The 144,179-nt window shown below is 47.0% G+C and overlaps 1 protein-coding gene across 1 annotated transcript; it reads right to left on the bottom strand.

Annotated features, from left to right (window-relative positions):
- Positions 1–27,426: 27,426 nt before the first annotated feature.
- Positions 27,427–121,491, bottom strand: LOC121582573 (matrix metalloproteinase-17-like). Its single transcript, XM_041898461.1, has 10 exons — positions 120,884–121,491; positions 75,745–75,877; positions 72,513–72,648; positions 51,684–51,970; positions 47,440–47,616; positions 41,780–41,882; positions 39,935–40,017; positions 38,036–38,188; positions 35,818–36,075; positions 27,427–29,040 (listed from the first exon to the last, which is right to left on the bottom strand). Exons 1-10 carry the CDS (start codon positions 121,118–121,120, stop codon positions 28,712–28,714), a joined length of 1,896 nt encoding a protein of 631 aa, XP_041754395.1. The 5' UTR covers positions 121,121–121,491; the 3' UTR covers positions 27,427–28,711.
- Between the last annotated feature and the right edge of the window lie 22,688 nt (positions 121,492–144,179).

Below are 144,179 nucleotides of genomic sequence, written 5' to 3'. Positions count from 1 at the left end.
CACGGTGCAACTAGAGAACATTACCAACCCCTACGCTCCATATTTTCCGCTGGCTGCCCCACCACCAAAGAAAGCACTGAGCTAGGCTGAAACACCTGCATTTTGGAGCTGCCTTACTCAAGAAAGCAAAAAATAGATAATGTTTGTATAAGGCTTTATTAACAATGATATTATTTTTTTTTTACATTGTTTGCAAACTGATATGTGACACGTATTAATGCCAAAATAACATGCAAAAACATACAAATAATAATAATAATAATATTTATATGTATATATATATACATGAATCCCAGAACATATTCCAGTCTCTGCTAGCAAAACAGTCTTGTAGCTTAGCATCCACTTCATCAGACCACTTCCGAATTGAGCATGTCACTGGTACTTCCTGTTTGAGTTTTTGCTTGTAAGCAGGAGTCAGGAGGATAGAGTTATGTTCAGATTTGCCAAATGGAGGGCGAGGAGGAGCTTTGTATGCGTCTCTGTGGAGTGAAGGTGATCTAGAGTTTTTTCCCCTCTAGTTGCACAGGTGACATGCTGGTAGAAATGAGGTAAAACGGATTTCAGTTTTCCTGCATTAAAATCACCGGCCACTAGGAGCACTGTCTCTGGATGAGCGTTTTCTTGTTGGCTTATGGCCCTATAATAGCTTGTTGAGTGCGGCCTTAGTGGCAACTCCTGTACTCCCTGTTCACTCATGACTGCATGGCCAGGCACGACTCCAACACCATCATTACGTTTGTAGATGACACAACAGTGGTAAGCCTGATCACCGACAATGACGAGACAGCCAATAGGGAGGAGGTCAGAGACCTGGCCGTGTGGTACCAGAACAACACCCTCTCCCCCAACGTGATCAAGACAAAGGAGATGATTGTGGAATATAGGAAAAAGAAGAGGACCGAGCACGCCCTCATTCTCATCGACAGGGCTGTAGTGGAGCAAGTTGAGAGCTTCAAGTTCCTTGGTGTCCACATCACCAACAAACTAACATGGTCCAAGTACACCAAGACAGGCGAGAAGAGGGCACGACAAAACCTATTCCCCCTCAGGAGCCTGAAAAGATTTGGCATGGGTCCTCAGATCATCAAAAGGTTCTACAGCTGCAACATTGAGAGCATCCTGACTGGTTGCATCACTGCCTGGTATGGCAACTGCTCGGCCTCCGACCGCAAGGCACTACAGAGGGTTGTGCGTACAGCCCAGTACATCACTGGGGCCAAGCTTCCTGCCATCCAGGGCTTCTATACCAGGCGGTGTCAGAGGAAGGCCCTAAAAATGGTCAAAGACTCCAGCCACCCTAGTCATAGACTGTTCTCTCTGCTACTGCACGGCAAGCGGTACCGGAGCGCCAAGTCTAGGTCCAAGAGGTCCCAGACTATTTGCGTTGCCCCCCCCTCTTTTACGCTGCTGCTACTCTCTGTTTATTATCTATGCATAGTCACTTTAATAACTCTACCTTCGTGTACATATTACCTCAATTACCCCGACTAACCGGTGCCCCCGCACACTGACTCTGTGCCGGTACCCCCTGTATATAGCCTCGCTATTGTTATTTTACAATTGTTATTTTAATGCTGCTCTTTAATTATTCGTTGCTTTTTTTTTTTTTTTTTTAGGTATTCTTTCTTAAAACCGCATTGTTGGTTAAGGGCTTGTAAGTAAGCATGTGACAAATAACATTTGATTTCATTTGATTCGAGCATCGGTTTGTGGTTGTAAGTAGACAGCTACGGAAAATAATAGTATGCTAAATACAGTGCCTTGCAAAAGTATTCATCCCCCTTGGCATTTTTCCTATAATTTAAATGGATTTTTATTTGGATTTCATGTAATGGACATACACAAAATAGTCAAAATTGGTGAAGTGAAATGAAAAACTTGTTTCAAAAAATAAATTACGGAAAAGTGGTGCGTGCATATGTACATTTACATTTTAGTCATTTAGCAGACACTCTTATCCAGAGCGACTTACATGAGCAATTAGGGTTAAGTGCCTTGCTCAAGGGCACATCGACAGATTTTTAACTCTTAACCACTAAGCTACCTGCCACCCATGTATTCACCCCCTTTGCTATGAAGCCCCTAAACAAGATCTGGTGTAACCAATTACAGTGAGGGAAAAAAGTATTTGATCCCCTGCTGATTTTGTACGTTTACCCACTGACAAAGACATGATCAGTCTATAATTTTAATGGTAGGTTTATTTGAACAGTGAGAGACAGAATAAAAAACAATAAAAATCCAGAAAAACGCATGTCAAAAATGTTATGAATTGATTTGCATTTTAATGAGGGAAATAAGTATTTGACCCCTCTGCAAAACATGACTTAGTACTTGGTGGCAAAACCCTTGTTGGCAATCACAGAGGTCAGACGTTTCTTGTAGTTGGCCACCAGGTTTGCAAACATCCCAGGAGGGATTTTGTCCCACTCCTCTTTGCAGATCTTCTCCAAGTCATTAAGGTTTTGAACCTGATGTTTGGCAACTCGAACCTTCAGCTCCCTCTACAGATTTTCTATGGGATTAAGGTCTGGAGACTGGCTAGGCCACTCCAGGACCTTAATGTGCTTCTTCTTGAGCCACTCCTTTGTTGCCTTGGCCGTGTGTTTTGGGTCATTGTCATGCTGGAATACCCATCCACGACCCATTTTCAATGCCCTGGCTGAGGGAAGGAGGTTCTCACCCAAGATTTGACGGTACATGGCCCCGTCCATCGTCCCTTTGATGCGGTGAAGTTGTCCTGTCCCCTTAGCAGAAAAACACCCCCAAAGCATAATGTTTCCACCTCCATGTTTGACGGTGGGGATGGTGTTCTTGGGGTCATAGGCAGCATTCCTCCTCCTCCAAACACGGCGAGTTGAGTTGATGCCAAAGAGCTTGATTTTGGTCTCATCTGACCACAACACTTTCACCCAGTTCTCCTCTGAATCATTCAGATGTTAATTGGCAAACTTCAGACGGGCCTGTACATGTGCTTTCTTGAGCAGGGGGACCTTGCGGGCGCTGCAGGATTTCAGTCCTTCACGGCGTAGTGTGTTACCAATTGTTTTCTTGGTGACTATGGTCCCAGCTGCCTTGAGATCATTGACAAGATCCTCCCGTGTAGTTCTGGGCTGATTCCTCACCATTCTCATGATCATTGCAACTCCACGAGGTGAGATAATGCATGAAGCCCCAGGCCGAGGGAGATTGACAGTTATTTTGTGTTTCTTCCATTTGCGAATAATCACACCAACTGTCGTCACCTTCTCACCAAGCTGATTGGCAATGGTCTTGTAGCCCATTCCATCCTTGTGTAGGTCTACAATCTTGTCCCTGACATCCTTGGAGAGCTCTTTGGTCTTGGCCATGGTGGAGAGTTTGGAATCTGATTGATTGATTGCTTCTGTGGACAGGTGTCTTTTATACAGGTAACAAGCTGAGATTAGGAGCAGTCCCTTTAAGAGTGTGCTCCTAATCTCAGCTCGTTACCTGTATAAAAGACACCTGGGAGACAGAAATCTTTCTGATTGAGAGAGGGTCAAATACGTATTGCCCTCATTAAAATGCAAATCAATTTATAACATTTTTGACATGCGTTTTTCTGGATTTTGTTGTTGTTATTCTGTCTCTCACTGTTCAAATAAACCTACCATTAAAATTATAGACTGATCATTTCTTTGTCAGTGGGCAAATGTACAAAATCAGCAGGGGATCAAATACTTTCTTCCCTCACTGTACCTTCAGAAGTCACATAATTAGTTAAATAAAGTCCACCTGTATGCAGTCTAAGTGTCACATGATCTGTCACATGATCTCAGTATATATACACCTGTTCTGAAAGGCCCCAGAGTCTGCAACACCACTAAGCAAGGGGCACCACCAAGCAAGCGGCACCATGAAAACCAAGGAGCTCTCCAATCAGGTCAGGGACAAAGTTGTGGAGAAGTACAGATCAGGGTTGGGTTATAAAAAAATATCAGAAACTTTGAACATCCCACAGAGCACCATTAAATCCATTATAAAAAAATGGAAAGAACCACAACAAACCTGCCAAGAGAGGGCCTCCGACCAAAACTCACAGACCAGGCAAGGAGGGCATTAATCAGAGAGGCAACAAAGAGACCAAAGATAACCCTGAAGGAGCTGCAAAGCTCCACAGCGGAGATTGGAGTATCTGTCCATAGGACCACTTTAAGCCGTACACTCCACAGAGCTGGGCTTTACTGAAGACTGGCCAGAAAAAAGTCATTGCTTAAAGAAAAAAATAAGCAAACACGTTTGGTGTTCGCCAAAAGGCATGTGGGAGACTCCACAAACATATAGAAGAAGGTGCTCTGGTCAGATGAGACAAAAATTGAGCTTTTTGGCCATCAAGGAAAACAATATGTCTAGCGCAAACCCAACACCTCTCATCACCCCGAGAACACCATCCCCACAGTGAAGCATGGTGGTGGCAGCATCATGCTGTGGAGATGTTTTTCATCGGCAGGGACTGGGAAACTGGTCAGAATTGAATGAATGATAGATGGCGCTAAATACAGGGAAATTCTTGAGGGAAACCTATTTCAGTCTTCCAGAGATTTGAGACTGGGACGGAGGTTCACCTTCCAGCAGGACAATGACCCTAAGCATACTGCTAAAGCAACACTCGAGTGGTTTAAGGGGAAACATTTAAATGTCTTGGAATGGCCTAGTCAAAGCCCATACCTCAATCCAATTGAGAATCTGTGGTATGACTTAAAGATTGCTGTACACCAGCGGAACCCATCCAACTTGAAGGAGCTGGAGCAGTTTTGCCTTGCAGAATGGGCAAAAATCCCAGTGGCTAGATGTGCCAAGCTTATAGAGACATACCCCAAGAGACTTGCAGCTGTAATTGCCACAAAAGGTGACTCTACAAATTTCTTATTTCTTGCAAAAAATATTTTGCATCTACAAAGTGGTAGGCATGTTGTGTAAATCAAATGTGGTCCTCTGTAGCTCAGCTGGTAGAGCACGGCGCTTGTAACGCCAAGGTAGTGGGTTCGATCCCCGGGACCACCCATACACAAAGATGTATGCACGCATGACTGTAAGTTGCTTTGGATAAAAGTGTCTGCTAAATGGCTTATTATTATTATAAATGATACAACCCCCCCCAAAATCCATTTTAATTCCAGGTTGTAAGGCAACAAAATAGGAAAAATGCCAAGGGGGGTGAATACTTTCGCAAGCTACTGTAGTATGGTCTACAGCTTATCATGAGGTATTCTAACTCAGGCGAGGAGAACCTTGAGACTTCCTTAATATTAGAGATCACACACCAGCTGTTGTTAACAAAGAGACACACACCCCGCCCTTGATCTTACGAGACGCTGCCGTTCTGTCCTGCCGATGCATAGAAAAACTAGCTAGATTTATATTAACCATGTCCTCGTTCAGCCATGACTCTGTGAAGCATAGGATATTACAGTTGTTCAGGTCCCGTTGATAGGATAGTCTCAAACGGCGCTCGTCTAGTTTATTCTCCAGTGATTGTACATTCACCAATAGAACAGAGAGTAATCAATCAAATTTATTTATAAAGCCCTTTTAACATCAGCAAATGTGACATTGTGCTTATACAGAAACCCAGCCTAAAACCCCAAACAGCAAGCAATGCAGATGTAGAAGCACAGTGGCTAGGGAAAACTTCCTAGAAAGGCAGGAACCTAGGAAGAAACCTAGAGAGGAACCAGGCTCTGAGGGGTGGCCAGTCCTCCTCTAGCTGTGGAGGTTATAAGAGTACATGGCCATTAAGGCCAGATCGTTCTTCAAGATGTACAAATGTTCATAGATGACCAGCAGGGTCAAATAATAATCACAGTGGTTATAGAGGGTGCAACAGGTCACCACCTCAGGAGTAAATTTCAGTTGGCTTTCATAGCTGAGCTTTCAGAGGTCGAGACAGCAGGTTTGGTAGAGAGAGAGAGGGGGCGAGAGAGAGAGGGAGAGTCGAAACAGCAGGGCCGGGACAAGGTAACACGTCCGGTGAACAGGTCAGGGTTCCATAGTCAGAACAGTTGAAACTGGAGCAGCAGCACAACCAGGTGGACTGGGGACAGCCAGGAGTCATCAGGCCAGGTAGTCCTGAGGCATGGTCCCAGCCTCAGGTCCTCCGGGAGGGGAGGGAGAGCGAGAGAGAATTAGAGGGAGCATTAAGTTAACACAGGACACCAGATAAGACAGGAGAATTACACCAAATATAACAGACTGACCCTAGCCCCCCGTCACATAGTCTATTGCAGCATAGATACTAGAGGCTGAGGGTGGGGTGGGGTGGGGGGGGGGTGTCAGGTAGAGGCGGTTTATTCACTTGCCGCCGTAGTTTTATCAGATTGCCCCCACGTCGGCCTCTATTTCGTTGTCTTTTCCTCTTCTGAGTGTCAGGGATTAGGGCCTGGTCCCGGGTGTATGTTCTGCGCAACCAAGTCATTGAAGTAAAATTCTTCATTCAAGTCGAGGTTAGTGATCACTGTTCTGATGTCCAGAAGCTCAATTCGGTCATAGGAAATGATGAAACATTATGTACCAAAAAAGTTAAGATCAGCGCTAAAAAAAGCGTAATTGGTCAGGAGCCCGTAAAACTGCCACTATACATGCCAATGCCATTCTTGTCCCGATAGACTCACAGACACACTGCAGCCTCTCTAGACTCTGCCTTGAAGGGCAGGTTGGGTGTAGAGGAGCGGGCGGGTTGGGAAATTTGTTAGGCCTACTGCTGCTAGGTAGCTCTCTCTCTGCTCTCCCCCTCCCCTCTGTCTGTTCTTGATTGCAGGAGTGAAGTCTGGTGTGCGGGAGTCAGGGTTCCAGCTGCAGCTCATTCACCATAATCACCTCAGCCTTAAAGACCCGGTCAAACTTGCCACTCATCGTCAGATCATAGTCAAGACGACCATGTTAGTCTCGCTGTTGACTCAACCTGCTTGTTTTCGCTCTTTGTGTTTTTTGGCCTGTTCTATTTACTTTTCTCCTGTGCCACAGATTATTGGAACCTGACTCCTGCCTCTGCTTCACTCCTGCCACCACCATCCTGCTTTCCACTACCGGACCTCCCTTTTGGACTCACCACGGACACTAGGACGTTACGGTACCACTCCTGCTCAGAACCTGGATCTGTTACCCTCCCTGTAAACCTGGACTTGCTCTTCCCCTATTTTTGGAAACCTGGACAATTGAACCTTGTAAATAAACCTGTTAAACCTTCTCTGGCTCGGTGTAGTTGTCTGCATTTGGGTTCATATCCAGTTAAATCATGACAAAATTGAGATCAGAGAGCCAGAGCACCTCAGCCGGTGCAAGGTTTTAACTCTTACTGTTCCAGTAGTCAGTGTGGTGAACAATGTGTCATGTGTGGAATGTGTGACATGTAGTTGTTGTACAGTGCCTTTAGGAGGCACATCAGAACGGGTTATTAAAGAGGTGTGTGTCACGATCGTCGTAGTAATGAGTAGACCAAGGCGCAGCGTGAGAAACAAACATGACTTTAATTAGTTAAAGTTTCTAAACAAAACAAAACACGACTCGTGAAGTCCACGGTGACAATGACCGAACACGGAACAAAAACCCACAAACACAAAGTGAAACACAGACAGTTAAATATGGCTCCCAATCAGAGACAACCAGCACACAGCTGACACTCGTTGCCTCTGATTGGGAGTCACTCAGTCAAACATAGAAAATGACGAACTAGAAACACCCAACATAGAAACAGAACACATAGAATGAACACACCCTGGCTCAACATAATGAGTCCCAGAGCCAGGGTGTGACAGTACCCCCCCCTAAAGGCGCGGACTGCGACCGCGCCTCAACTAAACAAAACAGGGGAGGGCTGGGCGGGCATACCTCCTCGGCGGCGGTTCTGGCTCCGGCCTTGACCACCACCCTCCAATACACCCCCCATAGTGCCCCTGGTCCAGTTTGTCGACTTGCACCCCTGGCTTGGTGCGTGGAGGAGGAACGGGCCTTACCAGGCTGACTTCTCGCACCCCTGGCTTAGTGCGAGTGGCAGGAACAGGCCGGACCGGGCTGGCGACGCGCACCGTAGGTTTGGTGCGAGTGGCAGGAACAGGCCGGGTCGGGCTGGCGACGCGCACCGTAGACTTGGTGCGGGTGGCAGGAACAGGCCGGTCGGGCTGGCGACGCGCACCGTAGACTTGGTGCGGGTGGCAGGAACAGGCCGGACCGGGCTGGCGACGCGCACCGTAGGTTTAGTGCGTGGAGCAGGGACAGGCCGGGCTGGGCTGTCGACGCACACCGTAGGCTTGGTGCGTGGAGCAGGGACAGGCCGGACCGGGCTGGCGACGCACACCGTAGGCTTGGTGCGTGGAGCAGGGACAGGCCGAACCGGGCTGTGGAGACGGATAGGAGGCCTGGAGTGAATAGCGGCCACCACCCGTCCTGGCTGAATGCCTACCCTCACACACTCTGTGTGAGGCATCCGCACAGGACGTACAGGGCGGTGTACCCCTGGCCTGGTGGCCTTCTGGATCCGCCCCCTTTTCTCCTCCGTCAGCCCCGTCGTCCATGCCGTGTGCCCCCCCTAAACATTTTCTGGGGTTGCCTCACGACCGTCCGACGACGACCCTGATCACGCCGTAGCTCCTCTCTACGGCGCGCCTCCACCGTCTCACTCCATGGCCGGCGATCCATTCCGGCCAGGATTTCCTCCCAGGTCCAGGACCCCTGCCCGTCCAAGATCTGCTCCCACGTCCAGGCTGCCTGCTCCTGGACACGCTGCTTGGTCTTGGTATGGTGGGTTTTTCTGTCACGATCGTCGTAGTAATGAGTAGACCAAGGCGCAGCGTGAGAAACAAACATGACTTTAATTAGTTAAAGTTTCTAAACAAAACAAAACACGACTCGTGAAGTCCACGGTGACAATGACCGAACACGGAACAAAAACCCACAAACACAAAGTGAAACACAGACAGTTAAATATGGCTCCCAATCAGAGACAACCAGCACACAGCTGACACTCGTTGCCTCTGATTGGGAGTCACTCAGTCAAACATAGAAAATGACGAACTAGAAACACCCAACATAGAAACAGAACACATAGAATGAACACACCCTGGCTCAACATAATGAGTCCCAGAGCCAGGGTGTGACAGTGTGTATGTGTGTGTGTGTTTGTGTGTCAAATATAACATCAGCAGAGGAACTAAGGCCAAAAGATCCATCTAAAAGCAGACTGACAAATGCAGCATGAGTGCTGGCAGTGGCACATGGCTCATCTATATAACATTATATACAATGTAGACATTACTAAGATTCAGCGGTTGTTCTGTTCTCACATCCGGTGTGTATTTTCATGTCAGAATCTCCCTGCATTGCAGGTGGTGTAACCTGCCGTAAGCATCCCAACACCACCTCCTGTCATTGCTATCAATACCAGCAGATGCTACACTCTGTAAGCGTTTTCTCTGGTCTTGGATATGGACGGCATAGTGACGCCCCTGGGGGTGATGGATTGGTTCTCCCTGGCCCATCTGGAGGATCCCCTTCTGCGGCTCGGTCCAAAGCATATGTTCCAGTTTCAACTCTTCTGCCTGCAGCTATGGAACCCTGACCTGTTCACCGGATGTGCTACCTTATCCCAGACCTGCCGTTTTCAACTCTCTCTCTCTACCGCACCTGCTATTTCAACCTCTAAATGCCCGGCTATGAAAAGCCAAGTGACATTTACTCCTGATGTACTGACCTGTTGCAACCTCTACAACCACTGTGATTATTATTTGACCCTGCTGGTCATCTATGAACGTTTGAACATCTTGGAGAAAAATCTGGCTTTAATGGCCATGTACTGTTATAATCTCCACCCAGCACAGCCAGAAGGGGACTGGCCACCCCTCAGAGCCTGGTTCCTCTCTAGGTTTCTTCCTAGGTTCCTGCCTTTCTAGGGAATTTTTTCCTAGCCACAGTGCTTCTACATCTGCATTGAATGCTGTTTGGGGTTTTAGGCTGGGTTTCTGTATAGCACTTCTTGACATCTGCTGATGTAAAAAGGGCTTTATAAATACATTTGATTGATTGATTGATATGTTGAGCGTAAAGGTGATAATTTGAAACAGGTCCTATATGCTAGATTTGATACAAACCTTAGAATGTCTTAGAAATCAAAACATACAGTCCATTCAGAAAGTATTCAGACCCCTTGACTTTTTCCACATTTTGTTACGTTACAGCCTTATTCTAACATTTATGAAATATTTTTTTCCCCCTCATCAATCTACACACAATACCCCACAATGACGAAACAAAAACAGGTTTGTAGAAATTTTTGCAACTGTACAACCCCCCCTCAAGAAAAATATTTAATTTGATGTGGATATTTTGGGTCTTTGCCCATAACTTTGCACCTTTTGATGTAAATGTTTGAGGATGGTTTTATTCTTTCTAGATTCCATTAGAATGACAATCACAGAGAAAGTGACAGGGCAACAACTCTTACAATTCAAACTATTGAATCCTGCAAGATATTGTTCTTAATTATACAACTAGTTTTTTGCCAAAGCAGCTATGCAGAAAACTTTTTTTTGCCCGCGCTACAGATGTCTATATCGTTTTTCGAATACAGGACTAGTAAAGGCCAAGTGCACTATTCTTTGAATATTTGGTTTGATTAAAAAAAAATATATACATATCTTTTTTTTATTCCGATTTTTCAGGGGGTGCTGCAGCACCATCAGCACCCCTACTTCCCGCGGCTATGATCAAGTGATTATATCAAGTTTCACATGCACAAGTACAGTGAAATGCCTTTCTTGCAAACTCATATTTTCACCCATCACACTATTATTTTTTTTGTGTCTTTTTCTTTTTTTTACCCCTTTTCTCCCCAATTTCGTGATATCCAATTGGTAGTTACGGTCTTCTCCCATCGCTGCAACTCCCCTACGGACTCGGGAGAGGCGAAGGTCGAGACCCATGCGTCCTCCAAAACACGACCCTGCCAAGCCGCATTGCTTCTTGACACACTGCTCGCTTAACCCGGAAGCTAGCCGCACCAATGTGTCGGAGGAAGCACCGTACAACTGGTGACCGTGTATGCGCCCGGCCCGCCACAGGAGTCGCTAGAGTGCAATGGGACAAGGACATCCCGGCCGGCCAAACCCTCCCCTAACCCGGACATTGCGGACGCCTCCGAGCCGTTGGGTAGGCTGTTTGGAATGTTCAGCCGACTGGATCTAGGACCGCGGTGACACCACAGAGCGGGCTGACAGGCTGTGTGAAGGCAAAGCTTCTGGAAGGCTGGCTGGACCAGCACGGGAGAGTTGAGCATAGTTCAGTGTGTATGTGTTGCACTCTTTCACCGAGTTGTAAAAGCAAGCAAAGCAGAGACTGGCTATTCTTTAGTTGACTGATGTAGCTGGCAAGGTAATTTCTATTTAACTTAACAGAAAAAAACTAAACAAGTGTTTATTCGCAGTGCTGAGCTAGTATTGTAACTGACATGTAACGTTAGCTAATGTTTCATCCCCTCGACTGAGGTGAATGAATAAGCTAAGGTTTCCATGGCCGAGCAGCCGCACACAAGCCTAAGTTCATCATGCGCAATGCCAAGCATCGGCTGGAGTGGTGTAAAGCTCGCTGCCATTGGACTTTGGAGCAGTGGAAACACGTTCTCTGGAGTAATGAATCACGCTTCACCATCTGGCAGTCCAAAGGACGAATCTGGATTTGGCGGATGCCAGGAGAACGCTACCTGCCCCAAAGCATAGTGCCAACTGTAAAGTTTGGTGGAGGAGGAATAATGGTCTGGGGCTGTTTTTCATGGTTCGGGCTAGGACCCTTAGTTCCAGTGAAGGGAAATCTTAATGCTACAGCATACAATGACATTCTAGAGGATTCTGTGCATCCAACTTCGTGGCAACAGTTTGGGGAAGGCCCTTTCCTGTTTCAGCATGACAATGCCCCCGTGCACAAAGTGAGATCCATACAGAAATGGTTTGTCGAGATCGGTGTGGAAGACCTTGACTGGCCTGCACAGAGCCCTGACCTCAACCCCATCAAACACCTTTGGGATGAATTGGAATGCAGTTTGCGAGCCAGGCCTAATCGCCCAACATCAGTGCCCTACCTCACTAATGCTCTTGTGACTGAATGGAAGCAAATCCCCTCAGCAATGTTCCAACATCTAGTGGAAAGCCTTCCCAGAAGAGTGGAAGCTGTTATAGCAGCAAAAGGGGGACCAACTCCATATTAATGCCCATGATTTTGGAATGAGATGTTTGACGATCAGGTGTCCACATACTTTGGTAGTGTACATCTTAAATCAGTTATGTTTTATGTTTTTCTGCCATGTATTAACCGGGCTACTGCGTTTGGAGACGCTTTCTCTCCGTTGGGACAGACGCAAACTAGCTAAATTGATTCAGTAGCTAGCTTTATACTTAACTAGCTAACAGTAACTACTAAGGATAAGTTTATAACCTACATTTATTTTATTTTTTACATACTGGTAACCAGAGTCGTTTAAAAGGAATTCAAGACATGGGTGACTAGTTAACGTTAGCTTGGCTTTCTCTGTGTGTTTCATACCGTGGGAGGAGGGGTTGGTTCGTTGACAGAGAGCAATGGCTAGATAATATGCTAACTATTCTAGCTAGCTAACTAACTGGCTGAATAAGTTGACGACATACTCACTCAAACTGTCAAAACTAACCCCAAAACTTTACACAACGTTAGACACGGACACGAATGATCTGTTTAGCATGTTAACACACTACTGGTAGTTTGTTGTAACTGAGTATTGGTGCTAAACCGTGTGTTATTGGAAGCTAGCGTGCTAGTTAGCTATGGTATCATAGGATACAGTGCCCTGGGCGGTTTTCATGGAAGAATACTGTACCAAGTTAGCTAGCTGAATAAACGAAGTTAGAGTCTATTCCTAGAAAACATTGAACCGCTGTAGTTTACAACAATTATAATTTCTAAAGTGGAAGTTGGGAGAGTTATATTTGAGTGTTTCAGTGAAAGGTAAGTGAAGGATGCCCCGCTCTCTCGCTTTCCCAGATGTTTAGTTCATTTTATTCAGATCTCTTTTGCATTATTGTAGCCTTTTCTGTAGCCTGTCAACTATGTATCTGTCTATCTCTGTTCTCTCCTCTCTGCACAGGCCATACAAACGCTTCACACCGTGTGGCTGCTGCCACTCTAATCTGGTGGTCCCTGCGTGTACGACCCACATGGAGTTCCAGGTCTCCGGCAGCCTCTGGAACTGCCGTTCTGCGGCCAACAAGGCAGAGTTAATCTCAGCCTATGCTACCCTCCAATCCCTCGACTTCTTGGCGCTGACGGAAACATGAATTACCACAGAAAACACTGCTACTCCTACTGCTCTTTCCTCATCTGATCATGTGTTCTCGCATACCCGAGAGCATCTGATCAGCGCGGCGGTGGCACAGGAATCCTCATCTCTCCCAAGTGGACATTCTCTCCTCATTTGAATTCCATGCTGTCACAGTCACTAGCCCATTCAAGCTTAACATCCTTATCATTTATCGCCCTCCAGGTTCCCTTGGAGAGTTCATCAATGAGCTTGACACCTTGATAAGTTCCTTTCCTGAGGATGGCTCACCCCTCACAGTACTGGGTGACTTTAACCTCCCTACGTCTGCCTTTGACTAATTTCTCTCTGCCTCCTTCTTTCCACTCCTTTCCTCTTTTGACCTCACCCTCTCCCCCCCCCCGCCCCCTACTCACAAGGCAGGCAATACGCTTGACCTCATCTTTACTAGATGCTGTTCTTCTACTAATCTCACTGCAACTCCCCTCCAAGTCTCCGACCACTACTTTGTATCCTTTTCTCTCTCGCTCTCCTCAAACACTACTCACTCTGCCCCTACTCAGATGGTAATGTGCCGTCGCAACCTTCGCTCTCTCTCCCCCACTACTCTCTCCTCTTCCATCCTATCATATCTTCCCTCTGCTAAATCCTTCTCCCTCTGATCTCCTGATTCTGCCTCCTCAACCCTCCTCTCTTCCCTTTCTGCATCTTTTGACTCTCTGTGTCCCCTATCCTCCCGGCCGGCTTGGTCCTCCCCTCCTGCTCCGTGTCTTGACGACTCATTGTGAGCTCACAGAACAGGGCTCCGGGCAGCCGAGTGGAAATGGAGGAAAACTAGACTCCCTGCGGACCTGTCATCTTTTCACTCCCTCCTCTCTACATTTTCTTCCTCTGTTTCTGCTGCTAAAGCCACTTTCTACCACTCTAAATTTCAAGCCTCTGCCTCTAACCCTAGGAAGCTCTTTGCCACCTTCTCCTCCCTGCTGAATCCTCCTCCTCCTCCCCCTCCCTCTCTGTGGATGACTTCGTCAACCATTTTGAAAAGAAGGTTGACGACATCCGATCCTCATTTATTAGGTCAAATGACACTGCTGGTCCTGCTCACACTGCCCTACCCTATGCTTTGACTTCTTACTCCCCTCTCTCTCCAGATGAAATCTTGCGACTTGTGATGGCCGGCCGCCCAACAACCTGCCCGCTTGACCCTATCCCCTCCTCTCTTCTCCAGACCATTTCTGGAGACCTTCTCCCTTACCTCACCTCGCTCATCAACTCATCCTTGACCGCTGGCTATGTCCCTTCCGTCTTCAAGAGAGCGAGAGTTGCACCCCTCCTCAAAAAACCTACACTCGATCCCTCCGATGTCAACAACTACAGACCAGTATCCCTTCTTTCTTTTCTCTCCAAAACTCTTGAGCGTGCCGTCTCTAGCCAACTCTCCTGCTATCTCTCTCAGAATGACCTTCTTGATCCAAACCAGTCAGGTTTCAAGACTGGTCATTCAACTGAGACTGCTCTTCTCTGTGTCACGGAGAAAGCTAACTCCGCACTGCTAAAGCTAACTCTCTGTCCTCTGCTCTTATCCTTCTAGACCTATCTGCTGCCTTTGATACTGGGAACCATCAGATCCTCCTCTCCACCCTCTCCGAGTTGGGCATCTCCGGCGCTGCTCACCCTTGGATTGCGTCCTACCTGACAGGTCGCTCCTACCAGGTGGCGTGGTGAGAATCTGTCTCCGCACCACGTGCTCTCACCACTGGTGTCCCCCAGGGCTCAGTTCTAGGCCCTATCCTATTCTCTCTATGCACCAAGTCACTTGGCTCTGTCATATCCTCACATGGTCTCTCCTATCATTGCATACGCAGACGACACACAATAAATCTTCTCCTTTCCCCCTTCTGATAACCAGGTGGCGAATCGCATCTCTGCATATCTGGCAGACATATCAATGTGGATGTCGGATCACCACCTCAAGCTGAACCTCGGCAAGACGGAGCTGCTCTTCCTCCCGGGGAAGGACTGCCCGCTCCATGATCTCGCCATCACGGTTGACATCTCCATTGTGTCCTCCTCCCAGAGTGCAAAGAACCTTGGCGTGACCCTGGACAACACCCTGTCGTTCTCCACTGCAGGTTCATGCTCTACAACATTCGCAGAATACGACCCTACCTTACACAGAAAGCGGCACAGGTCCTAATCCAGGCACTTGTCATCTCCCGTCTGGATTACTGCAACTCGCTGTTGGCTGGGCTCCCTGCCTTTGCCATTAAACCCCTACAACTTATCCAGAACGCTGCAGCCCGTCTGGTGTTCAACCTTCCCAAGTTCTCTCATGTCACCCCGCTCCTCCGCACACTCCACTGGCTTCCAGTTGAAGCTCGCATCTACTATAAAACCATGGTGCTTGCCTACGGAGCTCTGAGGTGAACGGCACCTCCTTACCTTCAGGCTCTGATCAGACCTTACACCCAAACGAGGGCACTACGTTAATCCACCTCTGGCCTGCTAGCCCCCCTACCTCTACTGAAGCACAGTTCCCGCTCAGCCCAGTCAAAGCTATTCGCTGCTCTGGCACCCCAATGGTGGAACAAGCTCCCCCACGACGCCAGGACAGCGGAGTCACTGACCAACTTCCGGAAGACACTTGAAACCCTACCTCTTTAAGGAATACCTGGAGTAGTATAACAGTAATCCTTCTACCCCCCATAAAAAAATAATATATATATATTGGGTTGTCCCACTGGCTATCCTAAGTTGAATGCACCAATTTGTAAGTCGCTCTGGATAAGAGCGTCTGCTAAATGACTTAAATGTAAAATGTAAATGTAATGCATAATATGCAATAGGCTATTGTATAATTGCACAGTCATAATTTTAGTTTCGTTTTTTTCCCCGGCTTGGGCTCATAAGCCTATGCATATGCATAAGCTCTAATATGTGTATTGGTGTTTCGAATTAATCATCACCTTAGAAAGCACTCTCCATTTCTTTGTGTTAGGCTTTGAAACAACATCCACAACAATCATGTTTTACACATTTTAAACCTGCTGTTGAACTTCTTTCTTCAAATTGTTCATCACAGTGAGGTGAGTTTTAAAAGTACTATAGGCCTTCTGTGTTTGATGTGATTTTCGATTTCATTTGCATTGATGACGGAGTGGTTAGAGGGACAATAGAGCCCTGAGTACCAGGCCATTAGGCGCTGATGGTAGTTAGCAAGTCTGTCCAGAGTGCATAAAAGGAGATTACAGTGACTCAATGGTTACATGGAATTTTACTGCGGTCATGACTCATTACATTTTTAGTCATTTAGCATACGCTCTTATCCAGAGCATCTTACAGTTACTGAGTGCATACATTTTCATACTGCCCACCCCGTGGGAAACAATCCCACAACCCTGGCGTTGCAAGCGCTATGCTCTACCAACTAAGCTACAGGGGACTACATTTACATTTACATTTACGTCATTTGGCAGACGCTCTTATCCAGAGCGACTTACAAATTGGTGCATTCACCCTATAGCCAGTGGGATAACCACTTTACCAATTTTTTTCTTCTTTTTAATATGGTTTTTTAAAATAAAATTTATATTTCATATGTTTATTTAATTTTTTAAAATTTTTATTTGTTAATTTTAATGTTTATTGTTCTTTTATTATTAATATATTTTCTACTAGATTATTATTATTATTTTTATATATATATATTTTTTTTTTTGGGGGGGGGGGTAGAAGGATTACTTTATCCTATCCCAGGTATTCCTTAAAGAGGTGGGGTTTCAAATGTCTCCGGAAGGTGGTGAGTGACTCCGCTGTCCTGGCGTCGTGAGGGAGCTTGTTCCACCATTGGGGTGCTAGAGCAGCGAACAGTTTTGACTGGGCTGAGCGGGAACTATGCTTCCGCAGAGGAAGGGGAGCCAGCAGGCCAGAGGTGGATGAACGCAATGCCCTCGTTTGGGTGTAGGGACTGATCAGAGCCTGAAGGTACGGAGGTGCCGTTCCCCTCACAGCTCCATAGGCAAGCACCATGGTCTTGTAACAGATGCGAGCTTCAACTGGAGAACTTGGGAAGGTTGAACACCAGACGGGCTGCGGCATTCTGGATGAGTTGTAGGGGTTTAATGGCACAGGCAGGGAGCCCAGCCAACAGCGAGTTGCAGTAATCCAGACGGGAGATGACAAGTGCCTGGATTAGGACCTGTGCCGCTTCCTGTGTAAGGCAGGGTCGTACTCTCCGAATGTTGTAGAGCATGAACCTGCAGGATCGGGTCACCGCCTTGATGTTAGCAGAGAACGACAGGGTGTTGTCCAGGGTCACGCCAAGGCTCTTCGCACTCTGGGAGGAGGACACAACGGAGTTGTCAACCGTGATGGCGAGATCATGGAACGGGCAGTCCTTCCCCGGGAGGAAGAGCAGCTCCGTCTTGCCAAGGTTCAGCTTGAGGTGGTGATCCGTCATCCATACTGATATGTCTGCCAGACATGCAGAGATGCGATTCGCCACCTGGTTATCAAAAGGGGAAAGGAGAAGATTAGTTGTGTATCGTCAGCGTAGCAATGATAGGAGAGGCCATGTGAGGATATGACAGAGCCAAGTGACTTGGTGTATAGGGAGAAAAGGAGAGGGCCTAGAACTGAGCCCTGGGGGACACCAGTGGTGAGAGCACGTGGTGCGGAGACAGCTTCTCGCCACGCCACTTGGTAGGGAGCGACCGGTCAGGTAGGACGCAATCCAAGAGTGAGCCGCGCCGGAGATGCCCAGCTCGTAGAGGGGTGGAGAGGAGGATCTGATGGTTCACAGTATCAAAGGCAGCAGACAGGTCTAGAAGGACAAGAGCAGAGGAGAGAGAGTTAGCTTTAGCAGTGTGGAGAGCCTCCGTGACACAGAGAAGAGCAGTCTCAGTTGAATGACCAGTCCTGAAACCTGACTGGTTTGGATCAAGAAGGTCATTCTGAGAGAGATAGCAAGAGAGTTGGCTAGAGACGGCACGCTCAATAGTTTTGGAAAGAAAAGAGAGAAGGGATACTGGTCTGTAGTTGTTGACATCAGAGGAATCGAGTGTTGGTTTTTTGAGAAGGGGTGCAACTCTCGCTCTCTTGAAGACGGAAGGGACATAGCCAGCGGTCAAGGATGAGTTGATCAGCGAGGTGAGGTAGGGGAGAAGGTCACCGGAGATGGTCTGGAGAAGAGAGGAGGGGATGGGGTCAAGCGGGCAGGTTGTTGGGCGGCCTGCAGTCACAAGTCGCGAGATTCTATCTGGAGAGAGAGGGGAGAAAGAAGTCAAAGCATAGGGTAGGGCAGTGTGAGCAGGACCAGCAGTGTCATTAGACTTAACAAACGAGGATCGGATGTCGTCAACCTTCTTTTCAAAGTGGTTGACGAAGTCATCCACAGAGAGGGAGGAGGGGGGGGGGGTTCGAGGAGGATTCAGCAGGGAGGAGAATGTGGCAAAGAGCTTCCTAGGGTTAGAGGCAGATGCTTGGAATTTAGAGTGGTAGAAAGTGGCCTTAGCAGCAGAAACAGATGAAGAAAATGTAGAGAGGAGGGAGTGAAAAGATGCCAGGTCCGCAGGGAGTCTAGTTTTCTTCCATTTCCGCTCAGCTGCCCAGAGCTCTGTTCTGTGAGCTCGCAATGAGTCATCAAGCCACGGAGCTGGAGGGGAGGACCGAGCCGGCCGGGAGTATAGGGGACACAGAGAGTCAAAGGATTTAGAAAGGGAGGAGAGGAGGGTTGAGGAGGCAGAATCAGGAGATTGGAGGGAGAAGGATTGAGCAGAGGGAAGAGATGATAGGATGGAAGAGGAGAGAGTAGTGGGAGAGAGAGAGCGAAGGTTGCGGCGCACATTACCATCTGTGTAGGGGCAGAGTGAGTAGTGTTGGAGGAGAGCGAGAGAGAAAAGGATACAAAGTAGTGGTCGGAGACATGGAGGGAGTTGCAGTGAGATTAGTAGAAGAGCAGCATCTAGTAAAGATGAGGTCAAGCGTATTGCCTGCCTTGTGAGTAGGGGGGACGGTGAGAGGGTGAGGTCAAAAGAGGAGAGGAGTGGAAAGAAGGAGGCAGAGAGAAATGAGTCAAATGTAGACGTAGGGAGGTTGAAATCCCCCAAAACTGTGAGGGGTGAGCCATCCTCAGGAAAGGAACTTATCAAGGCGTCAAGCTCATTGATGAACTCTCCAAGGGAACCTGGAGGGCGATAGATGACAAGGATATTAAGCTTAAATGGGCTAGTGACTGTGACAGCATGGAATTCAAATGAGGAGATAGACAGATGGGTTAGGGGAAAAATTGAGAATGTCCACTTGGGAGAGATGAGGATTCCTGTGCCACCACCCCTCTGACCAGATGCTCTCGGGGTATGCGAGAACACATGGTCAGACGAGGAGACTACTCATGACTGCTGGTAATATGGTCACCGCAACAGCCTTATTCCTTCCTCCTTGTGCTGCTTCAGTTCCCCATGAAATGGGTAAGGCAGTCTCTCCCCCACCCCAACCCCACCCCAGCTAGAATCCTCCATGCTCCTCCACAGCACAGGGTTCCATACCAGACTCATTAAGAAAGCTGGCTAAATGAAACGTGTGGTACCCAATGCAGCGTGCCCATCTCCCTACCTGGGCCTGTGGGCACTGCTGCTCTCTGGGTGGCACCACCCACCACCCCCACCTTGCCATGCCAGTTCATTAGCACCAGTGTGGCATGGAGAAAAATATTGCTGCTCTAAGCAGAAATGGATTAAGAGGCTTTTTTCTAATTAAATTTGACTACATAACAGAATAAATGTCACGGCCGTCTACGGAAGGAGTGGACCAAAGCGCAGCGTTTGTAGCGAACATGACTTTATTAAAGTTAAAGTGCACGAACGAGAAAACAATAAACAATGACGGATAGTGAAGTCCTCAGTACACAGACTGAAACATGGAACAAAAACCCACAACCCTAAGGTGAACACTGACAGTTTAAATATGGCTCCCAATCAGAGATAACGAGCCGACAGCTGACACTCGTTACCTCCGATTGGGAGTCACATGACGAGACAAGACACTACAACCAAACCCAAACACAACCAAATGAACACACCCTATACCCAACACAACCAAATGAATACACCCTGGCTCAAACTACACAGTCCCGGAGCCAGAGCGTGACAGTACCCCCTTAAAGGCGCGGACTGCGACCGCGCCTCAATAAGGGCTAAACAAGGGAGGGCTGGGTGGGCATACCTCCTCGGCGGTGGTTCTGGCTCCGGCCTTGATCCCCACTTCCTCTCCAACCCCCAAAGTACCCCCTGGTCCTGTCTAGCCCCGCTGGCCGGAGCCGGACTGACGACACTTGCCCCTGGCTTGGTGCGTGGAACAGGAATGGACCGGAATGGGCTGGCGGCGCGCACCACAGACTTGGTGCGGAGAGCAGGAACGAGCCGGACAGGGCTGACGACGCACCCCGTAGGCTTGGTGCGTGGAGGAGGAACGGGCCTTACCAGGCTGACGACTCGCACCCCTGGCTTTGTGCGTGGAGGAGGAACGGGCCTTACCAGGCTGACTTCTCGCACCCCTGGCTTGGGTGCGAGTGGCAGGAACAGGCCGGACCGGGCTGGCGACGCCGCACCGTAGGTTTGGTGCGAGTGGCAGGAACAGGCCGGGTCGGGCTGGCGACGCGCACCGTAGACTTGGTGCGGGTGGCAGGAACAGGCCGGACCGGGCTGGCGACGCGCACCGTAGGTTTGGTGCGAGTGGCAGGAACAGGCCGGGTCGGGCTGGCGACGCGCACCGTAGACTTGGTGCGGGTGGCAGGAACAGGCCGGACCGGGCTGGCGACGCGCACCGTAGGTTTGGTGCGAGTGGCAGGAACAGGCCGGGTCGGGCTGGCGACGCGCACCGTAGGCTCTGTGCGTGGAGCAGGAACAGGCCGGGCTGGGCTGACGACGCACACCGTAGGTTCTGTGCGTGGAGCAGGAACAGGCCGGGCCGGGCTGGCGACGCACACCGTAGGCTTGATGCGAGAAGCAGGAACAGGCCGGGCTGGGCTGGCGACGTACACCGTAGGCTTAGTACGTGGAGCAGGAACCGGCCGGGCTGGACTGGCGACGCACACCGTGGGCTTGGTGCGTGGAGTAGGAACCGGCCGGGCAGGGCTGTCGACGCACACCGTAGACTTGGTGCGTAGAGCAGGAACAGGCCGGGCAGGGCTGTCGACGCACACCGTAGACTTGGTGCGTAGAGCAGGGACAGGCCGGACCGTACTGGGAACACACACCACTGGCTTTAAACGGGGATCAGGAACGGGCCGGACCGGACTGGTAACACACATCAGTCTCTCACGCCGTGCCACAACAACTTCCCTCCCTCTACTCGCCAATGGCTCCCGTAATCCGGTAGCCTTCTCTCCACGTCTCCCTGTGGCAGCCTCCTGCTGCCCAGCCGCCCAAGCCATGTGCCCCCCCCCCAAAACTTTTTGGGGTTGCCTCTCGTCCTTCCGACGATGGCCCTGCTGACGCCGTTGCTCCTCTCTCCGTCGCCTCTCCACTGCCTCACTCCATGGCCGGCGATCCATCCCGGCCAGGATTTCTTCCCAAGTCCAGGACCCTTTATCGTCCAAAATCACCTCCCATGTCCATACCCTTCGCTCCTGGACACGCCGCTTGGTCCTTTTTAGGTGGGTTTTTCTGTCACGGCCGTCTACGGAAGGAGTGGACCAAAGCGCAGCGTTTGTAGCGAACATGACTTTATTAAAGTTAAAGTGCACGAACGAGAAAACAATAAACAATGACGGATAGTGAAGTCCTCAGTACACAGACTGAAACATGGAACAAAAACCCACAACCCTAAGGTGAACACTGACAGTTTAAATATGGCTCCCAATCAGAGATAACGAGCCGACAGCTGACACTCGTTACCTCCGATTGGGAGTCACATGACGAGACAAGACACTACAACCAAACCCAAACACAACCAAATGAACACACCCTATACCCAACACAACCAAATGAATACACCCTGGCTCAAACTACACAGTCCCGGAGCCAGAGCGTGACAATAAATCCAGACTCTGGAATGCAATAAACACACACCACACCTACTGCTGCTTTTCTCTGGGTGCTCATTTCTTAACTTCTTAAATGTAACTATATGTAATCGAAAAGCTCAAGTACACAGTACAAATATTATACAAATATTAAATATTTTATATGATGTATTTCCTATTCAATAAACCTGTATGAATAAGGCTTAAAATGACATATTTTTTCTAAATATAGTATAATCAAATGATGGGCCCTGTGTAGCTCAGTTGGTAGAGCATGGCGCTTGCAATGCCAGGGTTGTGGGTTCGATTCCCACGGGGGGCCAGTATGGGAAAAAAACAGCAAAAAAAACATGTATGCACTCATTAACTGTAAGTCGCTCAGGATAATAGCATCTGCTAAATGACTAAAATGTAAAATAAAACGACTAACTATAAGATTTCACCTTCCTTATAAATGTAAAATACATAGTTGTACACTGAACAAAAACATGTGAAGTGTTGGTCCCATGTAAAATCCGTACACACAAAAAGCTTATTTCTCCCAAATTTGTCCCCAAATTTGTTTACATCCCTGTTAGTGATTATTTCTCCTTTGCCAAGAGATAATCCATCCACCTGACAGGTGTGGCATATGAAGAAGCTGATTAAACAGCATGATCATTACACAGGTGAACCTATTGCTGGGGACAATAAAAGGCCACTCTAAAATGTGCAGTTTTGTCACACAACACAATGCCACAGATGTCTCAAGTTTTAAGGGAGCGTGCAATTGGCATACTGACTGCAGGAATATCCATCACAGCTGTTGCCAGAGAATGTAATGTTAATTTCTCTACCATAAGCCACCTCCAACGTTGTCTTAGATAATTTGGCAGTACGTCCAACCGGCCTTACAACTGATGTCAATGTTGTGAACAGAGTGCCCCATGGTGGCGGTGGGGTTACGGTATGGGCAGGCATAAGCTATGGACAACAAACACAATAGAATTCTAGCAATGGCAATTTGAATGCACAGAGATACCGTGACGAGATCCTGAGGCCCATAGAGTACCACAGTATGAGTCATAATACCCATAAAACCTAGCGGTCAAACAAGGAAATGGTTCCAATCATTTTTGCACCATACATTTTTCCCATAGAGGATTTTAGAAACACTTAAAATAAGGGCTGTGTTTCGTGTAGGCTTACCCTGGCGTGATGTTTTGATAACCGTGTAAATCTCTCTAGGACAAGATTACTTTTATCAATATATTCGCCTGTATTTACCCCCCCATTAATTAAACGCTAATTAGCTGCTAATGTGGCTATCATAAAGAACTACAAATGCCATGATGATATGGACGAGACTGCCGAATTGAGGCAAAGGTAAGAATCTCTGGATTAACTATCTAATGTTAGCTAATTTTGTAATTAATAAATTGGCTATTTTCTTTAAATTGACAATTCTGTGACCTGTCTTGTGCAGCTTTTAAATTGACACAATACCTGTTAGCAAAGGTGTCAGCTAGAGATGATGTGCAGGAGCTTGCAGGGATTTGTAGTCTTACATTATGCTAATTAGCATTTACGAATCTGAGAGTAAATAAAGCCGAATATATTGATAAAAGTCACCTTGTTCGAGAGAGATTTACAATTGAAGTCGGATTTAGAGAATTTAGTAGGATAAGACATATACAGTTGAAGTCGGAAGTTTACATACACTTAGGTTGGAGTCATTAAAACTTGTTTTTCAACCACTCCACAAATTTCTTGTTAACAAACTATAGTTTTGGCAAGTTGGTTAGGACATCTACTTTGTGCATGACATAAGTAATTTTTCCAACAATTGTTTACAGACAGATTATTTTTCTTATAATTCACTGTATCACCATTACAGTGGGTCAGAAGTTTACATACACTAAATTGACTGTGCCTTTAAACAGCTTGGACAATTCCAGAAAATGATGTCATGGCTTTAGAAGCTTCTGATAGGCTAATTTACATAATTTGAGTCAATTGGAGGTGTACCTGTGGATGTATTTCAAGGCCTACCTTCAAACTCAGTGCCTCTTTGCTTGACATCATGGGAAAATGAAAAGAAATCAGCCAAGACCTCAGAAAAAAAATTGTAGACCTCCACAAGTCTGGTTCATCCTTGGGAGCAATTTCCAAACGCCTGAAGGTACCACGTTCATCTGTACAAACAATAGTACGCAAGTATAAACACCATGGGACCACGCAGCCATCATACCGCTCAGGAAGGAGACGCGCTCTGTCTCCTAGAGATGAATGTACTTTGGTGCGAAAAGTGCAAATCAATCCCAGAACAACAGCAAAGGACCTTGTGAAGATAATGGAGGAAACAGGTACAAAAGTATCTATATCCACAGTAAAACGAGTCCTATATCGACATAACCCGAAAGGCCGCTCAGCAAGGAAGAAGCCACTGCTCCAAAACCGCCATAAAAAAGCCAGACTACGGTTTGCAACTGCACATGGGGACAAAGATCGTACTTTTTGGAGAAATGTCCTCTGGTCTGATTAAACAAAAATATAACTGTTTTGCCATAATAACCATCGTTATGTTTGGAGGAAAAAGGGTGTGTCTTGCAAGACGAAGAACACCATCCCAACCGTGAAGCACGGGGGTGGCAGCATCATGCTGTGGGGGTGCTTTGCTGCAGGAGGGACTGGTGCACTTCACAAAATAGATGGCATCATGAGGAAGGAAAATTATGTGGATATATTGAAGCAACATCTCAAGACATCAGTCATGAAGTTAAAGCTTGGTCGCAAATGGGTCTTCCAAATCGTCAATGACCCCAAGCATACTTTCAAAGTTGTGGCAAAATGTCTTAAGGACAACAAAGTCAAGGTATTGGAGTGGCCATCACAAAGCCCTGACCTCAATGCTACAGAAAATGTGTGGGCAGAACTGAAAAAGCGTGTGTGAGCAAGGAGGCCTACAAACCTGACTCAGTTACACCAGCTCTGTCAGGAGAAATGGGCCAAAATTCTCCCAACTTATTGTGGGAAGCTTGTGGAAGGCTACCCAAAACGTTTGACCCAAGTTAAACAATTTAAAGGCAATGCTACCAAATACTAATTGTGTGTATGTAAACTTCTGACCCACTGGGTATGTGATGAAAGAAATAAAAGCTGAAATAAATAATTCTCTCTACTATTATTCTGACATTTCACATTCTTAAAATAAAGTGGTGATCCTAACTGACCTAAAACAGGGAATGTTAACTAGGATTAAATGTCAGGAATTGTGAAAAACTGAGTTTAAATGTATTTGGCTAAGGTGTATGTAAACTTCCGACTTCAACTGTACATGGTTATCAAAACGTCATGCCAGAGTAAGCCTACATCAAACACAGCCCTTATTTTAAGCGTTTCTAAAATTCCCTTTGGGAAAAATTAATGGTGGTGAAACGATTGGAACCATTTCCCTGTTTGACCGCTAGGTTTTATGGGTATTATGACACCTCCACTGTGGGGCTCTATTGTCGTGCCATTCATCCGCCACCATCACCTCATGTTTCAGCATGTTAATGCCGGCCCCATGTCACAAGGATATGTACCCAATTCCTGGAAGCTAAAAATGTCCCAGTTCTTCCATGGCCTGCATACTCACCAGACATGTCACCCATTGAGCATTTTTGGGATGCTCTGGATCGACGTGCACGACAGCGTGTTCCAGTTCCCGCCAATATCCAGCAACTTCGCACAGTCATTGAAGAAGAGTGGGACAACATTCCACAGGCCACAATCAACAGCCTGATCAACTCTGTGAAGGAGATGTGTCGTGCTGCATGAGGAAAATTGTGGTCACACCAGATACTGACGTGTTTTCTGATACCTTTTTTCAAACTTATCTGTGACCAACAGATGCATATCTGTATTCCCAGTCATGTGAAATCCGTAGATTAGAGCCTAATTAATTTATTTTATTGGCATATTTTCTTATATGAACTGTAACTGAGTAAAATCTTTGAAATTGTTGCATGTTGTGTTTATATTTTTGTTCAGTATATAATTAGTGTTAGAGAAAATGTGCATATTTTCTAAATGTCTCTCTTGATCAAAACGTCTGCCTCCATCGCTGTGAATTTCTCGCAGAGCTCTAGCTTTGCTTCCTGAACTCGTTAGGAACGAGCCTTTCATCTCACATTCATCTTGTCAGTCTATGACAAACAGAAAGTGTTTTTTGTTTAAAATCTATAATTATTTTAGATTACTGGCTATAAATCGATCTCTGAATGTGCTAAAGTGACGAAATCACATTCTCCTGCTGAGTTATGATGTTAGGATTCCAGGCATATCCGTTAGTGGCTGTAACGTAGGGTTCAGCCAGGAGTTGATGGACAGTTGAAAGAGCTAATTAAATGGTAGGAGGGACATCCCAGCTTCAAGTTGTGTCAGATTTCACATCCTGCGTCACACAGGCAGAAGAGACATAATCCTGTGTCTGTGAGAATTAAGGCTACCGCTCAATGCAAGCCATTTCGATCTACAGTATGGTGTCCACATAACGATTTATAAGCGAAAATGTCAGTTGGAACCGGTACCAGAACCACGCAGGTCCCCAAAACAGGGGACTTTACATCTAAGAGGTTTTAATGCTGGAAAATCTGGCTACCAAGACAACGGTTTGTTTCAATCCTCATGGCATGCATTGTGTGTGTGCGTGTCTGCTTCCTGAGTGTCTGCCTCACATTTCTTTAGTCTTGAGTCAATAATATCTGGAGTTTTATAGTCTCTATTCAGTAAGTCAACATTGTTCAGTCTTCCTCTCAAAAGTCACTGATTCCTATGACAAAACACACATACACACGCGTAATATATTATGTATACACATAATCCTGAATAAACAGATCTGAAAAAGCATCTCAAAGCATGTAGAAGAAGATGGCTTATTGCCAGGAAGAGAGCACATCTGGATTGGCATGGTTTGTTTTGGAGTGAGGAAACAATAATCTGCCTGTACATGGGAAACATGGCTCCCAACAACCCAGACCAGAAAGTAACTGCCAGCCTGTGACTGCAGCTGTCACATGTCCTCCTCTCCCTGTTCCACCTGGGCTCCCTGTGACACAAAATCATTACACAACCCAGCACACACTCTCTGTCTTACCCCCTCTTTATTTTCCTACAAAAATATTTCACCTTAGAAAAGACGGCTTGAAATGTACATGTTTTTTTTGTTGCAACTGCCATATAACTTTTCAGCTCAAATATATCTGTATATATATAGACTGTAAGTAAATATATCTTAGCAATATTGATAAATCCAGTTGTGTAGTGAGTGGGTGCACTCCTCTCAGCAGGCAGGCCTCTGGTGGATATCCATGTCCAGCCACTGCCCTGTCCCCAGACATCCCCCCTATCCTTAGAGATAGTTAATGTTAGGAGAGATGTCCACTGGAGAAGGAGAACGGCGTCCCTGGGTGACTGTTGGTTATCATTGACCGCTGATCGCTGTGGTGACCACTGACTAGACCACTGACCAGACCAGACCAGAACAGACCAGACCAGACAAGACCAAGGCATTATGAAAACCACATCATGCACATCCCCGAGTAGGGCTCAACCACAATCCCTCTGTGTTTATTAAAAAAATATGTCCTAATAATCAATACTAACAGGTTACCCTCTCTGATAGCGGCAGGAGGTGCTACTGTTTCTGAGCTGAGAAAAAAATGATACATACAGGTGCAAAGGTCACAAAAGGGCATGTGAGTGCAGTCAAGGAAGGACAGTCAGTGTCATTACAGGAAGTAGTGTCCATTCCATCCAGATAGCCTTGACATTAAAAACTCAGTGAGAGAGCAAGCTGTCCAATGACAGCATAGTGTCTATCCGGCCAGCCCAGACATTACCAGTTGAGCGAGTGAGCAGAGACGGAAGCATTTTTCCAGCTAGCTCAGTCCGTAGAAACCGCACATGGAGTGGTCTGTGTATGTGCGAGGGTTCTTAAAGCACTTATAGTGATTGAAGGAACATGGGGACAGGGCACGCGACATCCCAGAGTACCACTCGCTAGACTGCTTAGTCACAGAGGAACTATTTTGCTGTGAACTTATCATTACTATAATCAAATTGAAAAACTATTTCTATTTGTCATGTTATCACATTTCTAATTCAATCCAATATCATAATTTTAACATAAATAGTTTGAAAGCATGTTGATCCATTGAGCATAATAAATAACAAAACACACAAAAAACAAATTAACAACGAGGATCCCAATTAAGATAATAATAACAATAACAGCAAATTCCTCCAGCCATCGTTTTGATTTGATGGTGAAGCTGGTCTGGCAGCACCCCTTAAGCCACTTCCCCGCTCTCAGCAGATTGGCTGCTGTACTTCATGTCACAGAGTAAGGCCGCTCCCCTCTGCTTACATCATAGAGGGACGTAGGATTGTACCACCAAGAGAGTCAAGAGAGTGGCGAGCAGCCAGAGGGGGTAGGGCGAGTGCCGGGCTCCCAGGGGTAAAGCAGAGTCGGAGGTGCAGGAGCATACCTCGTAGCCATTTTCGGCGTGGTCGGCGTGGTGCTGCCCGTGTAGCCGCGGGTTTGCCGTGTTATTGGCCTCTGTGGCTGGGGAGTCTGACTGCATCTCTGTGCACACCAGCCAGTCCTTTCCTATGGGCCGTGGGTACCCAGGCTCCACCTCCATATCACTGCCAACCACGCGCCAGTACTCCTTCCCCTTGAAGAAGTATGAGGAGTCTGAAGGAGAGGAAGAAGACAGAGGCTGCATGAGGACTAGAAGGGGACTGTGGTGATGATTGCAATTGCTATGGTAATACATCAATGTCGCTTGATTCTGTCGCACTGTTTTCCTATCAGTCCCGCTCTCTCTATCCACCAGTTTGTTTTTTCCACAAAATAAACTCTCACTCGCTCTCTCGCATATGATTTTTTCCCTCCCTTATCTCTGTCATTCCCCCTCTCTCCATCCCTTCCTGCCTATGTCTCCTCTCTCCCAGCCGCTATCTCACCCTCTCTCTATCCCTCCCTCCCTAGCTCTCATCCTCCCTAGCACTATCTTGCCCTCTCTCTCCATCCCTGTCGCCACAGCTCTCTCTCTTCCTGAGGTGATGGAATAGGCCTGGAGAGAGAGCTCTCTGATGTGCTTCCAGTTCCCAGGCCCCTAGGTGTGTGTATAAGTGTGTGCTTCCACTCTGGTAGCTCAAGCTGTGTGGGGACTATCGCTTTTGCACGTGGCCTGTGCTTACACACACACATCAATCAGCTCTGAGCAGGACCTCTGGAGCTGGCAGCGGTAAAGAGCCCAGCACCTGAATGAGGGTAGCGCTCAGCCACAGGAGCCACTACAGGGGAGAATGAGGATCTAACTGGCTACTGTGGAGACTGGGCTGGTGCCGTGTTTGTGTGTGTGTAATGCCTTTGTGTATTACTGAATAATTTTGATAAGCTATTTGATATGTGTGTGTACTGTGAAGCTACAGTGAAGGCTTGACTGTTTGTTTGTGTATGTGTGGGCTTGAGTTTATGTGAGACAGATGGAGAGGTGAGGGGTGTTTAATGCATGTGTGCTTTTGTGTGATATGATTTATGTAAATATTTCCCAATCTTTAAGGTGGTGAGTGTACTTTAATTGCAGTTGGAATGGCCCTCCACGGCTAAGGGGCTGACTCTGAGATAGGCATGAATAAGGAGCTCACTGCTGAGAGTGCTGTGCATGAGCTGAGACATGATGCCCTAGCACCATCCTGCTCACACACACACACACACACAAACATATCCCAGCTGCGCGCGCACACACACACACACACACACACACACACACACACACACACACACACACACACACACACACACACACACACACACACACACACACACACACACTGTCACGACATCCGCCGAGGCTTACTAGCTACTGCCGCTCCCATTCTCATCACTCCACTTGTCTCGTCTTGTCAATCACACACACCTGGTGCTCATCCCCTAATTAGTCTGTGTATAAGTGTTCCCTCTGCCCCCTTGTCTTTGTGAGTGATTGTTCTATGTGGGAGGAGAGTAGCTCGGTTGAGATACTCTCTCATTTATTTTGCCAGGGTTGATTTTCCCCTGTGTCATTACATTTATTGTATTTCCTGAGACTGTGTTTGGTCAGGGAGGACCTGTTTCGATTGCCGTTGTAGGCGCATTGTATGTCTGGAAGGAATACATCTGCATCCGGTTATTTTACTCCTGTGCTTGACTCCGTCCATCATTCACCACACACACACACATACACACACACACACATTCACACATACACACACAAACAAACATATCCCAGCTGCAGGCGCTTGCTGCCATGACAACCCAACAATGAAAAAACAGACTTCTCTCTCCTTCCTGGACCAGCCAGCCCCATTCCACTATGGTTGAGTCCCAAATGACACCCTGTTATACAGTGCACTACTTCTGACCAGAGCAGAGCCCTATTGGCCCTGGTCCTTCGTAGCTCAGTTGGTAGAGTATGGCGCTTGCAACGCCGGCATAATGGGTTCAATTCCACCCATACATAAAATGTATGCACACGTGACCGTAAGTCGCTCTGGATAAAAGCGTCTGCTAAATGGCATATATTATTATTCTATTATAAGCAGGAGGGAGTGGAGAGAAAAAGGACCCAGTGTGGGCTAGTCCTACTGTCAGCAGCCTAAGGGCAGGCATGAATAAAATACAGTGAGGTACTCCATTATTTGTGCGTTCTTTTTGACAACCGCTTGTTATTTTTGTGTAAGTGCAGTGTATTGTATGTGTAAGTATTTAGCTTCTATTGTGTGAGTGTTTAGAAGTGAGTGCCGTGTGTATATGGAGTGTATATGTGATAGTATATGTGTATGTTTAGCATATTGATGTGTGTGTGTGTCACAGGAGGTTGGTGGCACCTTTATTGGGGAGGATGTGTCACGATCGTCTAAGGAAGCGGACCAAGGCGCAGCGTGTTGAGCGAACATGTTGACTTTATTAAATTAAAGCAACCACGAAAACAACAAAACAAATGACGATAGTGAAGTCCACAGTGACAATGACTGAACATGGAACAAAAACCCACAACCCCAAGGTGAAAACACACAGTTTAAATATGGCTCCCAATCAGAGATAACGAGCCGACAGCTGACACTCGTTACCACTGATTGGGAGTCACACGAACAACCAAGACAACACACCCAAAGACAACCAACCAAAACACAACAAAACGAACACACCCTGGCTCAACATACAAAGTCCCGGAGCCAGAGCGTGACAGTACCCCCCCCTAAAGGCGCGGACTGCGACCGCGCCTCAAAAACCCCAAACAGGGGAGGGCTGGGTGGGTGTTGCTCCTCGGAGGCGGCTCCGGCTCGGGCTTGACCACCACCCTTCCTCAATCCCCCCGAGCGCCCCGGTCCGATCCGACCCAGCTGGTAGGATCTGGACTGACGACGCGCACCCCTGGCTTGGCGCGTGAGGCAGAAACGGACCGGACCTGGCTGACGATACGCACCCTAGGCTTGATGCGTGGAGCCGGAACGGGCCTCACCAGGCTGACGACTCGCATCCCTGGCTTGGTGCGAGTAGCAGGAATGGGCTGGATCAGGCTGACGGCTCGCACCCTTGGCTTGGTGCGAATAGCAGGGACGAGCTGAACCAGGCTGACGACTCGCACCCCTGGCCGGGGTGCGAGTAGCAGGAACGGGCTGGACCAGGCCGACGACGCACCCCGTAGGCTTCGTGCGTGGAGCAGGAACAGGCCGGGCAGGGCTGTCGACGCACACCGTAGACTTGGTGCGTAGAGCAGGAACAGGCCGGGCAGGGCTGTCGACGCACACCGTAGACTTGATGCGTAGAGCAGGAACAGGCCGGGCAGGGCTGTCGACGCACACCGTAGACTTGGTGCGTAGAGCAGGAACAGGCCGGGCAGGGCTGTCGACGTACACCGTAGACTTGGTGCGTAGAGCAGGAACAGGCCGGGCAGGGCTGTCGACGCACACCGTAGACTTGATGCGTAGAGCAGGAACAGGCCGGGCAGGGCTGTCGACGCACACCGTAGACTTGATGCGTGGAGCAGGAACGGGCCTCCCCAGGCTGACGACTCGCATCCCTGGCTTGGTGCGAGTAGCAGGAGTGGGCTGGATCAGGCTGACGGCTCGCACCCTTGGCTTGGTGCGAGTAGCAGGGACGAGCTGAACCAGGCTGACGACTCGCACCCTTGGCTTGGTGCGAGTAGCAGGAACGGGCTGGACCAGGCCGACGACTCGTACCCCTGGCTTGGTGCGAGTAGCAGGAACGGGCTGGACCAGGCTGACGACTCGCACCCCTTGGCTTGGTGCGAGTGGCAGAAACAGGCCGGACCGGGCTGGCGACGCGCACCGTAGGTTTGGTGCGAGTGGCAGGAACAGGCCGGGTCGGGCTGGCGACGCCGCACCGTAGACTTGGTGCGGGTGGCAGGAACAGGCCGGACCGGGCTGGCGACGCGCACCGTAGGTTTGGTGCGAGTGGCAGGAACAGGCCGGGTCGGGCTGGCGACGCGCACCGTAGACTTGGTGCGGGTGGCAGGAACAGGCCGGACCGGGCTGGCGACGCGCACCGTAGGTTTGGTGCGAGTGGCAGGAACAGGCCGGGTCGGGCTGGCGACGCACACCGTAGGTTTAGTGCGTGGAGCAGGAACAGGCCGGGCTGGGCTGGCGACGCACACCGTAGGTTCTGTGCGTGGAGCAGGAACAGGCCGGGCTGGGCTGGCGACGCACACCGTAGGCTTGATGCGAGAAGCAGGAACAGGCCGGGCTGGGCTGGCGACCTACACCGTAGGCTTAGTACGTGGAGCAGGAACCGGCCGGGCTGGACTGGCGACGCACACCGTGGGCTTGGTGCGTGGAGTAGGAACAGGCCGGTCCGTACTGGGAACACACACCACTGGCCTTAACCGGGGATCAGGAACGGGCCGGACCGGACTGGTAACACACCTCAGTCTCTCACGCCGTGCCTCAACTGCTTCCCTCCCTCTACTCGCCAATGGCTCCCGTAATCCGGTAGCCTTCTCTCCACGTCTCCCTGTGGCAGCCTCCTGCTGCCCAGCCGCCAAGCCATGTGCCCCCCAAAACTTTTTGGGGTTGCCTCTCGTCCCTCCGACGATGGCCCTGCTGACGCCCGTTGCTCCTCTCTCGCCAGGGCCTTGATCCTCCCCAAGGTCCCTTGCCCCCGAGCATGTCCTCCCAGGACCACGATTTGCCCACCTGGGCCATCGCCAGCCTCTCGATCTCCTTACCCGGCGCTTCCTCCCATGTCCAGTCTCCTTGCTCCTGGACACGCTGCTTGGTCCTTTTTTGGTGGGTTTTTCTGTCACGATCGTCTAAGGAAGCGGACCAAGGCGCAGCGTGTTGAGCGAACATGTTGACTTTATTAAATTAAAGCAACCACGAAAACAACAAAACAAATGACGATAGTGAAGTCCACAGTGACAATGACTGAACATGGAACAAAAACCCACAACCCCAAGGTGAAAACACACAGTTTAAATATGGCTCCCAATCAGAGATAACGAGCCGACAGCTGACACTCGTTACCACTGATTGGGAGTCACACGAACAACCAAGACAACACACCCAAAGACAACCAACCAAAACACAACAAAACGAACACACCCTGGCTCAACATACAAAGTCCCGGAGCCAGAGCGTGACAGGATGGGCTTGTGGTAGAGATTGGAGCGGAATTTATGGAATGGTATCAAATACATCAAACACATGGTTTCCATGTGTTTGATGCCATTCCATTTACTCCGTTCCAGCCATTATTATGAGCCTTCCTCCCCTCAGCAACCTCCACTGGTGTGTTTCAAGTTGTATTAGTCACACGGGATACGCATGGTTTACATCGTCCAATTAAATTCTTACTTGCAGGTTCCTTGTCGACAATGCAACAACAATAAGAAAAAATTTAATATAAGAATAGAAAAGAATAGTAGAATAGAATACATTTTTTAGCGTAAGTATAATACAGGAAGGCACAATTTATAGTCCAATATTCACACGTGTATTGGAGAAGGGGGTGATGGGGCCCAGTGTATAAACTGAGCACTATAATAAGTCTGGTAGCAGCAGTTGTGATGTGTGTGTAGGTACACCACCCTGTTCACGAAAATTGATCACTCTTACAGACAGTGATTCACGTGGCTGTGGCTTGCTATATAAAGCAGGTAGACAGGCAGAGGCATTCAGTTACTGTTCGATTGAATGTTAGAATGGGCAAAATTAGTGACCTAAGCATCTTTGAGCGTGGTATGATCGTCGGTGCCAGGCGCGCCGGAGCCAGTATCTCAGAAACGTCGGCCCTCCAGGGCTTTTCACGCACGACAGGGTCTAGGGTTTACCAGAATGGTGTGAGAAACAAAAAACATCCATTCAGCGGCAGTCCTGTGGGCGAAAACAACTAGTTGATGAGAGAGGTCGAAGGAGAATGGCAAGAATCGTGCAAGCTAACATGCAGGCCACAAACAGACAAATAACGGTGCAGTACAACAATGGTGTGCAGAACGGCATCTTGGAACGCACAACTCGTCGATCCTTGTCACGGATGGGCTATTGCAGCAGATGATCACACTGAGTTCCACTCCTATGAGCTAAAAGCAAGAAGAAGTGGCTTCAGTGGGCACGCGATCACCAACACTGGACAATTGAGGAGTGGAAAAATATTGCCTAGAACATGACAGCGAGTTCAGCTTACTTGAGTGGCCTGCACAGTCCCAAGACCTCATCCCAATAGAGCATGTTTGGTACGAGAGAACGGCTGTTCTCAGCATGAATGTATCACCTTCCAGTCTGCAGCAACTGCGTGATGCCAACGCATCAGCATGGACCAACATCCCTATGGAAAGTTTGCGACACCTTGTAGAATGCGCAGAAGAATTCAGGCTGTTCTGAAGGCAAAGGGGGGTCCGACCCAGTACTAGATGGGTGTACCTAATAAACTGGCCAGTGAGTGTATATGTCTGTGTGGGTGTGTGCATGAATGAGTGTATGTGTGCTAAGGTGTGGAGAATCAGAGCAGGTGGTCAGTCCAGTTCAAGTGTTCAGCAGTCTGATGGCTTGTAGATAGAAACTGTCTCTGAACCTGTTGGTATCAGACCTCATGCTCCAATACCGTCTGCCCGACGGTAAGGGAGAGAACAGCTCATGGCTGGGGTGTGTGGTTCCTTGATGATGCTGCCTGCTTTCCTCACCGTTCCGAGGGTTGGAGCACATTACCAGTGATGTACTGGGCCGTCTTCACCACCCGCTGGAGTGCCTTGCGGTCGTGGACGGAGCAATTCCCGTACCAGGCCGCAATACAACCAGTCAGGACGCTCTCGATGGTGCAGCGGTAGTATTTGGAGAGGACCCGGTGCAGCATGATACATTTCTTCAGCCGCCTTAGGAAATAGAGATGCTGTTGCACGCTCTTGACAAGAGTGGTGATGTGGACGCTGATGAACTGTGTGTGTGTGTGCGTTTGTCTAATACTCACCATCCGACCATCGCATGGCATCGTCTAGTTGGGGCGGGACCCCCTTCCACAGTGTGCTGTCTTTGGGGTAGCCCAGATCCATACGCCGTAGATGGTCATCATAGCGCCAGTAGCGGTTGTCCTTGAAGAAGTAGGTCTTGTCGTTGTGGAGCCACACGAAGGCTGCGTCCACGCCCTCCATTGGCAGGCCGAAGTCACTGATTGGCCGAGGATAACCCTCCTCCACGTTGTTGTCCTTGAATATCCAATACTTTAGTCCTGAGGAGACAGGACAAAGGAACGTCAATCAACGAGAGTTAACTGGATAACTTGTTAACAGTTTTTTTCAAACACTTTGGTGCAATTTTCGTATGTGGTACATTTTCACAACTCTAAGCACAAAAATCTAAACAGGTAATCAAAATGGCTCATGTTTCAAAACTCTAAGCTCTAAATACTACATCATCATTCTCCATCAGCCAAGGTGCTTCAATAGGACAAAGTGGAAAGAGCCACTATGTGCTACCATTTGGAATTATAGTGTAGTGTACAATGCACTGCTGAAATACCTGGGTTGTATATAACAATATTCCACTCATTCTCTGAATTTCATTGTTACACTGTAAGCTGATGAATTTAAGCAGAGAGACAGGCGGTACTGTATCAGTTGACAAGTCACATAGAAAAGATGATCTTGACAATGTTCCATGGGGAAGAAATGGCATACAACACTGTGCTACGTTTTTACAATAGCCAACTGCTTTACAATACCCCTATTTCTCCTGGTTTGTCCTACGTATGTATTGTATAAGGCAGCTTGATGTACAAGTACACCCCCTGGACAGGACGCTAGTCTATCGCAGGGCCTGACATTTCTAAACATGCTCACAACCTGCCATTGGATACAAATTAAAAACAAAATTGTGCATGTCAAGTTATAGCCTAATTCTGTATGGAAATCTACTATTCAGTTTTGAAATTTGTATCTTGTATTTTTTACTATTGGATTTAATGGTAGTTAAAATGATTAAATGGTGAACCTATCATTATCTGATGTATTGGTGACTAAACAAAATGTTCTCATGGTATTTCACAGAAAACTTTTGCATGAATGACTCAGGGGTGAAAGATGTGTGAAACACCAATGAATGCCCAATCAAAGGATCTGAACATAAGATAGGGGGCATTACAAGTGTGAAAATCCACCACATACTTGTGAAAATAGCATCAAAGCAAAGAAAAAAACTACTAATTTGATAACTAAACTAAATGAAAGTGATTGGTGATTAAATGTGTTTTGTGGGTCCTGGGTGGAGCAGTGGTCAAAAGCAATGCACTGCAGTGCAGAGGTGCCACTACAGCCTGGGGTTCAATCCCAGGCTGTGTCACAACTGCCGGTGACCGGGAGCCCCATAGGAAGTCGCACAATTGGCCATCCGGGGTAGGGGAGGGTTTGGCCGGTGGCGCTTTCCTTGGCTCACTGTGCTCTTGCGACTCCTTGTGACTGGGCCGGGCGCCTGTAAGCTGACACTGTGTTTCCTCCGACACATTGGTGCGGCTGACATCCGGGTTAAGCGAGCAGTGTGATAAGAAGTAGGTGGGTCATGTTTCGGAGAATGGATGACTCAACCTTCGTCTCTCCCAAGCCCATTGAGGAGTTGCAGAGATGAGCCAAGGGACCAAATTCAGGGAGAAAACGGGGTAAAAAAATAAGCTTGTGGCCATACCACCCTGAACACGCCTGTTCACAGTTGGTACTGGGTCGGGAGACCGCCTGGAAATACCAGGTGCCGTAAGCTCAAAAAAGTAATACAAAATACAATAAATAAAAATAAATATATGTGTTTTGTGATGAAACTATTGAATTGACTTTGAAATACAGACAGAGAAATACACTTTTTTTACCAAGAGGTGTAAGAGAGGTGTCCTTGTTTTTGTGCTTTTGTAATCTTAATTGAATTTTTAAACCCTCTGTCATCCATAAAACCGTTAACACAGTTCAAGGCCCATGATGACACATCACTTGATGGACCTCTTTTCATGTGCTTCTCAGAACACCTTCACATTTCATCGAACAGCCCTGACACTTCAAAATAATAGTCATAACAGTCTCCCCGACCAATTACAAACCTTCAAGTTATGTCACAACACTCCCTTTCATAGTTGATAAAACATAGTTGGTATATGGTTGACCTCCCTGCCACCACCACAACCATGACTGGGTTTCTGGGTTGGGTACCTTTGAAGAAGACTATCTTGTGGTCCCCAGGTCTCTCGTAGACAGCGTCCACACTGTCCAGGTTGGTAGGCAGGCCTCTCCAGAACCTGTGGATCTGAGCCGGACGCAGAGACACCAGGTGCTTCTCCCGCGTCAGACGCCAGAAATACTTCCCTAGGAGGAGGAAGAGAGAGAATGTAGGAAGAAAAGAAAAGTAAGAAGAAAAAATAGGCAAAGGAGGACACGGGTACAAAGTCATTCTCTCTCTGTTTAAGTGTTTGTGTGAATGTGTGTACACACTTGTGTATGTGTGGGAGTGTACTGTATGAGTGTACAGTAGTGAAAGTTGTGTGTTTGTATGCATCCTGTGTGTCAATGTTTATTTATGAGTGAGTTTGTTTATGCTGTTGTCCATATTCAAATGGTCCAAAGGGCAAACATGTGTGGATGCCGCAGAGTATATTGTACCCGGGCAGGCACTCAGCTGGCTGAACCAACCAAGCGAACACAGAGGCAGATTCAGCCTAGCTTCCAGTATCTGTGTTGGACAACACCCATGCCAATATATCCTCCAAACACTGGCTCCTCGGGCATTATCACTTCAATAATACAGAGGCTGTGACCCAACTCAGACCAACTTAGTTAGTCTAAGTTTGTTCTAAATATTCCATTGCCATACTGGCTGGCAACGTTCTTATCCCTTGCTTGCTAGCTAGCTAGCCAACTATAGTTAACTTACAGTCACGTCAAACATTGCAGCCAGAATAACAGCAAAGTAGCTGCATTTGCGTTTGTTTAAGCTGTTTTCTAGTGACCCAACACACCTCCAGACTGTGTAAGGGCTATTTTACCAAGAAGGAGAGTGATGGAGTGCTGCATCAGATGACCTGGCCTCCACAATCCCCCGACCTCAACCAAATTGAAACCAGCCAGTATGACAATGGAACATTTAGAACGTACGACTGTCCATAGTTACAGAACAAAAAGACTGAACAACTGGGTCATATATTTATATTTGTTTAACACTTTTTTGGTTACTACATGATTCCATATGTGTTGTTTCATAGTTTTGATGTTTACAATGTAGAAAATAGTAAAAATAAAGAAAATCCCTTGAATGAGTAGGTGTTCTAAAACCTTTGACCGGTAGTGTATATCCATAAAAATTATGCTGATTCATGATTTCAACTGGCTGAGAAAAGCTGCCTGCCTTTCTGTCTCGTCCCGACTCCCGACACGTTCATTACTATGGGACAGCTGGAGATCGAATTTTCATATTGAAACAATGTTGCAAATGTCGGAGACAGACAGCAAGGTTTATACGAATCTCTGCTGTTGAAAACTAAATGTTAGTCTAAAAGAAATGTGAGATAATGTCTAGTTGCTTTTTATAGTGGAGATCAAGTTTATAAATTGCCTGGCTGGGCTGATGAGACAGTGGATTGCGCAGTCAGATGGAACAGAGTAAATAGGCATTTCAACGTCATAGATTTAGCTGGTGGTAACTTGTGGAATAGACACCGGCTGGAATGCGGTTTTAACCAATCAGCATTCAGGATTAGACCCACTCGTTGTATAATACTTTTTAATCTGCAGCTCTACAGACTATTAACAGCGTCCATAACATACAGACCAAATTAAACCTTTTATATTATCATGGAGGTCTCTTGAGGTTAACAGATGTTAATTAAGAATCTATTTTTCGAGAGAGACCTGGCCATGTGTCTATCCTCAATTCAAACCATATAGTTTTACAGTCAACATGGGACAATGGGCCCCTCCAGGGTCTGTCTATCTGGCTGTCTGTCCAGGGAGTGTGAAGGTGTGTGTGGAACTCTGAGAGACATGCTTGGCTGCCTTTTATATCGATTGCAGGCAGTGCCACAAACTGTTCTCTCTCCCTCTGGCCTCTCTCTGTACCTTTGAAAAAGAAGGCCTCCCCACGAATCTGGGCCACTGCATCAAAGTGACTGGTGCACCTGTCAGGGGAATCTCGTGCTGGCCTAAGAGAGGAAGAGAGAGAGGGAGGGTGGAATTAATTAAAGAAACTAAGACAGAATGTACACCAAACCACTATGCCAGTCTAAATCAGTGTCTTCTCATCTTAAACCAGTGTTTGTGTTTATGTGTGCAGAGCGTCCATGCACACTATGTTTGTGTGTTTATCTACTGTGTGTGTGTGTCAATTAAAAAACAGGCCAAACATCCAGGGAGATATTATCATCCTGACGCAGGAGACCGAGGTCCTCGCATGCATTATCCCAGTGCTAATGACTGACTTTAAGCGCCTGACGTGTCCGGGCTGCAAATGACGAGGCAATTACCACAACAGGGCTGCTTTTGTGAGACGCTACTCGCCTAGCTCCTTATTAACAAAGATCTCTATTCAGGGACTATTAACAGAGGAGCTGGGCAGAGAGGACTATATTAGTGACCTTTGTCAGGCTAAATCCACCTTGTCCACACATCATCCTGCAAGATGGAGTGGCCGAGAAATGATAAGGGAAAGCTACAGAGAGGAGTGGGGGAAAATAACAAAAAGAGGATAAAGTATCCACTTTCTACCAGTCAAGTATGAAAATCTATTATTTTCTTGGTGCTTCTGTTCTGACACTTGCTGTTGAGTGCTGTGTGGTCTAGTGTGTGAACACAGGCGACGGGGTGTGTTATAAACAGACTCATTTTATACTCTGAGCACACTGGGAAACAAAGTGAAATAAGGACTGCTATCTCTCTCTGCGGCATTGTGACAGTGTCCAAACTCGCTGAACTGCAGGACAGTCTGAAGACTGAGGGAGAGAGAATGGGTCTGGAAGTTTCTGAGATTGAGTTTGGATGTATACGGGTGTGTGTGGATATACACTCAGTGGCCAGTTTATTAGATACACCCATCTAGTACCGGGTCAGACCCCCCTTTGCCTCCAGAACAGTTTGAATTCTTCGGGGCATGGAAACATTGCTCAATTGGTACAGTATCAAGAGACCTAAAGTGTGCCACGAAAACATTCCCCACACCAATACACCACCACCACCAGCACGAGCCTGTACAATTGACACCAGGCAGGATGGGGCCATGGACTCATGCTGCTTGCGCCAAATCCTGACTCTGCCATTAGGAACCGGGATTTGACGGACCAGGCAATATCTTTCCACTCCTCAATTGTCCAGTGTTGGTGATCGTGTGCCCACTTGAGCTGCTTCTTCTTGTTTTTAGCTGATAGGAGTGGAACCTGGTGTGGTCGTCTGCTGCAATAGCCCATCTGTGACAAGGATAGACGAGTTGTGCGTTCCGAGATGCTGTTCTGCACACCACTGTTGTACTACGCCGTTATTTGTCTGCTTGTGGCCCGCCTGTTAGCTTGCACGATTCTTGCCATTCTCCTTCGACCTCTCATCATCGAGCTGTTTTCGCCCACAGGACTACCGCTAACTAGATGTTTTTTGCTTGTTGCACTATTCTTGGAACCGGCGCGCCTGGCACTGACGATCATACCACGCTCAAAATCGCTTAGGTCACTTGTTTTGCCCATTCTAACGTTCAATCGAACAGTAACTGAATGCCTCGATGATGCCGGAGGCACGTGACTCACTGTCTGTAGGAGTGAACCATTTTCGTGAACGGGGTGATGTACCTAATAAACTGGCCGCTGGGTGTATGTCAGTGGGTGAGTGTATGTGTGTCAGCAGATTTATTATATTGAGTGTGAATGTGTGTGTGTGTGTGTGTGTGTGTGTGTGTGTGTGTGTGTGTGTGTGTGTACTTACGGGACAGTAGATCTGTTCTCAGGGAGGTCCAGTAGTACAGGTGGGTCAGCGGTCTGGGAGGGGTCATCTGGCTGGGCCGTATGTGACACTGAATCGCTCACCCCTGGGAAGAACCAGAGGTCAAGGGTCAATTCAACTGTACTTAGAGACACACAACCCCACATTCACATACATACATTCCAAGCATACACCCCCTCTACAGCGCCAGCATGATTCAACATGTTTTCTCCCTTGCTCTCTCTCTCTCTCTCTCTCTCTCTCTCTCTCTCTCTCTCTCTCTCTCTCTCTCTCTCTCTCTCTCTCTCTCGCTCTCTCTCTCTCTCTCTCTCTCTCTCTCTCTCTCTCTCTCTCTCTCTCTCTCTCTCTCTCTCTCTCTCTCTCTCTCTCTCTCTCTCTCTCTCTCTCTCTCTCTCTCTCTCTCTCTCTCTCTCTCTCTCTCTCTCTCTCTCTCTCTCTCTCTCTCTCTCTCTCTCTCTCTCTCTCTCTCTCTCTCTCTCTCTCTCTCTCTCTCTCTCTCTCTCTCTCCTTTGTCCTTTGTCCTACCTTGCATGTTACCTCTCCAGTCTCTTCCCTTCTACCCCAGCCACGTATCCCCTCTCACCTATCCGTCTTCCTCTCCCCCCTCTCTCAGTAACATGGCACACAGTGATAAGCAGAGTCTGTGCCACAGAGATGACCAATTAAAGCCTTCTCTCCGCTCCCTCCCACTCTAACCAGCACGCTAATTAAATCAATTATCACTGCATACAAACTAATCAATTCTGCTTCCTGTGCCGAGGCCTTGGGTTTCCTGCTCTGCACCGCCGCGTTGCACTGAGGGATGGGCGGACACGTCCCACTAGGAATCATGGGTAATTCTAGGAGACATTTGCAGTGAGAGGTTTGAGGGGTGGTTGTGGGTGCGAGAGTGGGGCGGTCTGTGCCTGTAGATTAGACAGCTAATGTATACAGTCCCTCTAGGATTTTCCGCACAGTATGTGTACATAGAAGGGATGTCAGGATGCCAGTCAATTGATGTATGTCAAGTATAAGTGAGGTAGGCGTGTGGGGGGGCGGGTATAAAATAATTATAGAGGAGTAGCAAGGCAAGAGGTGTTCAGATTTGTGGAGAGAAGGATAAGGAAGACTGAAATAGTTTGAAGTTTTAATGTCACGTGTTTAAGTACAGTGAAATGCCTTTCTTGTATGCTCTAAACCCAACAATGCAGTAATCAATATCAATGTAGTACTATAAATAACATAGGTAATAAGAAAGAAAGGTGGAGAGAGTGGAGTGGCAGATGACTGGAATATGCGAGATGGAGAGAGGAGGTAGAGAGAGAGAGAAGGGAGGAGGTAGATAGATAGACACACACACACTACAGGTCAAAGGTTTGGGCTCACTTAGAAATGTCCTTGTTTTCCATGAAAACATACATGAAATTAGTTTGAATAGGAAATATAGCAAAATGCATAGGAAATGTAGTCATTGACAAGATTAGAAATAATGATTTTTAATTGAAATAATAATTGTGTCCTTCAAACTTTGCTTTTGTCAAAGAATCCTCAATTTGCAGCAATTACAGCCTTGCAGACCTTTGGCATTCTAGTTGTCAATTTGTTGAGGTAATCTGAAGAGATTTCACCCCATGCTTCCTGAAGCACCTACCACAAGTTGGATTGGCTTGATGGGCACTCCCACAACAGCTCAATAGGGTTGAGATCCGGTGACTGTGCTGGCCACTCCATTATAGACAGAATATCAGCTGACTGCTTCTTCCCTAAATAGTTATTGCATAGTTTGGAGATGTGCTTTGGGTCATTGTCCTGTTGTAGGAGGAAATTGGCTCCAATCAAGCGCCGTCCACAGGGTATGGCATGGCGTTGCAAAATGGAGTGACAGCCTTACTTCTTCAAGATCCCTTTTACCCTGTACACCTCTCCCACTTTACCATCACCAAAGCACCCCCAGACCATCACATTGCCTCCAACATGCTTGACAGATGGCATCAAGCACTCCTCCAGCATCTTTTCATTTGGTCTGCGTCTCACAAATGTTCTTCTTTGTGATCCAAACACCTCAGACTTCGATTCGTCTGTCCATAACACTTTTTTCCAATCTTCCTCTGTCCAGTGTCTGTGTTCTTTTGCCCATCTTAATCTTTTCTTTTTATTGGCCAGTCTGAGATATGGCTTTTTCTTTGTAACTCTGCCTAGAAGGTCAGCATCCCGGAGTCGCCTCTCCACTGTTGACGTTGAGACTGGTGTTTTGCGGGTACTATTTAATGAAGCTGCCAGTTGAGGACCTGTGAGGCGCCTGTTTCTCAAACTAGAAACTCTAATGTATATGTCCTCTTGCTCAGTTGTGCACCGGGGCCTCCCACTCCTCTTTCTATTCTGGTTAGAGCCAGTTTGCGCTGTTCTGTGAAGGGAGTAGTACACAGCGTTGTATGAGACCTTCAGTTTCTTGGCAATTTCCCTCATGGAATAGCCTATATTTCTCAGAACAAGAATAGACTGACGAGTTTCAGAAGAAAGTTATTTGTTTCTGGCCATTTTGAGCCTGTAATCAAACCCACAATTGCTGATGCTCCAGATACTCAACTAGTCTCAAGAAGGTCAGTTTTATTGCTTCTTTAATCAGCACAACAGTTTTCAGCTGTGCTAACATAATTGCAAAAGGGTTTTCTAATGATAAATTAGCCTTTTAAAATGATAAACTTGGATTAGCAAACACAATGTGCCATTGGAACACAGGACTGATAATGGGCCTCTGTACGCCTATGTAGATATTACATATATAATCAGCTGTTTCCAGCTACAATAGCCATTTACAACATTAACAATGTCTACACTGTATTTCTGATCAATTTGATGTTATTTTAATGGACAAATTTTTTTTATTTCGAAAACAAGGACATTTCTAAGTGACCCCAAACTTTTGAACGGTAGCGTATATACAGTGCATTCAGAAAGTATTCAGACCCCTTGACTTTTTTAACATTTTGTTACGTTACAGCCTTATTCTAAAATGGATTAAATAGGTTTTTTCCCCCTCATCAATCTACACACAATACCCCATAATGACAAAGCAAAAACCGTTTTTTAGAAGTCTTAGCAAATGTATAAAAATAAAGAAAATAAAATACACATTTTTATAAGTATTCAGACCCTTTACTCAGTACTTTGTTGAAACACCTTTGCCAGCGATTACAGCCTCGAGTCCTCTTGGGTATGACGCTACAAGCTTGGCACACCTGTATTTGGGGAGTTTCTCCCATTCTTCTCCCGCAGATCCTCTCAACCTCTGTCAGGTTGGATGGGGAGCGTCGCTGCACAGCTATTTTCAGGTCTCTCCAGAGATGTTGAATCGGGTTCAAGTCCGGCCTCTGGCTGGGCCACTCACGGACATTCAGAGACTTGTCCCGAAGCCACTCCTGCGTTGTCTTGGCTGTGTGCTTACGGTTGTTGTAATGTTGGAAGGTGAACCTTCGCCCCCAGTCAGAGGTCCTGAGCGCTCTGGAGCAGGTTTTCATCAAGGATCTCTCTGTACTTTGCTCCGTTCATCTTTCCCTCGATCCTAATTAGTCTCCCAGTCCCTGCCGCTGAAAAACATCACCACTGCATGATGCTGCCACCACCATGCTTCACCGTAGGATGGTGCCAGGTTTCCTCCAGACGTGTCGCTTGGCATTGAAGCTAAAGAGTTCAATCTTGGTTTCATCAGACCAGAGAATCTTGTTTTTTTTATGGTCTGAGAGTCCTTTTAGGTGCAAACTCCAAGCGGGCTGTCATATGCCTTTTACTGAGGAGTGGCTTCCGTCTGGCCGCTCTAACATAAAGAGCCCTTCTCCCTCGATTGCTCAGTTTGGCCGGGCGGCCAGCTCTAGGAAAGGTTTTGGTGGTTCCAAACTTCATCCATTTAAGAATGTTGGAGGCCACTGTGTTCTTGGGGACCTTCAGTGCTGCAGACATTTTTTGGTACCCTTCCCCAGATCTGTGCCTTGACACAATCCTGCTCAGAGCTCTAAGGACAATTCCTTTGACCTCACGGCTTGGTTTTTGCTCTGACATGCACTGTCAACTGTGGGACCTTATATAGACAGGTGTGTGCCTTTCCAAATCATGTCCAATCAATTGAATTGACCACAGGTGGACTCCAATCAAAAAAGCTCAGGTGCATCCTGTTTCCATTGATCATCCTTGAGATGTTTCTACAACTTGATTGGAGTCCACCTGTGTTAAATTCAATTGATAGGGCATGATTTGGAAAGGCACACACCTGTGTATATAAGGTCCCACAGTTGACAGTGCATGTCAGAGCAAAAACCAAGCCATGAGGTTGAAGGAATTGTCCGTAGAGCTCCGAGACAGGATTGTGTCAAGGCACAGATCTGGGGAAGAGTACCAAAACATTTATTTAGCAATGAAGGTCCGCAAGAACACAGAGGCCTCCATCATTCTTAAATGGAAGAAGTTTGGAACCACCAAGACTCTTCCTAGAGCTGGCTGCCCGGCCAAACTGAGTAATCAGGAGAGAATGGCTTTGGTCAGGGAGGTGACCAAGAACCCGATGATCACTCTGACAGAGCTCCAGCGTTCCTCTGTGGAGATGGGAGAACCTTCCAGAAGGACAACCATCTCTGCAGCACTCCACCAATCAGGCCTTTAGGTAGAGTGGCCAGACGGAAGTCACTCCTCAGTAAAAGGCACATGACAGCCCGCTTGGAGTTTGCTAAAAGGCACCTAAAGGACTCTCAGACCATGAAAAACAAGATTCTCTGGTCTGATGAAACCAAGATTGAACTCTTTAGCTTCAATGCCAAGCGACACGTCCGGAGGAAACCTGGCACCATCCTACGGTGAAGCATGGTGGTGGCAGCATCATGCAGTGGTGATGTTTTTCAGCGGCAGGGACTGGGAGACCAGTCAGGATCAAGGGAAAGATGAACGGAGCAAAGTACAGAGAGATCCTTGATGAAAACCTGCTCCAGAGCTCTCAGGACCTCAGACTGGGTGCGAAGGTTCACCTTCCAACATTACAATGACCCTAAGCACACAGCCAAGACAACGCAGGAGTGGCTTCGGGACAAGTCTCTGAATGTCCTTGAGTGGCCCAGCCAGTGCCCAGACTTGAACCCGATCGAACGTCTCTGGAGAGACCTGAAAATAGCTGTGCAGCAACGCTCCCCATCCAACCTGACAGAGCCTGAGAGGATCTGCAGAGATGAATGGGAGAAACTCCCCAAATACAGGTGTGCCAAGCTTGTAGCGTCATACCTAAGAAGACTCGAGGCTGTAATCGCTGCCAAAGGTGCTTCAACAAAGTACTGAGTAAAGGATCTGAATACTTATGTAAATGTGATATTTCCGTTTTTTGTTTTTGTTTACAGTTGCAAAAATGTCTAAAAACCTGTTTTTGTTTTGTCATTACATGGTATTGTGTGTAGATTGATGAGGAAAAAAAAACAATTTAATCAATTTTAGAATAAGGCTGTATAACATAACAAAAAGTGGGAAAAGTGAAGAGGTTTGAATACTTTCTGAATGCACTGTATGTATTACTCACAGTGTTGGGAAACTTTGCAGGGTAAGAAGCAGCTGTGGTGTTATGTCGCTATCTACTTTATACCCTTTATCAGCCTTTTTCCCGTGATGGTGAGGCGATTTGAGGTACGTACCATAAAGCTGCCAGACGCGGACCTTGTCCTCATAGGGGAGGTTGTACTTGAGTGGGTCCCCCACAGGGCCCTGGTAGTACGGCCTCATGATGGACTCTATGGCTGAGGTGTGGGCCAGGCCAATAGCATGACCAAACTCATGCACTGCTACCGCAAACAAATCCATCCCGTGAGAGTCTGAGGAGAGAGAGAGAGAGAGGGAGAGGGAGAGAAAGAGAGAGGGAGGATAGATGTGAGAAAAATAACAGTGAGATTTCTCCATCAATCAGAGCAGAGAAAAGCTTTGATACGGCTTTCATATCATGAAAACACACCTCACTGACAGACAGAAGAATGCTATTACTACCTTCTCAACTCTCCATTTTGGACAGTGTTGGACTGATCTAGTACACCTCTACTATCAAGTGTTTGGATTGCAGAGTGTGTTTCTCTTACTTCTGAACTCATCTCCATATTGTTAGAGTTAAGAGGAGAAGCAGACAGGCACAAATGCTTTTAATGCTTTTAGGCACAAAGCATAGAGAGATAGCTATGGAAATACAGTCTGAGCTGCAAGCTGTCAGCTACAGAGCATGGAGGGACACCTGGAGCGACTGCAGCAGGCTAAAAACACTTCTTCCCTCCTCCTCGGCTGAATTTGCTAAAAAAAAGAAAGAAAACCTGCTCGTCTGGCTCTGCTAAGCGAGACTAAGAGTTCAAACCTGCAGCTAAGAGATTTAGATTGCAGCTCCACCATCCACCAAACTCGTTGGTGTGGTGTGTGTGTTAGCATGACACAGCTAGCTAGGTTCCCTGCCCCTGTGTGCATAGCTAGCCTTAGATTAGCACAGGCTTGGCTGCGCCTTAGTGTCATGCTCAAACACAGACAAAGGAGAGAGGTGCTGATATATTCCCTCCTGGTTATTCACCAGGGCGATTGAAGGCCCAATACATGTCCTAATCTACAGGAGCACATTGTGCAGAAATGGAGTGGCGAAATGGACTATGTATCAGAGGAAGTGAAGGAGGGAGGGAAGTCATGGTACCATTTAATTTACAAGGAGTATGCAGGGTGGAGGAGGAAGGGAGGATAAGAGGAAGAGAGGATGGGAGAGCGGGGGATGGAAGGAGGGAGGTCATGGTACCATTTATTTTACACAGAGTCACTGTGGTGTTCATCCCTATGGGTACACAACAGACTGACTGCCTGTGTCCAACCTTGCCACACAGAGATTTGGCCGATGTTCTAGATTCATTTAAATGCTGTATTCATTCAGTTGGACCCTTCTGGTAAAATATTCTGGTCTGGGATGGTTAGCAGCAGGGGGTGCAGAGAGAGGGAGAGAAAGAGTGCAGGCCAGATGGAGTCTGTCTGTCCCATCAGATTTGGGGATGGGTACCCTCTAAAAGCAAGCCACAGCTGGCCAGGGTCCTGCTGGGTAGGCTTTAGGAGGTCTGTGGAGGATGATAGTAAAGACTGTGTGTGTGATGAGAGGAACAGACCCTATTCCCTGTTAGAGTCCTCTATACACTGACTACAGCAGGTTCAGCCCTGTGACTGTTTACTCAGCCAAAACGCTATCAGCTTTGTCTCTCTCCATTCCTCAAGAGAGGGCTGCTGTTCCTCTGTGGTGGTGTTGGTGATGGAGTACAGCCTGTTTGGCCATGGTGTGCAGCCTGGTCCCTGAGGAGCCTGTCAGCCAGAGCAGGGAGACTAAATGACTGGCTGACAGCTTGATAATATGGATGAGCAGTGTGGAGCGATTTCTCCCTTCTACCCTATCATTTCTCCCCCCCTGTTTCTGTCTCTGTCTCTGTCTCTGTCTCTGTCTCTCTCTCTCTTTCTGTCTCTCTGTCTCTCTCTCTCTCTCACTAACATAAACATGAACACACTAATACGTGCACACACGCGTTGCGAACCAAAGCCAAATTGCGAAAGTCATCAAAAACACACCTGCTTAATGAACCTTTTGTTTCGGCCAGCCGAATCATTCTGCATTAGCGGAGAGATAATTAATAAAAGCAATCTGCCTGCTGTCAAAACAAAAACAGCCTTTACCTGGCTCCACTAACGTGACCCGGACCCCAAGAGTCTGCCCCGGCCACCGCATTGGATGTCTCCCCTGTCAATCAACCAGTGGAGCGCGGAATGCTTGAGAACTTAAATGGAGCGTTTCGCATTCTGCTAGCTACACTGTTCTCCAAACGCCAGGTTTCAATTCAGTGCTAATTACAACACATTAGCAGGCCCTGCCAAGAACAATACACTGGGATACGTTTTCAGAAAATAGGCAAGAGGCGAGAGAAAAGAAGGGCGAGAGGGAAAGCTGATAAGGTCCATCCTTCTTAAGAAGATTAGGGCCCCGGAAATCTGCTGAACTGCCGTGTTTCACTTCTAGCTCCCTCCTGACCTTACAAGTTTACAAGTTCTCCAAAGAATATCTTCTTGTTGGAAAGTTGCAGGAACAACAACCCACTCCAATATCTAGGAGGGTATAGGGAAGAGAGCCAGGGCCTTAAATCCTGTTGCTGACTAAAACACCTTGCTGAAAGAATCACCTGTATGGCTCGCTATTATGACAGAAAACTAGGGACAACTAGTTAACGTTTAACTCCCTTTTCTTACCCAAAGCACCAACAACATTTTCAGTACGCATGTCAAAGAACACAATCCTTCAGTGTCGTAAACACAACAATAACCATACGACACATACATAACACTCACCAAGGTAAGTTTTAGTAACAGAGCTTTGAGGTTAGCACAGCCTACTGAGTGGAGAAACTAAGAGATGCGGTGTCGACCCGACGGACTGTGAAGCTGAGAAGAAATTAAGAGCTGTTTAATTAACTGTCTCCCCTCTGCCTCGGCGACTCACGTCTGCCGCCAGAGAGTTGAGGCAAACATGAAACGCAAACAAACACTAATAAATAGAGGACTACATTCCTTGTTCAATCCAAGCGATGAAGAAGGAGGAAATTATACTAGAAATCTAGATGGTGGTTTGGGACATTCAATTGTTTCAGATAAAGGAGTCATATCATAAGCAAATACTTGAGTGATCTCATTCCTTGTGTGGGTTGAGAAGGGTAAATCATAATTTTCATCATTACCATTATCCTTCACTTCCTCCTCATCATCCTCATTTATTCATGCAGTGTGCCAATGATGTGAGATGCTTGGAGAGAAGCTGGATTTTTCAATAATCACCCACCTTCTAAGTGTATTGCCCTGATCCCCGCAGTCTCTCCCCTCCCTCCCCCTGTACTCAACCTGCCAGGCCCCGTGTAAGCATCTGCTGCCTGCCTGCCTGCCTGGTCTGGCCTGGTGGGAGCCCTAATTGGAGCAGACGGAGCCGCTGTCCCGGGAGGCCTCCTGCAGGACAGGGGGAGACCAGTGCACGGCCTGGCGGCCTGGCCCCATCAACATTGCACACCAGCTGGGTCAGTCTGCATCATGCAGCCCTGCTCCTCTCCTACCCCCCACACTGAGGTCTGGTTCTGTGTGTCTTTGGGAGGGTGATGTACTGTATCTGTCCTGTCAGAGTGGTCATGGGGCCAGCATACATCACACATTACATCACATCACCTCTCCAGATGTGTTTGGTTGTCTTGCTATCGTTATCAAGGCAAGCCATGTGGAGGTATTGGGCTTAGCTAGAGTGGAATATTCATCTATAAACTAGGATATGCATCTCTGCTCTCAGCAGTTCTAGTCTCATCATAGGTGGGGAGACGAAGGGGGAGCTCGTTCTCGTTTACCCTACTTGAGAAAGAGACAAACATTTACCAACACTGTCTGTGCTCGCCTGCTATCCTCTTCCTCCTTCTGTCTCAGGAAGGAAGGAGAGGTAAGGGCATAACAGAAAAGGCATTACTTTCTCCATCAGAGATGGACAGGAAGGGAGAGATGGGGGGGTGGGGGGCACCTTGAGTCCACTCAGGCTGATGAGAATGGGAGCTGGAAGAGGGGGAGGTGTTGGGCAGTCGATCAGCCGAGCAGCAGCAGGCAGACTAAATGATTAATGAGAGCATCTGTGAGTCTGGGAGCGGCTGGTCAGAATGACTGACCCATGGCTGACCGTTCAACTGCTAGAGCCGTGAGGGCATTGCACGCACGCACGTACTCACGCACACACACACGCAAACTCCTGGAAATGTACTTCATAGAAATAAATATAATGAACAAATTAACAGTATACCACATATACAATCCATGTACAATACACACTGGTCACTGAAGGCACAGTAAACCACCAACCACTCACCTGGTGATCTGAAGGTCCAGGCCTCATCATCATCAAAGTGGGTGTCCCCTGCCGTGAACCTCTCTCCGGGGAAGAAGGCGTGTGCCACAGTGCCCCCCGGCCCATCGAAGGGGTACCCGTCGTTGTGGTCGGCCTTGGTGAAGTCAATCTGGATGTCTGCGTCGTTGCCCGCCACTTCGTGGAAGTTTAGGGGTGAGATGTCACTCCAGACCTTGAGGGCGTAGTACATGAGAGCCCGTACCGTATCTCGACCCAACAGAGGAGACTCCTTAGGAAAGGTACGTATCCTGGAGGTGGAGAGGAGGGAGATGGAGAGAGAAGGATAGTGGAAGCAAATGGAAGTAGGAACAGGAGTAGAGGAGAAGAGGGCGAGAGAGGAGAAAAAAGATAAGAGGAGGAGAGAGAGTGAGAGGGGGAGAGGGGGAGAGAGGGGGAGAGAGGGGGAGAGGGGAGAGGGGAGAGAGTGAGAGGGGGAGAGGGGGGAGAGGGGGAGAGAGTGAGAGGGGAGAGGGGGGAGAGAGTGAGAGGGGGAGAGGGGAGAGAGTGAGAGGGTGAGAGGGGGAGAGGGGGAGAGAGTGAGAGGGGGAGAGGGGGAGAGGGTGAGAGGGTGAGAGGGTGAGAGGGGGGAGAGGAGAGCGTGAGAGGGGTAGAGGGGGAGGGGGAGAGGGGGAGAGAGGGGGAGAGAGGGGGAGAGGGGGAGAGAGGGGGAGAGAGTGAGAGGGTGAGAGGGGGAAGAGAGGGGAGAGGGGGAGAGGGGAAGAGAGTGAGAGGGGGAGAGGGGGGAGAAAGTGAGAGGGGGAGAGGGGGAGAGGGGGGAGAGAGTGAGAGGGGAGAGGGGGAGAGGGGGAGAGAGTGAGAGGGGGAGAGGGGGGAGAGAGTGAGAGGGGGAGAGAGGGAGAGGGGGAGAGGGGGAGAGAGGGGGAGAGAGTGAGAGGGGGAGAGGGGGAGAGAGGGGGAGAGAGTGAGAGGGGGAGAGGGGAGAGGGGGAGAGAGTGAGAGGGGGAGAGGGGGAGAGAGTGAGAGGGGGAGGGGGGAAGGGGGGAGAGAGTGAGAGGGGGAGAGGGGGAGAGGGGGAGAGGGGGAGAGAGTGAGAGGGGGAGAGGGGGAGAGGGGGAGAGAGGGGGATAGGGGGAGAGGGGGAGAGAGTGAGAGGGGGAGAGGGGGAGAGGAAAGGTCAAAATAAGAATACAGTACAAGTACACCGGCAGAGCTGCATTCACTGGTCAAGAAAATGTTAGCTGATGTCAACAGATTTTCAGTTCATGAATGACTATAGGGCTTGTTTGCAGATACCCACTGATTGTATCTCCTTTTCCATTTCATGGGTTGGTGAGCCCTCGCAGTGGAAAACAGATTGACCATAGCATTCGAATGCATCAAAATTCTTTGAACTGAGTTGCGGAGAGATGAGAGTGAGAGAGGAAAAAGACACAAAATGAGCTTTCAGGAATAGCTTTCGAGGCACTCTCCTCCCTTCTCTCTCTCGCTCTGTTTCTCCCTCTCTCCATCGTATCTCTGTCTCTCCCTTTGCTGCAGCAGTAATAGGATTTGAATAAACAGTGGGGAAGTTATAATCTTGCCCTCTCTCTCCCCTTCTCTTCTCTCTACTTCCTAGTAACCAGAGTCATACAACCTCCATTAGCCAACTTTGCTAGCTACTCGTTATGTGCACTGAACAGAAATATAAACGCTACATGCAACTATTTCAAAGATTTTACTGAGTTACAGTTCATATAAGGAAATCAGTCAATTTAAACAAATTCATTAGGCCCTAATCTACGGATTTCACATGATTTCACTGAGAATACAGATATGCATCTGTCGGTAACAGATACATAAAAAAAGATAGTAGCATGGATCAGAAAACCAGTCAGTACCTGGTGTGACCACCATTTGCCTCATGCATCGCAACACATCTCCTTTACATAGAGTTGGTCAGGCTGTTGATTGTGGCCTGTGTCCCACTATTCTTCAATGGCTGTGCAAAGTTGCTGGATATTGGCAGAAACTGGAACATGCTGTCGTACTCGTCGATCCAAAGCATCCCAAACATGCTCATGTCTGGTAAGTATGCAGGCCATGGAAGAACTGGGACATTTTCAGCTTCCAGGAATTGTGTACAGATCCTTGTGACATGGGGCCGTGCATTATCATGCTGAAACATGAGATGATGGTGATGGATGAATGGCTCGAAAATTGGTCTCAGGATCTCGTCACGGTATCACTGTGCATTGAAATTGCCATCGATAAAATGTAATTGTGTTCGTTGTCTGTAGCTTATGCCTGCCCAAACCATAACCCCACCGCCACCATGGGGCACTCTGTTCACAACGTTGACATCAGCAAACCGCATTCCCACACAACGCCATACACGCTGTCTGCCATCTGCCCGGTACAGTTGAAACTGGGATTCATCTGTGAAGAGCACACTTCTTCAGCGTGCCAGTGGTCATCAAAGGTGAGCATTTGCCCACTGAAGTCGGTTACGACGCCAAACTGCAATCAGGTCAAGACCCTGGTGAGGTCGACGAGCACGCAGATGAGCTTCCCTGAGACGGTTTCTGACAGTTTGTGCAGAAATTCTTCAGTTGTGCAAACCCACTGTTTCATCAGCTGTCTGGGTGGCTGGTCTCAGACGATCCCCCAGGTGAAGAAGCCGGATGTGGAGGTCCTGGACTTGCGTGGTTACACGTGGTCTGCAGTTGTGAGGCCGGTTGAACGTACTGCCAAATTCTCTAAAATGACGTTGGAGGCGGCTTATGGTAGAGAAATGAACATTCAATTCTCTGGCAACAGCTACTGTATGGTGGACATTCCTGAAGTCAGCATGCCAATTGCACGCTCCCTCAAAACTTGACACATCTGTGGCATTGTGTTGTGTGACAATATTGCACATTTTAGAGTGGCCTTTTATTGTCCCCAGCACAATGTTCAATCAGCTTCTTGATATGCCACACCTGTCAGGTGGATGGATTATCTTCGTAAAGGAGAAATGCTCACTGACGGGGATGTGAAGAAATCTGTGCACCAAATCTTAGAGAAATAAGCTTTTTGTGAGTATGGAACATTTCTGGGATCTTTTATTTCAGCTCATGAAACATGGGACCAACATTTTACATGTTGAATTTATATTTTTGTTCTGTGCGTTTGGCTACAGGAGTCCATAGGTAGTTCACATGCTCAGTAGCTTTTGATGCAGGGACGGGGAGGGCAGTGAAGTCAGGGAGTTGGGGAGAGGTGGAGTTGTGGGTAATAGCAGCCTGCTAGCCAAGGTCAGAGGCAGCCTCCCCTGCATCACAGATGAGCTCTAGAATCCCATGACATTGGCTGTGTTTACACACGCTATCTGAGCAAGTACATTAAAAATACATTGACCATCATGGCCCTGGAGCCTGTCTAGGAATAGCATTAAGTAGGAAATATGATTGCTACACTGAGAATGTATATATCCGCCGGCGAAGTCCAATATAATATGTGTGTGATAAAAACCTTTTATTGAATAAATACTTTAGTAATATTGTGAAACTTTTATTTCACATTCACAATGCAAGTGCACAAAACAAGAGCAAACAGCACAAACAAAACATTTTCTAAATGGAATGGAATTTTGGAAGTGCAATTCTTGCAGGTGAATGATTGAAGATAGAACCTTGACAAGTTTAAACCATAGAATTACAATGACTTCTATATCTATACTTTAGAAACTTTAGACAGACATAGGTAACCTTTCGGTGTGTGACAGACTGTTGTTTCGACCACAGGCCCTGACTCTGACTTTGGATGAGTCTGGACCCATTATGGTGTCACATCATTGGTGGTGCTGACAGGGCATGGCAACTGAAGGCTATCTGTGTGTGTGTGTGCGCAACTGTTTTTGTGAGCACTGTAAATCCTTGTGGAGACATAAGGTTGAGACACAAAAAGGGATAATTGACCCTGAGCTGTAGTTTGACTGAGGGAGTTTACAGTTGTTGAATTTTGGAAGAGGGTGTACGCAACTCAATAGTGTTGTTTGACATGACAACTAATTAAAATGCCAGGGAGGAGTTATTGTGACAGGGTAGGAACCAAAGTGTTGATAAGTGTTTCCTAGGGGACCCTATAATCTTTGGCTACATTTAATGTTTTCTCTTAGCTACTTCATGTAGCTAACATATTCATGCTTCACATATTACTATTTGATTTAGAAGATACTGTTGCACAAACAACACGCTGATTTAGGTCTATGTACACCATAACTGGTATTATCAGGCTGTATAGCTAATTACGTTTGCTCTGACTGCATTTCAGACCTGCCACAAAAGGACCAGCTGACATCATGTCAGTGATTCTCTCGTTAACACAGGTGAGAGTGTTGATGAGGGCAAGGCTGGAGATCACTCTGTCATGCTGATTGAGTTAGAATAACAGACTGGAAGCTTTAAAAGGGTGGTGCTTGAAATCATTGTTATTCCTTTGTTAACTATGGTTACCTGCAAGGAAACACGTGCCGTCATCATTGCTTTGCACAAAAAGGGCTTCACAGGCAAGGATATTGCTGCAAGTAAGATTGCACCTAAATCAACCATTTATCGGATCATCAAGAACTTCAAGGAGAGAGGTTCAATTGTTGTGAAGAAGGCTTCAGGGCGCCCAAGAAAGTCCAGCAAGCGCCAGGATTGTCTCCTAAAGTTGATTCAGCTGCGGGATCGGGGCACCACCAGTGCAGAGCTTGCTCAGGAATGGCAGCAGGCATGTGTGAGTGCATCTGCATGCACAGTGAGGCGAAGACTTTTGGAGGATGGCCTGGTGTCAAGAAGGGCAGCGAGGAAGCCACTTCTCTCCAGGAAAAACATCAGGGATATTCTGAAAAAGGTACAGGGATTGGACTGTTGAGGACTGGGGTAAAGTCATTTTCTCTGATGAATCCCCTTTCCGATTGTTTGGGGCATCCGGAAAAAAGCTTGTCCGGAGAAGACAAGGTGAGCGCTACCATCAGTCCTGTGTCATGCCAACAGTAAAGCATCCTGAGACCATTTATGTGTGGGGTTGCTTCTCAGCCAAGGGAGTGGGCTCCCTCACAATTTGTCCTAAGAACACAGCCATGAATAAAGAATGGTACCAACACATCCCCCAAGAGCAATTTCTCCCAACCATCCAAGAACAGTTTGGTGACGAACAATGCCTTTTCCAGCATGATGGAGCACTTTGCCATGAGGCAAAAGTGATAACTAAGTGGCTCGGGGAACAAAACATCGACATTTTGGGTCCATGGCCAGGAAACTCCTCAGACCTTAATCCCATTGAGAATTTGTGGTCAATCCTCAAGAGGCAGGTGGACAAACAAAAACCCACAAATTCTGACAAACTCCAAGCATTGATTATGCAAGAATGGGCTGCCATCAGTCAGGATGTGGCCCAGAAGTTAATAGACAGCATGCCACGGTGGATTGCAGAGGTCTTGAAAAAGAAGAGTCAACACTGCAAATATTGACTCTTTGCATAAACGTCATGTAATTGTCAATAAAAGCCTTTGACACTTATGGAATGCTTGTAATTATACTTCAGTATACCATAGTAACATCTTACAAAAATATCTAAAAACACTGAAGCAGCAAACTTTGTGAAGACCAATACTTGTGTCAGTCTCTAAACTTTTGACCACGACTGTACATTTATTAGCTAGCCAGCCAGCTAACTAGCGACTCGCATTAGCGGCTAACAAGATTTAGGCCCAACTTGCTAAGAAAAGACAAACTAGCTGTTTGCAGATGTAAGAAACACAAACGAATAGTGTAATTATAGAATGTTAGTGAATTTATATTAAGAAGCAAAGTGAAAACAGCATCGTTGTCATCAACATTGTTGCATGTGCTGTATTGACCATGCAGACCGAATGCAAGTGTCTCGTGGTCGAAGAACAGCAAATGCGCTCCTTGAATGACAGGGGGCGGGGCTACATCTGTGTGGAAAGCGGCATGGAGAGAGAGCAGAGAGAGATGACTCAAGTAGCGAAGTAAACTATAAAAATGGACTTTACACACAGCGTATACAATTTAACAAACCAAACATTCAAATACTGTTATAGAAGGTAAAGTAAAAACCCAAAACAGTCCGTGCATCAATACCGGTATATCGTAAAATACGGTATACCGCCCAGCCCTACTGCACACTAGATAGGAAACACTGCAAAAATGCTTTCAGGGTCGCCTAGGTCATCAATGATCCGGGCAGCTTATTTCCTGTGCCATTTCCCCATCCAACTCAATTTGTCCATAGCAGGATGTCTGTGCGATGAACACCTTCATTTAATGGATAACTAAGTGCAGTCTTTTTTCAGGGCTGACCATTAGGTAGTCCGTACAGGGATGAGCAGTATGTGACTCTGACCTGAGATGGATATACACTGAGCACTGGCTGCCAGCCTTTCCGAAGTCCTCCAATCGCAACTCAAATGTTGATTTATAATTTGCAAGTCCAGCCACAGCCGCATAGTCTGATGACTCAGATTAAGAGTGTGGGGGGGAGAATGCTGAAACTAAGTATCTTAAATCTGTCATCAGGATTCACCTCCCGTGGCTCCCTGGCCCCGATATGAAATGAGCTGGTTTTCTCTCTCACATGCACACACACATGCACACACACATGCACACACACATGCACACACGCACACACACACACACACACACACACACACACACACACACACACACACACACACACACACACACACACACACACGTCAGGCTCCAAAGAGAGTTCCCTAAATTAAAAGAGAGACCTGCGTGAGTCTCTATCAGCCCTGACCGAGACAGGTCCTCTTGTCTTTGTTCCTCTGAAGAGGACTGCCACTGCCCCTCACACCTCTGTCCTGCTAGAATTATAAGAATTATCCTCACACCTTATTGACCGCTGACACAGGAACTTAACAGTGCCTTTATTCTTTAACTTTTACACTCTGGGCTGAGTAATAACTGCGTGATAAAAAAGCTAATCTCAAAGTTACAAATCTGTCAATTTATGGAACTTAAAGACACACTGTCCTTCAGTAGGAAAATAATCACGCCTAATCCATCCATCCTTTGTCAGGAGTGAGGTCCCTCTTCCTCCATCTCCCTGTCACAATGGCTATCTCAGCTGTCAATCACAGCTCTAATGATGACAGCACAAGGAGAGGGGAGGGATTGATGTGGTGTCCCCTTATTATTAGTATCACTTTATGGAAACAGCCTCATCATTGGATCACCCAGCTATGGTATAATGCTGATGTGATGGGGCTTTCTTAGTTTCCTTTGGTCTGTCCTTTGTGTAACGATCCCGGCTGTCTGAGTCGGGTCCTGTCTGGTGACTAGTGTTCCGGTTCGTAATCTCCAGTTTCCCGAGGGTTCGGGAACGCTCCGGGGAGCGCTCTTGTTTTCCGCACCTGCATCCCATCAGCAATCTGCACACCTGGTCCTGATCATCACCCTTCTTAGGCTCTGGCCTAACATCCAGTTCCTGCCGGATCGTTAGCTATGAACAGTATGTTTGTCAGCGTATCAGCCTCTGAGCCATTAGTGTTAGTTTTGTTTGTTTTGCACCTTGTGACTTGCTGTGTACTGACCTCCGTTTTTGTTCTGTCTGCAGTCTCTCACCCGGAACCTTCACCCAACCTCTGCCTGATGGTCGGCGGCTGCCGAGCCAGTACCGGACCCACCACTGCACCCTCAACAACCCATCCACGCCACCCGCTCTGTTCCCTGGATTATTCAGCCTCACTCGGAATCTATTAATAAACACTCACCTTTCTCTCAACGTACCTTGTCCTGGTCTGCTTCTGGGTTCTGGCATAGTAAACCGTGACAGAACGATCCGGCCAGTAATGAACCCAGCGGACCTGGACTCCGTTCGCCATGCTATTACCCAGCAGGAGAAGATGTTGGGCCATCATAGCACGGTACTACAGGAGATCGCGTTGTCAGTTCGGAACCTTTCTACCGGTCTGACGGAGGTCCAGAACCAACGTAAGTGTCCGGTGGAGGATCCACTACCGGTTTCACCCATCTCGCCTGCCGCTTCTGAAGCTGTGTCCATCCGTGAGCCCAAGGTTCCGACGCCGGATAAATATGAGGGGGAGCTGGGAAGATGCCGTTCCTTCCTTATGCAGTGTGGATTAGTGTTCGATCTACAGCCCTACTCTTATGCCACAGACAAGGCTAGGATAGCCTTTGTGATTGAGTTGCTGCGTGGTCGAGCGCTGGAGTGGGCTTCAGCCGTTTGGGAACGACAGGATCCCTGCATGGCTTCATACCAGGGGTTCACGGCCGAGATGAGGAAGCTCTTCGACCATTCCGTCCGAGGGAGGGACGCAGCTAGGCGCCTGTTTTCGCTTCGCCAAGGAACTCGCAGCGTGGCCGACTTCGTGATCGAGTTCAAGACGTTGGCTGTGGAGAGTGGGTGGAACGAGGAGTCTCTGCAAGCGGCCTTTTACCAGGGTCTGTCGGAGCAGCTCAAGGATGAGTTGATCTCCTATCCGGAGCCTAGTGACCTGGACAGCTTGGTAGCCTTGTCTATTCGGGTGGATAATCGAGTCCGAGAGCGAAGGAGGGAGAAGCAATGGGGTCCGTCCAATCGATCAGCTTCTCAGTTCCCAGTCGGGTCGGGTGGTGGACCAGAACACGTCGATCATTCTCCACCACAATGGATTAGTGGAGAGGTCCTCTCTCCCGATTCTGAACCCATGCAAGTGGGGCGGCACGGGTTAACCAAGGAGGAGCGTCAACATAGACGTAAGACCAACTGCTGCCTCTACTGTGGTAGCTCGGGACATTACATCTCCACTTGTTCCCGGCGGTCGTCAAACTGCCCGGCTCGCTAAAGTTGGGAGGACTTTTAGCGAGCCAGTTTCAACCTCTCAGTACCTCTGTCAGACCCCGTTTCCCGGCTACCCTTGTGAACAGGAATCAGAGCTTAGCGCTTAACGCTTTATCGATTCAGGTGCCGATGGAAGCTTTCTTGATGCCGAAGTTGGTGGAACAGCTGGGGCTTTCCAAGGAGCAATTGCCGGAAGCCATTGAAGCGACCACTCTGAACGGCAGTAGTCTGGCACGTATCACGATGAGGACTGAACCGGTTAAGATGCGGTTGTCGGGGAACCATTCTGAGATGATTTCATTCTTCATTCTGCCGTCTTCCCATGTTCCTCTGGTCCTTGGATACCCCTGGCTGAAGGAACACAATCCCACGTTCGATTGGGTGACGGGCAAGGTAACGAGTTGGAGCCTTGATTGTCATGCTAACTGTCTCAAGACTGCCTGCCCCCATTCGGTTCCCAGTCAGGTGATTGAGGCTAAACCCCCAGATTTGTCCCTGGTTCCCGAGACATATCACGATTTGGGGGAAGTTTTCAGTAAGCAGAAGGCTCTGTCACTCCCTCCCCACCGACCATATGATTGTGCCATCAACCTGGTCCCTGGAGCTGTCTACCCCAAGGGTAGGTTATACAGTATCTCCCGACCTGAACGTGAGGCGTTGGAGACCTACATCAAGGAGTCCCTAGCTGCTGGTCTCGTTCGTCCCTCGTCATCACCCCTGGGGGCAGGATTCTTCTTTGTGGGTAAGAAGGATGGCTCTCTTCGACCGTGTATTGATTATCGGGGGTTGAATGACATCACGGTCAAGAACAAGTATCCCTGCCCTTGATGAGTTCTGCCTTCGACTCCTTACAGGGTGCTACGGTGTTCACCAAGCTAGACCTACGCAATGCGTATCACCTGGTCCGGATCAGAGAGGGGGACGAGTGGTTGACGGGTTTCAATACACCGATGGGTCACTCGAGTATCAGGTGATGCCGTTTGGACTGACCAATGCTCCAGCGGTATTCCAGAGTATGGTGAACGACGTCCTGAGAGATATGATCGGTCTCTTTGTGTTTGTTTACCTGGATGACATTCTGATCTTCTCGAAGGAACCTTCCGACCACGTCCAGCATGTCCGGCAGGTTCTGCAGCGATTGTTGGAGAATCGCCTGTTCGTGAAGGCCGAGAAGTGCGAGTTTCACGCCCACACGACATCCTTTCTCGGGTACATCATCTCCAGGGGAGAGATTAGGATGGACCAGGAGAAGGTTAGAGCGGTTCTGGAATGGGCCCAGCCCGGTACGAGATTGCAGCTCCAGAGATTTTTGGGGTTTGCGAATTTCTACCGCAGATTCATCCGGGATTACAGCCGTGTGGCCGCTCCGTTAACTGCCTTGACTTCCAGTATCAGGACCTTCAAGTGGAATCCGGAGGCGGATCGAGCGTTTCTGGATTTGAAGAGGCGATTCACCAACGCACCGATTCTCTCTCAACCGGACACGGCCCGTCAGTTCGTCGTTGAAGTGGACGCGTCTGATGTGGGAGTTGGCGCCATCCTGTCGCAGCGATGCTCCACGGACAGTAAACTCCATCCCTGCGCCTACTACTCTCGTCGCCTTTCGCCTGCGGAGAGGAATTACGATGTGGGTAACCGGGAGCTTCTCGCGGTGAAACTTGCCTTGGAGGAGTGGCGCCACTGGTTGGAGGGGGCGGAGCAACCGTTTATTGTCTGGACTGACCACAAGAATCTTGCTTACGTGCAATCGGCTAAACGTCTCAACTCCCGGTCCAGGCCAGGTGGGCGTTGTTTTTCGGACGATTCAAGTTTGCCCTGACGTTCCGACCTGGATCTAAGAACGGCAAGGCGGACGCCTTGTCCCGGATGTTCTCCAAGACGGAGGAGAGTGGGTCCAAGACCGAGACAATCCTCCCCCCCGGAACTGCGTCGTGGGAGCAGTTATGTGGAAGATTGAGGAGGAGGTGCTGGCGGCCCTTCGGACTCAGCCCGGTCCCGGTAACGGTCCACCCGGTCGGTTGTTTGTGCCTGAGTCGGTTCGTCCTGCTGTCCTCAAATGGTCCCACGCCAGCAAGATGGCTTGTCACCCTGGCGTGGCTCGGACAATGGCGTTTCTTCGCAGACGTTTTTGGTGGCCTGCCATGGCCGAGGATACTCGGGGTTTTGTTGCTGCCTGTCCAGTGTGTGCGCAGAATAAGAGTACCAATCGGCCCAGCTCTGGACTACTTCACCCCCTTCCTATTCCCCGGCGACCATGGTCGCATCTGGCCCTGGACTTCGTCACTGGGTTGCCCGCTTCTGAGGGGAACACGGTCGTTCTGACTATCGTGGACAGATTCAGCAAGTTCGCCCACTTTGTGCCTATTGCCAAGCTTCCTCTGCCTCGGAGACGTCCGAGATCCTGGTTAGGGAGGTTTTCAGGGTCCACGGTTTGCCCAGTGATATCGTTTCCGACCGTGGCCCTCAGTTTACCTCTGCTGTCTGGAAGTCCTTCTGTTTGGCCATTGGAGCTACTGTCAGTCTCACATCTGGTTTTCACCCCCAATCCAATGGTCAGGCGGAGAGAGCCAACCAGAAGATGGAATCCACGCTACGCTGTCTGGTCTCTTCCAACCCCACCTCCTGGGTCTCTCAGTTGCCTTGGGTTGAGTATGCCCACAATACTCTTCCTACATCTGCCACTGGGATGTCTCCCTTCCAGTGCCTGTATGGCTACCAACCTCCCCTGTTTCCTTCTCAGGAGAAGGAGCTCTCAGTGCCTTCTGTTCAGGCCCATATTCGTCGTTGCCACCGGACCTGGCATCGGGCCAGAAAGGCACTCCTTAGAGTTTCGGACCGGTATCAGCTCCAGGCGAATCGTCGCCGGATCCCCGCCTCCCACCTATACCATCGGAGATAGGGTTTGGTTGGCCACACGGGATCTTCCGTTACGGACTGAGTCTAGGAAGTTGTTACCGAGTTCATTGGTCCGTTTGTGGTGGAGAAGGTGATCAATCCAGTGGCAGTTCGACTCAAACTACCGAGGACGCTCAGAGTCCATCCCACCTTTCATGTCTCCTGCCTCAAGCCTGTCTTCCTCAGTCCTCTGTTGCCTCCTCCGCCTCCTCCCTCCTCCTCCTCGGATGATCGGAGGTGGTCCTGCCTACACGGTGCGTCGCATCATGGATTCCAGACGGCGGGGCCGGGGTTTCCAGTATCTCGTGGACTGGGAGGGGTATGGCCCCGAAGAGAGGAGTTGGATTCCGCGGCGACAGGTCCTAGATGCGGACCTCATCAGTGACTTCTACCGCCTCCATCCTGGCGCTCCGGGAGTCCGCCCGGTGGCGTTCGCCGGAGGGGGGGTACTGTAACGATCCCGGCTGTCTGAGTCGGGTCCTGTCTGGTGACTAGTGTTCCGGTTCGTAATCTCCAGTTTCCCCGAGGGTTCGGGAACGCTCCGGGGAGCGCTCTTGTTTTCCGCACCTGCATCCCATCAGCAATCTGCACACCTGGTCCTGATCATCACCCTTCTTAGGCTCTGGCCTAACATCCAGTTCCTGCCGGATCGTTAGCTATGAACAGTATGTTTGTCAGCGTATCAGCCTCTGAGCCATTAGTGTTAGTTTTGTTTGTTTTGCACCTTGTGACTTGCTGTGTACTGACCTCCGTTTTTGTTCTGTCTGCAGTCTCTCACCCGGAACCTTCACCCAACCTCTGCCTGATGGTCGGCGGCTGCCGAGCCAGTACCGGACCCACCACTGCACCCTCAACAACCCATCCACGCCACCCGCTCTGTTCCCTGGATTATTCAGCCTCACTCGGAATCTATTAATAAACACTCACCTTTCTCTCAACGTACCTTGTCCTGGTCTGCTTCTGGGTTCTGGCATAGTAAACCGTGACACTTTGGTTCACATACACCCGACTCTCTCCTCTCCTATACTGTATCCCTAACACCTATCTTGCCTGGACACTTGTGTGTGTGTAACACTGGGCACATGGGACAACCTACACTATATCTAACCTATCACTCTTATCCATGCTTATTCTCAGCTCCATTGTACTCAGTGAGTGAAAGTCGGTCCAGATAGGAATCAGAGGGTACAGTAAGGTCATGTTAACAGAGTGACTGATGCTTATCATGAGTGTCTCCTTCTTCCATGTTAACTCAGCCAGCCAGTTAGCCAGCCAGCTAGCCAGCCAGCCAACCAGTAGGATCCTTTGGGAAGTGAATTAGAGCAGTAGACAGACAGACAGAAAGACAGACAGAAAGACAGACAGACAGACAGACAGACAGACAGACAGACAGACAGACAGACAGACAGACAGACAGACAGACAGAGAGGGAGGGAGGGAGGGAGGGAGGGAGGGAGGCTGCTCTGCTATCCCCACCTATCTGTTTAGGTGATTAATCTAGCTGCTAACGAGCAGGAGGCAGTCTGCTGGGTGATGAACTGGGCTAACAGTGTGATTAGGAGGCTGTGTCTTCTGTCTGACTAATGCTGGGGCTGTTACGGGTACATGTCCCAACAGCTGGATCCACCAACCCCTGCTCTCACCAGCCAATCAATCTTCATCCTTACGCCATTCAGGTCTGAAATTGGCCTATCATGGTGTCCTATACATCTCTCCACCGATAGCGAGTCTCATGACATCAAGGCATTATTATTGGATTGACCATGATCATTGTTCCATACTCGATACCATGAAGTGCTGTGTCACAGGTGACTAGTTTATCTTTGACATCAAACCAAATGCAACCTGTCTCATACTTTGAATAATGCACGATACAAGGACAACAAAACAACAAAGTCAAGCCCTAGTTTGGGGGTTAGGATACAGTACTATAAAATACTATACAGTCCTAATCCTATATGCTGCACATCCACCTAAGATTTACCCTACACCAGTGTGTCGCCAGTGTTTTATGTTGTTAATGTAAACTCTATTGTAATTATGTTTCCATCAGGAGCAGTGCTTAATTTGTAAATCGGGAGGTGCCAGAAGAAAAAGTGAGCACGAGATGGGGTGACCTTGGGCGCTTTGAGGTACTGGAAAATCAGCTTTATAATAAAGCATTGCATGCATATCATCACATTGCATTTGCGTAGTGGCATACATAGAGAAGTAGAGTAGGGGTACTTACAGAAATTGCACACATGGGGAAAATGTTTAGTACCCTAGGGTCCAGGAAAAATGTGGCCTTTTATAAATGCATTTCATGCAATTCTACATAATTTTACATGACTGGAGACTTTGGCAGAATCTTTTAATAATTTTAATACCCCACAAATTATCAAAATGACAGGCTACTTTGACACTGACAAACTGAGAATCTGATATCAATAAAAAACGACCTTGTCTTGAATCCATCAATAACCTAGGCCTAGGTGTGTGGATACAAATATTGTAGGCTACAATCTGAGGAGGAAATTATAGTCCTATTTACTTGTAAAACAATATTTGGAAGTTGATCAAATATTTCGGTAGCCTACAGCAGACAGATTAGAGTCTTCTCTTTTCAGCAGGAGCCATTTGCTTTCCAACCTGTGCAAATTTTGCGAAAGGCCTGTTTTGTCTGCATGCTGTTTGTTCACTGACTGATTTTCTGTGCGTTCCTGACTGTAGGCTATGCCTTGTTATTGGGCTACACATTAAGCACTGTTCAGGAGCGTGACACTAAAGACTTGGGGCGAGCAGGATCAACAACCTCTGTATCATCAAGACAGTTGCTTTATGAGGTGTTAAAGTTCACAGTTAGCCATTGTTATGTAAATGAGAGCTGAAAAGTACCAGTAGCCTGGTATTGGCCCCAAGTCAGAGCAGGTCCACCACAGCCATGACCCAGTGAGACACAGGTGCTGGCCTGCGTATATGGAAACAGAAAAGACTGAGCCTTTTGTGTAAAACAATGGGGTAAATCTCAGATGGAAACTTGACATATGTGTGAGTTACTAAAATAGAGCCTGTTTTGGACTTGCTGTGAGTTCTGACTTGATTCTGTTACTCTCTCCAGGCCAAATACCCCTTCCTTCACTATGTCGATATGGGAATCCAGCCCATTGGAGAATAACCTTCACAGAGTACACACTAGGGGTGCTAGCCCACTGACAATACTATATATACAGTTGAAGTCGGAAGTTTACATACACTTAGGTTGGAGTCAATTAAACTCGTTTTTCAACCACTCCACAAATTTCTTGTTAACAAACTATAGTTTTGGCAAGTCAGATAGGACATCTACTTTGTGCATGACACAAGTAATTTTTCCAACAATTGTTTATAGACAGATTATTTCACTTATAATTCACTGTATCACAATTCCAGTGGGTCAGAAGTTTACATACACTAAGTTGACTGTGCCTTTAAACAGCTTGGAAAATTCCAGAAAATTATGTCATGGCTTTAGAAGCTTCTGATAGGCTAATTGACATAATTTGAGTCAATTGGAGGTGTACCTGTGGATCTATTTCAAGGCCTACCTTCAAACTCAGTGCCTCTTTGCTTGACATCATGGGAAAATCAAAAGAAATCAGCCAAGACCTCAGAAAAAAATGTGTAGACCTCCACAAGTCTGGTTCATCCTTGGGAGCAATTTCCAAATGCCTGAAGGTACCACGTTCATCTGTACAAACAATAGTACGCAAGTATAAACACCATGGGACCACGCAGCCGTCATACCACTCAGGAAGGAGACGCGTTCTGTCTCCTAGAGATGAACGTACTTTGGTGCGAAAAGTGCAAATCAATCCCAGAACAACAGAAAAGGACCCTGTGAAGATGCTGGAGGAAACAGGTACAAAAGTATCTATATCCACAGTAAAACGAGTCCTATATCGACATAACCTGAAAGGCCGCTCAGCAAGGAAGAGGCCACTGCTCCAAAACCGCCATAAAAAAGCCAGACTACGGTTTGCAACTGCACATGGGGACAAAGATCGTACTTTTTGGAGAAATGTCCTCTGGTCTGATGAAACAAAAATAGAACTGTTTGGCCATAATTACCATTGTTATGTTTGGAGGAAAAAGGGGGTCCCTTGCAAGACGAAGAACACCATCCCAACCGTGAAGCACGGAGGTGGCAGCATCATGCTGTGGGGGTGCTTTGCTGCAGGAGGGACTGGTGCACTTCACAAAATAGATGGCATCATGAGGAAGGAAACGTATGTGGATATATTGAAGCAACATCTCAAGACATCAGTCAGGAAGTTAAAGCTTGGTCGCAAATGGGTCTTCCAAATGAACAATGACCCCAAGCATACTTCCAAAGTTGTGGCAAAATGGCTTAAGGACAACACAGTCAAGGTATTGGAGTGGCCATCACAAAGCCCTGACCTCAATCCTATAGAAAATGTGTGGGCAGAACTGAAAAAGCGTGTGCGAGCATGGAGTCCTACAAACCTGACTCAGTTACACCAGCTCTGTCAGGAGGAATGGGCCAAAATTCACCCAACTTATTGTGGGAAGCTTGTGGAAGGCTACCCAAAACATTTGACCCAAGTTAAACAATGTAAAGGCAATGCTACCAAATACTAATTGAGTGTATGTAAATTTCTGACCCACTGGGAATGTGATGAAAGAAATAAAGGCTGAAATAAATAATTATCTCTACTATTATTCTGACATTTCACATTCTTAAAATAAAGTGGTGATCCTAACTGACCTAAGACAGGGAATTTTTGCTAGGATTAAATGTCAGGAATTGTGAAAAACTGAGTTTAAATGTATTTGGCTAAGGTGTATGTAAACGTCTGACTTCAACTGTATATATATTGTGTGTGTCCCTCTCCACACAGCTCCTGTAGGCATGGCCCTAATGTATGTGCTCTCTGACACCTGGAGTTGCATGGCAAATAGTCCAGGAACAAAGGACAATGACCAAGGAGTCAGCCCTTCCCCTCTGAGGGGCCAAAATGTAAATCTCTCTGTTACAGTATTCAGAGCACTGAATATTAAATGTGATAGAATAATACTATACTAACCATGTTTGGTATCTATCTGAAACTTGTTCACTAAGGATAACTCTGATGCTATCTACAGTGGGGGAAAAAATTATTTAGTCAGCCACCAATTGTGCAAGTTCTCCCACTTAAAAAGATGAGAGAGGCCTGTAATTTTCATCATAGGTACACGTCAACTATGACAGACAAAATGAGAAAAAAAATCCAGAAAATCACATTGTAGGATTTTTTATGAATTTATTTGCAAATTATGGTGGAAAATAAGTATTTGGTCAATAACAAAAGTTTCTCAATACTTTGTTATATACCCTTTGTTGGCAATGACACAGGTCAAATGTTTTCTGTAAGTCTTCACAAGGTTTTCACACACTGTTGCTGGTATTTTGGCCCATTCCTCCATGCAGATCTCCTCTAGAGCAGTGATGTTTTGGGGCTGTCGCTGGGCAACACGGACTTTCAACTCCCTCCAAAGATTTTCTATGGGGTTGAGATCTGGAGACTGGCTAGGCCACTCCAGAACCTTGAAATGCTTCTTACGAAGCCACTCCTTCGTTGACCGGGCGGTGTGTTTGGGATCATTGTCATGCTGAAAGACCCAGCCACGTTTCATCTTCAATGCCCTTGCTGATGGAAGGAGGTTTTCACTCAAAATCTCACGATACATGGCCCCATTCATTCTTTCCTTTACACGGATCAGTCGTCCTGGTCCCTTTGCAGAAAAACAGCCCCAAAGCATGATGTTTCCACCGCCATGCTTCACAGTAGGTATGGTGTTCTTTGGATGCAACTCAGCATTATTTGTCCTCCAAACACAACGAGTTGAGTTTTTACCAAAAAGTTCTATTTTGGTTTCATCTGACCATATGACATTCTCCCAATCCTCTTCTGGATCATCCAAATGCACTCTAGCAAACTTCAGACGGGCCTGGACATGTACTGGCTTAAGCAGGGGGACACGTCTCGCACTGCAGGATTTGAGTCCCTGGCGGCGTAGTGTGTTACTGATGGTAGGCTTTGTTACTTTGGTCCCAGCTCTCTGCAGGTCATTCACTAGGTCCCCCCGTGTGGTTCTGGGATTTTTGCTCACCGTTCTTGTGATAATTTTGACCCCACGGGGTGAGATCTTGCGTGGAGCCCCAGATCGAGGGAGATTATCAGTGGTCTTGTATGTCTTCCATTTCCTAATAATTGCTCCCACAGTTGATTTCTTCAAACCAAGCTGCTTACCTATTGCAGATTCAGTCTTCACAGCCTGGTGCAGGTCTACAATTTTGTTTCTGGTGTCCTTTGACAGCTCTTTGGTCTTGGCCATAGTGGAGTTTGGAGTGTGACTGTTTGAGGTTGTGGACAGGTGTCTTTTATACTGATAACAAGTTCAAACAGGTGCCATTAATACAGGTAACGAGTGGAGGACAGAGGAGCCTCTTAAAGAAGAAGTTACAGGTCTGTGAGAGCCAGAAATCTTGCTTGTTTGTAGGTGACCAATACTTATTTTCCACCATAATTTGCAAATAAATTAATTTAAAATCCTACAATGTGATTTTCTGGAATTTTTTTTCTCAATTTGTCTGACATAGTTGACGTGTACATATGATGAAAATTACAGGCCTCTCTCATCTTTTTAAGTGGGAGAACTTGCACAATTGGTGGCTGACTAAATACTTTCCCCCCACACTTTATATGGATGTATGATCTCTGTGGTAACTTGTATCTGTAAAGTGGGAACTCTAAATTACTATCAAATCACAATTGGCCCAGTGTCGTCCAGGGTAGGGGAGGGAATGGCTGGCAGGGAGGTAGCTCAGTTGTTAGAGCATGGCGTTTGCAACGCCAGGGTTGTGGGTTCGATTCCCACGGGGGGCCAGTATATAAAAAATAATTAAAAATAATAATAATAATGTATGCACTCACTAACTGTAAGTCGCTCTGGATAAGAGCGTCTGCTAAATGACGTAAAATGTAAAAATAGGTTTTATTGTCCTCTCAGGAATTTTGTCTAATTGACATAGGTCTCATCCCTCACACAAGCCTTTAAATGCTGTGACACCCTGTGGAGATTGGGCTTGGGAGTGTTAAGGTTACTGTAAACTTGGTATCGTTTGATTTGTCAATGGTGGTTGGTTTTGGGTTGAAAGGTTACACCTTCATAAATGTAATTAAAAGCCTTTGTTCTCTCTCTTATCCTGTATCCAGTGCATGGAGGAAGGTTGCATGATCGATTCTAATTTCCTAGGCTTCTAAGTAAGCATCTCTTTGTTCATGCTTTGTCCTGCAAGTTAACCGTAGGATCTATATGCTCAGAATAATGCCTTGTAATGCTTGTTAAATATCTAGCCTACGATATCGACAATTCTCAGAACAATTTTTGCTAGTCAAAGTCAACTTATTGCCTAATGCTTACTTGTTTATTTTAATCATCTTTATGGAGTCAGATAAACTTTTTAATCGGCTAATTGCTTAGTCTTATTACGATTTGCATGTGATGTATATATAATATACTGTATATCATACACATATCAAACATTACTGGCCACTACACTCCCAGCCAAGCCACTGCCCCATGACCCTCTGCTCTACTCCAGACCCTTATTTCCAGCGCTCTCAAACAAACCATTAAGGAACCTTGTTAAAACATTTGACTCCTGACCTTACTCCTACTGGGGCTAGTAGACCCCGAGGCTAGTCTGTGACTGAGAGAGGAGAGTAGAACTGACTTCACCTCCTGTTGTTTAAACAACTCATGTTGACTATAGATGACTGAAGGGAACATGGATTCAATATATTTTCTGGGATGCTTTCATTTGCACTGTGCAGCGAGGCCAGACTGGATTTAAGTCAACAGATAATCAATGGGTGCTACTTTTCAACGCAAAACCTGCATAGAAAAGCTCTACTTCGTCTCTGAGCTCTACAGCCCAAACCAACAAACGTGGGAAAGAAAACTCCAGCTCTCCATCCAGTGAGCACAGTGTTCTTAGGACTCTTGTACAGATCAGTACTAGTGTATCTACAAACACATTCTCCCTGGTCTCGACAGACAGACAGTAGAGGTGAGAGGAGATCAGCAGAAAGCAGACAGGAGCAAGGCATATGATTGGCACTAGAACGCAGGTGAGAGAGGGAGAGAGAGAGAGAGAGTGTGTGTGTGTGTGCGCGTGAGAGAGGATAAAGGCATGTAGCTGTCAGCAACATTACCATCCATCTCTCTCAGCTCTCTAATGCGCACACACACACACACACACACACACACACACACACACACACACACACACACACACACACACACACACACACATTCTGACACAAACCAGCTTCCAGCAGCTCAAGTAAATGGGGGTCATGTTAGCAGTAACTGCATAAGGTTACTGTGAAACCAAGGTAAAAAAAAAAAGGAATTTTTCTCAATTCCACGCTATGAGCAGTTACTGCCTTTTTGCTTGGTAGGGCAGAGTAGCCTAGCCATTAACTTTCAAATAATCCCCCATATGGCTCTGTCTATGACCCCTTCCATGACCCTATGACCCAACTCATTGGCTAATTAACTGTCCAGTCGTCCATTACCACAGGCAATCTAGTAATGGTATCACCCTCCCCTTCCCATGACCCTGACCTCAAAATCATGTGCATCATCAGCCATGGACTAGACTGTATTACAGATGTAGGATCTTGAGCCAGTTTGCTACAGCAGGAAAATAATCCTGCAGCAACAGGAAATGTGAATTATTATGTAGATTATAATTAATATATATTTTTTTGCAAATCAAATCTGACATTTTAAAGTGTAAATTACAGACTTTAGAAGCCTTTTAAAACCTTGAATACACTACAAGTTTGCATTTCCTGCTGTGCAGGGAAATTCTCAGAAACAAACGAGTGATCAAACTAAGATCCTACATCTGTATGCAAAGCAGGTATCTACGTGTTCTATACCATCCCTGGTACCATACTCTCTACCATACCATGTCCACCCTACATCTCCATCCCCAGTCAGCTTCACATTGATAGCACAGACTGATGTTGTCTCAGGTGTGTTTAGTCTATTGTAGTGGTACTGCACCTCCAGGAGAGGTGTCTCTTGCTCCACTTGTTCTGGGCGACCAGAGCTCGTCTCCTGCGGCCCACCGCAACCTCCGTCTCAGACAGGTCCGGGAGAGAACACCTTGGGGTCTTCATCAGGCCCAGGGTGGCTTGGTCTGAGCAGGGGAACAGAAACAGATGTACACATTTATATAGAGTTGTAAACTAGTGAGCATGTCCATCCATTAAAATTCTTATATTGTTTTAGCAGAACGAAAACAAGACAAAGGCAAAGACAGTGTGTGCAACACGCACACGCACACACTAGGGTTGGCAGAAATATCAGCCCACAGAGAGAAGCACGAGATTGAACTTCACCCAACTTTCTAGAGCAGTGGTCACCAACCGGTCGATCGTGAGATTTCAATACGTTTAAAACCATGACTAGAGAGAGACTGTCAACGAATACAGCAAGGAGATGCTGTTTTTATGAGTGAGTTCATGTTTAAGTTCTTACTCAACACTGTCAACACTTCGTATTCAACACTTTTATAAGCAATAAAATGCGTGTTCTTCCTATTTCCACTCAGCACTACAACAAGCACTGCAGCAGTAATTAATGAGTAGGTATGTGTCTATAGGCTTGCGTTGTTGTTATTATTAATTACTGCTGCTGGCACCCGCCCACCCGACTAGAATCACCACTCTCGACGGGTCTGACCTAGAGTATGTGGACAACTACAAATACCTAGGTGTCTGGTTAGACTGTAAACTCAACTTCCAGACTCACATAAAGAATCTCCAATCCAAAGTTAAATCTAGAATCGGCTTCCTATTTCGCAATAAAGCCTCCTTCACTCATGCTGCCAAACATGCCCTCGTAAAACTGACTATCCTACCGATCCTTGACTTCGGCGATGTAATTTACAAAATAGCCTCCAACACTCTACTCAGCAAATTGGATGTAGTCTATCACAGTGCCATCCGTTTTGTCTCCAAAGCCCCATACACTACCCACCACTGTGACCTGTACGCTCTTGTTGGCTGGTCCTCACTACATGTTCGTCGTCAAACCCACTGGCTCCAGGCCATCTATAAATCACTGCTAGGCAAATCCCCGCCTTATCTTAGCTCATTGGTCACCATAGCAGCACCCACCCGTAGTCTGCGCTCCAGCAGGTATATCTCACTGGTCATTCCCAAAGCCAACACCTCCTTTGGCCGCCATTCCTTCCAGTTCTCTGCTGCCAATGACTGGAACGAATTGCAAAAATCTCTGAAGCTGGAGACTCTTATCTCCCTCAATAACTTTAAGCATCAGTTGTCAGAGCACCTTACCGATCACTGCACCTGTACACAGCCCATCTGAAATTAGCCCACCCAACTACCTCATCCCTATATTGTTATTTATTTTGCTCTTTTGCACCCCAGTATCTCTATTTGCACATAATCTCTTGCACATCTAGCATTCCAGTGTTAATACTATTGTAATTATTCTGCACTATAGCCTATTTATTGCCTTACCTCCATAACTTGCTACATTTGCACACACTGTATATATATTTTCTGTTGTATTTCTGACTTTATGTTTTTTACCCCATATGTAACTCTGTGTTGTTTTTATTGCACTACTTTGCTTTATCTTGGCCAGGTCGCAGTTGTAAATGAGAACCTGTTCTCAACTGGCTTACCTGGTTAAATAAAGGTGAAATAAATAAAAAAAAATATATAAATTAGCGGCTTGGGTCTTTTTTTAATGTTGAGGAATATTTTATTTTCTCTGTTCATAGGAGTAACAACATGAATTTGTGCATGAGGCAGAAATAATGCGGTGCGACTCGAGTTTCGCCATCATCTGGAAGACGGTGTTCCTTTTTGGTCAGTGTCAGTGGAGGAAAGGGAGAGCGGAGGGATGTTGAGAGGCGGACCCTCAGTCTGCTGCTCTCTCCCTCCGCTGAGACTGACCATCAGATGCAGGCACCATCAGCCCAGTAAAATAAAAATAAAAAGCAAATTATTTAAATGTATGCTCACTCAGCTGTCCTTCACAAGTAATACAACAACGGATCTATTACCAGTGTGATCATATAGCCTACCTCAAATTTTGAAATATAACTTTAAAAAATGGCCTGAACAACAATGCATTGGCAGGGCAATTCAAGCAAAGCCAATATGCGGTGATAATGTATTGGGCCTATAGCTTACTGCACAAACCTCATTGCTACAGTACTGTTTTGAATTGGTTAATGTTGCATAGGCTTACGTTTTTTAAGTAATGTTAAAAAAAAATCTGAGCGGTAGACTCAAAGTGATCTTGACTCAGAAAAGGTTGGTGACCACTGTTCTAGAGTTTTCCCTGTTAACACTATCAACGTTTCCCTTGACTGTGGCAATTGTGATCGAATCAACGCAATATTAGCCACTTTCAATGCAACATACCAAAACAAAACGAACTGTGCAAGAGATTTTGTTGTAGGCAGAACGCATCGGAGTAGGATTCTATTGCATTGACATGCACTACTCAGCCTGTACTCTACACAAACCGGTGCGGCATAACCAATCAGAGCTGCAGTAGGCCTATATGCAAATAGACCATTGCCATATATGGATCTGTTCCATTTACTTTGAGGCTGGACTGTGTTTACAGCATGAGTAGATGCGCTTGGTCGTGAGTAGATGAGCTTGTTTTGAGATCAAAGCGAGAACTGCATGTAGCCAAGTGTGCAATAGGGGAGTGATTTGAAAAGCGGCAATGTTGTATTTTGAGACAGGCTTGAATAAGGCAGAGGGTAGTATAAATTGTCTGATTCTCTGTAATAATGGTATGGGAATAATAATGTTTTTATTTTGTAAAGTTGTTTCCTGCATCAAACAACACAACAACATTTTCAGTCACCTCCTTGTCCACTACTTATAACTATAAGTTAAGTATAACTATAAGAAATCTAGGATGTGTCAAATAAGTTATATCCTGCTCATGTCAAGATCAAGCTTCTTGGTTACAGCAGTGACATTCATACAGCAGTGACATTCATACGCCACTGCTTATAACTATAAATACTGGTGGTATTTCAAATGATATATCGCCCAAGCCTAGCACACACACACACACACACACACACACACACACACACACACACACACACACACACACACACACACACACACACACACACACACACACACACACACACACACACACACACACACACACACACACACACACACACACACACACACACACACACACACACACACACACATATACACACCTAGCACCCCAGTCTCCTCCAGTCCTCCAAACTTCTGCATGGCTTTGATGGCTTTGGTCAGGGCCTCCTTGGTCTGGAGCTGTCCAGTCACCGGGTCAGGGGGTGGGAGGTACCCATACTTACTCAGCCAATCCTGGAAGAGACAACAGGAAGTGTTAAAGGCCATTCCGGTCATTCCTTACTACTGTGAATGTGTGTATGAATGCAGTTGGTGTTTGTTAGAATGTGTTTATATATGTGTGTTGCCATCCACCTACGGTGCTCAGAATGACAGAAATCACATTTTAATTATGGTCATTCATCTTAACAGAACATTCCACTCCTGTAATGAAGCGGCCAATAAAACATCATTTTCAAACATTTGCCAAAATGCAATTCGTGGGAAAACTGATGAGGATATTCTCTCGATATCGGTCCAGCCAGATGGGTTCTCAGGTCATCGCGCAGACAGGAATAAATGAATAAATATCTCTCCGGGAAGCAGAAGGGCGGAGGTGTGCGTTTCATGATTAACGACTCAAGGTGTAATTGTAGTAACATACAGGAACTAAAGTGCTTCTGTTCACCCGACCTAGAATACCTCACAATCAAATGCCGACAGTATTATCTCCCAAGAGAATTTTCTTCGGTTATAGTCACGGCCATGTATATCCCCCCTCAAGCCGATACCACGACGGCCCTCAAAGAACTTCACTGGACTTTATGCAAACTGGAAACCACATATCCTGAGGCTGCATTTACTGTAGCCGGGGATTTTAACAAAGCAAATTTGAGGACTAGGCTGCCGAAGTTCTATCAACATATCGACTGTTGAACACGCGCTGCTAAAATCCTCAACCATTGCTATTCGAACTTCCGGGATGGTTATAAGGCCCTCCCCGCCCTCCTTTCGGCAAATCTGACCACGACTCCATTTTGCTCCTCCCTTCCTATAGGCAGAAACTCAAACAGGAAGTACCCGTGCTAAGGACTATTCAACACTGGTCTGACCAATCGGAATCCATGCTTCAAGATTGTTTTGATCACGTGGACTGGGATATGTTCCGGGTAGCTTGCGAAAATAATTTAGACTAATATACTGAAACGGTGACTGAGGTTATCAGGAAGTGTACAGTCATGGTCAAAAGTTTTGAGAATGACACAGGTATTGGTCTTCACAAAGTTTGCTGCTTCAGTGTTTTTAGATATTTTTGTCAGATGTTACTATTGTATACTGAAGTATAATTACAACCATTCCATAAGTGTCAAAGGCTTTTAATGACAATTACATTACGATTATGCAAAGACTCAATATTTGCAGTGTTGGCCCTTCTTTCTCAAGACCTCTGCAATCCGCCCTGGCATGCTGTCAATTAACTTCTGGGCCACATCCTGACTGATGGCAGCCCATTCTTGCATGATCAATGGTTGGAGTTTGTCCGAATTTGTGGGTTTTTGTTTGTCCACCCGCCTCTTGAGGATTGACCACAAGTTCTCAATGGGTTTAAGGTCTTGGGAGTTTCCTGGCCATGGACCCAAAATGTCGATGTTTTGTTCCCCGAGCCACTTAGTTATCACTTTTGCCTTATGGCAAGGTGCTCCATCATGCTGGAAATGGCATTGTTTGTCACCAAACTGTTCTTGGATGGTTGGGAGAAATTGCTCTTGGAGGATGTGTTGGTACCATTCTTTATTCATGGCTGTGTTCTTAGGACAAATTGTGAGGGAGCCCACTCCCTTGGCTGAGAAGCAACCCCACACATGAATGGTCTCAGGATGCTTTACTGTTGGCATGACTCAGGACTGATGGTAGCGCTCACCTTGTCTTCTCCAGACAAGCTTTTTTTCCGGATGCCGCAAACAATCGGAAAGGGGATTCATCAGAGAAAATGACTTTACCTCAGTCCTCAGAAGTCCAATCCCTGTACCTTTTGCAGAATATCAGTCTGTCCCTGATGTTTTTCCTGGAAAGAAGTGGCTTCCTCGCTGCCCTTCTTGACACCAGGCCATCCTCCAAAAGTCTTTGCCTCACTCTGCATGCAGATGCACTCACACCTGCCTGCTGCCATTCCTGAGCAAGCTCTGCACTGGTGGTGCCCCAATCCCGCAGCTGAATCAACTTTAGGAGACGGTCCTGGTGCTTGCTGGGCTTTCTTGGGTGCCCTGAAGCCTTCTTCACAACAATTGAACCTCTCTCCTTGAAGTTCTTGATGATCCGATAAATGGTTGATTTAGGTGCAATCTTCCTAGCAGCAATATCCTTGCCTGTGAAGCCCTTTTTGTGCAAATCAATGATGACGGCACGTGTTTCCTTGCAGGTAACCATGGTTAACAGAGGAAGAACAATGATTCCAAGTACCACTCTCATTTTAAAGCTTCCAGTCTGTTATTCTAACTCAATCAGCAAGACAGAGTGATCTCCAGCCTTGTCCTCGTCAACACTCTCACCTGTGTTAACGAAAGAATCACTGACATGATGTCAGCTGGTCCTTTTGTGGCAGGGTTGAAATTCAGAGGAAATGTTTTTTGGGGATTAAGTTCATTTTCATGGCAAAGAGTGACTTTGCAATTAATTGCAATTCATCTGATCACTCTTCATAACATTCTGGAGTATATGCAAATTGCCATCATAAAAACTGAAGCAGCAGACTTTGTGAAAATGTATATTTGTATAAACAACTGTATAGGTGATGTTGTGCCCACTGTGACTATTAAAACCTACCCTTACCAGAAACCGTGGATAGATGGCAGCATTCGCGCAAAACTGAAAGTGCGATTCACCGCATTTAACTATGGCAAGGTGACTGGGAATATGGCAGAATACAAACAGTGTAGCTACTCACTCCGCAAGGCAATTAAACTGGTAAAACATCAGTATAGAGACAAAGTGGAGTCGCAATTCAACGGCTCAGACATGAGACATCTGTGGCAGGGTCTACAGACAATCACTGACTACAAAAGGAAAACCAGCCACGTCGCCGACACCGACGTCTCACTTCCAGACAAGCTAAACACCTTCTTCGTCCGCTTTGAGGATAACAGAGTGCCACCGACGAGGCCCACTACCCACGACTGTGGCCTCTCCTTCTCCGTGGCCGACGTGAGTAAGACATTTAAGCATGTTAACCCCCGCAAGGCTGCCGGCCCAGACAGCATCCCTAGCCGCGTCCTCAGAGCATGCGCAGACCAGCTGGCTGGTATGTTTACGGACATATTCAATCTCTCCCTTTCCCAGTCTGCTGTTCCCACATGCTTCAAGATGGCCACCATTGTTCCTGTACCCAAGAAAGAAAAGGTAACTGAACTAAATGACTATCGCCCTGTAGCACTCACCTCTGTCATCATGAAGTGCTTTGAGAGACTAGTCAAGGATCATATCAGCTCTACCTTACCTGTCACCCTAGACCCACTTCAATTTGCTTACCGCCCCAATAGATCCAAAGACGATGCAATCGCCATCACACTGCACACTGCCCTATCCAATCTGGACAAGAGAATACCTATGTAAGAATGCTGTTCATTGACTATAGCTCAACTCCATAGTACCCTCCAAGCTCATCATTAAGCATGAGGCCCTGGGTCTGAACCCTGCCCTGTGCAACTGGGTCCTGGACTTCCTGACGGGCCGCCCCCAGGTGGTGAAGGTAGGAAACAACATCTCCACTTCGCTGATCCTCAAAACTGGGGCCCCACAAGGGTGCGTGCTCAGCCCCCTCCTGTACTCCCTGTTCACCCATGACTGCGTGGCCAAGCACGCCTCCAACTCAATCATCAAGTTTGAAGACGACACAACAGTAGTAGGCTTGATTACCAACAATGACGAGACCACCTACAGGGAGGAGGTGAGGGCTCTGGGAGTGTGGTGCCAGGAAAATAACCTCTCACTCAACGTCAACAAAACAAATGAGATGATCGTGGACTTCAGGAAACAGCAGAGTGCACCCCCCTATCCACATCGACGGGACCACAGTGGAGAAGGTGGAAAGCTTCAAGTTCCTTGGTGTACACATCATTGACAAACTGAAATCGTCCACCCACGCAGATAGTGTGGTGAAGAAGGCGCAACAGAGCCTCTTCAACCTCAGGAGGCTGAAGAAATTTGGCTTGGCACCTAAAACCCTCACCAACTTTTACAAATGCACAATTTAGAGCATCCTGTCGGGCTGTATCACCACCTGGTAGGGCAACTGCACCACCCGCAACCGCAGGGCTCTCCAGAGAGTAGTGCGGTCTGCCGAACGCATTACCGGGGGCAAACTACCCGCCCTCCAAGACACCTACAGCACCCGATGTCACAGGAAGGCCAAAAAGATCATCAAGGACATCAACCACCCGAGCCACTGCCTGCTCACCCCGCTTTCATCCAGAAGGCGAGATCAGTACAGGTGCATCAAAGGTGGGACCGAGAGAATGAAAAACAGCGTCTATCTCAAGGCCATCAGACTGTTAAATAGCCATCACTAGCACATTAGAGGCTGCTGCTGCCTATTGAAATCACTGGCCACTTTAAGAAATGGAACACTAGTCACTTTAATAATGTTTACATATCTTGCACTACTCATCTCATATGTATATACTGTATTCTATTCTATTACATTGTACTGTATCTTAGTCCATGACGCTCTGTCATTGCTTGTCCATATATGTCATGCCCTGGCTCTGGGGACTCTTAAATGTTGAGCCAGGGTGTGGATTTTCTATGTTTAGTTTTCTTTGTTTTTGGTTCTAGATCGTTTAGATCTATGTTGGCCAGGGTGGGTCCCAATCAGAGACAGCTGTAGCTCGTTGTCTCTGATTGGGGACCATACTTAGGCAGCCTGTTTGGCACTAGTATTTTGTGGGATCTTGTTCCGAAAGGTTTGTGTTGTAAACTAGGACTTCACGTATCGTTTGCTGCGCCTTGGTCCGCTTCATCTGTCAACGATCGTGACAATATATGTACAGTGAGGGAAAAAAGTATTTGATCCCCTGCTGATTTTGTACGTTTGCTCACTGACAAAGAAATTATCAGTCTATAATTTTAATGGTAGGTTTATTTGAACAGTGAGAGACAGAATAACAACAACAAAATCCAGAAAAACGTATGTAAAAAATGTTATAAATCGATTTGCATTTTAATGAGGGAAATAAGTATTTGACCCCCTCTCAATCAGAAAGATTTCTGGCTCCCAGGTGTCTTTTATACAGGTAACGAGCTGAGATTAGGAGCACACACTTAAAGGGAGTGCTCCTAATCTCAGTTTGTTACCTGTATAAAAGACACCTGTCCACAGAAGCAATCAATCAATCAGATTCCAAACTCTCCACCATGGCCAAGACCAAAGAGCTCTCCAAGGATGTCAGGGACAAGATTGTAGACCTACACAAGGCAGGAATGGGATACAAGACCATCGCAAAGCAGCTTGGTGAGAAGGTGACAACAGTTGGTGCGATTATTCGCAAACGGAAGAAACACAAAAGAACTGTCAATCTCCCTCTGCCTGGGACTCCATGCAAGATCTCACCTCGTGGAGTTGCAATCATCATGAGAACGGTGAGGAATCAGCCCAGAACTACACGGGAGGATCTTGTCAATGATCTCAAGGCAGCTGGGACCATAGTCACCAAGAAAACAATTGGTAACACACTACGCCGTGAAGGACTGAAATCCTGCAGCGCCTGCAAGGTCCCCCTGCTCAAGAAAGCAAATATACAGGCCCGTCTGAAGTTTGCCAATTAACATCTGAATGATTCAGAGGAGAACTGGGTGAAAGTGTTGTGGTCAGATGAGACCAAAATCGAGCTCTTTGGCATCAACTCAACTCAACGTGTTTGGAGGAGGAGGAATGCTGCCTATGACCCCAAGAACTTTACTGCCTCCAGCTCACATTGTAAAGTGGTGGTGATGCACTGATAGCCTGTTGCCTGCACTTAAATGGTGAATGGGAGGCGTGCTTCAGTTACCAGTTGAGAAATAAAAATAGTAGGCCTAGCTCTTTTTAATCGTGCACCAAAACAGGTTTTAACACGTGATTGCATTTAGAATTGTTGCGCAACGAATGGGCTTATACAAGCACATGTTTTACTCCAGCAGCAATCAGCTGAGGAGCTGCAGGAGAAATCCTGCTCAAAATAGGCTCTCTATGCTGTGCATGTGTGATAGTTGTGTTGGATAAATAAGATAGGATACATGATGACTAATGAAAATACACACAGGCCAATTTAATTCCACTTTATTATGCAAATTAACCTATAGACCGATAAGCAAGACGATCAAATATATTTCCATTGACTGGTATTTCCATCAATGAATAAAAAGCATTATTTTGCAATGGGATTTTTTTTCTCCCTGTCATTTTGGCAGCAACAGTTGTATTTATTGGCTAACGGAAACCCTGGTGTGTAGGTGTATGTGTGGTGGAAAAGGTGGCTATGAACAGGTAACCAAAGTATAAACCCAGTTTGATCTCTTTGTATCTGTGGCCCACAATGAGTGTGTGTGTGTTTGTGCGTCCCTGTGTTTGTGCTTGCATATGTGTGTGTGTTTCCAGTAAATGCACACTACTCACACCTAACACTGATGACTAGAGAGATAAATCTCCAGAGAGTTAATCATGTCTGGCTCTAATGAGAGTTCTGACCTCCTCTCTTACACAGTCATATCCACTCAAGCATTTTCTCCTCCGTCTCTGAGCATGCAGTCAGAGCTGGTTTTGGTTTAAATGGGCTTTTGATCAGCGTTGAGTGATAAATGACTTGGATCGATAGCCAAGACCCCCCCACCACCCCTTCTATTGAAAACACTCCACAAATTCCATTAGCCAAATTGCTTTGTGCTTACACCACAATCCTACCATTGATATGAGCCTCCCTGTCCATGGAATTCTTAGAGTTCAGTGCTCCAAAATGTTTTAGGGACTCTAACTTACACTAGGAAACACATCAAGTTACGTTTTTTTATCAAAATGTACAACTTCTCCTACCTCATAAAATAACAACATTATTGTCATTATTATCAGATTCCAACCAACTCCCCCTAACTGTAACAATGACGCTGTGAGTCGAGAAGTAGGTGCAGGTGAAACGTTTAATAAAATAACAAACATGAAACGAGACAGCATAAACACAGGAACACTACCGACTGAGGACTAAACGTAAGGGAGGGACATATAAAGGGGAGGTAATGAGGAAGTTAATGGAGTCCAGGTGTGAATCATAATGATCTGCATGTGCGTGTAATGATGGATGCCAGGTGTGTGTAATGATGAATCCCAGGACCAGTGGTTAGTATTCCGGCGACGTCGCACACCAGAGGGGAGGAGCAGGAGTAGACGTGACACTAACGAACAAAACTATAAAGTGAGTCACCATGACTACACTAATCAGTGTGTGTGTGTCTGTGAGTGTGCGTGTGTGTGTCTGTGTGTGCACACGCTTAAGTAAGTGTGTGTTTGACATCTCAAATCCTGGAGTGTGAAAGAGAAAAGTGACACATCTGAAAGCGTTAATTCTGCAATTGAGGCAGCTGTGAGCAGTGTGTTTGCACCTTAGTAGTGCTGTCAAACCAAACCAAAGCACTCTGACTTCCTGCTTGCTTAACTCAGCAGCTAGCTGACAACTCACCACACGTGTGGTGGACACACACACAGCCACTGGCCCAGAGACTCTGTTTGCTGCCTGACTTATAGGAGCCAATCTAACACATCTGATAGCTGCAAAAGCTACTAGAGAAAGAACTGAAATTGAAAAAGTTGACATCTATAGCAGCTGATTTAGAAGAATGAAGACATCAGCATTTCAGTTGTCTGCTGACTGGAGAGTGGAGAGAATGGAAGATTGTGGGTCAAGGGGTTTTGCTCTGATTCGGGGTGGTTCTGCTGAGCTGGTAGGTTCTGTGTCGCCCAATAGTCCAACTGCCACCACACTCCCCAGTTTTTAATGGATTGGATTCAGCAGAATAACACATTTGGTGAACTATGAGTCTAAGCCTACTCATACTGTACACTGGCTTGGGCATTCATCAAGCTGCCTCTAAGAGACTCCTAATACCCAGAGAGAGAGATGGCGAGATGGAGAGAGAGGGAGAGAGAATACAGAGGACAGTGCTCAGTACTGAGAGAACAGACCCTAAAGGAGGACAACATATCATCAGAGAGAAAACAGTGTGGGATTAAGGAAAGAGAGGATAAGAGAAAGGGAATGACAGAGTGAGGGGGCGAGATAAAAAGGAAAGAGAAAGCACAGTGAGAGAGACAGATGCAACAGTATGTGTGTGTGTGTATTTTGTATTTTGTATTCTATGTAGTACTGTGCGCCTCCCATAGTCTCTTCTTGACTATGGGTGGCATGTCTTGTGGGGTATGCATGGGTGTCCGAGCTGTGTGCTAGTAGTTTAAACAGACACCTCAGTAATTTCACCATGTCAACACTTCTTACAAAAACAAGTAGTGATGAAGTCAATCTCTCTTCAAATTTGAGCCATGAAAGATTTACATGCAAATTATTAATGTTAGCTCTCGGTGTACATTTAAGGGCCAGCCGTGCTGCCCTGTTCTGAGCCAATTGTAATTTTCCGAAGTCCCTCTTTGTGGCACCTGACCACACGACTGAATAGTAGTTCAGGTGCGACAAAACTAGGGCCTGTAGGACCTGCCTTGTTGATAGTGTTGCTAAAAAGGCAGAGTAGCACTTTATCAACAAGGCAGGTCCTACAGGCCCTAGTTGTTGGCCCTAGTTGTTGATACAACAGTAGCTAAGATGGTGTTTCCCAAATACAATGCTTTTAGTCTTTGAAATATTTAGGACTAACTTATTCCTTGCCACCCATTCTGAAACGGACTGCAGCTCTTTGGTAAGATTTCATTCACTGTAATAGCTTACGTGTATAATGTTGAGTCATCTGCATACATTTACTCAAAGCCAGTGGCATGTCATTAGTAAAGATTGAAAATAGTTAGGTGCCTAGACAGCTGCCCTGGGGACTTCCTGATTCTACCTGGATGATGTTGGAGAGGCTTCCATTAAAGAACACCCTCTGTGTTCTGTTAGACAGGTAACTCTTTATCCACAATATAGCAGGGGGTGTGAAGCCATAACACATACATTTTTCCATCAGCAGACGATGATCGATAATGTCAAAAGCCGCACTGAAGTCTAACAAAACAGCTCCCACAATCTTTTTATCATCAATTTCTCTCAGCCAATAATTTGTGTAAGTTAGTGCTTGTTGAATGACCTTCCCTATAAGCATGCTGAAAGTCTGTTGTCAATTTGTTTACTGTAAAATAGGATTGTATCTGGTCAAACACAATTTTTTCCAAAAGTTTACTAAGGGTTGGTAACTGATTAGCTGATTGGTCGGCTATTTGAGCCAGTAAAGGGGGCTTTACTATTCTTGGGTAGTAGAATTACTTTTGCTTCCCTCCAGGCCTTGAGGGCACACACTTTCTATTAGGCTTAGATAGACAACAATTTTCCCAATGAAAAAATCATTAAAGTAATTGGCAATATCAGTGTGTTTTGTGATGAATGAGCCATCTGATTCAATGCATGATGGAGCTGAATTTGCCTTTTTGCACAAAAGTTCATTTAAATTTAAGCTGCTCCAAAGATTTTTACTAGCATTCTTTACACCATTTATCTTTGTTTCATAGTATAGTTTCTTCTTATTTTTATTCATTTTAGTCACATGATTACTCAATTTGCAGTACGTTCGGATGTGCTGCCAGACTTATTTGCCATTCCTTTTGCCCCATCCCTCTCAACCATACCATTTTTCAATTCCTCATCAATCCACGGGGATTTAACAATTTTTACAGTCATTTTCTTAAGGGGTGCATGCTTATTAGTAACTGGAATAAGCAATTTCATAAATGTGTCAAGTTCAGCCTCTGGTTGCTCCTCATTACACACCACAGACCAACAAATATTATTTACATCAACAACATACGAATCACTAAAAAACTTATTGTATAACCTCTTCTACACTATATTAGGCCCAGCCTTTGGAACTTTTTCCTAGATACAGTGGGGAAAAAAAGTATTTAGTCAGCCACCAATTGTGCAAGTTCTCCCACTTAAAAAGATGAGAGAGGCCTGTAATTTTCATCATAGGTACACGTCAACTATGACAGACAAATTGAGGAAAAAAAATCCAGAAAATCACATTGTAGGATTTTTAATGAATTTATTTGCAAATGATGGTGGAAAATAAGTATTTGGTCACCTACAAACAAGCAAGATTTCTGGCTCTCACAGACCTGTAACTTCTTCTTTAAGAGGCTCCTCTGTCCTCCACTCGTTACCTGTATTAATGGCACCTGTTTGAACTTGTTACAGTATAAAAGACAACTGTCCACAACCTCAAACAGTCACACTCCAAACTCCACTATGGCCAAGACCAAAGAGCTGTCAAAGGACACCAGAAACAAAATTGTAGACCTGCACCAGGCTGGGAAGACTGAATCTGCAATAGGTAAGCAGCTTGGTTTGAAGAAATCAACTGTGGGAACAATTATTAGGAAATGGAAGACATACAAGACCACTGATAATCTCCCTCTGGGGCTCCACGCAAGGTCTCACCCCGTGGGGTCAAAATGATCACAAGAACGGTGAGCAAAAATCCCAGAACCACACGGGGGGACCTAGTGAATGACCTGCAGAGAGCTGGGACCAAAGTAACAAAGCCTACCATCAGTAACACACTACGCCGCCAGGGACTCAAATCCTGCAGTGCCAGACGTGTCCCCCTGCTTAAGCCAGTAGATGTCCAGGCCTGTCTGAAGTTTGCTAGAGTGCATTTGGATGATCCAGAAGAGGATTGGGGAGAATGTCATATGGTCAGATGAAACCAAAATAGAACTTTTTGGTAAAAACTCAACTCGTCGTGTTTGGAGGACAAAGAATGCTGAGTTGCATCCAAAGAACACCATACCTACTGTGAAGCATGGGGGTGGAAACATCATGCTTTGGGGCTGTTTTTTCTGCAAAGGGACCAGGACGACTGATCCGTGTAAAGGAAAGAATGAATGGGGCCATGTATCGTGAGATTTTGAGTGAAAACCTCCTTCCATCAGCAAGGGCATTGAAGATGAAACGTGGCTGGGTCTTTCAGCATGACAATGATCCCAAACAAACCGCCCGGGCAACGAAGGAGTGGCTTCGTAAGAAGCATTTCAAGGTTCTGGAGTGGCCTAGCCAGTCTCCAGATCTCAACCCCATAGAAAATCTTTGGAGGGAGTTGAAAGTCCGTGTTGCCCAGCGACAGCCCCAAAACATCACTGCTCTAGAGGAGATCTGCATGGAGGAATGGGCCAAAATACCAGCAACAGTGTGTGAAAACCTTGTGAAGACTTACAGAAAACGTTTGACCTGTGTCATTGCCAACAAAGGGTATATAACAAAGTATTGAGAAACTTTTGTTATTGACCAAATACTTATTTTCCACCATAATTTGCAAATAAATTCATAAAAAATCCTACAATGTGATTTTCTGGATTTCTTTCCTCATTTTGTCTGTCATAGTTGACGTGTACCTATGATGAAAATTACAGGCCTCTCTCATCTTTTTAAGTGGGAGAACTTGCACAATTGGTGGCTGACTAAATACTTTTTTTCCCCACTGTATGGCTACTATATTGTGATCACTATATCAAATGGATTTGGATACTGCTTTAAAGCAAATTTCTGCAGAATTAGTAAAGATGTGATCAATACATGTTGATGATTTCATTCCTGTGCTGTTTGTAACTACCCTGGCAGGTTGACTGATAACCTGAACCAGGTTGCAGGCACTTTTTACAGTTTGAAGCTTTTTCTTGAGTGGGAAGCTTGATGAAAGCCAGTCAATATTTAAATCACCCAGAACATATCTCTTTCTGTTGATATCACATACATTATCAAGCATTTCACACACGTTATCCAGATAATGACTGTTAGCACTTGGTGGTATATAGAAGCTTCCCACAAGAATGGGCTTTAGGTGAGGCAGATGAACCTGTAGCCATATTACTTCAACAGTATTTAATATGAGATTCTCTCTAAGCTTTACAGGAATGTGATTCTGAATATAAACAGCAACACCTCCACCATTGGCATGTCTGTATTTTCTGTAGATATAACCATGTATTGCTACCACTGTATCATCAAAGGTATTATCTAAGTGAATTTCAGAGATGGTCAGAATATGAATGCCATCTGTTCCTAGCCTATTATTGATTTCATGAACCTTGTTTCTTAGGCTACATATGTTAACGTGGGCTATCTTTAGCACTTTTCTGGGATGCATGATGGTTTTCATTGCTTTACTTGGAAGCTTAGCAGAAGTAGATATTCTCATGTTATTTATGTTAGTGCAGGGTAAGCTGCACACAATGGACTTCCTACTAGGGCACACCACCTCAGTGCTAACAGTATAACTCTGGTTCATAGGCACATGATTACTGCATACAATAGCTGTAGGATCAGCAAAGGCATTCAGGGCATTTAGAGGGACATAAATTAGGTTACTTACATTGTGTCTTCCAATGCCCCTGGGATAATGTACATTTGCTGAAGTATTATGACAACTCAGCGACACAATGGTAGGGATTAACTGAGCTGGGCTTGGGTCATTGATAAATCATTTTCTCAACACAGCCTTACAATGCTGTGAAATTATCCATGAACCCAAATGATTTGTTTCCAGAAGGTATCAAAATGGTCAATAAATGTTACCCCCACAGAGCTGCAATAGTCACGTAGCCAGTTATGGAGGGCTAAAAGTCTGCTGAAACTTTCATTGCCATGATTTAGGGAGGGCACAGGGCCAGATATTATGGGCCTTTGTTGGTGTCAAACAGAGACCCAATCAGTTCTTTAAAATCCATCTTCAGCTGTTCTGAGTTGCCCATCATAATGTCATTGAATACCATATGAACTATGATAGACTCACTTTCCCGATGCAGGTTTAAAATGTTTGGGAGCAGCTTATTGATATCCGGTACTCATGCTCCTGGATAGCACAACGTTTTTGCTCCAGGGACTGAGACATTTCTTAACATTGAACTGCCCAATACAACGGCCAGAGAAGGGGATGGAGAAATCCGCCCATTCCTATCCCTCACACAATTCCTGGAACTTTTCACGGTCCCACGAGAAGCAGAATAGCGTGCGCCCGCAGCTCCCGGCGATAGGCCCAGACCTCCCACAGCAGGCAGAGCCCTGTCAGATCCAGAGAGAGGGAAAGGAGCCGAACTTGATGACAAAGCTGCTGCTGGAGTCAGCGTAGTTGGAGTCAGCACAGCCGTCGCAGACACAGGCAGTCCCAGCGAGGAAGGCGCAGGTAGATCAGGCACCATGGCGGCAAAGCTATTTCTCATGTCAATCTGCTCTGGACCTTTCGCAGACACTCCAGTCCACTTAGCAGCATGCCGCTGCCTTCGGTTTCCACGACTTGTGACATGGGACCAGCGCTGGTTGGAACAATCCTCTTGCTGTTCTCTGTCTACTCCACTACAAGATGGAGGAGGAGAAGCAGATGGAGATGACTTCCTTGGCAGGCAAGTTCCAGGTAGCACAGGCCATTCAGATAGGGACAGATGACAAGGCGGGGATACATCCATCAAGCCCGAGTGCCGTTCAGCCACAGGAGTTGAGAACGAGAAAGTTCAAATTTGCGTTATCCCCATAGATTCACGCAGAATTGAAATTAGCTTACTAAGGATAGCCACCTAATTCCTGTAATCCTCCGCAAGCAAACAATTGCCGCATTGGAACTCCGGATTGTCAATATTGTCCCGGACAAGAGCGTAACAAACACAGATTCTACAGCGCTGGAAAAGTTTGTTAGCTATTCCAGGCGAAGTGGGCTCCATTGCAACCTAGCTAGCTAGCTAGCTGGCTAGTTGGTAGCAGGTTTTGACACAAACACTTACGAACAAAATAAAACTTCCTAAACAACATTTACATGACATTTTAGTCATTTAGCAGACGCTCTTATCCAGAGCGATTTACAGTTAGTGAGTGCATTCATTATATATATATTTTTTATATATCCCCCCCGTGGGAATCGAACCCACAACCCTGGCGTTGCAAACGCCATGCTCTACCAACTGAGCTACATCCCTGCCGGCCATTCCCTCCCCTACCCTGGACGACGCTGGGCCAATTGTGCGCCGTCGCATGGGTCTCCCGGTTGCGGCCGGCTACGACAGAGCCTGGATTCGAACCAGGATCTCTAGTGGCACAGCTAGCACTGCGATGCAGTGCCTTAGACCACTGCGCCACTCGGGAGATGGCCGAAACAACAGGTCGAGGCGCAGGAGGTATCCGAGTCCGTAACAGGAGTTTGTGTGTGTGTGTGTGTCTGTGTGTGTGTGTGTGTATGTGTGTGTGTATGAGAACACTGTGTATAAATCTGTGATGAATCACTCCAGTATCCCTGCACATTGAAATAACGGAACTGGCACTGCACTGACCTATATATAAGACCTGTATATAACTGCATTCTCGTGTTTCTTCTTATTTCATGTTTTCTTCTCTCGCATTTCACGTGTTTTATTTGAAGTGTTTTATTTCACGTGTTTTTATCTATATTACTACCTTCTATTGTGCATTGTTAGGAAAGAGCTCGCAAGATAAGCATTTCACTGTACTGTTTTACACCTGCTGTATCCTGTGCATGTGTATGTGTGTGTGTGTGTGTGTGTGTGTGTGTGTGTGTGTGTGTGTGTGTGTGTGTGAGCTCTCCATCTCCCGCTGGCTGGGAAATCGATGCATGACGAGTTATAGCACACTCCGCGGCATTGCCCTGGCACAGTTATCAACTTCAGTGGGGGCTCTTAAGAAGTGGGAGATGAGATTCCTCTCACCAGCTACAACACAATACAGCCACACACACACCACACCAGGCCACCTACCCTGCCACAGTCCTCACACCTGCTTACCTAGCTCTAAACAAGCCTATGATTGAAAGGCTAGGACAAACACCAGCATACTCCCTTGAGGATCAGAGTTATACACCACTGGACTGATAACGGGAATACCAATATAATGCCTGTCTGGATATGGGATTTGACTCAATCACAGCACAGATGATTTCACCCTACATTATCAGTCTAGCAATGAGAAAACCATCTTCCAACAAATCAACAGTGTAAGGGTCAGACAGACAGGCACTTTGCCCAAGAACCACTCTCCTTGGGTTCCTTACAGTAAGAGACCAGCAGTCTAAGTGTGTATGTGTATGTGTGTGTGTGTGTGTGTGTGTGTGTGTGTGTGTATGTGTATGTGTGTCTGTCTGTGTGTAGGCAGAGAGGAAGGGCAGTGTTGTGCAGTGTCAGGAATCCTGAACGATGTAATCTATCTAACTGTCGGGTGGTAGTGGGGCGTATGGGTGACTATGATTACCTGTGTGTGTGTGTGTGTGTGTGTGTGTGTGTGTGTGTGTGTGTGTGTGTGTGTCTATGTGCGTAAAGCTCAGGAAAGGGATGGCTATGTCTTCACTAACAAGCACAAAAGCCAATTTATTTACAGCTGAAGCCAGATCACAGGTGGAGGGAGGGAGGGAGAGAGAGAGAGAGAGAGAGAGAGAGAGAGAGAGAGAGAGAGAGAGAGAGAGAGAGAGAGAGAGAGAGAGAGAGAGAGAGAGAGAGAGAGAGAGAGAGAACCTGACCTCCAATAACAAGACTGGTAATAACACTCTGGTTCTCTGCTCCCAGACAACCTTGTAGACAACCAATCATAAACCAACAGCAAGGTTGACGGTCGTTTATAATTGATTGGACTTTTAGCTTTAAGCCAAAACAAAAAGCTGTGTGTGTGTCTTTGTCCTTGTGTGTGTAGTGTGTATAGTATTTTATTCAGACCTGGCTGCTGCTGTTGCCTTATGGAATCTTATTTGACCTCTGGGCTCTCTATTGACGAAACAAAGCAGACACATCGATCTACCTGGATCTGTCCTACCTTCTGTATCGGTCTTCCACTATCTTACCATTCTCTCTCTCTCTCTCTCTCTCTCTCTCTCTCTCTCTCTCTCTCTCTCTCTCTCTCTCTCTCTCTCTCTCTCTCTCTCTCTCTCTCTCTCTCTCTCTCTCTCTCTCTCTCTCTCTCTCTCTCTCTCTCTCTCTCTCTCTCTCTCTCTCTCTCTCTTCTCTCTCTCTCTCTCTCTCTCTCTCTCTCTCTCTCTCTCTCTCTCTCTCTCTCTCTCTCTCTCTCTCTCTCTCTCTCTCTCTCTGCCTCTGTTTTCCACTATCCTACAATATCTCCCTTCCCTCTGTCTTCTCCGTCTGCCAGTTCTACCTGGCATGACATCTGGCTCTGTGCCACTCACCTGATGCAGTAAAAGGTTAATAGGCAGATTGGATATGGGGGAGAGACACAGGGGGCTTCCTCCATCCATCGGCCTACTGCATGTAGAGTGAAAGAGCACCCCTGAGGGTTGACAATGTAAGGGCTAGGCCTCAGCACTTATCTCAGAAACAGTCAGTCTGTCCTGAGCAACCTCCTTCGTCCCCCCTTATAGAAAAGCAGAGGGAGATGGGGAAGGATTCTCAGCCCTCTGGGGGAACCTGTCCATGTCTTCCATGTCTCTGGAGTGATTTGATGCTGTACTGTAACTATACAGGGCATGCCTACCGCCTATTTGTTGGTCTTTTACCAGCCCCCAGGGCAAAATGTGTGTGTTTTTACATACTATTTGTACATGTTATTTGTCATACAAGACCACATAAAGTAGAGCAGGGTATAAAACAGGTGGAGAGATGCAGTATAGTGAGGCAGAGGCAGTGTTGTATGTGCTGGTAGAGCATGTCTTGCTGTCCTAGCTCTCTGATCACGTCTCAGGCTTCCAGTCACACACTGGAGAGAAAACACTTCCCTGTTCCCTCTAAACTCCCAATCCCCCTGACAGCCAGCTAGGCTGCACACCGCTGGACCCTATCACTTCCAAGGTCACGGGTCAAATAGAGAGCCTGGTCGGACGGATTTGGCAGATTAGGGGAGCATAGGGCATAAAGGGACACCCAGGAGGGACAGTGAGGGAAAAAAGTATTTGATCCCCTGCTGATTGTGTACATTTGCCCACTGACAAAGACATGATCAGTCTATAATTTTAATGGTATGTTTATTTGAACAGTGAGAGACAGAATAACAAACAAAAAAATCCAGAAAAACGCATGTCAAAAATGTTATAAATTGATTAGCATTTTAATGAGGGAAATAAGTATTTGACCCCTCTGCAAAACATGACTTAGTACTTGGTGGCAAAACCCTTGTTGACAATCACAGAGGTCAGACGTTTCTTGTAGTTGGCCACCAGGTTTGCACACATCTCAGGAGGGATTTTGTCCCACTCCTCTTTGCAGATCTTCTCCAAGTCATTAAGGTTTCGAGGCTGACGTTTGGCAACTCGAACCTTCAGCTCCCTCCACAGATTTTCTATGGGATTAAGGTCTGGAGACTGGCTAGGCCACTCCAGGACCTTAATGTGCTGCTTCTTGAGCCACTCCTTTGTTGCCTTGGCCGTGTGTTTTGGGTCATTGTCATGCTGGAATACCCATCCACGACCCATTTTCAATGCCCTGGCTGAGGGAAGGAGGTTCTCACCCAAGATTTGACGGTACATGGCATCCCCATCGTCCCTTTGATGCGGTGAAGTTGTCCTGTCCCCTTAGCAGAAAAACACCCCCAAAGCATAATGTTTCCACCTCCATGTTTGACGGTGGGGATGGTGTTGTTGGGGTCATAGGCAGCATTCCTCCTCCTCCAAACACGGCGAGTTGAATTGATGCCAAAGAGCTTGATTTTGGTATCATCTGACCACAACGCTTTCACCCAGTTCTCCTCTGAATCATTCAGATGTTCATTGGCAAACTTCAGACGGGCCTGTATATGTGCTTTCTTGAGTAGGGGGACCTTGCGGGCGCTGCAGGATTTCAGTCCTTCACGGCGTAGTGTGTTACCAATTGTTTTCTTGGTGACTATGGTCCCAGCTGCCTTGAGATCATTGACAAGATCCTCCCGTGTAGTTCTGGGCTGATTCCTCACCGTTCTCATGATGATTGCAACTCCACGAGGTGAGATCTTGCATGGAGCCCCAGGCCGAGGGAGATTGACATTTCTTCGGTGTTTCTTTCATTTGCGAATAATCGCACCAACTGTTGTCACCTTCTCACCAAGCTGCTTGGCGATGGTCTTGTAGCCCATTCCAGCCTTGTGTAGGTCTACAATCTTGTCCCTGACATCCTTGGAGAGCTCTTTGGTCTTGGCCATGGTGGAGAGTTTGGAATCTGATTGATTGATAGCTTCTGTGGACAGGTGTCTTTTATACAGGTAACAAACTGAGATTAGGAGCACTCCCTTTAAGAGTGTGCTCCTAATCTCAGATCGTTACCTGTATAAAAGACACCTGGAAGCCAGAAATCTTTCTGATTGAGAGGGGGTCAAATACTTATTTCCCTCATTAAAATTCAAATCAATTTATAACATTTTTGACATGCGTTTTTCTGGATTTTTTTGTCGTTATTCTGTCTCTCACTGTTCAAATAAACCTACCATTAAAATTATAGACTGATCATTTCTTTGTCAGTGGGCAAACGTACAAAATCAGCAGGGGATCAAATACTTTTTTCCCTCACTGTATGTAGAGGATACTGGTGGATACTGTGCTCCCCCGGGTTGTTCTGAGACCTTGGACATACTTTAGACCACAGAGTCAGAGTAGGCTGTAGAGCAGGCAGGGGACACAGGCTAGCCCCTGGCTGTGAGAACACACACACACACACACACACACACACACACACACACACACACACACACACACACACACACACACGCACACACACACGCACACACACTGTAATCCCCTAACACTCTTTCCCTGTCGTACCCCCCGGACACACACATGCACATGCGTGCGCGCGCACCCCCCCCAGGCATCCCCGCACACACTCCCATGTGGAGTTTCAGTCACCAGATTAGTATCCACAGAGTGTAATATTTGGAGTTATAGGTTTTTCCTTTATTCCGCTGTGAAAGTAAAATAAAACTACTTTCCCTCTTTTCTCGGTGTAATCCCTAATCTCACCAGTCACCAACAGTAATCCTAATCATCTAAAAACATGCAGTGGAGCATGATACAGTAGGGACCCGAAACAGACGTTGGAAAAAGAAAAGTGCTTATTGTTTCTTCCTCTTTTTCTTTCTCTTTCTCCCTCCATCCAGCTGCACATCTGCTGGATGTCTCATGTATATTGGCATGCTCTGATAAACAAGAGTGATGTCATAATTAGTTAAGCTCCCCATGAGAGAGGGAGGGGAACATTTAGAAGACAGAGTAAATAGAGAAGAGGGAGAGAGGGAGAGCCAATAGAGAGATAAATCAAAAGAGACAGAGACGGAGGGAAAGACAGAGAGATATATAAAAAGGGGGAGGAGGAGGAGAGAGAAAGAGCGAGAGATAGAGGAAGAGAGAGAGAAACCCGAGTCTTAAACAGAGCCTTGTATTTAGTTCCAGTCCCTCCGTCCCTCCTGTTGTGGATTAGGACACTGTCCGGATCACATTTAACACATGTTGTCAGATGAGTCGGGGAGATTCCATTGGAAAACAAGGGAGGACTCTCACATTGAGCTCCGAGAGGTCAAAGTGCACAACCCTTCCCCTTCCTCCTCCGCCATGCCACCCTACTGTAACTAGCCAGCTGGTCCTACTCACCATGCCACCACACCCGCCATGAACAGCGGGACCTGTTGTGTCCCCCTCTGATGACCTTCTCCATCCCACAATGCTCCTCTCTGTGGGGCCCTCAGGACCAGCTGCAGACCAGGGCTCCTTCATCTGCCTTATTGACAGGAAGTGAATCATCAAGCCAGACTTAACCCCTGACCCCTCTGTCTCTCATAGTACTCCCTAGCCCTCAGTAGCCGTGGTGGCCAAATAGTGTTTACACAGCTATTTCATGGCAGGGCCAGGTCAGATTAGCTCAGATGAGCTGATACCATGTTCCTCCACGATATGAAGTCTAATGAAGCATGAAGTTGTATGAAGTCAACATGAAGCGTGAACGTGGCTTTGGCCACACCACATCCAAGGCTAATATAAGGATAGTGTAAACAGAAAAGTAGCAAATCTAATGTCGAAGAAAGGCTGATTTTACTTTGCATATTTTGTGAAAAGGACCAGAGAAAGAAACGAACACAGCCAAACACAGAAACACTCATACACAGACACACAGACACACACTTGCACACATAGTCACAACTGTTCCAGTTCTGAATATTCAGAGAGGCCCTTTGTTCCTGATCGAGAGATTACATCTCAGCATAAACTTTTTTTTTAAAGAACGAAGCCGGGTATCTTCAAAAACTGTCAAGATCCTTTTACATTACAGCCAAAAACGTATTATCGTTTGCCAAAGCAGTTACATCACCCCATTTACGATCAAAAGCCCTATAATCTCAGAGAAACGATTTATGTGGCTTTCTTTGTGTCTGTGATATATCGACGGGGGGATTCTGAACACTCATGTGCTCTGAGCTTGGCTGAGGAGAGGAGCTGAGAAGCAAAACACTGTTTGTCTTTGAGAGTAAACAGAGTTTAGTGAGGGATGAGCTCACCTGTGGAAATTAACCAGTGGAGCAAGTGAGGAGAAAAAGAGAAGGAGAGGGAGAAGAGAGAGTGCATGCAGGTGACGCTCGGGGGGTTTCAGAGCCTTACAGACACCTTTTCCAACACCAGATTTGCTGTGGATTATGAGTGAGCAAAAGTGAGAATTAATCCCTCTCTTGATGCTATCTTGCGTCTTTGATGCTTTTTTATCTCTTCTCTTCTCTCAAAACACAGAAGGAGTTGTGTTTCTGGGGACCGGGGGGTGTGAGGGAGGAGGTTAGGTCTCCAATGGTCTCTGTTCCCATATCGTCATTATTTATAAAAAAGTTCAATTTAAGTCTACAGAAATGACTACAGACCCAAATTGACATTTTATAATGGTAAGAGGAAATCTGGCACAATAAAAAGTAACTTTACTAAATTGATATTGGCCAAATGACGACCCAAAGTTCATCAATGACCTTATACTAAAACTATATAAATGTAACAGGAATATTATAGTGGGGGTCATTGTCTCTTCGGCTGATAACTGGAAAAAACAGTAAACACTTATAAAATGCTGACTGCAGTTGTTGGCTCTGGCTACAATTTTGCCAGTAAAAACAGATCTAAGATCAGCTTTAATGTAAAAGAAAAAAGAAGCATGTCCTGCCAAGTTCTGATTAAATAAGAAAGGACCAAACATGACCCTACACCTTTAACTAAGGCTATGGAGCGTATATACTATATGTTAGACATCAACTGACTGACAGCGGGTTCATTCCCATATTGTGCTGTGTTGTAGTATGTGGAGAGCATGCGTTGGCCCTGGGCGGTAACAAACACCAGAGAGAATGAGCAAGGTGCAGAGGTGCTCTCACACACACAGACACAAACGCACGCACGCATGCACGCAGACACACACACACACACACACACACACACACACACACACACACACACACACCGAATAGCTACAGGAACTAAAGGGAAAGAGGGGATTTAACCATCAAAACAAGTGAAGCAGGGAATGGAAACCCAGCTAGCGAGCAGTCCAAACGCTCAACTCCATCTAACACCATAGGATGGACAAAGCACTGACTAGTGAAGGGTGGAGGAAAGTGATAGACAGATAGAGAAGTGACATAAAGTAGGTGTACTTAAAATAAAGAAGGGGTACTTAAAGTAGATGTGCTTTATAATTTAGATGTAACTTCCATCAAAAGTAGCAAGTTCTCCAGGGGACCACAAGCCAAGATAGATGCAAGATTAAGCTTTATGTTCCTATCAAACTCAACCATAAAACATTAACGTCAACTGAGCAAGCAATAAACCGCATTACGAGAGAGAGAGAGAGAGAGAGAGAGATAGAGGGAGAGAGAGAGAGAGAAAGAGAGCGCTAGAGAGAAAGAGAAAAGAAGAGGGAGGGAGAGAGACTGAGCGAGAATGGGAGAACAAGAGAAGAGAGGGAGTTTCTTACTGTTCCAGTACATACCTTTACCTTTTCTCATCCTCCTGCCTTCCTGTCTGTTCAAACAGATCTCCAAAGCATCCCATTTATACACTGGGAGGCAGTTTAGTCAAAGGTTGTCTACTATGAACAAGAACAATGTTTTTAGATATTCAAACAGCCACATTATATATAAATCATCATTACACCACCACACTTTTTCCTTTTATCTATCAATAATACAGTACATGAACAACAAGCACCTAGACAACACAGTAATTTGCAGAAAACCACTGAAAGGTATGGTGCTGCATGGCGCATAATGGAGAACACAATTTATGCATCTTCGGAAGTGTGTATAATGTGGATGTTTGAAGAGGATGCATAATAAATTACGATAACATGTCCATTAAGTGGGCCCAGCCAGATGAAGGCCCTACATTACATTACATCAGCATGTTTATGCACAGCACACACACAGGCTTTGTCCCAAATGGCACCCTATTCACTATTTAGGGCATTACTTTTGACCAGCGAAGGGTCAAAAGTAGTGCACTATATAGGGAATAGGGTGCCATTTGGGACATATCCATAATATGCACACGAAGCAGAGTCATCCGCTTTATACAGACTTTTAACATGGAGAAAGAACAGGAACAGGGATATTTCCACACTTAATCATTCCAATGGGCTTTGTGGATAATGAGAGGATTAAAGCCCACTGCTTCCTCACTATATATCATCTATCGCACTATGAGAGAGAGAGAGAGTAGAGTACCTGATGATAAATTACTACTTTCATATGAGTAGGGGTTTCTCGACATAGGAGAGTCAAGAAAGAAAGAAAACACACACTGTATTATGCTTCTCCCAAGTGCTAGGCTATATCTCATTACTTCAATACCACGTTTCTGCTGCAATAGCTTGTGTCTTCATACATACCATCTTTATTAGAGTACTACTGTAGAAGTGCACACAGGAGACGGTACTGCACAGTATACACTATGTGATCAAAAGTATGTGGACATCTGCTCATCGAACATCTCATTCCAAAATCATGGGCATTAATATGGAGTTGGTCCCCCCTTTGCTGCTATAACAGCCTCCACTCTTCTGGGAAGGCTTTCCACTAGATTTTTACATGCTACGCGCTTCAGTCTCTCACCAGCTTCTCAGAAGCCTCCTCAGAGAATGAGCAGTGTGGAGTCGACACTAACCCGTCGAAATACACACAATCTGACAGCGATAACTCTGACACGTGCACACTCGCTTTAGGGAGCGTACGTCAACACAGGGTGCTCTGCATCCTCTCAGGCCTTCGGTGCTGGAGGCCGATTTGGAGTTTGGTGATGCAGGTGTGTGTTAAATGGGGCATGTGTGTGAATGTGTTTGTGTCTGTGTGGGTTGACACCCTGAGAATCAAACAGCTTCAACATAACTCGTCCTTTAACAGAGACCACAGCCAGGTAACAAAACCTGAATATCGTTTTATGTGTGTTTGAGGGTGTATGGAATTGAGTGAGTGTACAATATATGGCAGGTTTGTCAGAGAATATTTGTCAAGAATTTTCCTTGTGTATGAGGTGTATTCGAGTGTGTCTGTGAGTGTGCCTCGACACTTATGAGAGTGAGTCTCAGTGTGCGATCACCAGTGGGATGTGGAGTGTGTATGTACGACACACAGGCAGGCACACAGGATTAAAATGCATCTGATTTACATTTTAGTCATTTAGCAGACGCTCTTATCCAGAGCGACTTACAGTTAGTGAGTGCATACATTTTTCATACTGGCCCCCCGTAGGAATCGACCCCACAACCCTGGCGTTGCAAACGCCATGCTCTACCAACTGATGAATTAGTCTTTAATCCCTGGCTCTCAGACAGTTGATGAATTAGTCTTTAATCCCTGGCTCTCAGACAGCTGACGAATTAGTCTTTAATCCCTGGCTCTCAGACAGTTGATGAATTAGTCTTTAAACCCTGGCTCTCAGACAGTTGATGAATTATTCTTTAAACCCTGGCTCTCAGACAGTTGATGAATTAGTCTTTAATCCCTGGCTCTCAGACAGCTGACGAATTAGTCTTTAATCCCTGGCTCTAAAACATCTGATTAATTAGTCTTTAATCCCTGGCTCTCAGACACCTGATGCATTAGTCTTTAATCCCTGGCTCTCAGACAGCTGATGAATTAGTCTTTAATCCCTTGCTCTCAGACAGCTGATGAATTAGTCTTTAAACCCTGGCTCTCAGACAGTTGATTAATTAGTATTTAAACCTGGCTCTCAGACAGTTGATGAATTAGTCTTTAATCCCTGGCTCTCAGACAGCTGACGATTTAGTCTTTAATCCCTGGCTCTCAGACAGTTGATGAATTAGTCTTTAAACCCTGGCTCTCAGACAGTTGATGAATTAGTCTTTAAACCCTGGCTCTCAGACAGTTGATGAATTAGTCTTTAAACCCTGGCTCTCAGACAGTTGATGAATTAGTCTTTAATCCCTGACTCTCAGACAGCTGACGAATTAGTCTTTAATCCCTGGCTCTCAGACAGTTGATGAATTAGTCTTTAAACCCTGGCTCTCAGACAGTTGATGAATTAGTCTTTAAACCCTGGCTCTCAGACAGTTGATGAATTAGTCTTTAATCCCTGGCTCTCAGACAGCTGACGAATTAGTCTTTAATCCCTGGCTCTAAAACATCTGATTAATTAGTCTTTGATCCCTGGCTCTCAGACAGTTGACGAATTAGTCTTTAAACCCTGGCACTCAGACAGTTGATTAATTAGTCTTTAAACCCTGGCTCTCAGACAGTTGATGAATTAGTCTTTAAACCCTGGCTCTCAGACAGTTGATGAATTAGTCTTTAAACCCTGGCTCTCAGACAGTTGATGAATTAGTCTTTAATCCCTGGCTCTCAGACAGCTGACAAATTAGTCTTTAATCCCTGGCTCTAAAACATCTGATTAATTAGTCTTTAATCCCTGGCTCTCAGACACCTGATGCATTAGTCTTTAATCCCTGGCTCTCAGACAGCTGATGAATTAGTCTTTAATCCCTTGCTCTCAGACAGCTGACGAATTAGTCTTTAAACCCTGGCTCTCAGACAGTTGATTAATTAGTATTTAAACCTGGCTCTCAGACAGTTGATGAATTAGTCTTTAATCCCTGGCTCTCAGACAGCTGACGATTTAGTCTTTAATCCCTGGCTCTCAGACAGTTGATGAATTAGTCTTTAAACCCTGGCTCTCAGACAGTTGATGAATTAGTCTTTAAACCCTGGCTCTCAGACAGTTGATGAATTAGTCTTTAAACCCTGGCTCTCAGACAGTTGATGAATTAGTCTTTAATCCCTGACTCTCAGACAGCTGACGAATTAGTCTTTAATCCCTGGCTCTCAGACAGTTGATGAATTAGTCTTTAAACCCTGGCTCTCAGACAGTTGATGAATTAGTCTTTAAACCCTGGCTCTCAGACAGTTGATGAATTAGTCTTTAATCCCTGGCTCTCAGACAGCTGACGAATTAGTCTTTAATCCCTGGCTCTAAAACATCTGATTAATTAGTCTTTGATCCCTGGCTCTCAGACAGTTGACGAATTAGTCTTTAAACCCTGGCACTCAGACAGTTGATTAATTAGTCTTTAAACCCTGGCTCTCAGACAGTTGATGAATTAGTCTTTAAACCCTGGCTCTCAGACAGTTTATGAATTAGTCTTTAACCCTGGCTCTCAGACAGTTGACGAATTAGTCTTTAAACCCTGGCTCTCAGACAGTTGATGAATTAGTATTTAATCCCTTGCTCTCAGACAGCTGATGAATTAGTCTTTAATCCCTGGCTCTCAGACAGTTGATGAATTATTCTTTAAACCCTGGCTCTCAGACAGTTGATGAATTAGTCTTTAATCCCTGGCTCTCAGACAGCTGACGAATTAGTCTTTAATCCCTGGCTCTCAGACATCTGATTAATTAGTCTTTGATCCCTGGCTCTCAGGCAGCTGATGAATTAGTCTTTAATCCCTGGCTCTCAGACAGCTGATGCATTAGTCTTTAATCCCTGGCATTCGGACAGCTGATGAATTAGTATTTAATCCCTGTCTCTCAGACAGCTGATGCATTAGTCTTTAATCCCTGGCTCTCGGACAGCTGATGAATTAGTCTTTAATCCCTGGCTCTCAGACAGCTGACGAATTAGACTTTAAAACCTGGCTCTCAGACAGTTGATGAATTAGTCTTTCATCCCTGGCTCTCAGACAGCTGATTAATTCATCTTTAATCCCTGGCTCTCAGACAGCTGATGAATTAATCTTTAATCTCTGGCTCTCAGACATCTGATGAATTAGTCTTTAATCCCTGGCTCTCAGACAGCTGATGTAAGGGAACATGATGAGGGACTGGCTGCTGACAGAGATGGCGAGAGGGAGGAAAGAGAGAGAGAGAGGGTTCGGGGGGGGGGGGTGGGGGTGGAAGGGATAGGGAGGAGATAGAGGGGGAGAGGGAGAGAGACAGAGGGAAATCAAGGGACAGTTAGCGTGGTCCCAGCAGGTACATCAGTGACATGAGGCTAATGGGTATCAGACTCCATTGAACAGGCACGGTCACCCCTCATAGACACAGGACAGGTGGTTCTCTGTAGCTCAATTGGTAGAGCATGGCGCTTGTAACGCCAGGGTAGTGGGTTCGATCCCTGGGACCACCCATACGTAAAAATGTATGCACACATGACTGTAAGTCGCTTTGGATAAAAGCAACTGCTAAATGGCATATTAAAAATGAAATATTATTTAAAACATTATTAATTCAAACCTGCTGGGATGGATGGAGAGAGAGAAGGGGTGGATCAATATGGCAGATCCTTCACTGGCCCTCTGTGTGGGGTTAACCTCAACTGGTTAATGGCAACTGTTGTCAGCTCGATGAGAGCGATCTGCATTGGACCGGTCAAGTGTGTGTGTGTGTGTGTGTGTGAAAGGGGAGCGATGGGGCTGTTCCGGAGGGCAGCTGTTCCTACGGCGTACTATTTTTTCCAAGGAGGCCTAACTGTAGGCTGATTCACTGTGGTAACGTGACAGTGATGGAGGCTATGGTGCAGCTAAAAACAGCTTCTGATAACGGATATCATCCATCCCATCATTGGCACCTTTTCACTGTGGTGGAGGAAGTACTTATTTCTGGCCCATCACCCCTTGGCAAGTATTTACAGTGAAAATAAAGACCAAATCCCACATCAGAGGCTCTCAGTTAGTCAGCGTTTTATATGTGTGCTTAAACAAAAATCAGCTCAAGTTAGAAAATAAACAAACTGTGATGTCGGAGCCAATTTGGAGACGCCCTATAACAGTAGTTTTATTTAACTGCCAAAGTGGGTCCAAACCTCTAGAACCATTTGATGTTGGATCTCTTTTGGGTACCAATCTGACACGGCGCCATGCCAAACACCACAAACAGAAGGATTGAATAAAGCTGGCCTGGTGCCCTACTGTGATCTTTATTCCATATGTCACGGAGGGAAGAGAAAGCCATGCACAGTCACACACATAGACTGACTGCCATCCACCAGAGACCTGCCAAGGAAAACCTGCATAACTGTTATACGCTATCCAGTGTTATGGAGAATCCCTAAGTGTGTGTGTGTGCGTGTGGACAGTATGAAATTGTGTGTGCGTGCAAGGGAGAACGCAAATCCTCGAGCTGTTTGAATAGGTGAGTGGTCTGTGAGTTATTACTGTGTGTATTACCCAGGATGCCTTAGTGTGACTGTATGCATATTGTGATGTCACGAGAGGCTGTGTCCTGGAGGGACGTTACATCCCCCTGAGGTGGCTGCAAACCCAGACAGCTATGGCTCCATCTGCTGGTATGGTCGGGAACTCCACCCCTCTATGGCCAATCTTCCCACGCAGCTGAAACAAATGAGGAGCTGATGAGCTGAAGGTTTGGGAAGGGAAGAGACACACTGAGGGAGTGTGTGGGGGGTGAAGAGACACAGTCTCCAACCTGGGCTCTCTGGAGGACAAGAGTGCTGCACGTCCACTTCCATGAGGAATATAAGGATTTGGAGATACTTACCTTTGGGAAATACTCACCTTTGGATATATGCACCGGTGGAAATACGTGAGAGACATTTGGAAGGACTTTTTGCTGGGTTGGCCACTAGCTGCAACGTGGACTACAGTAAGGCTGGGGAAAAGTTATCTGAGCGAGTGAGAATTATGATTTTGGATGTGGAAGAGACATCCCTGAACTGCTAACCCTTAAAGAGCCACAAGAGAACAGAATTTTGTTATATTTTCGTTAATTTCCCAAGACCTATAATAAAATCCTTGTTTTGTTTGAACCTTGTCTCCATGCACTACTTGAGCAATCCCGCTGAAAGCTGTGTAGCCTCTCGTGACGTCACAGATGGTGGAGAATACAGGCACGCTCAAGCGTTAATAGTGCATGTCAGAGGAGGATACCGAAGGTTTGATCACCCAGTTTTCCAAGTTGGCCGTAGGCTCCCCGCCGACTGAAATGGAGGACATATTGAAAGCCCTTGTTGCTGGCCAGCAAGCCCAGATGCAAGCAAACGTGGCTCTCTTGGAGGAGCAAAAGAAAGCCAACCTTCTGAAGGCAGAGGAATTGCAGTTGCAGAGACAGAGGGTGGTCCAAAATACCCGCCCAATAAAGGCAAGTGACTTTATATCTAAGATGGGAGCTACCGATGACATTGAGGCATACCTGCATGCATTTGAGGCCACGGCCACTAGGGAAGCCTGGCCCAAGCAACAGTGGGTTGGTCTGTTAGCCCCCCTTTCTAACCGGGGAATCGCTGAATGCTGTCCGGGACCTGGGCCCTGACCAGGTTACTGACTATGATGCCCTGAAGTCTGAGATCCTCAGCAGATATGGACTCACAAAGTTTGGTATGGCCCAGCGCTTTCACAGCTGGACCTTCCAACCAGACCAACCTCCTCGGGCGCAGATGCATGAACTTGTCCGAATCGCAAGGAAATGGCTGGATCCGCAGAGGAATACAGCAGCGGCGGTGGTGGAGGCCGTTGTGGTGGATCGTTACCTACGCGCCCTGCCTTATGAGGCAAAACGGTTCATCAGTCAACAGGCCTTGACCACGGCTGATCTGACCGTGGAAGCTGTGGAAAAGTACCAGGCCACAGCGGAGATGCTGAATGCTTCCCGAAAAGACCCCAGGAGTGCGGCCCCACCACAAATGGGAAGAACCCGTCCAAAGGACCCCCAAGGTCTCGAACCCAGCCACGTCAGGACTTATCCCGGCTCCAGGGGGAGCCAGAAACCAGGCGGGTCCAAGAAGAGTACACCAGGAGGGGGGGAAACTCGACAGTGTTACCGGTGTGGGGAGATGGGACATATCTCCTGGCAGTGTGGGAAACCAGCCGATGAACCTATGCCCACTGCGGAGTCCTCCAGCTCAGCACCCACACACCGTTTTGCCTCGCTCTTGGGAGTCGTAGATGGCGGCCCAGATCGACCCCCCACCTGCCCGGTAACTGTGAATCACCATGATGTGGAGGCCTTACTGGATTCTGGTAGCCGGGCCACCCTGGTGCGTAAGGATTTGGTGGGCCCAACGTGTCTGACCCCGGGGAAAGTCCTCCCAGTTTCCTGTGTCCATGGGGACACCAGAGAATACCCCATTACTGAACTTACAATGACCAGCACACGGGGAACCATACACACGACGGCGGGGGTGGTTGATTCCCTCCCCGTCCCTGTCCTAATTGGACGAGACTGCCCAGCCTTTTACCCACTCTGGAGAGAGTCTCAGGAGAGGATAACCCGAGTACCTCGGAAACGGAGAGGCAAGACTCATCCTGGGAAGGCTCCGGTGCAATCCTCCGAGTTACTCACTCCCGCCCGGGCTCGGATAGGGATGGCAGGTGCCCAGACCGACACAGAGACGGAGCTACAGAATCTGGACAAAGAACTGTCTGGTCTGAAGGGGTCCGCTGAGAGGTATCGTTTGTTAAAGCAACAGTTAGACATGAAGACAGAAGAGTTAGATATCCTCCAGGCTAAACTCCAACAGAGCTCCTTCCCTAAGCAACAGGAGGAGCTGGAGAGGCTGCGCAGGACCATCGAGGAGTGTGAGGAGACCCTGCGCAGTAGTAAGGAGGTCCAGAAGAAGGCAGAGGAGAAGTACAAGGTGTTGGAGAACAAGATGAAGAATGCGGAGGCAGAGAGAGAGAAGGAACTGAAAGCTGCTCAACAGAAGCTAAACTCTGCTAAAACCAAGGCTGATGCGTTCAGTAAGAAACTCAAGGAGAGACAACAGGAGGCTGAGTCCCTGGTCCTAGAGGTGGAGGAGTTGAAGAGAGAGCAGGCTGGCAAGCACCACGGCAATGCGGACGCCCTCTCCCGGCGTGATGCCTTCTTCGCTGCCTTTACCCCGACGAGGACGTCGGTCCCGAGGAGGGGGATGTGTGATGTCACGAGAGGCTGTGTCCTGGAGGGACGTTACATCCCCTGAGGTGGCTGCAAACCCAGACAGCTATGGCTCCATCTGCTGGTATGGTCGGGAACTCCACCCCTCTATGGCCAATCTTCCCACGCAGCTGAAACAAATGAGGAGCTGATGAGCTGAAGGTTTGGGAAGGGAAGAGACACACTGAGGGAGTGTGTGGGGGGTGAAGAGACACAGTCTCCAACCTGGGCTCTCTGGAGGACAAGAGTGCTGCACGTCCACTTCCATGAGGAATATAAGGATTTGGAGATACTTACCTTTGGGAAATACTCACCTTTGGATATATGCACCGGTGGAAATACGTGAGAGACATTTGGAAGGACTTTTTTGCTGGGTTGGCCACTAGCTGCAACGTGGACTACAGTAAGGCTGGGGAAAAGTTATCTGAGCGAGTGAGAATTATGATTTTGGATGTGGAAGAGACATCCCTGAACTGCTAACCCTTAAAGAGCCACAAGAGAACAGAATTTTGTTATATTTTCGTTAATTTCCCAAGACCTATAATAAAATCCTTGTTTTGTTTGAACCTTGTCTCCATGCACTACTTGAGCAATCCCGCTGAAAGCTGTGTAGCCTCTCGTGACGTCACAATATGTATTTATTTGTGTAGGTCTAAGTGCTATTGTTACCATTTATATGAATGAGATTGAGTGTCATTATGTGTATATATACTGTACAAAAATATAAACGCAACATGCAACAATTTCAATGTTACAGTTCATGTAAGGAAATCACTCAATTGAAATAAATTCATTAGGCCCTAATCTATGGATTTCACATGACTCGGCAGGGGCACAGCCATGGGTGGGCCTGGGAGGGCATAGGCCCACCCACTTCGGAGCCAGGCCCATCCACTGGGGAGCCAGGCCCAGCCAATCAGAATGAGTCTTTCCCCACAAAAAGGGTTTATTACAGACAGAAATAGTCCTCAGTTTCATCAGCTGTTCGGGTGGTTGGTCTCAGACGATCCCACAGGTGAAGAAGCCGGATGTGGAAGTCCTGGGCTGGCGTAGTTACACGAGGTCTGCGATTGTGAGGCCAGTTGGACGTACTGCCAAATTCTCTAAAATGATGCTGGAGGCGGCTTATGGTAGAGAAATGAACATTAAATTATCTGGCAACAGCTCTGGTGGACATTCCTGTAGTCAGCATGCCAATTGCACGCTCCCTCAAAACTTGAGACATCTGTGGCATTGTGTTGTGACAAAACTGCACATTTTAGAGTGGCCTTTTATTGTCCCCAGCACAAGGTGCACCTGTGTAATAATCATGCTGTTTAATCAGCTTCTTGATATGCCACAATAGTCAGTTGGATGGATTATCTTGACAAAGGAGAAATGCTCACTAACAGGGATGTAAACAAATTTGTGCACACAATTTGAGAGAAATAAGGTTTTGGTGCATATGGAACATTTCTGTGATCTTTTATTTCAGCTCATGAAACATGGGACCAACACTTGTTGAGTTTATATTTTTGTTCAGTATAAATGTGTGTGTGTCTATGTATAACTATGTGTGTGAGTATTTATGTATGTGTCTGTATGTAATTCATGGCCAGGAAGGTAACCGTGGGACAGCTGTCGTGTGCTGCCATAGCGACTAGTGTCATGGAGACAGATTTGCCCTCCTAGTCTAAGCCGTGAGCCTCCTTGACAACACATTGAGTAACAGCAGCAACTGGCCTTGAACCCACACACACTTAAACCACGTACAAAAAACCCTGACAATGGATATTACAAGCCCCATCAACGCCACAGGATAAACAAACTTTTCATCCTGCAAGGCAGACAGTGTGAAAGTTTCTACTGCCATTTTCACACACAAGGATATTACAACCCCTAGCTGCAACAAGCTACATTAGACACACTAGCAGTTTCCCCAGAAAAGTTAGGAAGTGGAACATCACAATAACACAATAAAAACAACATTTCAGAATTGCCCCGGGTGGTGAAAAGTGCAGCACAGTGTTGGGTGACGAGGACTTACTGTGACATAAAGGTTTCATGTGTTACCTGAAAACGGGGACCTTGCCAGCAGCTTTCAGAGTGGGTGGAATGCCAGGGGCCACTAGAATGGCCAGGCCGAAGACAGTCTACATAACCTAGATATTGTGTCTTGTTCATGGAGAGAAGTGGGGAGAACACAGCACCTACGGCCATAAAACAGCACAACAATGTTCCACTGTGAATCCCAATCAACCAGAGCTGGAGAAAATGCTATTTTCAGAGGCAAAGACTTCACTAAAGACTTTTAAATGAACAAAGTTAAAACAAGTACTGCTGAAGCGAAAACTCCTAAATTGAAAATGGACAACCGATTCAGAATAAATAAGGTGAGGCAGGAGATTGTGTTTTGGTGGGAGACTGAGGGGACACTAGCTGCTACCTGACACCCCTAGACTGGATTGTTCTTAGAAATGGTGCCAAAGTTCGAACTCCACCAACACTCCCATTAATAAAACGGTCTGGACTCAAATAGCCCACATACTATGGCATTACAGCACTGTGTGCGTGTGTGTATGTGTGCGTGCACGTGTGTCAGTGATCCAATGTATGCAGTGGCCTGTGAGTTCCTCTCGCTTGGCTCATGCTAAATTACCGTAGATCTCATTTGCCGTGCTGGATGGTGAGGAGGGGTGCCCATACAGAGCTTAGCTGGCATGGTAGGAAGGGTGGGTAGTGATACCACCCCACACAGCAGCACCCACTGATCACAGTAGCCATCTCACTAATGAGACTAATGACTGCTAATTAGCTGTTCAGTCTCCTCTCTCCCTGATTCCCGTCCTCATGTATATGAGTCTGTGATGCCACACTGGGATCAGGGGGCTCGCCTCGTCAAACCCCAGCCCCAGACACTTACCCCCAGGCAGGGAGATCTAAGAGGACGGAAACATTAATGAATGTAACATTAATGAATGGCAGTCTGGCAGCCAGGCAGCAGCAGTGGGCTGCGGGGCTCTATGACAAATGTGACTAGCAAATGACTAGAATGCATGCTTATGATGTGTTAAATTATCAATATATAATTTAACACTTCACACGGCATGTTTACACACTTCCATGAGTTATCGCAAACCATATTCATCGATCCACAAAAACAGGGAAAATAGTGAGTGTATTTTACTGTGTGAATAAGTCTGATTTTTGGGGGGACTGTCTCCCGGTCTAATTTATTCATAGTCTGACATATTGGCACATGGTGAAACAGAACCATTTCATTCCAAGGTGAATCAGAGTTTTATTAAAGCAGTGTATTGGTAAAGTGGAAAAGGTGGTTAGGGCTGCGGGATGCAAACCACAGGCAGATGGAGGAGACAATTGATCTGGATAAATTGATAATAACACGGATAATAACATGGCGCAGAGCACAGTAGGCCTGTTCTCTATTATCTTCACCTTACGCTGAAAATCCTGACTTAGACCATTATAAGATTCTACTGAACAATGAGAGAGAGCACACAAAAGGAAATCTATGGATTTTACATGACTGAGCAGGAGCGCAGCCATGGGAGGGCCTGGAAGGGCATAGACCCACCCACTTGGGAGCCAGGCCCACCCACTGGGGAGCCAAGCCCAACCAATCATAATGAGTTTTCCCCCACAAAAGGGCTTTATTACAGACAGAAATACTCCTCAGTTTCATCAGCTGTCCGGGTGGCTGGTCTCAGACGATCCTGCAGGTGAAGAAGCCGGATGTGGAGGTCCGGGGTTGGCATGGTTACACGTGGTCTGCGGTTGTGAGGCCAGTTGGACGTACTGCCAAATTATCTAAAACGACGTTGGAAGCAGCTTATGGTAGAGAAATGAACATTCAATTCTCTGGCAACAGTTCTGGTGGACATTCCTGCAGTCAGCATGCCAATTGCATGCTCCCACAAAACTTGAGACATCTGTGGCATTGTGTTGTGTGACAAAACTGCACAGTTTGGAGTGGCCTATTATTGTCCCCAGCACAAGGTGAACTTGTGTAATGATCATGCTGTTTAATCAGCTTCTTGATATGCCACAGCTGTCAGGTGGATGGATTATCTTGGCAAAGCAGAAATGTTAATTGACAGGGATGTAAACAAATTTGTGCACAACATTTGAGAGAAATACACTTTTTGTGCGTATGGAAAAATTCTGTGATCTTTTATTTCAGCTCATGAAACATGTTGCGTTTATATTTTTGTTCAGTAATAGATAGGAAGATGGGATTGACTGCAGAGCTGAAGATGATGGCAAGGTTTTATTTGTTTATCAAATGGAACAGTGCATGTATGAATATAGGAACAAAGGTAACATCCTAGAATTACATAATAGCAATTTAATAGGATCTCTTTGGGCTACATGCTCTTAAGATGTCTTTGAGCAAGTAAGGACTTGGAGAATAACTTGGTCACTTTAAGGGCATTGCATTATTGTGCTGCTCATATTTCTGTTCCTATACTGTATATAAATATAGAAGACACCCTACTGTGACCCTGCTTTAAAGTGCACCAGCTTAATTCTAGCTGGACTCGGCCCATTACTCCTGGTCGATGTGCCAATAACAGCCCCTCAGATCAACGCAAGGCTGAAATCAAATTAATAACGGCGCTAAATTATGGAACTGATGATGTGGCACATTACTTAATGAACGGCCAATCATTATGGTCATATTGACTTGCTGGGTTATTAAATGCCAACCGACTTCCAGTTGCAGCACTATGCATCTTCCCAGGGACGAGTGTCCGTGCCAAAGCCAATGAGGGGATGGAGAGAGAGAGGGTGGGGAGAATGGGAGAGAGAGAAGAAGAGGAAAAAGGGGAGATGCAGAGGATTTAAATGAAAGTCATAGGGAGTGGAGAAAGAGAAGGAAGAGATGGCAAAGAGAGAATGACAGTCAGATATTGAGCACCTCGTGTATCACAACATAACATAGTGTGTCCATCAAACATTTATACCGACTCCCTATATAGGTCTAGAATCTACCGCAACACTGTTATAAAGATCACACAACATTAGCAGAGAATTAGCCAATCAGGGAAAAAAGCCACTTTGGCCGCTCTGAAAAAGCTAATCTTCAGCTTCGATTCTGGCTTTTGGGACTAACCATCCCTTTCCATGTGAAGGGCAGAGCTCTTCAGCAGATCTGTGGACTTTTCTACAAAGACAGTGAAATGTATGTGAGTACAGGAATACCCAAAAGCCACAAGCGGCGAAAAGGTTAAAGCATATGCCATATTCACAAAGAAAAGCCAATTTCTATCCCTGCTTATATACACTATTCTCTGAGCAGATTACATTTTCCAGTGTGACTTACAATGTTGTTGTCTTACTCAGAGACAGTAATCCATTTTGACTGAAGCCGGTGAGGAGTCCATATCAAGGGCACAGCGAGGGGCATTACCTTTAGTTGGCTCCCTACTGAGCCAACCCAGTCCACAAAGGGATCCTGCCTGCCTTCTCCACCTATAACATTTCTCATAGACTGATACAGGTTTGTGGCGTGGTGGTTCTTGCACTTTGTATGGGCTGTGAGAAATCTAGAGAAGCAGTGTCAATCAAGGAGTAACTTATTTTCTTCTGTACTTTTACACAGCACTTTAATTCATTAAATTGTCATTAAGACATCCATACAGAGAATAGACTCTCCCACGGGCTCTGCTGAGAGAAAATCCTGTCAATAACTAATTGTTGCACTAATGAGGACCTATAGATGCAACCTTGAATGTAACAATTCCTCTCCAATACTGTATGTGTGGTTAAGATGATTTTCATCACATACTGATTACTCTCACCTAATAACTCAATACAATTCCATTTCCTGATCCCATCAGCCTCTCGCCTTTGTAAATTAAACATAATTCCATAAGCGTATCTAATTAGCACTAGCAGACCTCTGAAAACAAGCTGCTATCTAACCCAACGTGCTCCTTCCTTCTCCTTCCATGAGGACCAGCAGAGGAACGGGGTCTCGTCATGAGAACATTACACGGCAGACTTGAAGCTGATTCTACACTGCACATCAAACGCCTCCACTCTCCAAAATGATTTCTCTGACGTTCCTTGCATCTGAGGAAGCTTTTTTGCTTCCATTTTTTCTCTCCTCCGATCTCCTTCATCTTGTTAAGAACTGACAAATGCTAATGAGAGCCAAACGGCGGGATCACCTGCTGCGTGGCTCAGAACAACCTGGAAAATGAACAAACTTATTAAAAGCCAAAGGGGGCTGTCACCCACATCAGCAACTGGTTAGCTTTTACATTAATTTGGCCTGCTTCCTCAGAGTGGGAAGTGACTGCTTTACTGACTGTTTTGACTTCCCATCACATGAACGCATTTTGCATGCATAACACACACATACACACCCGATCACATGCAGACACATGTGCATATATGCGCAAACACACACACAGTTTCTTTATTCTGCAAATTTCTGCAAGCAATCTAAGAGGAGCTCTGTTGTTGCTTTGGGGTTTCCTTGATAGTGCTTTAAGGTCGTGCATTGCCAGATTAGCTGGCTGGCCTCTGGGTTATTTGGAGCTGCGACAGGCAAGCCAGCGCAATACCAGAAACCACAGTAATTACAAGAGCTCTGTGGTCCTTTGGATGGCGATGGTGACTATTCCCTTGATCTGAGATGGGACAGGGAGAGGGGGGGACCTCTTTGGATAACATAAGACGGGAGCATATGGAGTTGATTTTGGGTTTTCTATAGGGTTGCCTTGGAGTGGAGCAGCTTTGTTCGTTAACCTCAGTTGAGTGCTAAAATCAGTGTGAGCGAATGGAGAAAGAGGGAGATTGCGTGCAGCTCTGTTGCAGAGAAAAGTAATTCCCGCTCCATCGCCCACACAATGTGATCCATTACTACTGTTTGTCATACTTTTTGGCATTTGGAATTTCCTTGAACATCTATTTTTTTCCATGCATGCAAGATTACGGCTTGCAATACATCTAGAGATTGCAAATACAGCTTTCTGGCCAGTGAAGTATTGTTTCTCTGATCATAGCCAATGTTGCTCGGAATATTATGAGGTAATCCAATTTTGTGTGTGTGAGTTTATGTGGCTGTTCGGCGTGTGTGATCGTTTCACAAGAACAAACTTCTTGATTTTGTTATATTATACTGTAAAGTATGAGTGTTTGATCTACCAAGGGCCTGGATATGTCTGTCTTCGTGTTGATTGACAGGGTCAGGATGAGGTCAACGCAGCTTCCAAGCAGGAATCCCAAAAGGCAGAGCTGCTGCGGCTGCCAATGAGGTGTCAGGATCGGCAAAACCTCATGGATAGGGCCTTTGATGCTGTCCTAAACCCTTCAGCAAATCTGACAATCTCCTCAAAAACCTACAGTCGGCACCGTAATACACTTAAACAAGGAAGGGATGTCAGGTTGGATATGGAGGGATTGGAGGGCTGTCTTAGTTCTCGCTTTCTTTCTGAGAGGGTATGGCTATACTATATCACACATCTGAATGCCTCTCTCTCTTTCTCTCCCTCTTTCTCCGTACAGTAATATTCTCTCCTGCAATGCGGCCTCCCCCTAGACATTGTTCCTCGCCCTAAATCTGAGCCCCCAAGATACTGTGCAATGGGCGTGAGGTCACAGGCATCCAAAGTGCCTCCTGAAAGTAGGACAGAGGTGATAAAAGTGGACTGCATTGGAACCAGGGGTTTGTGAGAAAGAGAAGGCAGACCAGACCATTATTAAAATCCCACACTTGAGTCAAGACCAATGTTCCCTCAACATTTTTTACACACAAATGTCAGGTCTGCTGAGCGCAAACTTGAATGTTGTGAAAATTCTGCGCAACTTCCGGCATGCGTTTACTGTGAACACTGAGGCTGTACCCGCTTTAAGTTACAGTTTTAACAGTGGCCAAGTAGGCTACTGTGTCTATTTCATCATAATGTAGGCCTACCAGAGTGGCCTACCATCAAAAACAATGGTGAAAATGCAACTCATAACATTTTAACATGGAAATAGCTGTTCTATCATTCATCCTACAGTAGCAGCCAATGTATGGTGTTCAATGTAGGCCTACATTCCATGAGACTTTTGAAAAAAACATGCAGGGTTTGATATCCACTTGTCCTTCAGACAAGGAGGTGACTGAAAATGTTGTGTTGTTTGATGCAAGAAACCACTTTACAAAATAAAATGCATTATTATTCCCATACGATTATTACAGATAATCAGACAAATTATGCTACCCTCTGCCTATTGGCTACTTAGCTTATTCAAGCCTGTCTCAAAATACAACACTGCCCATTTAAGATTTTAAAAAGCTCTTTACCTGACTCACTTTTCAAAGATGTCTAGAAATGTTTTGTGCTCTTGTAGGAAGCAATCACTCCCCCATTGCTGACTACACATTATCTATAACTGGGCTAATAACTCACTAACTAGCAAAGGATATGAACAAATGTGCACACGTGGCTACACGCAGCTCTCGCTTTGATCTCAAACAAGCGCATCTACTCACGACCTCTCTTGCACAGATGGCACTGTGAATGGCACAGATGTATATATGGCAATGGTCTATTTGCATATACTGTAGGCCTACTGCAGCTCTGATTGGTTATGCTGCACCGGTCTGTGTTGTGCATGTCAATGCAATAGAATCCTACTCCGATGCCTTCTGCTTACAAAATAATCTCTTGCATAGGATCGGGTTCTTCAGGTCGTCCAACGCCTGGCGAGGAGAATAATGGTTGATTCGGCCAATACAGCAGTTCGCAGCAATGCGTAAAACAACTACAGTGCAACCTAACGGCGCAATGGGGAAAACAAAACACACAGGTGAATATCCCGGCCATAAAGTACATAATGCTCCACCGAGCTATCGACACCTCCACATGGAAACAATCACACACAAAGACATGGGGGGCTGATGAAGGGATATGAACCAGGTGTGTGTAAAAAACAAGACAAACAAATGGAATGATGAGAAGAGGAGCGGCAGTAGCTAGAAGGCCGGTGACGACGAACGCCGAAGCCTGCCGAACAAGGAGAGGAGGCAGCTTCGGAGGAAGTCGTGATAGTACCCCCCCCCCTTGATGCGCAGCTCCAGCAGGGCGATCCGGTTGGCGACGGTGGAAATCCCACAACAGGGAGGGATCAAGGACATCTTTCACCGGGACCCAGAATCTCTCCTACGGACCGTACCCCTCCCACTCCACGAGGTACTGAAGGTCCCCCACCCGACGCCTCGAATCCAGGATGGAACAGACGGAGTACGCCGGGGCCACCTCAATGTCCAGAGGGGGTGGAGGGACCTCCCGAACCTCAGACTCCTGGAGCGGACCAGCCACCACCGGCCTGAGGAGAGATATGTGAAACGAGGGGTTAATACGGTAATCAGGAGGGAGCAGCAACCTATACGTAACCTCGTTAACTCTCCACTGGACTTTGAACGGCCCCACAAACCGCGGGCTCAGCTTCCGGCAGGGCAGGCGGAGGGGCAGGTTCCGGGTCGAGAGCCAGACCCGATCACCCGGGACAAAGACCGGGGCCTCACTGCAGTGGTGGTCAGCATTGGCTTTCTTGCGACGCACGGTGTGCTGGAGGTGGACGTGGGCGGCGTTCCACATCTCCTCCGCGCGCCAAAACAAGTCGTCCGGCCGGTCCTGGCAGTAGGACCACAGGAACCTACCCACATCCTGATTCACCCATTCCACCTGCCCATTAGATTCGGGGTGAAACCCAGAGGTCAGGCTGACCGAGATCCCCAGATGTTCCATGAACGCCTTCCAGACCCTGGAGGTAATGCCGGAAGACGTGAGTAAACAGGGCTTCCGCAATTTGCAGGGCCGTGGGGAGACCGGGCAGAGGAAGAAGCGGTCCACAATGACCAGGATGGTGGTGTTACCCTGAGAGAGGGGAAGATCAGTTAGGAAATCAATGGATAAGTGGGACCATGGCCATTGTGGAAATGGTAAAGGATGTAACTTACCCGCTGGAAGGTGCCTAGGTGCCTTACTCTGGGCGCACACCGAGTAGGAGGAGACATACACCCTCAAATCCTTAGCCAAGGTAGGCCACCAGTACTTCCCGGTCAGGCAGCGTACTGTACGGCCGATGCCTTGGTGACCAGAGGAGGGGGACGTGTGTGCCTAATAGATAAGACGATCACGGACACTAGACGGCACGTACCGAAGCCCAGCGGGGCACTGAGGTAGAGATGGCTCTGTGCATAACGCCCGCTCTATGTCCGTGTCCACTGGCCACACCACTGGTGCCACAATGCAGGAGGCCGGGAGTGTGGGGGTGTTGTCAATGGGCCTCTCCGCTGTGTCGTACAGCCGTGACAGTGCGTCTGCCTTCACGTTCATCGTGCCTGGTATATAGGACAGCGTGAAATCAAACTGGGTGAAGAACAAGGCCCACCTGGCCTGGCGAGGCTTTAGCCTCCTCTCTACCCAGATGTACTCCAGGTTACGGTGGTCAGTCCAGATGAGGAAAGGGTGTTTTGCCTCCTTGAGCAAGTGCCTCCACGCTGTAAGGGCTCTGACAACGATCACCAACGTCATAGTTCTGCTCCGCCGGGCTGAGCTTCTTAGAGAAGAAGGCACAGGGGCGGAGCTTGGGTGGCGTACCCGAGCGTTGGGATAGGACAGCGCCTACCCCTACCTCGGATGTCTCCACCTCCACTACGAACGGTATTGATGGATCGGGATGGGCCAGTACCGGGGCTGAGGTGAAGAGAGCCCTCAGCAGACCAGCGGAGCCAGGACGGCCCACCCTTCAACAGAGAAGCGATGGGGGCTGCGACCTTGCCAAAGCCCCGGATAAACCTCCGATAGTAATTGGCAAAGCCAATGAATTGCTGCACCTCATTTACCGTGGTTGGAGTCGACCAATTACGCACGGCTGAAATGCGATCTCCCTCCATCTCCACACCTGAGGTGGTGATGTGGTATCCGAGGAAGGAGACAGATTGTTGGAAGAACAGACATTTTTCAGCCTTGGCATATAGGTCATGCTCCAACAGTCGGCCAAGCACTCTGCGAACCAGGGACACATGCTCGGCGCGCGAACCAAAATACACCAGGGCTTTCCCCGAGAGGCAGGAGACGAGGGCGGACACCTTCTCCTGATCCGATGGAGCAGGGCTGATGGTGGTGAAATAGAGGTCCAGCTGCAGGCCGCTGTCCTGTCGTATTCCCTCGGTCGAGACAGTTGAATACCTCTGGGTGCTGGTGTGAGGTTGGCTGGATCTGGTCACTCAGCTGGTTCCGCAGGGCTGGGTCCTCTCCTCTCCAGGCGCTGGACGGCCTGGAGCACCTGATCTGTCGCTTCGCCCAAGCTGGCTAACATGTTGGAATGCTCCCGGACCCGCTCAACGACTCCAGGCATATTCCCCGCTCCTGCTGACTCCATGCTGTTGGGTGTGTGATTATGTAGCGGGTGATTTGGACGGAGTCAGGCGCAGGAGGTGTAAATCACAGAATAATGGTTTATTCGACCAATACAGCGGTTCGCAGCAATGCGTAAAACAACTACAGTGCAACCTAACGGTGCACTGGGGAAAACAAAACACGGATGAATATCCCGGCCATAAAGTACATAATGCTCCACCGAGCTATCGACACCTCCACATGGAAACAATCACACACAAAGACATGGGAGGCAGAGGGAATACTTACAGTATACAGGGACTGATGAGGGGATATGAACCAGGTGTGTGTAAAAAACAAGACAAAACAAATGGAATGTTAAGAAGAGGAGCGGCAGTGGCTAGAAGGCCGGTGACGACGAACACCGAAGCCTGCCCAAACAAGGAGAGGAGGCAACTTCGGAGGAAGTCGTGACACACCCACCTGCCCCACGCAAACCTTACTTTAAACACAGCCGGCCGCAGAAGGGGGCGAGATGGGGTGGCAATCCAGGGGACAGAAGTCTTTCCATCTGTCTGTCTGAGTATTGACCAACACCCTCCTTTAGTGGGAACTTCTATGCACCTGAGCCTGCTCAGCTGATCCGGACACACCCAAATGCCTCGCATCAGTACACACCCACATGCACCAGCACACGTGCGCACGCACACACCACACTTGTGCATTGAAGTGTGTGGAATCGTCTGTGTAATCACCTGATTACTTTTCTGCTGTAAAGCCTGTGTTGTGGATGGGCTGGTTGTGCATATTGATCCCCTCTCTAAGCCGTCTGCCTCCTTGCTGTGCCACACTGATAAGGTTCAGTAATTTGCCAACCTATTAACCGCTGAGCTGGTCATCTTCTGCACTGACACATCTCAGCAATGGTGCCAGCCAGGCCCTGGTCCACACAGTAACACCCGAGCAATTAGAGTTTCCACTGTGTTTAATGTGTCAGCTCCACAGAGACATGGAGCAGCTTCGTTAAATGTGCGAGCTTACAGCACCTACACCACTCTCAGGGCTCCAAGAGGGCCATGTGGAGGTCAGCACATGAAATAGCCTTTGTGCAACCCTTAGCAGAGACAAGATAATATTCTGCCCCCTGCCCTCACTGCCTCCATATTAGAGAATTAACTTTGAAAACTAGGGAGGAACAGCTACATATTGTGTGTTGTGAGCTTACATGAGGTAGACACACAGAGAGAGAGAGAGAGAGAGAGAGAGAGAGAGAGAGAGAGAGAGAGAGAGAGAGAGAGAGAGAGAGAGAGAGAGAGAGAGAAAGAGAGAGAGAGGAGGGGTGTTTGGGGTGGGTAGGGTAGGGGCAGGACAGTTTACAGATTACTGTAATGCTGTCCAAAAGTATTTGGGGGACAATAAAATTCCTCTCAATAGAATGGGCAATCATTATAAAGCTTGGATAGTCTAAATCAAATAGCTTTGGGCAACTTCTTTAATGGGTAAATGAGGGCCATTTATAGAATTTCTCGACTCTCAACTAATTCAATGCTTGGATTATTAGTGTAAATGTGATTATTTTAGCAGGGATTTTTTTGTCAACTACCTGAGAGGCACGAACATCCTCGCCATCATTTCACCATCACCCGTGGCTCCTCTGGCGAGCAGAAATATTGATCCACTCAGTCAAATGCAATTTCACTTCTCTGTGAGCCCCAAAAGCCTACAGTTCCATGATTACGCTCTTGGGCGATATTGTGTTTGAAATCTGCGTACATTTTGGTAGCAATTCCTCAACCGTACCGTTCTTTAAATTCTTCTCTCACCTCTCCACCCTAACGCAATGTGACAGTCATGATTCTGATTTGTGTCTTTAAAAGTTCAAAGCATTCATTCAAGGTTCTGTGCCATGTGCATAAATGTGGCCACATAGACTAGACGTAAGATAATACACCTAAATTCGGGACACTCAAATTAGTGAGATATGTTACATTTGGTATAGTTACATAAGACAGATGGGTGGGCGTATAACGCGAACGTCTAGCAACCCAAAGGATGCGTGTTCGAATATCATCAAGGACAACTTTAGCATTTTAGCTAATTAGCAACTACTTAGAATGTTAGCTAACCCTTCACCTAACCCAGGGTTTCCCAAACTCGGTCCTCGGGAACCCAAGGGGTGCACGATTTGGTTTTTTCCCTAGCACTACACAGCTGATTCAAATAATTAATTAATCATTAAGCTTTGATAATTTGAATCAGCTGTGTAGTGTTAGGGCAAAAACCAAAACATGCACCCCTTGGGGTCCCGAGGAACGAGTTTGGGAAACGCTTCCCTAACCCTAACCGTAACCCTTTTAGCTAACCCTTCCCCTTCCCCTAACCTTAACCCTAACCCCTAACCTAGCTAACGTTAGCCAGCTAGCTAACGTTAGCGTTAGCCACCTAGCTAACGTTAGCCACAACAAATTGGAATTTGTAACATATCATATGTTTTGCAAATAGGATCATATTGTATGTTTTTGCAAATCCATAATATATTGTACGAATGGATGATGGACATCCACAAATGAACACATACAATATGAAAGGTAACATATCATACTAAATGGAGAGTCTTGTATTTACGTACAGAATGATACGAAATGCTCTCAGACCAGGTCACATATGATTATGCCACAGGAATTGTAGGCTACATCACATTGTGCATGTGAAAAAGGATAAATACAGGGATGGATTTATATGTAATTTAAGATTGATTACAAACTGCACAGTGCTATAGAGAACCATGCAGAGCTATTTTCTCTCAAACAAGCTTAAATTCACCACTGACAGATATTAAGGAGCAATCGCTCACATAGAATAACCCATGAAGAATGCCCAAATAATTATGATAAGCCTTCATTAAAATATTTACCCAACGTCAGACTGGTTTCACAGAACATTTCATTTAATATATTAGGCAAATGCACCGGTGAGACTACAGGACACACACAATAGTCTACTCACTCCCAATTATTCACTATCTTCCCTACTTCTGTTTCTAAATGATTGAAGCCAATAACTAGGTTACAATAAAATGCGACGTTTCTCCATCCCTGCCATACCATGGACTATAAAGCAACCTATTTGATTTGTCAATGTTCACTGAATGCGCAGGAGTTATTTTAGAATTACACACCAGAGTTGGCATCATCTTGATATGCTGATGATGAACTATGAGGTAGTTTATTTCAACAGCCCTACATGTAGGCCTATGTAGATAAAAGTTCAGCTATATTATTCCAGAATCTGCGTAGGCTACGTATTTAACCCAGAAAAATGTGTGTCCGCTGCAGTAGTCTAGGTTCAAAGATTCAGTGTAAAAGTGTCGAAAGACTATAGGCACTTACCACCCCCATGTCCATCTGTTCAGCCGTCAGAGAGGGTGCCGCTCGAGCCTGAGATAAAAACCAAAACATAGGCAGCAGGAGCATCTCTGGAGAAATAATCCAAACGCGCTGCACGGACTTCCACTTCCGAAAAAATTGACACATCATGCCCTGCCACTCGCTGCTCATGCAGCGCTCAGACACCGGCCCCTGCCTCGCATCCACCAAATAAATCACCCAGGTCCGGATCCCTCGCATCCGTTTCCAAAACGGAATGGAAGAGAAGTCTACCTCACTGTTGCGCGTAAAAACATGAAACACATATCACATAGAGCCGAAGATGCCGATAAAAACATTGAGGAATTTAGCAGTTAGTTTCCACCAAGATCCGCGTCCTGAAAAACCATTTCAGTTAAAGGCTATTGCTGTTCCTCAGTGGACCCCATTACGCCGACAATTATTTCCAAAGAAACATAACTTATATTTCGCGGCATAAGAGTATGTAGGCTATTTATCTCAGAATGTGCAAGATACCCATTGTGCAAAGAAAATGAATCCGTTCAATTAATATTTCCTCTGCAACACAGCAATACAGGCAAACGGAGGTAGGCTTGCGCTCCCTGCGCTGAGCATTGGAAACCGAGACTGACGCACGGTGAGAGAGTGGAGAGGAATTTAGCCAGGGATGGGAGGAGAGAATAAAGGCGCATTATTCAGTCCACTTAGAATGGGCATAGTATTGAATTTATGACGCCCTTTTAGTTTTGCGACCTCGGTTTCAGAGTTGCAGGCGCAACAGTGTGCATCAGATAGACATGCACAGTTTAGAGATGACTGGCATCTCTGAATACATTTGTTCGAATGAAAACACTGTTAGTCACAGGGTAAAATGTAGGCCTATATCATTAACCAAAGTTAAATTATACAGGTGAAACCCATTGTTAAATGGCTATGCCTACCCTGGAGAGAGTTTATATAGGCATACCCATAGGCTATAGTACCAGGTGATGTTGCAAAGTTACCTAGGCCTATGTGTAGGCTACGTGAGGCAAGCCTACAGTAGCTTATGTGGAAACATAAAGATGTAAGTGGTTGGGTAGGCTATAGGTTTAGCATGGGCGAGGTGCTAGGTTATGCGTATGAGGAGAGAACATCTATGGAGCAAGACACCCACAAAATTAGAGTACGTTTATCTCTATAAAGATAGCCTCGACTCGCTGGCTTTGCTAAGGAAGGTGAAGTGAAAGCCTGCAGCACATGAAGAGAACATGCCTCGCGCTGTCTCATGGCGGGAAATCGGTGAGTAGCCTTTATGCCCAACTACCCATACCCCAGCAAACAGGGGACATCCTAAGGACATTAGGCAATGTTCCCCTTAGGTCCCTATAAAGGTTTAGGAGAGACATTATCCCACTGACTTTCTGAGAACAATCTAGAAATATTAAAACAAGTTAACCTGGGGACCATTTCATTTATTTATTTATTTCACATTTATTTAACCAGGTAAGCCAGTTGAGAACAAGTTCTCATTTACAAAGGCGACCTGGCCAAGATAAAGCAAAGCAGTGCGATAAAAAAAGAAAACACAGAGTTACATATGGGGTAAACAAAACATAAAGTCAAAAATACAACAGAAAATATATATACAGTGTGTGCAAATGTAGCAAGTTATGGAGGTAAGGCAATAAATAGGCCATAGTGCAAAATAATTACAATTTAGTATTAACACTGGAATGATAGAGATGATGTGCAAATAGAGATACTGGGGTGCAAATTAGCAAAATAAATAACAATATGGGGATGAAGTAGTTGGGTGGGCTAATTTCAGATGGGCTGTGTACAGGTGCAGTGATCGGTAAGGTGCTCTGACAACTGATGCTTAAAGTTAGTGAGGGAGATAAGAGTCTCCAGCTTCAGAGATTTTTGCAATTCGTTCCAGTCATTGGCAGCAGAGAACTGGAAGGAATGGCGGCCAAAGGAGGTGTTGGCTTTGGGGATGACCAGTGAGATATACCTGCTGGAGCGCATACTATGGGTGGGTGTTGCTATGGTGACCAATGAGCTAAGATAAGGCAGGGATTTGCCTAGCAGTGATTTATAGATGACCTGGAGCCAGTGGGTTTGGCGACAAATATGTAGTAAGGACCAGCCAACAAGAGCGTACAGGTCACAGTGGTGGGTAGTATATGGGGCTTTGGTGACAAAACGGATGAAACTGTGATATACTACATCCAATTTGCTGAGTAGAGTGTTGGAGTGTTAGTCTCCCGAGTGGCGCAGTGGTCTAAGGCACTGCATCGCAGTGCTAGCTGTGCCACTAGAGATCCTGGTTCGAATCCAGGCTCTGTCGTAGCCGGCCGCGACCGGGAGACCCATGGGGCGGTGTGCAAGTCGTCCAGGGTAGGGGAGGGAATGGCCGGCAGGGCTGTAGCTCAGTTGATAGAGCATGGCGTTTGCAACGCCAGGGTTGTGGGTTCGATTCCCACAGGGGGTATGAAAAATAAAATAATGTATGCACTAACGTAATAATGTAAGTCGCTCTGGATAAGAGCGTCTGCTAAATGACGTAAATGTTGGAGGCTATTTTGTAAATGACATCGCCGAAGTCAAGGATCGGTAGGATAGTCAGTTTAACGAGGGCATGTTTGGCAGCATGAGTGAAGGAGGCTTTGTTGCAAAATAGGAAGCCTATTCTAGATGTAACTTTGGATTGGAGATGCTTAATGTGAGTCTGGACGGATAGTTTACAGTCAAACCAGACACCTAGGTATTTGTAGTTGTCCACATACTGTAGGTCAGACCCGCCGAGAGTAGTGATTCTAGTCGGGTGGGCGGGTGCCAGCAGCGTTCGATTGAAGAGCATGCATTTAGTTTTACTAGTGTTTAAGAGCAGTTGCAGGCTACGGAAGGAGTGTTGTATGGCATTGAAACTCGTTTGGAGGTTTGTTAACACAGTGTCCAATGAAGGGCCAGATGTATACAAAATGGTGTCATCTGCGTAGAGGTGGATCTGAGAGTCACCAGCAGCAAGAGCGACATCATTGATATACACAGAGAAAAGAGTCGGCCCGAGAATTGAACCCTGTGGCACCCCCATAGAGACTTCCATAGGTCCAGACAACAGGCCCTCCGATTTGACACATTGAACTCTATCTGAGAAGTAGTTGGTGAACCAGGCGAGGCAGTCATTTGAGAAACCAAGGCTATTTATTCTGCCAATAAGAATGCGGTGGTTGACAGAGTTGAAAGCCTTGGCCAGGTCGATGAAGACGGCTGCACAGTACTGTCTATTATCGATCGCGGTTATAATATCGTTTAGGACCTTGAGCGTGGCTGAGGTGCACCCATGACCAGCTCGGAAACCGGATAGCATAGCGGAGAAGGTACGGTGGGATTCGAAATGGTCGGTGATCTGTTTGTTAACTTGGCTTTCAAAAACTTTCGAAAGGCAGGGCAGGATGGATATAGGTCTGTAACAGTTTGGATCTAGAGTGTCACCCCCTTAGAAGAGGGGGTTGACCGCGGCAGCTTTCCAATCTCTGGGGATCTCAGACGTTACGAAAGAGAGGTTGAACAGGCTAGTAATAGGGGTTGCGACAATTTCGGCTGCTAATTTTAGAAAGAAATGGTCCAGATTGTCTATCCCAGATGATTTGTAGGGGTCCAGATTTTGCAGCTCTTTCAGAACATCAGCTGTCTGAATTTGTGTGAAGGCGGGGGGGGGGGCATGGGCAAGTTGCAGGGGAGGGTGCAGAGCTGGTGGCCGGGGTAGTGGTAGCCAGGTGGAAAGCATGGCCAGCCGTAGCAAAATGCTTGTTGAAATTCTCAATTATTGTAGATTTATCAGTGGTGATATTGTATTCTAGCCACAGTGCAGTGGGCAGCTGGGAGGAGGTGCTCTTATTCTCCATGGACTTTACAGTGTCCCAAAACTTTTTGGAGTTAGTGCGACAGGATGCAACTTTCTGTTTGAAAAAGCTAGCCTTTGCTTTCCTAACTGCTTGTGTATATTGGTTCCTAACATCCCTGAAAAGTTGCATATCGCGGGGGCTATTCGATGCTAATGCAGTATGCCACAGGATGTTTTTGTGCTGGTCAAGGGCAGTCAAGTCTGAGGAGAACCAGGGGCTATATCTGTTCTTAGGTCTGAATTTTTTGAATGGGGCATGCTTATTTAAGATTGAGAGGAAAGCACCTTTAAAGAACAACCAGGCATCCTCTACTGACGGAATGAGATCGATATCCATCCAGGATACCTGGGCCAGGTCAATTAGGAAGGCCTGCTCGCTAATGTGTAACCGAAAGGTCGCTGGTTCTAATCCCCGAGCCGATTAGGTGAAAAAATCTGTCGATGTGCCCTTGAGCAAGGCACTTAACCCTAATTGCTCCTGTAAGTCGCTCTGGATAAGAGTGTCTGCTAAATGACGTAAATGTATAATAAGAACTAACTGGAACAGCAATAGGCAAGGCATATTGACATGGGAGAGAGGCATAAAGCAATCACAGGTGTTATTTGAGAGAGCTAAGACAACAACTGGTAATGGCGATGAAAGTTTGGGCTGAGGCTAAACAGATAAAACAGGACAGAGTACCGTGTAAAGGAACAGTCCAGCAGGCATCAGCTGTGCACCTGAGTGATCATAAGGTCCAGTGAACAGCAATGTGAGTCCGAGAGCAGTTCGAATTGGTGCTACAGCACAGGCGATCAGGATGCACGGCTGTTGAATTGTGTGTGCTAGCGGGCAGGGGCTAGCAGGTGGATCTTCGTGGTCATCGCAACGGGAAGCCTGTTGAAACCACAGATGATTACGTCGGCAGACCAGTCGTGATGGATCGGCGGGGCTCCGTGTCGACACTAGGAGGTCCCATCCGGTTGACAGAGAGGTAGATAGCCGGGAGATGGGCCTGACTCAAGGCTAGGATATGGAAGGATATGAGTACAGTGAGTACAGTGGCGGTAAACCTAAGCGTTGGGTAACAATGAAAGCGATAGCATCACTGGAGGCACTGATTGAGCCGGTCTCCGTGTGTATGGGGGGTGGAACAAAGGAGCTATTTGAGGCAGTTTGAGAGGGGCTTGGGGCTCTACAGTGAAATTGTATAGGCGGCAGGTAGCTTAGTGGTTAAGAGCGTTGTGCCAGTAACCGAAAGGTCGCTAGTTCTAATCCCCGAGCCGACTAGGTGAAAACCACAACATCCATTCGGTTGAAGCTAGCTAGTTGTGATGATCCGGTGTTAAAGGTCCAGTGATTCAGTGATTCCGGCAGAAAATCTGATATGTTCTGTGGCGATAACGCGCTGTGCAGACTGGCCGATAATAGTCCAGGCTAGAGCTGGCTGGTAGTGAAAAAACCCGCTAACGGTGGCTAATAGCAAGTAGCTAGTAGCTGGCTACTCCCGTCCGGTAGACAGAGAGGTAGATAGCCGGGATATGGGCCTGGCTGGAGGCTAGCTCAAGGTTAACTGGTGCTTGCTTCGGGGGCAGTGGTGATTAGCCAACAGCAACATCCATTTCGTTGCGGCTAGATGGTTGCGATCTGGTGTTAAGGTCCAGTGATTCAGTTATTCCGGCAGAAAATCCGATGTTCTGGGTGAAAACTGCAAGTAGCTAGTAGCTGGCTACTCCCGTCCGGTAGATAGCCGGGATATGGGCCTGGCTGGAGGCTAGCTCAAGGTTAACTGGTGCTTGCTTCGGGGGCAGTGGTGATTAGCCAACAGCAACATCCATTTCGTTGCGGCTAGATGGTTGCGATCCGGTGTTAAGGTCCAGTGATTCAGTTATTCCGGCAGAAAATCCGATGTTCTGGGTGAAAACCGCTAATAGCAAGTAGCTAGTTAGCTGGCTAGCTAGTTTCAACTGGAGATTCTAGATAAAAGGTAAGTAAATAATATAATCCGTTCCACATTGAGTGAGGCGGGTTGCAGGAAAGTATATTTAGTAGAAGGATGAAAAGTGTGATAGGGAAATATATACAACAAAAGACAATAAAAACAAAAAAATAAACAGGCTATTTACACGGACACACTACAGAGGACACAACCACACTGCTACGCCAGCTTGGAACCCTGACCATAAGAGGACGCTCAGTACAGGCCCTGGCTTGGTCACAGTATAATGTTATTCAAAGGTATTTTGATGACCATTAGGGAATCGTAGGAAAAGGTTCCTATTCTGATATGTCCATGGGACATTCAATGATCACAAAGGGACGTTTCATGATGGTCAAGGGGATGTTGCATGATGGTCCCAAGGGAACGTTTTCTGGGGGACTGTTGTCTAGCTCCCTGGAAATTACCAGGCCGTCAGTCACTGAGGACCATGTTAGGACCTTTTTAGGACGTTCTCAGGACTTTCATTTTACTTGTCTTCAGGACGTGGCTTGATGGTCCTTGGGAAACGTTCTTTGGGGGACCTTTGACTAGTTCCCTGTAAGTTACCAGGATGTCACTGAGGACCATGTCAGTGGCTTTTTAGGACGTTTTTACATGTTCTCAAAACTTTCATTTTACTAGTCTTCAGGACATCACGTGATGGTCCCAAGGGAACGTTCTCTGTGTGATCTTTGTCTAGTTCCCTGCAAGTTACAAGGACGTAATAGAGGACCATGTTAAGACATTTGTAAGATGTTCTCAAGACATTTGTTTTCAGGGTGAAATTATTGACAAATGGGGCCTTGCAGTATCTAGAAAATTATGATACGCAATAAGGGCCCACCGGCCTGCAATTATGTCTAGAGCAAACTGACTGATGTAGCCTACTGTTTTTGTCTGGCAAGCACACACACACACACACGCACACACACACACGCAGACATACGCTCTAAAGCAGATTTCCGCCTCACTTATGATCCCCATTTCTCCATCGTTCTCTGCCCCACCTGACCTGACTGTAGCCTATAGGAATCCATAGGCTGAGTCACTGATGAAGTTTAAAGAATAGTTAAGTCTCCGTTCCTCCTGAACCTATGGATCTACACTTCAAATACGGCTCCTGTATAAAACCGTAAATAGATATATCATAATTTGTTAACTAGTTGGGGTATTTAGCAAACCAGCGATACATGTTATGGCTTTTTTGTAGTTGTTAGAGACCAGGAACCCCCAGAATGTACAAGTGAGTGTTCAGGGAGCCAACTGACACCCAATTAAATATACATATATCGCCAGCAGCAAACTCCTTGGACTGAAAATAATGTGTATGCCTCTGAAATACAGAAGCTGTTATATTTTCTCCCCCTCATTACTCTGGCATTTCAAAAGACATCACAGAAAACCACAAACCAATTTGGAAAAAAGTAGAGATCATCACAATTACACAAAAACAGAGGGTTCACAATGGAAAACACATACAGTGATAGCCCTATGATACAAAGCTTTGTATGTAAATGAGATGTCTGTATCCTGTATCCTCAAAAAGTTTTACAGCTGCACCATTGAGAGTATCTTGACTGGCTGCATCACCGCTTGGTATGGCAACTGCTTCGCATCCAACGGCAAGGCGCTACAGAGAGTAATGCGTACGGCCCAGTATATCACTGGGGCCGAGCTCCCTGCCATCCAGGACCTTTATACCAGGCGGTGTCAGAGGAAGGCCCTAAAAATTGTCAAAGACTCCAGCCACCCATATCACAGACTGTTCTCTCTTTTGACTCATCACATACACTGCTACAACTGTTTATTATCTACCCTGTTGCCTAGTCACTTTACCCCTACCTAAATGTACATATCTACCTCAATTACCTCGTACCCCTGCACATTGACTCAGTACTGGTACCCTGTGTATACGCAACGAGTAACCATATCTTGGCTATACAGTGCACTCGGAAAGTATTCAGACCCCTTTACTTTTTCCACATTTTATTAATTTCAGAATAAGGCTGTAATGTAACAAAATGTGTAAAAAGTCAAGGGGTCTGAATACTTTCCGAATGCACTGTATAGCCAAGTTATCGTTACTCATTGTGTGTTTACTCCTCCTGTTATAATTCTTTCTATATTTTCTATCTGCATTTTTGGGAAGGGCCCGTAAATAAGTATTTCACTGTTAGTCTACACCTGTTGTTTACAAAACTTGTGACAAATAACATTTGATTTGATGTGTGTTTGAACTATATTCTGTTGATACTTTTCAGAAATGTTTCAGAAACATATGCACAAATACAGCCTTTAAAGGAAAAACAGAAAACATGAGAGGTTAAGCAGTCTCTGCGATGTTGTTAAAATTCCTACCAGACTGTTTGAACCTTGACTTCATTATCAACACAATTTCATGGAATGTACATACAAGCGAAAAGAGGCCTAAAGCTATCCAGAGATGCATAGCCAACACACACAAACACCTTCCCCTCGTCTATTCACATTAGGTACAACAGTCTCTGACTGTCATTCATCTAATGCCTTGAGGACCGAGACAGTCATGAAAAAATACGTTATGCTTTCTTTGTTCCCGACAAAAGCAGTATTAAGTTATCAGAGCCAAGGGGTAATAGCCTTGCATTACAATCTCAAGTCGCAGTTCTAGCTGTAACATTATGTTAATGTTTCTTAAATGTTGGGTCTCATTGGATATTTAGTTGTACAGTAGTAAAGCTAGAATATTTAGTTAAATCCCCCTGTGACAGTTTATATAAACAATCAAAAATAATTAATGACAATTATGACAAATGACTTGACACTATCCTCCTTGTCATATGATGTCACTAAGGGCGTCATGCACCTCCAAAATCTGAGGGGGCACAAATTATGTGAGAATGGCTAGAGGGGTGGTCCGGAGGGGGGCTAGGCCCTCCGTCCATAAATTGGAGAATTTTGCATTTTTCAAACACCTGAAACAGCTTTTTCCTGCAATCTAGAGCCATAATCATGCTTAATTCTATGTAAAAAAATATGTATATTTTTCTGCATATCTAAGCATACCTCTTGAGCTGTCTGTATCCTCCTGACTGGTGGTTATTGCTTGGTTTTCTAAAGCCTACCAACCATGCCAGCAGCATGCCAGCTAAAATGGTTAGACAAGCTAGCTACTCTAACTTGATTGATAGCCTGAAATGGCTTCTTGGTAGCTATTTATAAGGTTGGGAGATTGGGAACCTATCTGGGCTAGCTAAAGCCAACTTCATAAAAGGGGGTTGTTTGTTTGATTGAGAGCCAGCACCGAGACGGTGTCTGTCTGCCTGTAATTGTGCTTATCACACTGTACATCTCAACCTGGAGTATTCTGCATCTCCACTGCCAGCACTGCCTAATGGCCATTCCCATTGGACAGGTTAAGATAACAGTCTTTAAAAACTCACAAACAAAGAGACAGAAATGTAAACTGGGCATTAATTAATCTCTTTGCTTTTGTACAGTATGAAAATGTATGCACTCACTAACTGTAAGTCGCTCTGGATAAGAGCGTCTGCTAAATGACTAAAATGTAAATGTAAAATGTACTCTCTGGGCTCTTGTGTGTGTGTGTGTGTGTACTGAAGTGTAACCAAAATAGCTCAATAGTGTACTGTAGAACATGAAAAATAGATCTATACACACACAATAAGTAAAAGTTGAACTGTTAATGAGGAGTATTCACATCACATCAGATTCCTGTGTTGTCTTCTCTTTTGCAGAAGGCTATAATATTATTCATAAACAGATTTACCAAGACCCCAGAGAAAATAAGAAGGCCATCTGGCAATGTTGAGATGCACATACAGATGAGGCTAAGTCATATCTATTCTGTTTTCTTTCTTTTTATCCCCCTGAGAAAGTACCTCTGTGTCTTATTTTTTCATTCCGATCATGCCTTGTCCCTCCATTCACATTCAGTCCAGTGCAGCTGTAAAAAAAGAAAGATACATTATCTGAGAGAGAGTCTGGCTTTGTTACTTTCAATGCAGTTTTTTCTCTTCTCCTGTATGGAAGCACCAGACTTTAAAAGAAAGTAAGTGCTGTCATCAACCTGTCAAGCGTCCTTTTGTTACACACACCCACATCCTCTGTCCCTGTGACCGTCCCTGAATGTGTGTGTGTGTATGTGACAAAACTAACAGAGATTCTACTGTACATGGATGACCCATAACATGAGATAATGGCCCAGGGCCTTGCTCATACTCTTCTTTCAGAGACATTGGGTCAACATGTACAGTAGAATCTCTGTGGGTTTTGTCACATACACGCACACACATTCAGGGAAGGTAAAAAAATAGTGATTGATGAATATGATTGATCTTCAATAGAGTCAGTATTCCATAGGGATATGGTGGGCAACAGGGAAAACATGTCAAAGACAGCTATTGGTCCAGCCCACTGGTGGCCGTTTCATGTTTCACTGATGAGATGTTGTAGATCCTTGGAGACTGCCAATCATTTAAGACACATACAAACACTGTTTCCCCTCGTCTTTTTGTGAGCATGCACTATGTGGGATGAACATATATGAAAGAAACCCACAAGAAATGCTTGCTGACATGCAGAGAAAGGCTGGGAGACAAAAGAAAACAATCACATCAATATTTGCCCAACCTTTGGAGTACAGTGCTCCTTACCTTAATTGTCTTAATTTAAAACCCTTCAGAGCTGCTTTCCCCACAGATGAGATTGAGTGTTTCAATCAAAGAGAGGAAATCAAATGGGGTATACATGTCAGCGTGTCCCAGACTGGATCAGAAGGGGTCTGTCTGTGGCGGGTGGATGGGGCTGGTGGTGGGGTGCATGGTCTAGGCAGGGGCTCCTGTGTCCCTGCCTAGACAGGAACTGATTTATGGGCTAACCCTCCCTGTCTCCTCAATGTCACCCTTCAGCACGTCTCGGTCCGTTAGCCGCCACAGTGGAATGTCCATGAGGCCAACCATGTGAGGCATGGGACGGGAGGAGGAGGAAGTGGGGGAGGAAGAGGGGAGGAGGTGTGGGAGGTGGATGAGGAGGGAGAAGAGGTGTAGTCCCGTGTAGCTCAGTTGGTAGAGCATGGCGTTTGCAATGCCAGGGTTGTGGGTTCGTATCCCACAGGGGACCAGTATGAAAAAAATATATACAAAAAATGTATGCACTCACTTACTGTAAGTTGCTCTGGATAAGAGCATCTGCTAAATGACTAAAATGTGAATGTGTTGGAGGAGGAGAGGTTACAGGCAGAGATTCCCAGGTGAATACACCCTTGGAGAAATCAGGCAGCACCTTAGCTGCATCCAAATTAAACATCAATAGGAGACCTATTACCATACCAACATGCGTTGATTGTAACCCTTCTTTAACTCATCTCTGATGTTTGTAATCCCAGGAGGAATTGGCTTTGTCACGTCTCTTGTGATCCATGAAGGATCCTCTCAAGTTGATTCCCATAAAAAACCTTAGACTGTCACGATTCAGACAGACGACCAGAGGACCACAATTGCGTCACACCAGAAAGTTTATTAAACTTAAGGGAAAAGGGAAGTAGGGAGTGAACGAAGGCTCCAGGGGTAACAGGGATCCCGTCCAATGCGCTGGGTCTGTGCCCCCCCCAGTGGCAGCGATGCGTCCTATGAAGCCGGTGGTGGGTGGTCCAGAAGTCCTGGGGGGGGGGAGACACAGACACAACAGGGCGGAATGAAACCAGGCAGCAGTACAGTTCAAGGGAATCCAAAATACGTAGTAGCAAGGCAGAAGGCTGGTCAGAGTTACCGGGATTGAAGAGTAGTCAGGAGTCGTAATGGCAGAAGCAGGTCTGGATCTCCTAAGGCAGAAGAGTATCCAATAAACAGGCAGGTCCGGGGTCACAAAACCAGGGTGAGCCAGAAGCGCGAGCAAACAGGTTCCGGGTGTGAGCTTTGCAGACGATCTGACACCGGAGAGCTGAAAGACAGGGCCTTAAATACTGGGAGAGGTTAGTGGGTAATGCAGCGCAGCTGGCAGAGTAATTAGAGCCGAGCAGAGCAGGGACAGGTGGAGCTAGTTAGGCTGAGTAGAGAGAGGGAGGTGAGCAGAGTGGAAGATAGTGGAAACCAATTAAGGTGGTAACCCGGTGGAGTGAGAGGGCTCATGACAGAACCCCCCCCAAGGGACGGCCCCAGAAGTCCCAAGAGCAACACCACGCCGGGCGGGAGGAGGGAGCCGGAGGAGGGCTAGAACTCCTCCGAACGGTCCGAGTGAACGTCCTCATCCTCGGAGGAAGCCGGAGGGCCGTGGTCGGGAGATGGGACAGGTCCCGAGACAGGATCAGGCACAGGACAGGAAGCCGAGCGGGCCGGACGGTTAGGGGACCCCTCTGGGGCGGCCCCCTACGGATTGCAGGTTGATCAGGATGCCGTTGGTGGAAAGCGGTGATGAGAGTCCTATCCACAATCCGACTAGCTGGCACCCAGGTCCTTTCCTCAGGTCCATAGCCCTCCCAGTCAATGAGGTACTGGAGACCCCCTACCCCCTCCGTCTGGACCGAAGCAGGCGGCGGACGGTGTAAACCAGACCACCATCGACGAGCCGTGGAGGAGGAGGACCAGGCGCAGCAGGGACCAGCGGACTCTCATGGATGGGCTTAATCTTAGACACATGGAAAGTGGGGTGCACCCTCAGGGAATTAGGCAGTTGGAGCCGGACAGCAGTTGGGCTAATCACTCTTATGATAGGGAATGGGCCAATGAACCGAGGTGCCAGCTTCTGCGACTCCACCCTGAGTGGCAGGTTCTTCGATGACAACCACACCCTTTGACCAACATGGTAGGTGGGAGCAGGAATTCTCCGACGGTTGGCCCCGGTAGTGTAGCTGGCAACGGACCTGAGGAGTGTGGCTCGGGCTTGTGACCAGGTGCGGCGACATCGACGGGCAAAAGCAAGTGCAGATGGGCAAGTAACCTCCTCCTCCTGGCTGGCAAATAGAGGAGGCTGGTATCCATAAACACATTGGAAAGGGGACATACCGATGGCAGAGCAGGTCAGAGAATTGTGTGCGTACTCCACCCATGTCAATTGCTGCGACCAGGAGTGGGGGTTGCGTGAAGTCATGCATCGCAGTGCCTTCTCGAGCTCCTGATTAGCCCGCTCTGACTGCCCATTGGATTGGGGATGGAATCCGGAAGTCAGACTGACTGTGGCTCCCAGCAGGTGACAGAACTCCTTCCAAAAAGCGGAGGAGAATTGTGGACCACGGTCAGAAACAACATCCCTTGGCAGTCCGTGGATCCGGAAGACGTGTTCCAGGACCACCTGGGCGGTCTCCTTGGCGGTTGGGAGCTTGGGGAGGAATGAAGTGTGCCATCTTGCTGAAACGGTCAACGATGGTGAGAATGACGGTCATGCCACTTGAAGGGGGCAGCCCCGTGACAAAGTCAAGGGGCGATGTGAGACCAGGGACGTCTGGGCACAGGCAGGGGCTGCAGCAATCCGGCTGGGGGCTGGCAGGACGACTTGTGTTGGTTGCAGATGGGGCAGGCTTGGACGAATTCCCGTACATCCTTCCTCAGAGAGGGCCACCAGAACCTCTGGGCGAGCAGGTTGTAAGTGCGGGTGGAGCCAGGGTGACAAGCTAGGCGGGAGTCATGTCCCCACTGAATGACCTGGGACCTCAGGTCTTCGGGGACAAAAAGGCGGTCAGCTGGGCAAGTGCTGGGACCTGGCTGGTTACGGAGAGCCTCCAGCACCTGTTCCTCAACAGCCCAGGTCAGAGCTGCAACGATGCAGGGACTTGGCAGAATCGACACAGGGTCCTTGGAGGGGGTGTCATCCTTCTGGAATTGACGGGAGAGGGCGTCTGGCTTGGTGTTGCGTGATCCAGGCCGGTATGACAGAGTGAAATTAAACCTGGTGAAGAACAGGGCCCAGCGGGACTGCCTGGAGTTCAACCGTTTGGCCGTGCGGATGTACTCCAAGTTCTTATGATCGGTCCAAACGAGAAATGGAATGGTGGACCCCTCCAGCCAGTGACGCCACTCCTCCAAGGCAAGCTTCACAGCCAGCAGCTCACGGTTCCCTATGTCGTAATTGCACTCAGAGGGGGACAACCGACGTGAGAAAAAGGCACAGGGATGGAGCTTCCTATCCTCCGCAGCCCACTGAGAAATCACAGCACCAACTCCCACATCCGAGCGTCCACCTCCACAATGAATTGCCGGTCCACATCAGGCATCTGGAGGATGGGAGCGGAGGTGAACCTCACCTTGAGGGTACTGAAGGCTTTGTCGGCTGCTGGGGTCCAGGTGAAGGGTTGCTTGGTGCTGGTTAGAGCAGTGAGAGGGGCAGCAACGGTACTGTAGTTCCGGATAAACTTCCTATAGAAGTTAGCAAACCCCAGAAACTGTTGCAGCTTCTTTCTGTTCTCCGGAACTGGCCACGAAGTGACTGCTGATACTTTGGCAGGATCCATTTGGATACTTCCTTCTGCCACTATGTACCCCAGGAAGGCCACTGTCTTGACGTGAAACTCACATTTCTCTGCCTTGGCGTAGAGGGAATTCTCCAGAAGACGATGAAGGACTTGCTGGACATGGCGGGTGTGTTCAGACAGGTTTCTGGAGTAAATTAAGATGTCATCCAGGTAAACGAAGACAAACTTGTTTAACATGTCCCGCAGTACATCATTCACTAGAGCCTGGAACACAGCAGGAGCATTGGTGAGGCCAAAAGGCATAACCAGATACTCGTAGTGGCCTGTTGGTGTATTGAATGCGGTTTTCCATTCATCTCCCTCCCGGATCCGCACTAGGTGGTAAGCGTTTCTGAGATCCAACTTGGTAAAAACAGTGGCTCCCTGGAGCAACTCAAAAGCAGAGGTGAGCAGAGGCAGAGGGTAACGGTTTTTCACTGTGATGTCGTTGAGTCCCCTGTAGTCGATGCAGGGGCGAAGAGATCCGTCCCTCTTCCCCACAAAGAAGAAGCCAGCACCAGCAGGAGATGAAGATGAACGGATTAATCCTGCGGACAGAGAGCCATTGATGTAGTCCTCCATGGACTTTCTTTCAGGAGCAGACAACGAATAAAGACGACCCCTTGGAGGAGCTGTTCCAGGGAGGAGGTCGATGGCACAGTCGTACGGTCGGTGAGGGGGCAGAGATGTGGCTCTTGCTTTGTTAAACACCTCTCTGAGACCATGGTAGCATTCTGGGACATTGGAGAGGTCCGGAGCGGAGTTAGTAGGTACTGGCCGAGGGGTAGTGCGGCAGCAAGCAGGCAGGTTCGGTGGCAGTCCTCTCCCCACTCCCTGATCACCCCGGTCACCCAGTCGAGCTGAGGGTTGTGCCGGGCGGAGCCATGGGTAACCCAGGATGAGGGGTTGGCCTGGAGAGGGGAGCAGGTGAAACTGGATAGTTTCTTGATGGTTTCCGGACAGACCCATCGAGACCGGGGCCGTGACATGAGTGACCGATCCGAGTAAGTGTCCGTCCAGTGCCCGGGCAGGAATAGGAGGTGTCAAACGGAGGTTCTCCAGTCCCAGTTGGCGTGCCAGCTTGACGTCCATTATGTTGGCTTCGGCGCCAGAATCCACCAGAGCAGCCAGGGTGTGAGTTGAGTCAGAGAGGCGGAGGTGAACTTGCAGCAGGGGTTTGCGGTCGGAGGACTGGATGGTCATTGAACTCGACCGGACTCCCCCTACGCCCGGTGAGCTTCGGCCCTTTAAAGGGCAGGTTACCACACGATGTCCATCACCTCCACAATAGAGGCAGAGGTTTGAGGTGAAGCGGCGCTGGCGCTCTGCAGGAGTGAGGGAGGCTCGCCCAATCTCCATAGGCTCAGACTGATCAAGCTGACCTGGGTGAGTGGCAGTAGATGACAGGAGCCCAGTCGGATCTCTCCGAATGCCGGTAGTAGGTGGACCTTGGCGCCCCCTCTCACGGCCGACGGGTCTGTATCCTTCTGTCGATCCTGACAGTCAGTGCGATGGCTTCATCAAGAGTGGAAGGCAGTTCATGGGAGACCAACTCGTCCTTGATATAGTCAGCCAAACTATGGAAGAACGCGTCCACCAACGGTGGTGTGTTCCAAGAACTTCGTCTAGCCAGGGTTCGGAAGTCGATGGAATGGTCTGCGACTGTACGTCTGCCTTGTCGAATACTGAACAGTTCACGAGACGCCTCTGCGGTGGGTGAATCCAGGTCAAACACCTTCAGCATCTCCTCAGCGAACAGGTCGAAGGTTGCACATGCGGGGGTTTGACGTTCGAACTCTGCTGTTCCCCAGAGTCGAGCTCGGCCCGTCAGGTGAGTGATGGCATACCCAACTTTAGCCCCCTCCGTGGCGAAGGTCCTTGGCTGCAAGGAGAACTGAAGTCGGCAGCTAGTCAGGAATGGCCGGACCTGGGTTGAATCGCCGTTGAACCGCTCGGGGTTTCCAATCTTGGGTTCCGGAGCAGCGGCTGCAATGACCGGGGCAGGTAACTCGGGGGCTGGGCTGGTGGGCAGACTGGCTGGGGTAAGGTTGGTGAGGAGTTGAATGAGCATGGCGAGTTGTTGTTGCTGCTGCTGGAACTGCTGCTCATGCTCATCGGTTTCCATGTCGGGGAAAGTGTGCGCTGAGTCCATAATGGTCAGATCGTACTGTCACGATTCAGACAGACGACCAGAGGACCACAATTGCGTCACACCAGAAAGTTTATTAAACTTAAGGGAAAAGGGAAGTAGGGAGTGAACGAAGGCTCCAGGGGTAACAGGGATCCCGTCCAATGCGCTGGGTCTGTGCCCCCCAGTGGCAGCGATGCGTCCTATGAAGCCGGTGGTGGGTGGTCCAGAAGTCCTGGGGGGAGACACAGACACAACAGGGCGGAATGAAACCAGGCAGCAGTACAGTTCAAGGGAATCCAAAATACGTAGTAGCAAGGCAGAAGGCTGGTCAGAGTTACCGGGATTGAAGAGTAGTCAGGAGTCGTAATGGCAGAAGCAGGTCTGGATCTCCTAAGGCAGAAGAGTATCCAATAAACAGGCAGGTCCGGGGTCACAAAACCAGGGTGAGCCAGAAGCGCGAGCAAACAGGTTCCGGGTGTGAGCTTTGCAGACGATCTGACACCGGAGAGCTGAAAGACAGGGCCTTAAATACTGGGAGAGGTTAGTGGGTAATGCAGCGCAGCTGGCAGAGTAATTAGAGCCGAGCAGAGCAGGGACAGGTGGAGCTAGTTAGGCTGAGTAGAGAGAGGGAGGTGAGCAGAGTGGAAGATAGTGGAAACCAATTAAGGTGGTAACCCGGTGGAGTGAGAGGGCTCATGACATTAGACCCTTATTACCCATTCCTGTTCTTAGTCTCTGAACTTCAACTACCCTCGTCACTCTCTCTGCAGTCTATTTTTTTAGATATAGCCATTCAGCCTAGTAGCCTTTCCCGCCTTGGCCTCTCACATCCATTGGTGTCGGTTACTATAATGTTTAGCAGCAGCAGCAGTAGTTCAGCGAGCCCTACACCTGCGCTGTCCTCGTTACGGCAACTCCTTTAATGTGAAACGGCGCTCTGTGTTAGGAGCTTGTTCCTCTGATCTGCAGGTCCTCAGCGTAAGCCATCAATGATTTAGATCAACCCTAGAAGCCCTCTATTCTCTTTTCTCCTCCCTCCTCTACAGGACCCATAGGTGGGTTAGCTAGCAAGTGCTCTCATACATCACTGAAAAATGATCAACCCTGCTTTTCCACATTGGCAGTTCAGACAGCCCTCCTCTTCCTTTACTCCTCCCTTCAATCAGTCACACCTGGTGTCACAATATTCTCAACATGCATTCAATGTAGCTAAATTATTCAGAAAGCCCCCTCTGTCAATTTTAGCTACAGTATCCTTTTATTGCATAGTGGAAACTGCCTCCCTTCCTCCTGTTTTATAACACCACCCCCCTTACTCATGTTTTTCTTTGTAACCATTTTCATCAATCATCTGTTCCACGTCTATTGCTGGCCATGCACTGAGCAGTGCTCTGCGAAATCTTTATCTTGTATCTAAATATAAATTGATGGATTTATGGGAGTCTTAAAACGCTACGCACCACCCAGGAATTCCCTCAATCATTTTGCCTTTAATTAATTAGCTAATTAATTAAATTAAGCTCCAAAGCTGATTTAAGCTACGTTTATGGATTAGGTGTGATGAATAGAAGCAGGGGAGGTGGCAGATTCTTCTCTCCTCTCCTCCTTTGGGAAAGAAGTACCACTCACTAGAGACCATATTTAGTCCATTGATATTTAATCCCCATTTGTCTTTTGATTTCATACCAGATACACCACGCTATGCACCATGTCATTTGTGTTAGCAGTTTTGCCTTTGTGACATGCAAAACGATCGCTGAACGCTCCGTGATTCATCATTAGTGGCAACCAGATGATTAGTCAGTTGTTCGATTAAATCCCCGGCCTTAACCCAAAGCCGACATTGCATAATGAAATATGATATTCTCAGTGAGCGATGGCTTGAGAAAGCGGGTAACAAACATGAACACTTTAGAGCCGGTGGATATACACATGTCCCCCCTCCTTCAATCTCTCTCCACCACCTTCCTCCCTGATGTGTAATTGAAGAAGAGCAGCATTGTGAAATTGAAATCAGACAGGTCAGAGGACGTAGATATGTGGACCATAGATATGCGCATCTCATCTCCTCATGTTAATCCAATGTTAATCTTTGGGATGTATCTCTCTGTGAGAGATGTTTTCTAGATTGGACGTGGTGCTCTGCCGCCTGTGACAGAGGATCGTCTGTACCAGCAGAGCGGTAATCTCATTTCTTACCCTCCTTGCCATTCGCAGTGGGAGCACACACACAGAATAAAACAAATAAGAACAGCATAGATTGTGGTGTGATTACATTGCGATTGAGGGGAGTGTCTGCGTTTGTGCATGTGTAAGGTGAGTATTCCTGTGTGTGTGTGTAGGGTGGGTGTCACGATCGTCGGAAGGAGCGGACCAATACGCAGCGCGTGGAGTGAACATGATGACTTTATTTATAAAGCAACCACGTAAAAACAACAAAAGACGATAGTGAAGTCCTAACGTAACAATACACTGAACTTGGAACAATAACCCACAAAACAAAGGTGAAAACTGACAGTTTAAATAGGCTCCAATCAGAGATAACGAGCCGACAGCTGACACTCGTTACCTCCGATTGGGAGTCATTGACTACAACATACAACACCTAGAAAAACAACCCACAGACCTGCAAACATAGAAATACACCCGACAGAACTACCAACATAGAAAAACACCCAAATCCCCAACAAAACAACATACACTCTAGCTCACATACAAAAGTCCTAGAGCCAGAGTGTCACAGTACCCCTAAAGGTGCGCACTCCGGGCGCACCAGCATCGCTCTAGGGGAGGGTCTGGGTGGGCGTCTGTCCACGGTGGTGGCTCTGGCCCCGGTCGTGATCCCCACCCCACCACAGTCACAAACTGCTTAGTAGGCAGTACCGGACTAAGGGACAGCACCTGACTAAGGGGCAGCACCGGACTAAGTGGCAGCACCGGACTAAGGGGCAGCACCGGACCAAGGGGCAGCACCGGGCTAAGGGGCAGCACCTGACTAAAGGGCAGCACCGGACTGAGGGGCAGATCCTGGCTGGCTGGCTCAGGCGGATCCTGGCTGGACGGCTCTGGCGGATCCTGGCTGGCGGAAGGCTCTGGCTGATCCTGTCTGGCAGAAGGCTCTGGCTGATCCTGTCTGGCAGAAGGCTCTGGCTGATCCTGTCTGGCAGAAGGCTCTGGCTGATCCTGTCTGGCAGAAGGCTCTGGCTGATCCTGTCTGGCAGAAGGCTCTGGCTGATCCTGTCTGGCAGAAGGCTCTGGCTGATCCTGTCTGGCAGAAGGCTCTGGCTGATCCTGTCTGGCAGAAGGCTCTGGCTGATCCTGTCTGGCAGAAGGCTCTGGCTGATCCTGTCTGGCAGAAGGCTCTGGCTGATCCTGTCTGGCGGAAGGCTCTGGCTGATCCTGTCTGGCAGAAGGCTCTGGCTGATCCTGTCTGGCGGAAGGCTCTGACGGCGTTGGGCAGACGGGCAGTTCAGACGGCGTTGGGCAGACGGACAGTTCAGGCCCCGTTGGGCAGACGGGCAGTTCAGACGGCGTTGGGCAGATGGACAGTTCAGACGGCGTTGGGCAGACGGACAGTTCAGGCCCCGTTGGGCAGACGGCAGACTCTGGCCGTCTGAGGCGCATCGTAGGCCTGGTGCGTGGTGCCGGAACAGGAGGTACCGGGCTGAGGACACGCATCTCAGGGCTAGTGCGGAGAGAAGCAACAGGGCTTGCTGGACCCTGGGAACGCACATGACGCCTAGTGCGGGGAGCCGGAACAGGGCATGCTGGACCCTGGGGACTCCCATAACGCCTAGTGCGGGGAGCCGGAACAGGGCATGCTGGACCCTGGGGACTCACATACCGCCTAGTGCGGGGAGCAGCAACAGGACGCACAGGACTCGGGGAACACACAGGAGGCTTGGTGCGTGGTGTAGGCACTGGTGGTACTGGGCTGGAGCGAGGAGGTGGCGCCGGAAATACCGGACCGTGCAGGCGTACTGGCTCCCTTGAGCACTGAGCCTGCCCAACCTTACCTGGTTGTATACTCCGTCGCCCGACCAGTACGGGAAGGAGGAATAACCCGCACCGGCCTATGTGGGCGAACCGGGAACACCATGCTTAAGGCAGGTGCCATGTAAGCCGGCCCGAGGAGACGCCCTGGTGGCTTGATGCGTAGGGCCGGCTTCATGACCTCCGGCTCAATGCTCAACCTAGCCCGGCCGATACGTGGAGCTGGAATGTACCTTACCGGGCTATGCCTGCGTACAGGAGACACCATGCGCTCTACTGCGTAACACGGTGTCTGCCCGTACTCTCGCTCTCCACGGTCAGTCCAGGGAGTAGGCGCAGGTCTCCTACCTGACTTCGCCATACTCCCTTCTAGCCCCCCCCCAATAAATTTTGGGTAATCCTCTCGGGCTTCCAGCCTCGACTCCGTGCTGCCTCCTCATACCACCTCCTCTCGGCTTTAGCTGCCTCCAGCTCTTCACGAGGGCGGTGATATTCCTCCGGTTGTGCCCAAGGACCCTTTCCATCCAGAATCTCCTCCCAAGTCCATGAATCCTTAGGAGGTGTCCACAAATCCTGTCTAGGTAGGTCCTGTTGCCGCTTGTTACGCTGCTTGGTCCTTTTACGGTGGGTTATTCTGTCACGATCGTCGGAAGGAGCGGACCAATACGCAGCGCGTGGAGTGAACATGATGACTTTATTTATAAAGCAACCACGTAAAAACAACAAAAGACGATAGTGAAGTCCTAACGTAACAATACACTGAACTTGGAACAATAACCCACAAAACAAAGGTGAAAACTGACAGTTTAAATATGGCTCCCAATCAGAGATAACGAGCCGACAGCTGACACTCGTTACCTCCGATTGGGAGTCATTGACTACAACATACAACACCTAGAAAAACAACCCACAGACCTGCAAACATAGAAATACACCCGACAGAACTACCAACATAGAAAAACACCCAAATCCCCAACAAAACAACATACACTCTAGCTCACATACAAAAGTCCTAGAGCCAGAGTGTCACAGTGGGCTAGTGAACATTGCCCTAGGTCTCCAGCAGTAAGATGGTGCTCTGGCTCTGACAGATAACAAACAGACTCGCCAAGGGGATGCAAGAAAGTCAATCAATCGGCCACCTTCCCAACCTCCCCTCCATTCCATTCCCAACAACCCCCTGCCATCCCATCGCCAAAGTCCTCATCATTATCAGTATTTAACAATGTGAGCAGCCTTTGAATATGTACCGGCTGCATTTCACAAAGACAATGAAAAACATCAACAAGCAGTGTTTGCTTAGCACACAGCGCAGTTCAAAGAGGAGATCGATCTTCCCTCATTCACATGCTCTGTGGGAGGCAGGAGCAGTGCATTATGGGGTGCTTGACCCTCCATGCTATTCCCCTCCAAACAAGATGGGCTCTGTGTACCTGGCTGGTTGCAACACAGGACAGCCCAGGAAATGCAAAAAACACATACAGTGAGGGAAAAAAGTATTTGATCCCCTGCTGATTTTGTACGTTTGCCAACTGAAAAAGAAATGATCAGTCTATAATTTTAATGGTAGGTTTATTTGAACAGTGAGAGACAGAATAACAACAACAAAATCCAGAAAAACGCATGTCAAAAATGTTATAAATTGATTTGCATTTTAATGAGGGAAATAAGTATTTGACCCCCTCTCAATCAGAAAGATTTCTGGCTCCCAGGTGTCTATTATACAGGTAACGAGCTGAGATTAGGAGCACACTCTTAAAGGGAGTGCTCCTAATCTCAGTTTGTTACTTGTATAAAAGAGACCTGTCCACAGAAGCAATCAATCAATCAGATTCCAAACTCTCCACCATGGCTGTCAGGGACAAGATTATAGACCTATACAAGGCTGGAATGGGCTACAAGACCATCGCCAAGCAGCTTGGTGAGAAGGTGACAACAGTTGGTGCGATTATTCGCAAATGGAAGAAACACAAAATAACTGTCAATCTCCCTCGGCCTGGGGCTCCATGCAAGATCTCACCTCGTGGAGTTGCAATGATTATGAGAACGGTGAGGAATCAGCCCAGAACTACACAGGAGGATCTTGTCAATGATCTCAAGGAAGCTGGGACCATAGTCACCAAGAAAACAATTGGTAACACACTACGCCGTGAAGGACTGAAATCCTGCAGCGCCCGCAAGGTCCCCCTGCTCAAGAAAGCACATATACAGGGCCGTCTGAAGTTTGCCAATGAATATCTGAATGATTCAGAGGAGAACTAGGTGAAAGTGTTGTGGTCAGATAAGACCAAAATGGAGCTCTTTGGCATCAACTCAACTCGCCGTGTTTGGAGAAGGAGGAATGCTGCCTATGACCCCAAGAACACCATCCCCACCGTCAAACATGGAGGTGGAAACATTATGCTTTGGGGGTGTTTTTCTGCTAAGGGGACAGGACAACTTCACCGCATCAAAGGGACAATGGACGGGGCCATGTAACGTCAAATCTTGGGTGAGAACCTCCTTTCCTCAGCCAGGGCATTGAAAATGGGTCGTGGATGGGTATTCCAGCATGACAATGACCCAAAACACACGGCCAAGGCAACAAAGGAGTGGCTCAAGAAGAAGCACATTAAGGTCCTGGAGTGGCCTAGCCAGTCTCCAGAACTTAATCCCATAGAAAATCTGTGGAGGGAGCTGAAGGTTCGAGTTGCCAAACGTCAGCCTCGAAACCTTAATGACTTGGAGAAGATCTGCAAAGAGGAGTGGAACAAAATCCCTCCTGAGATGTGTGCAAACTTGGTGGCCAACTACAAGAAACGTCTGACCTCTGTGATTGCCAACAAGGGTTTTGCCACCAAGTACTAAGTCATGTTTTGCAGAGGGGTCAAATACTTTTT

This window comes from Coregonus clupeaformis, chromosome 15 (genome assembly GCF_020615455.1).
Source record: "Coregonus clupeaformis isolate EN_2021a chromosome 15, ASM2061545v1, whole genome shotgun sequence".
Lineage (NCBI taxonomy): Eukaryota > Metazoa > Chordata > Actinopteri > Salmoniformes > Salmonidae > Coregonus > Coregonus clupeaformis.
This window is presented reverse-complemented; position numbering and strand designations above follow the sequence as displayed.

Bases quoted from the DNA above. Each gene is read 5' to 3' on its own strand.
- LOC121582573 (XM_041898461.1), bottom strand. From the start codon at position 121,120: ATGCGAGGGATCCGGACCTGGGTGATTTATTTGGTGGATGCGAGGCAG. The intron at 51,971-72,512 runs GTGCAGTACCAC...CTCCACCTCCAG, and splicing joins AAGAGACACCTCTCCTGGAG to GATACGTACCTTTCCTAAGG. The intron at 40,018-41,779 runs GTAAGTACACAC...TTCCTCTCTTAG, and splicing joins GAGAACAGATCTACTGTCCC to GCCAGCACGAGATTCCCCTG.